General features: G+C 37.7%; 1 protein-coding gene across 2 annotated transcripts; it reads right to left on the reverse strand.

The window, feature by feature from the left end:
- Positions 1–14,083: 14,083 nt before the first annotated feature.
- beat-IIIc (beaten path IIIc) lies at positions 14,084–113,427 on the reverse strand. 2 transcript variants are annotated; one of them, XM_089257290.1, is made up of 7 exons: positions 112,741–113,425; positions 96,002–96,082; positions 24,310–24,518; positions 20,097–20,232; positions 16,187–16,452; positions 15,976–16,117; positions 14,084–15,912 (listed from the first exon to the last, which is right to left on the reverse strand). In XM_089257290.1, the coding sequence occupies exons 2-7, from the start codon at positions 96,057–96,059 to the stop codon at positions 15,599–15,601; spliced, it is 1,125 nt and encodes a 374-aa protein (XP_089113416.1). In that variant the 5' UTR covers positions 96,060–96,082; positions 112,741–113,425; the 3' UTR covers positions 14,084–15,598. The 2 variants fall into 2 exon arrangements, with proteins under 2 accessions (XP_089113416.1, XP_089113415.1); XM_089257289.1 differs by having other exon boundaries at positions 14,084–16,117; positions 112,741–113,427.
- Between the last annotated feature and the right edge of the window lie 30,752 nt (positions 113,428–144,179).

The following is a 144,179-nucleotide window of genomic DNA, read 5'->3' on the forward strand; positions in this document are numbered from 1 at the left end:
TGGCCTGCGCGCAGAGATAATAATCATTTGCTTATGCTAATTTTTGGCTAAAGCTTGACTCACAAAGGCCGCACAGCCGCTCACACCCCACAAATAGCGGCAAACAGAAACAGGCCAAAAATGGCAAAGCAACACGAACGAAGGTGTGCAGCAAACCGCAAAATGCATGCATGCAAGCCAACAAGACAAAGCCAAAGAAAGAGACAATGAAACAAACAAGACCATATGACTCATAAGGCATCGTCTCCCTCTCCCTCCCCCTCTCACTCTCTCTCTCACACTCTCTTAGTTCAACTCTTTGGCTTGACAGCTGCACGAGATCGGTTCACAGGCAGCTAATTTGCATACAAAGGCGTTCGATTCAGGCCAAGTGGAACAGCTGCGGCACACGCAAAGCCACTTTCCATTGTTGTTGTTTTGGGCCAGTGTGTTTCGGCCAGGTTTATCATATTTCTGCAATAGCCGTCCAGAACGAAAAGCATAGCAGCTTGGCACTTTGATTGATATACATTTCATATTTGATATTTGTTAACGATAACAGCAAGCGGCAGCTTTAAGTGAAACTAGCCAAATCAAATGTTCTTGTAAATACGCAACACTCATTTCCCCACTAGACTCTAAGAACTCAAAGACGAACTACTCATTCCAATTGGAATCGAGCAGCTCCCTCAAAATATTCTCCATTAATTATAAGCAAAAAACGAAAGTAAAGAATAAAAACTTGTACGTGTTGTAAATTAACGAAAAATTACAAAAACCCAACACTAAACACAGAGAACAAACAGAGTGGAAAAGTGGAAAATGGTCAATGGAAAACGTAAAGATAACTAAATAATAACACTTCCTCAACGTTTTTTGGTTATCGAGCTAATTGATTTTCATATATTAAGTTTCTTTGGGTTTTTGTATAAGCGCAAGCGAAAATGTTTAAGAATAGTTTGTAATGTGAAAAGAATGAATAAAACAGAAGAACAACCAACAAATTCGACAATTTATTAAATCAAAGCGAATGTGGAATTACGATAGCGGTGGTAATGTATTGTATTATAGTATATTTAGTATTAAATATATGATGTATGGTGTTTGATGTTTCATATTGTAATTGTAGTAAGTTGAATATTAGTGTAGTAGTACACTATATACATATATGGTTTATACCGTATGGTATAAAAAAGCTGAAGACAAGTTTGCAATTAAGTTTTACACAAAATTTTAGGGGCTTATATTTTTTGTTTGGCTATAAAGGGAAACTTAATCAGTTTTAACGCAACGTCAAGCTTACGCTAGCCAGCAAAAAATGTATTTCAATTATTATTTCGGATGGTAAAGTTGTACCTTAACTTTTACTGTATAGTCATCTATGCTGGATATAGCATGTAATATTGTACTTACGATTCCATATATTTAATACAAATGGATACCACATATCGAATCTGTATATGAACATAAATTGCTTACACTTAAATGATTAGAAACTCCTTATAATTGAGACTGTCAAATCGAACTCAACTTGAAAATATTCAACATGCATTCACCATAAAGGATAGTTTTTAAATTCTTCACAGGACTTGGCAAAATATCTGCAATAGTGTTCAGTCGTTTACGAGGCTGTACAATGGGAATATTGATTTATTTTATATGAATTTCCATTGATGATAGACTTTTAACAGAATATTATTATCACAGTCTGGATTACATGTATGTCATTGGAATTTAATAGAAGCCATTATTTGACTTGTTATTATGTATAAAGAGATACATAAAGCCTCCTCATATAGCTAAACCAACCAACTTTAGTTTGCCTGACTATTGCATAAAGCAAAGTAGCATTAAAAAACATTGATGGATATATTGGAGACTTGTATTGATAAAGTTTGAAGTATTAATCAACTCACATATTTACCAAATAAGCAAAGAGGAAGGCTTTTTGTCCACTTTGATGACTATGATGAATAATATAATTTGATAGCTGCATTTCAACATTTCTAGATTAATTTTAGATTCTGATTTGGATTCGCAATTGGCTGAACTCTTGGTAATGGCTGGCTTGGTAAATTTATTAAATATAATTTGTGGTCAGCTATGAAATCAGCCCATATCATAGCCTCGATATGGTATGCAAAAGGTTTTTTTTTAACGGTTTATTTATTGCGGCTTCTTCTCTTCTTAGACTCTATAGCGCAGTCATTATTATACCTTAATCTAAATAGAAGCCAGTATTTACACTATAAAAGATATATTTTAGCTGAATTAAATTGTTGCTGACAATTTTATTTATTGTTTACTCTATATAGTAGAGTAAATTGGAGATAACGAAAAAAAGTAATAAGGTTAATTATTATTTATTTATTTATTTATTTATTGTTATCAAGAATTAATTCTAAATAACAATTTGTTAGGCCAGAGCGACAAAGGCCTTCAGGCAAATATGGTTAATATTCACTGAGAATAATAGTAAGGTTGACCTGTCATTAAGACAGAACCATAATTAATATGCATATGCCAGGCTGTAATATAAAGCTAAAGTATTTTATTTGTGCAGATACCATAACGAAGGCAACAACAAAATAAAAAATAAAATATAATATAATATAATAAAATTAACGTACAACTACTTCGTCAGCTTCTAGTTAGGCCGAATCCTTTCATTATATTTATAGCTGACAATTAATTGAGAAATTTGGCTAATGTAGCGATATTATTTCAATGCAGGCAATCGACAGTCTGATTAATATTATTTTAGTGTTTATTTCAGAGTTGATATAAGAATATGCATTGTATACAGTTTAATACAATTAATTATTATTTTTAATTAAATTAACAGCGCAGTTTATTTATATTATTTTTTACCTGCTTTTCCACCTAAATTGTTGCGATTAATCTACCCCAAGTCAGAGCTTTATCTCGAGTTCCTAAAGCTGGCATTGACTTCAAATGTGTTACGTTTGCTGACTTGGCAAATATATTCTTAATGCCATCTACTTAGGCCCACGCGTCTCTTTAACAAAAGTTACAAAGACTACTTTATGTTAGAGCCGCAATAAACGTAATGAAAAACTCGACAGCAATGGCAACACTCAATTTTCGTTTAGTCATTAAAACGAGTCACACACACTCACACACACTCAGGCACACACACCCACGCATACAACGGGACACTTTTGCTAACCTGCAATATGATTCATCAAAACGAATGCGGATGATGCGAATGGGAAACGCGACCGCAGCGCGTATTGCATTTCCGCTGGTTATTCATGGTCAATGAACGCGGCTGATGCATGCGATGTAGTCATAAAATCAAAATGCAATGCAAATTAAAGAACAACAACGGCAACAGCAACAGCAATAGCAAAAACAACATTTCCTGCAATGCATTGGTGTTGGCAATGTGTTTACGTTAGCACGTTTGTCAATGGAATACACACACACACACATACACACGCTCACCTCTAATACTGCCCACCGGCTCGCCCACTCTCGCGGTCGGCGCAGCTAAATTAGTTTTTGCCATTCACGCTGAAAATTGTGTTTTACAGCCCAGAAGCGATGCAGCAGCAAATGCAAATGCAAATGCATAAAAACTATTGCCTACTTTTCAGCGAAATATTTTCTGCTGCAGACTGCAGTTGCTGAAGCGCATTATTGCGCTTTATCTATGCGATTGCAATTTACAGGATGAGTGAATTGGAGGAGTATGGATGGAGAAATTGAAAGGTAACAAAACTGAATGTAGGTATAGTTAGGTTTTACAGCAACTTAAATGTAATTTTTTGTTGTTATTTATTAAGTGTAATCTGTACAAGATATGCCCTGGTAATTGAGCTGATAGATATGGCATTTACTGTGAAGTGAGTCACTGCTTTGCTGGCAGCGCTTCAAGAGCAAAGCTCAGCTTTGGTCAACTGGATGGAACGCAATTAACTCCCCTAGGCTCATCTGGTAGAACTATTTTTCTTCTTAATTAATCTGCTGTTGAAATTTGAAGATAATGGAATTTAATTTTGAGAAAATGATATGTGCTCAGCTTTGTATAAGACCAGGCCAGTTTAAGACTTTAGGAACCAGCACTATGGTTAACCGTGGATAGATACACATCATTGAGAGAGATTTTCGCCAGCATTTTTTAAATACCCTTAATTATTCTTCACGCAAAAGACAATTAAAAATAAAATACCAAATTTGAATAAATCTTTAAAAAAATAAATATTATTTATAGCTCATAGAACTAATGAATTACCATCAGCCAAAGTAGTAAAGCTCTTCTTTGGCACTAGATTGAGTGCACTGTGCCCAAACTTACCGCTAGATCAGCCTACATACATATATATATATACCCACCCATACCGCCTTCTACATCCCATTGGCCAGGCCTATTGTAGCTGGCCAAATTTTGCAAAAGTTTTTCTGTTTTGTTTTTTGTTTTTGATCGCTTTATCTATTCGTTTGTAATTAAGTTTATCAATTTCATTTCATTTAGCGGCCATAAAATGGCCATATATACAGTGCCCGCAAAAACTGCTGACACGCGAGCCCGAATACGGCGGCCAATGAGAGTGCAAAGTAAGCAGCATGTGCGTGCCCTGTTTTTATCAAATTTACGCTTATTGCATTTTAATTAATTATAAACAGGTAATTATGTTAAACATACTAGGGCACAAACAAACACACACACACACACACATACACTCATATACTCATTTCGCTCGTTATTATCTGACAGGCTTCCACTGACAAAAAAACAAGAGAGAATAACATGCAGATTCCCCCCTCCCCACCACAGACGATTACCGAGTGCTTAAAATTAAAGCTGGAGCTGGGCAGAATTTTTTCTGTTTTGCTCACCCATTGAACTCATTGAAAATGGGGAGTCAGGCATATTGACTTGCTTCAAATGTTGGCAACAGCCAGATAGAAACGTGTATATATTCTTGATCTAAGCAGGAAGACGTTCCCCCGCGTAGATCAGTCTGCCCGTATGTTTGAACTCGTCAATCTCTGAACCTATAAGATCTGCAGAATGAAAATTTTACTCATAGTTCGCGTAGATCGAGTTGATTTATAAAATTGATTCTTTATTATAATCGGCTAGAGCTTATAAATGTTATAAGAATTTTCTCGTTTATCTGCAGAGCGAAAGTCTGCAATTTTACATATAGTTTAATGTGAGTTTTATTTTATATACATTGAATATGTTTTTTATATCCCAAATCCACTTCCATCCCTAGAAACTTATAAAAATTTTGTTCAGCCAACTTTTTAATGCCATCACATATAGAAGGTCCATTCATCAACAAAAAACGGCCATAATGAAGTAAAAAATCATTGAAAAATCTGTTCTCTACAGAGATCAGAGCATTTCATAGTCGAATAGCCTTTCTTATTTTTTTTTTTCGTTACTGTGTTTTTTTTTTTTTTTTGATTTTGTCCTGGCGGACGGCATAAAATTAACTAATTTAATCCGTGTTTGTTCGCTTAACTGCACTTTTAAGTGCCTGGCCATAAATGTTCATTGCCTAAATGCTTCCGCTCATAAATTTTTGCATAATGCGCCGCATGTGTCAATAATGTGCGGAAAATCGTTTCCGAAACTCCAATTGCAAGGCTGCAGCCGGAAAATGTTTTTATGACAACATTCAGAGTTTCAGCTGCTGCTGCTGCAACAACTAAAAATTTGCATTGCCATAAAAAATAAATACGCAAATATTGAAAGTCCCTTGAAAAATAAATACACTATAGACGAAGTATTAATCGAAAAATCTGCATTTCAGCACCTGTTAATGGTGGAGAGAATTGTGAATCTTAAAAGGTTTCATCAAAATTTATATTTTATACGACTCTCTTTCTCTCTCTCTCTCTTCTCTCCTCTCTCTCTCTCTCTCTCTCTCTGTCCATTTCTGTCCCACTCACTCTTTCCCTCTCTCTCTCTCTCTCAATCTGTCCATTTCTCTCTCACTTCAACTCTTTCTCTCTCTTTCTCCATCTCACTCTTTCTTTTTCTCTCTCCGTCTCACTCTTTTTCTCTTTTCCTCTCTCTCCATCTGCCTTTCTCCATATCCATGTCACCCTCTTTCTCTCTCTCTCTCTGTGTCCATTTCTGTCACTCTTACTCTTTCCCTCTCTCTCACTTCAGCTCTTTCTCTCTCTCCCTTTCTCTCTCCATCGCTCTCTCTCCATCACACACCTTCTCTTTCTTTCACCATCTCACTCTTTTTCTCTCGTCCTCTCTCTCCATCTCCATTTCACCCTCTCTCTTTCTCTCTCTCTCTCTCTTTCTCTCTTCTCTCTCTCTCGCTCTCTCTCTCTCTCTCTCTTCTCTCTCTCTCTCTCTCTCTCTCTCTCTCTCTCTCTCTCTCTCTCTCTCTGTCTCCTGGCTTCATTCTTCACCAAATTAGCCGTGAAAATCTTATTCAAAACATCCGCTCTCATTATATACATATGTATGTATATTTATATATACTTTGATCGGAATTCCCTTTCTGCCAAAAACCAAAATTGGCAATCGCAAGTTTTTGGTCAACACATGCGTTAGCCAAATGAGTTTTGATGCCTCTGCCGCAAAGTTTGCACTACACATACAATTTTCTCTTCTTTTTTATTCGGCCAACGTGTGTCTGGCTCTGTTTGGCTCGCTCGGCTGTTGCAGCCGCGCACTGACTGCACATAAATTTCAATTAACATAAATTTTATGGCAGCACAAAGTTGGCCAACAAACGCAGCGACCGCCACGGCATTTTCAATTATTGTCTGCTGGGAAAAGTTTTGGAAACGCTGTCGTTTTGATTATGTTTTTGGATGCTGTGCGAAGAGAGAGAGAGAGAGAGTGAGAGAGAGAGTGAGAAAGAGAGAGGTGCGCATGTGTGTGTGTGTGTGTAGTACACTTGAGTGCTTTAAGGGCTAGATTTAAGCCGCATGTGTGTGTCCGAGGAATTGGCAAGCGGCGGCGCTTATGCAAAAACGATAAAGCGCAAAACCAAAGCAGCGCAAATCTAACCCCAAGGCAATAAAATCCATTTGAAATTGTTATTTTAAGCGAAAGGCGACGGCGGTGACGACAGAGGTTAAGGTAAAAATTCTGAAAGCAAATAAAGAAAAGTAGCCAAGACATAAAAAAATCAAATATCGCTTCAGTTTGCCACCAGCAACAAAAACAACAGCAGCAATAACAACAACAAATTCAAAAAGTGGACAGCAGCGGAGGCAAATGAACCATTCCAATTCGTCGGCCTTGCGGCAGATAAGCAGAGCTCGGCAAAGGATTCGCCAGAGCAGGAGGAGGAGGAGGAGACGGAGTCCTTCGACATCTAATGCACAGCCAGAAAGAGAAACACATTCACTGCGAGCCCATAAAAAATCAAGGTAACGAAATGCGTCTTACTGATGAAATCAGCAAAAGTTTGCCGTTTCTTGGCCATTTCGTAGCTGAGCTGAAAATCTGTAGATGCCAATAAAACTGGCAGCAATAATGAGACCCAGGCAAAAACACAAAAAAAAAGGAAATCAAAAGAGGAAAAAAGGAATGAAAAGGTTTACAAGCCAACGAAAATCTTGATAATATGTAAATTGTTGTCTTGCATGGCAAATGTGTGTCCGTGTGTGTGTGTGTGTGGGATATTTCACCTTATCAATAGCTAATATCGTTTGCATATGGGAAGGCAAGGCCAGAGCTAAAAACAACTTCAGCTTATCTGGCATCAACTTTTAAATACTTGAATCAAATATTTTGCTGATGGAAACTTTTCTCGAGCAGCAACGGAGCTCAGCTCATTGAGTTTTGCGCTTGAGTTGGCAGCGCAGCGAGTGCAACGCGTCGACTAGTTTGTGTCTTTAAGTGAGCCGAGTTAAAGAGCCAAAATATTTACAGCTGCACTTCACAGATCACGTAGCTGCAATGACATACAAGCATTTCCCAGACTCGCAATGCCTTTTAATGTCAGCCCTAGACTCGAGCGCTGGCTGTGCCTTGTGCCCAGATTCTATATAATTTATAGCGCTGGCAATGCCAAATTATGTGTGCCAGCAATTGCAATACACACAGACAGATAGACGGACGGACAGACGGACGGACAGGCGGACAGCTGGACAGCAATTGGCAAGCAGCGCTTTATGGGCATTTTTATTTTTGCTACGCATTTTTATTGCAGTACGAAAAATTATGATTGTATCTATGGGTTTGTGTCTGGGCGGCTGCCTCTTGCATTTTGTTTCCCATTGCCTTTGCTCTCTTTGCCAAGGTTTTCTCTCTTTATATTTTCTTTTTATTTTTGCAAAGCATTCATATCTTATGTCGAGTGCAGGAGGGGACTCGGTTAACTTGAGGTTTTTCGGGCGCTGCTTCAAGGGGGCGATTGAGGAAAATGCGAAAAAAATATTATGTTTAGAATTTTTTTTTATATTAAATTAAAATTTGTATGAACTTAACAGCCTGCGTTAACTAAAATGTCCAGCATTATTATTAGGATCGAGAATGTCTTTAAATACATTTATACTAAATGTGTCACTAGTTCCTTTAGAGAAGAATACAATGCTAAAAGAGGGAAATCCTAAATGTATCTTCGAATTTTCAAAACCCAACGAATCTTAAGATGACAAAATTAGATATAAAGATTTCTATTACAAATATCTAAAGTAAATTACCATAAGTTAAAATTAGATTAGAAAATATAAAGATTTAATTTACAATTATCCAAGGTAAAAATTAGATAAAAAATTGTATAAATATTTTTATTACAATTATCCATAATAAATTGTTTTATTCTAGTATTATAATTTATTAATTTTTTTTTTTTTTTTTACACATATGTTTTTATATGCGAATTTATTTGACGCCGAAATATTTCTATAAATAATTAAATCAATGTATATGATGATAGGATATAGATAAGAGTGATCAAAATTATCCATTAGCTATCTAACAGAAAGTTTTAAAGTAGATTAGCTCAAATTCATGTACAACAGAAAAAAAGGAAGAAAAAAGAAAAAAAGAAAACTTTTGGGCGCTATTTGGTCCTGTATTCAAGGCAACAGACGCGTAAGGATAAAAGCAAATACATATAGACAAAAAATAAATAAACAAAGGCAATGAAATTACGTGACGGTGACAAGGACTATGACAATGACAATGGTGGATAGGACAGGAACTCGAACCAGGGACAGACAGACGACAGCAGCAGCAGCAAGAGCAACAGCAAAGGGGGCAGCAGGAGCAGCAGGAGCAGCAGGAGCAGCAGCACGTAATTTGCCAATGGGGTGTGGCCAATGGCCAACAACAGACACTTTTTATTGCAAATCATTTCAAATGCTGCAAATGATAACAACAACCAACAGCAACAACAACAACAGCAGCAACAACAACCAACAGCAAATAAAGTAAAGAATAACTGAAGCAGTGCTAAAAACGAGCTGCAAGCAGACATGACATTCTGTTGACTGTGTGGCATTTGTGTGTTGCATGGAAATCGTGTCCAATGCCATTGTTGTCCAGGCGGATTGTGGCAGCCACAGCATCAATGAAGACACTGCTAATGGATAAAATGGAAAAAAGTGGTAGCAGTAGAGGTGCATCACTTGTGGAGAGAGAGTGAGAGAGACAGAGTGGGGGAGAGCAGAGTAGAGTGTGTGATAATATTTGCAAATAAAATTTAATGAAGCCAGCAAGAGAGCTGCACTTTCTTAAAACAAACTAAATTGGATTAAGGGCGAGATTAGAAAGGAAGAAATATTTTGAAAATAAATAAAAGTCATTTATAAAGTTGAGGGCAGAGATGAAATTAACTTAGAAGGAATAGGAATATTTTGAATATGAATGATTTTTAATAATGCTGAGAGCAAGAGGATTGTCTATTGGCTCCATATATTGAGAACAATAAAGCTCTTGGGTTATTGTAATAAAGAAAAAAAAAAGAAAGAAGGAGAGAGCAGAGATATTAAGTAAATATAATTTCTTTAGAGCAAATGGAAGAATTTGTATTCTCAGGTAAATATATCTATATATTGTAAAAGGAAAGTAAAATGAGAAGCATTTATGTAGAGCATACTGAGAAACAGAAGGAAAAGGATAGACAGATAAAGAGCGAACCAGAGGAAGAGAGTCAGAAAGAGAGACAGGAAGAGGGAGAAAGAGAGATACACAGACACACACATAGAGTAAATCAGATAGAACGAGAGACAAATAGAATGAGAGAGAAATATAGAAAGAGAGACAGATAGAAAGCAAGGCTGATGAAAAAAGCAGAGAGATAAAGATAGAGAGTGAAAGACTGACTGAGAGTGAAGAAAAGACACAGAAACAGAGAGAGAGGGAGAGATGCACAGATAGACACAGAGTAACAGAGATAGAACGAAAGACAGATAGAAAGATAAAAAGAGACACATAACAAGAGAAACATAGAATGAGAGAGAAAGATAGAAAGAGATACAGCTAGAAAGAGAGACAGAGAGATAGCGAGACTGCGAAGAAAGATATACAGATAGATAGAGGGACAGATAGAAAGAGAGAGAGAGAACGAGTCTGCAAACATCATAATTTAATGATTAAACGAAGTGAGCAGAGCCTCACCTGATTCCATAAGCAACTGAAATTATATAAAATTATATATTATATTTTAAATATATTATAAAACTAATTCCCAGTTGAGACCTCAGCTATATCCACCCATTTCTCATCTCTTTGGCATTGAATTTAATTAACAACCAAACTCACTTCTCCCATCTCTCTCTCTCTACAGCACTAATTGGCACTTGAGTAACTTTCTGGCAAACTTTCAAGTGAAGCCCTGAGCCCTAAATCAAACCGATTTCTATTAAGATTTTTACCTATAGATAATATTTTTATATTTAAATGGCATCTTGATTTAATTGAAATAAGTTTGGCTGTCTACAGTGCTAATTGGCACTTGTGCAACTTTCAGTCAGACATTAAATGCGCAGCTTAACTTATCGTTGCGAGCAATCGGGGCAAACTTTACCTGTGCGGCAATTTATGCCGTTTTATCTGTGTGAAATCAAACATAAAGTTTTTAAGCTCCAGACAATTGAGCTTAATATGCAAAGGTGACACACACACACACTTACATAGTTGCTGGCAACGCATACTTCTACATCGAGTCGTGGCTTAAGTGACATCAAAATTGTTTGTAGAACGTCTGTCTAATAGCAGCTTAGACTAAGGCTTAAGCTTCAATGGAGACAAGAAATTTCTTGTCGTTGTTGTTGTAATTAAATGACAAATCTGATTTATGTGACATTTGATAGCCGCAGCGAGCAGCAACCAGCAAACGGCAGCAAATAAAGCTTGACCACCGACACACTCGTTTGGCATTTGGCTTATGCGAGAGATTTTCCGTGTCATTAGAGGCATGCCAGCTGGGCAGGGCAGGGCAGGTGGGCAAGCCCAGCGCAGGTGTGTGCTGAGCAATTTGTTGTGAGCAGTTTGTGTTTGGCTTAATAAATCTGCTGGCATGCTCCCCACCTGCCTCCCCACCTTATAATTTGTTTGGCTTTTGTCATATATTTATCAAATGCGCTTATTTTTGGCAGCTTATTAGTGGCAGAGTCTTAGGGCTAAGACGCCAGCCACAGCCATAAATGAGCGTAATCTTTGGCTCCGATAAGCCACACAGCACACACATTTCTATACATTTCCTGCTGGAATGAACAGAATATAGATTAAGAGTGGTTGCCAGATAAATTGCCAGAAGAGTACTGGGAAAATCGAATAGCAAAGCTGTTATTGATTGATGCCTGAATAACCAGCGATATACAAAATATTGTTATAAGTTTTCAGTCAAGATAATTAATTAAAAAAAAAAACTTTTTATATAAAATGGCTAAATATTTTCATAATTTTATTAGCTATAAATAGGATGGGAATTTATAGCTAATAATAATATATGCAAATATTTAGCCATTTTATATAAATAGTTTTTTTTTTTTTGGAAAATTAATTATCTTTTTGTTTGTCTTTGATCTATTTTGCATATTTATTCCAAAATAAAAAATGTGTAAATTTGTATTACTAATAGATTGATTATTAATAAGTCCATATATCAATATCAGTCATATTACTTACGTAAACAAAAGATATAAAAAAAACTATAATTTTGGGTTTTTTTTATATATTTTTGTTCGTGCATTAATATTCTATTTTTTCAGGCTTTATATTCTCCATAATATTGCAGTCGGGCGTTACTGACTTTGCAACACTCATTCAGCCCAAACGTTGTCGACTGTGCTTCAAGCGCCCTTTAGATGTAGATATATGTATATATATGCCATAACTGTTTCGACTTGCCAAACAAAAATACTCATTTCACTTTCATAAATGAGCAGAATATGAACTTTATTTATTTTCTTTTATTTACATATATTTACCGCCATTTTTACTCAGCAAAAAATTATTGTTTTGAAATCAAAAGAAATATTAATAAAGCTTTAGCTCTTTTGCTAAAAATCTGTTTTCAACACATTTTATAAAAAATTAAAACGAAATAAAATAAATATGAATATAAATTTTTTTAATACAATATTTCCAACCTTTTTTCTCTGTAAAAAAAAAAAAAAACAACAAAAATTAAATATATAAAGCAAACTTATATTCCCCTGAAAAGTTAGCCATTTATACGCTACGCTGTGCTGCGCTGTGATGTATGCTATGTTTTTTTTTAACATTTAATAATATTTTGCCACAGCCTAACAGTCTCACCTAGGCCAGAGCTATGGCAGCACATTCCATCGTTTGCATTGCTTCAAATGCCCATCTCTGCTTTTTTACTGCTAAACGGTTTCGACTGTCCTCCGTTTTCTTTATTGCCGCTGCTGCTGCTGCTGCTGCTGCTGCTGCTGCTGCTGCTGCTTCTGGATAGTCGTTGATGCCTGCTGTCACGTACGCAACGCACATTTTCACGTATTTCAAATATTTTCCAAAAATTACCCAATTTTCTCCTAAAAAAAAATGTCGGACTGTTGGACAAGATGTCAACAGAGAAAATTGTGGAACATCTCAAAAAGAACTGAGGACAAAATAAATTTGGTGTATTCTCAAACAATTATTGGATTTTTTTTTTTATTATTTTGTATTTTTATTAATAATTATTTTGTGAAGATTTTCGCCTTTTCGATCATAACTTGTTAGATTTGTTGTTGTATCATATGCTCGCATCTTCGTTTGAATTATGCTTAAAGATATTTACAGAGCTTCGTTTCGATTTGCATTTTTTTTATTGTTGTTAAATTCAAATTAAATTACTTTATGGCATTTGGTTTTGTTTTTAGTATGCAGCTTGTTTTCTTTTTTTTTTTTCTTGCTTTTGTTTAATTCATCGTATATATATTTATTTATATATATATTCGAATGCATTTTATCTTACTTTTTTTTTTTTCTTGTATACATCTAAGAATTGAGTTTTAAATACACAAATAATTTACACTTACAATTATCATATATATATATTTATATATATTTTTTATATATTTTCTTTTGCATTAATATTTATTCAAGTGTAGTTTATAGCGTTGATTAAGTGGGACTTAAAAACAGTTTACAGTTTACAACAATGCACATTGATTTTCATTAAAGTTTTATATATATAGATGCACTTAAATCTGATTGCTCGCACTCATACACACACACAGATACAGTCAGTCATACACAATCACACTCACACTCATATCGTCTACTTAATTAGCATTTAAATGTCTGCACATTGATATTTAAATTATGCATAAATTTATTCGCTTAGTATTTAAAATGTTTGCATTCATTTTATGGTTTTGCTCTTTTTTTTTCTCGTTTTGACATCTTAATACTAATTTAGTTAGGATTTTAATTCAAGTATTTACACCATAACATTTATAAATATGTCGATATTGTTTTTGTATTTAATGACAATTAAATTTCAAATTAAAATTGCAATTGCAATCGGAAATCAAATTTTTTTTTTTTATTATTATGGAGAAAGAGCGAAATGGACAAAGCGTTTTTGATATGGCGCTGCTGTCGGGGCTATTTACATAAATGAATAATTGTGTTTTGAATGTTGAATGCATTTTGACTCTTCATTAAGGCTTAATCACAATCATTTCTCTATTGTTTTTTTTTTTTTTTCTTTATTTGTTTGTTGATGACTTTCGCATTGTTGTCTCTAAAAATTTGGCTAACTAAAATGTTAACATTTATAAACATTTTTGGTTTGTTTTATCTTTTTTTTTTTTTTTTTCTTTTTCTTTTATGTCAATTTATAGCAAAATAACATGGAATGTTATTAGTAGTTCATTCTTAATCAATTCATCAAGTTCTTGACTAAATAATAATATATGTATATATGTTTATATTTATAGGTACGTTGGCTGTACATACTAAAATACGGACAGAGAACAGATCGAACACTTAATGTTTAAATATATTTCGCTTTATTTCATTATTATTATTATTATTTTTTAAATTTATTTTATCATTTTGTTTTCTTTTGCATATTTGTTAATTGAGCTCACATACATGCATATACACATACATTAAAAAATTTGGCAATTTATAAATTTACGATATGTTTTTGTTAGTTTTAAGACCTTTCGACAGTCACCAGCTTTTAAATGCTACATTTGATTAGATTCCATTCAAAAACTTTCTTTGCTTTCTTCATTTTTTTTTTTTGTTTCGTTATGTGAGAAAGATTTGTGAAAATACAAAAATTTGATACGAGTGCATGGAAAATGAATTAAATATATATTTCGAAAATATTTAACAACATTGTGGAAAAATGAAAAGTCACATAGCCTAAATAAATGTTTCGCTTAACTTTAGTCGAATGCATTCGCAAATTGCATTCAAAATTTCTTTTAAAATTCCATTTATTGTTATTATAATTTATGTGCTTATTTGGTTTTTCATGATTTTAGCTACATAATGCTTAAAACTAATTTAAATTTAATTATATATGTTTCTTAAATTTATGCATATATATTTTTTAATATATATATTTTGTTTTGCTCTTATTTAAACTCGTTCCTTTTTAGCAGAGCTCAACTCTGAGCGCTTTTATTTTGTTTGTTTTTTTTTTTTCATATTTTTGATGTGTTGTTTGCTTTTAATTTTAATATTAAGTTTTGCCTTTGTTTATATTAATTATACTTTGCTTTTTCTCTTTTTTCTGTTTTAATCTTTTGTGTGGAATTACTTATAAATTAATAACATACAATACACACATTCATTATTAACTATTTACAGTTTTACCAATAACTTTTGAATACGCTCAACAATTTCTTCATTTTTATTTTTTCCCAGCTAAAAACAGGTTTCGTGGCTCTATTTAAAATATATAAATATACGTAGTTTATATTTTATTAAATTTAAATATTTTATGCATATAAATATGTTTTCTTTTATGTTTATACAAATTAAATTCAAGAAAGCTTTTGTTAACGACATAAATAAATTAGCAATTTTTGCAGCTTTTCATTTTTGGTTTTCTTTTTTTTTCCTTTTTTTTATTTTTTTTTTTTTAAAAGATTTTTTTATGCTTTTGATTTTCATTTTCTGCGAAGCGAAGACGGAAAATTCAGTGGAAAAAATGGGCGGGGCATAGGCAAGGCTAACTTAATGCAGCTACCGCGCAGTCAGCAACAGCTGCCGACGCTGCGCTGCTGAGAGAGAATCTTGAAGCGTTTGCTCAACATGAATGAACTGCGCTCTGAGCTTATCATTGGGCTTATCATTGCCTTGCTCTTGCTCTGGCCTAACAACATTTATCGAAGCTCGATGCACGCGGACCCGCGGACCGAACCCAGCCTTGCTGCTGTGCCTGAACGCCGGCCAGTTGGAGTGGAGGCTGCCGCCCGCTAAGGTGGCAGCCAGGGCCAGCGCCAGCAGCAGCAGGGCATTGGGCGCCCGGGCCATTAGTAGCGAGTCCGTATTGCTGGCTGCATTTGGTTGAAGAAAAAGCGATAAGATTTTGGTAACAAATATTTCCCGGTATGACATACCTTGCACCGGATCGGCGCGCGAGTTGCTGGCGAAGGCGCTGTCGCTCTCTCGCGACTCCAGGACCGGCGCCTTCTGCGGCCGATCGCCCTCCACGGACTCCTCGTTGCTGCGCCAGTAGAACGACGAGAGAGCAGCCACGCACTGTAAAGTCAATGTTCGCATCAGTCAATCAATCAATCAATCAAATCAAATCTCAGCCATTCCACTCACCTTCAGCTTCATGTCGCCATTGCGAAAATGATGTTGTTCCACGCGAAACTGCAAGCCCAGCACCGAGGTCTCGAGGCCCTCGCGGCCCGACACAATCGTCTCGTATTTGCGTAGCTTCTGCGGCTCGGCCGGCTCACCGTTCACATACCAGGTGAGATTGACGGCCGGCTTGGAGCGGCCGGCGGTGCAGTTGATGCGCACCCAGTCGCCGATTTGGTAACGCGGACGTCCTCCAATTATTTTCGGCGGTCCCTGATCGGGCAGAGCTGCAAGAGTGGAGAGGAAGCAACAGACGGAAGACTGGTTAGTTGCTGCCATGGCTAACGAAGTCAAGCTGTGCTGAATTTAATTTACGGCTAGTTACAGACAGCACAGACGGCCCCTCCCACCCACGCCCCATGCCCCGCCTGCAAGCCTTGCCTCTGCCAAAGCATCGAAATACCATAATAAACCAAAACCCAAGTCAGCAGCAACAGCAGCAGCAACAACAAAGTCGCCGGCGCCCATCCGGAAATTCAATAAAAGTTCCAGCCGCTGATGCACTGACAGACTGCTGATAAAATTGCAATAATAAAAAAAAAGAAGCAAACTAAAGAAAACAAGCGAAATAAAAATAAAATTGAAATGAAGGCAAATCGTGACTTGATCGCATCGCATCTGTTAATACTCTAACAAGGAAAGCAAAGTGCATGCATTAGTGAAGCAAAGTTAATTTAGCATAGCAATGAGACAGAGCTATGTTATGTTAACAGAGCTGGCGTTGATTACTGACATGTCAGTCAACAGTCGTCTCTACTCTGGTTTGATAACAGAGCCTAAGTGTGTCCATTAACAGACTTGGCTTACTGCTGAATCTTAACAGTTATGCTATGCTGTAATGTCAACAGAGCTTTTGAGTGTTCATTAACAGAGACGTGTTTATGTTTATTCTTGAATTAACAAACAGACAATTCGCTGTGTAAGTTAGCTTTGTCTTGCCATTTTCAGAGCAGTATTTTTCGCTAGTTTGGAAATTTAACTGTTTTAAATGTTATGCTATTTTATAATATGTTAATTAATTAATTAATTAATTAATTAGTGATCTTCAGCTATGATAACCTACCATTTTTATGTTAGTTTATCTCTAATTTGTTGCTCAATAAATGTTCATTTACGATTTGTTAACATCTCAAATATATCCATCAATTGCTTAACTGCAGTTCAGTTTTGCAAACATACCTTTTTCTGTATCAGCCCCATATTATTTCATAAAGGCACAATATTTACCTATATTTCCTTATATTTGTAATTTTCGCTTGGCTCGTATTTGTCCATTAATAAATTCTTTAAAGTTTTTTAACTATGCTGTGCTAACTCTGATATGTTTATCAAAAGCAATTTACATACAAATCCCCTCACAGTTGCTCAAATTGATTATAATAGCAGAGACTCTGTTAAACAAGAGAGCTTTGCATATTGAGCATCAATTTAACAGTTTAGTGTTTTAGACAATTTCTAATGTGTAAATTTAAAGTAATTAACATATGAATGTAAGAGTCGATTGAACACAGTTGTGTTAATCAACATAGCTCTGTTATGATAACATTTTTTTCATATGCTAATCCATAGCCTTGCCTTGAAAACATAACAGCTTAGTGTAATATGACAATGCTGCTCAAATACTTCTGTTAACTGAGTCCCAACTATTGTCCAATATAGATTTGCATATCAAATGTAAATTTATTGAACTTGATTTACATTTTCTCTTCTCTGCTTCTCTGTTTATTTTCATCATCTAAACTAGATATTATTATTATTTATCTGCTAACAAAGTCTGGCTAGCAGCCTTTCACGTTAACGTGAAACGGACTCGCAAAACAAATTGTCAAACTAATAAAAGCAATGCAGTTAGCCAGGCCAGCCATAGCATGAGCCCCGGCTCTGGCATGCTGATGCATCCTGACATGCTGTTGACTGTGCGTCATGACAAAGTTCTAATACCCGTTCTACGGCTCGCGAAGACTATAAATCAGTGCTGAGCAGAACTATGCGAGCGGAAACGGAAATGGCTTTTTTGCCAGAAGGTCTAACGGCAGCTGTGGGCGCAGAGAGCTGTAAACTGCCAAAAACTGGACTCGGAGCTGTGGCATATGCGAGCCAGTTATTGCTGTTGTTGCATCTGTTGTTGTTGCTGTTGTTGTTGAAGCTTTTAAAAAGTTTGATTGAAAGCCAAACAGGCAGCCTGCACAATATGAGCAACACAAAAGCCAAAACAAAAGCGCGTTAGAACAAAGACAAAGCCAGCACCAGATGAGAGAGGAATAGAAATGCCATGCTAGCGAGGGAGAGACAGAGAGAGAGAGAGAGAGGGAGGCATAGTGGGTGCCACAACAACTCTCCTCTGTCCACGCAAAAGTTTATAATTGAACAAACGAAATGTCAACGCCAGCTCAAAGCGTTCCGGTTTGCCTCGCCCACGTGTGACTCTCGTTGTCCATGGCAATAAGCGTGATTTCCGGTCTGAGCCTCGAGCCCTGCAAGCATTTCACAAAATGTTGTTGCTGCTCCAGCTCCTGCTGCTCCTGCTCCAGCTCCTGCTGCTGTTGTTATGTTGTTTGCATTTCGAGTTGGTCGCGACATCTTCGAAATTCTTGTTCCGCCTCCAGCAAATTGCTGAGCAAGACAGACAGTTGCAAAATTGAGTTAGAGACGCTAAGCTTTGGCAGGTTGGCGACCACAAGCAGGAGAAGGACAGGAGCAGGGGCATGTGGCATGCCCATGTGGCATGCGGCTTGGGGCCACAACTGAGAGTTTTGTTAAGCTTATTATAAACACGAAATCAAATGAAGCCTGTCAAATGCAGTTCAACACTTGAGCAGCCGGCAATCAACAATTGAATTTGCCTTCGCCCAAATGAAGTGGACCAAATTGAATATGAAACACCAGCAACAACAACAACAACAAGAGCTAAGGCAGCTGGTCCAAGTTCTGTAATTTATAATTGCTTCGAGCGTGTTGATAATCACTGAGCTCCTTACATATGCACAGATTAATGCCAACTATGCAATTAGCCGTAATTTAGAGTCGGCTGATTGACGCTTCCCTTGAATTATTGGTTTAATTCTTACAATTATTGTCCAGCAGTCAAGTTGCTGCTGCGAGCTCCTAAGTCTAAGAAGTTTGCTTAACTCACAGTTGACTGCTCGAACTGTCTTAGCTCCTCTTCTGATATGTTGGGGTAATGTCTGAATAAGCTTTGAGCACTTGCTAGAGGCTGGTTAAAAGTTGATTATGCTTATGTCAAGCTCTTAACGTGAGCTCTAGGCATGTTTTGGCCAAGAAATTCCTTTGCTAATCTCTTCAAAAATATCGGCAATCTATGCATTCTTCACTTTTCAAGCTGATCAAATATTTTGCACGCTCAACAATAAAGATTACTGTCATCTATAAATATAAAAGGCAAGCAAAATACCTAGCCAATCTTGTAGTTTATATAACTTACTATATCTACTGTCTATTCAACTGATTAAGTTAACTTTTTGTTCAAGTTCTATTTATTCCTTAACATATCCCTTCAATTACATGCGATTTCTCTACTTATTTCACTTGCTACACAGCCATAATGAGACTTACCTGGCTCTTGACACCCCTTCTCTCACCCCTCTCTCACTTCCCCCATCTGCAGCCTCTACAGCACCCTAGACACAATTAAACTTCAAGAATTGATAGATGGACACTCCAGACGTTACACTTGAGTCTAGTTGATTGCACTACCCAAGCCCTAATCGCCACTCTCAGTAAACTCTCTCTCTCTCTCTCTCTCTCTCACTCTATGGCTATGCTGCGCCAATTTCCAATTAGAATTATATGTTTTCGCCAGAGTTCAATTACTATGGAGCAGCTCTCCTATTACTATTATTGGTATACTTACACACAACAACCATGTCGCCATGCTCGGTGACCGTTTGGAAGGATGGCGCCTCGCCGGATACCTCGCAGCGGAAGCGGCCAGCCGACTGCAGATTGACGTTGTGCAGGTTAACAATCGCATCGCTCGAGTTGTGCAACTGCAATTAAAAATGGTTTGAATGTGTTAAGAGTAGAGTAAAATAAAGGCAGCTAAAGCAATGTAAACGAAAAGTGGCAAAAGTTGTAAGACCAAAAAGGATGCCGCTGTCCGTCCTTCGTTTCCAGTTCTCAGTTTCCAGTTTCCAGTTTCCATTTACAATAGCCGCCACTTTGAGCGTTAATGTAACGTAATTGTTTTTGAGAACCGGCTCAAAATGCTTTTTCAATGTTTTTGCTACTCTTGAAGGCACACAGAGCCCACTTGGTCAATTTAAGGGTCAGTCGCGTACGCTAGGCGCATGTTTCACTTCAGCTTTAAGCCATTAAGCTGCTTTGCTGGCCGCCGCAGCCGCCGCCGCCGCCGCCTGTTTGTTTTACCCGCTCAAGGAATGCAGGGAGCTTATTGGTTTTGTTCTACGTCCGTCTGGCTGTCCATGCGTAAGCCATTTTGCTGCCATTGAAGCTGGACACTTGGCATTTGGAGAGACGAGAAATCCTATGTGATAGTGATTAGACTTATCCGATTGACCGACTATACGAGTATTGGCTTTGAAGAGGTTTAATATCTTATGTGATGTTTGTTTTGGCGATTAGGAAATTTTGATATAAATATTGTATATAGAGAATCTACAATTTTGAATGTATTGTTGATAGATCCGCGGCTACCTAGTTCCACAAAGAATTCATTATAATTATATCTTTCCAAGCATCAGAGGAAGACTGCCAGTTTGAATTTTTTTCTTGTGTCCTTCGTTATAGATAAAAGATCTTGTTACTGATGATATCATCCATCGATAAGACACAAGCTCTAAGGGCGTAGGAAGTCGGAAAAAGCTTTAAGCGCGCCGCATCATTCAAGCTTGCTTATCTGACCTTAAGTGATCTTCTCCTTGGACTTTTCTATGTGAACCTTTCTATATAGGCTCTTTCTAAAGACCTCTCTATAGACCATCGGTCCTTTGCCATAGATCTCTCTTAATACACTTTTCTCTATAAGCTCTTCTGCGTTGATCTTTCTCATAGATCCTGTTTTATATATCCCACTCCACCAAACCTTCCCCATAGACCTTTCTCAATCAGTTCATCTGCATGAACTCTTCACAATATATCGTTCTTGATATAAACATAGATCCTGCTGCAAAGACCCTCCTCCATAGACTCTTCTCAATGACTCTCCAATAGCCTCTTCATTATAGACTTTTCTCCATAGACTCTTCTCAGTAGGTCCTCCTCCATACACTTTACACACGTTTAGCTATGAACTCATCTCTGTCGATCCTTCTCAATGAACTCTTTCCTATAGATTCTATAGATCCATTTCTAAAGATCGTTATAAAAAAACCCTTGTCTATAATCTCATCTCTATAGATCCTTCTCTATAGATCCCTGCTATATAAAGAGTCTTCTCTATGGCCCCCACTCTATACATGGGTCTTCTCTTTCGACCCTACTCTATAGACCCTGCTATATAGATGGACTCTTCTCTATGGACTCATTTCTAGAGACATTTCTTTATAGATCTTCCAGATTATCTCCTCGCAAATACGCATTGCTCATGCATAAATTTCCAACTAAAGATTTGTAAATATATCCAATTGCTTTTACAGCAAGAACGAGTATTAAACAGTCGCTTCTGCCAAAATTCAGGATCCTCTTTCATTTGAAAAGGGTTTTTTTGTTTCATGTTGTTTACTTGCCCAGCTAAAAGTGCACTTTGTTATCTTTTATTGCGAATTTTTTATACCTTTGTGCTCATTGTATAGTAATTGTTGTTGCTGCTGTGTCTGCTGCTGCTGTTGTTGTCTTAACCTAATTTATAGTTTACCTAGCTAAACACAAACACTGATGCAGACGCAAACGCAGACGCCGTTAAGCTCTTAGCTTAGCACACGTCCAGGCAGACAGACGGCGAACAGTTTCGAGCAACTGCAATAAAACAAAAAACCCGAAATCCAAACAAAAAGCCAGCCAATGGCCAAAAAGTTGTTGGCCCAGCCACGTCAGTTAGTCGGACGGACGGACGGACGGACAGTCACTTGAATCGATTATGCTAAAACAATATCCGCCAAATGTGGTTTGGATATAACCATTAGCATTGGCTGCCAGCTAGAGCCAACTATCTAGAGCTCGCAACATGTTTCGCTTTTATCAGCTGCCCGACATCAAAGTTGAGGAGACCGACTCTGTCCATGTGTGTGTGTGTGTGTGTGTGTGTGTGTGTGTGTGTGTGTGTGTGGGTGTGTTTCCTCTGGCTGTTATAATGCGCATTATAGACACGTTCGTGCCACGCCCATTGCCAGCGGCGACTGGCAAAAGCGCAACTTGAAAAATTTATTGCACTCGCAACTGGCAAAACACACGGCACAGGAACCCGAACAGGATGCGAGGGTGTAGCCAGGACATGCATGCCAAGCAGATTCACTTTTATTTCTCTTTTCGGTTAGACGATTAGACTCGAGTTTCACTAGTTTGCTCTAGCGCAGTTCCACTGTACATCGTTTTATGGCCGTGTATGTGTGTGTGCGTGTGTGTGCGTCTGGTGCTCTCACGTGCTTATCTAGAACTCAGCGAGGCGTCTACCCTCGCACCGCCCCTCGGGCTAGGCCAATGTGGGCTTTGTATGCGTACACAGGATTTTTCGGGCATTGGCGCCACCGCAACCTCACCTGTAAGCGCGTGCACAGCGCATTCTACGTGCAAAACTTTTAGTGGCAAAAATAATGGAGCAATGGCATTTAAGTGCGCCACTTTTCCGAAACGGGGCGGGCGGCAAAGTTCGGCACAGTCCATGCATGATCATTGTTCGATTTTTTGTTTTGAAAATGTTCTCTGGACTTTCTGCTAACGGCCAAGTGATGGGCTCGAGACTAAAGTGAAACCCTGCGCTAGCTAGAGCTTTAAGCACAGAGAACAGCTCCGAGGTCAGCGCTTGACTTGTCTGCTTATGCAGAGCAGCTGCGTGGGAGTTCTCTTTGTGGCCATTAAATACGCTCCAGCAGCTGCACCAGAAAACTAACTCAACTCCAAGGCGACTCATTGTCTGCGCTCGTGCAGTGATAAAGAGCTCTGCTGATGCAGTTCTATATATATATAAGTAGACGCGCACTGGAGCTGCCGGCCAGGAGGCGTTGCAGTCTATTGTCTGGCTGCGCCGCAAAGCATGCAACGCTGTTTTAATGCCGGGCCTTAACAATGGCGCCGCCAAACTGAAGGCAGCTCTAATTTTGCGTGAGACCACGAGAAGTGCTGAAATGGGGTGTATTGGTTTTGTAAGAGTGCATGTGACAGACATTGGATTGAGTGGGATTAGCCATGGGAAAGATAAGGAACGAAGCTGCCGGCTTGTCTCTGTTTGAAACAGCCAAAAGAGAAAACCTTAGATCGGATATTATATTGGAGCTCTTGGAGTTTAGATATAATAACTTAATTTACTTCCCTCGTTCTCTCTTTTCGTTCATCTATAAAAGTCTGCAGAGGTCTTGCTTTATATGAAGTAGACTAGAATTGATAATCTAATGAGTTCTAATAGCAAAAATCATCTATCTTGTTCTCTTACTCTCTAACCCTCTCCATCTGTCATTCTCTCTCTCTGTTTACCCTTAGGAGCTATAGAGGCAAAGAAGCAAATATTATACGTCTATCTCTCTCTCTCCACTTATCCATCAGGTTTTGGAAGTCCCGTAGCTCTTCAACTTTGCTTAACAAATATAAATTATAATAATATTCAAGTTTGGAAATTATCGATCAAATATCAATATTCGTGAAATCGAAATAATAATCGTAAATAAAGTATGTTAATTCAGGCATTCAAGCACTTCTTATGAGCATATAGAGCTCCAGACATATCCGCTTTAAGTATAGGAATGCATAGTACTAGTTTAAGAAACCTCTCTGACTTGACAAGCAATGCTTGCTTGCCTTATACACATAGTATTTCTATGGATAGCAACAGGAAAATCTTCAACAGCAGCATGGAAAAATTCTTAGGGTATCTCTCAGTCTTGTTCGTTCCCGTCTTTACAACTCTTGCCTCTGTTCGCTTTCTCCTCTTCTTCTTCCGTCAGTGGCATACTCACATCAACAGCAACACCTGGCAGGCGAAATGTTTGCGCCGGCGGATTATCCCTGGGCACATAGCGGTAAAACTCATTGCCATCCTTGTACCATTTGACCGAGTAGAGCGCCTCGCCATCCAAATCGTACAGGCACTCCAGCTGGGCGGTGGCGCCCTTAATCACATAGTTTGGTATGCGCACCTCGACCAGACGCAGTCCGGCCGTAAAATCTGTAAAACAATACAAAAAGAAAAACAACAAATATTTTAGTGTTATTAAATTGCAGCACACACACACACACACACACACATACAAAATAGAACGTATTCATGTGCCCTTTCGGGGCTTTAATTTTTAATGAGAGCGTGCGTTCGTTGCTCATGATTGATTTATGTTTAAACAAATTGCTGTTGTTATTGTAATGTTAATTAATTATAAAAGTTTGTTTGGCTGGCCAGCATAAATGTCAACCCGTTGGCCGCATGAGCGATTGCCCTGGCCCTGGTGGTGGCATGGCCTGGCCGGCAGTCGACGCTTATAATGCCTTGCACAATTTATGTATTTTTAATATAATTTATAATAACATTTTATCACCGAGTCAGGGATATATTTTTGCTTATATATATTTTTATTTTCACAAACAGTAATTTTCTTCTTCTTCCATTTGTTTTCAATTTACAAAAGTGCAGCTGCAAAAACTACTCGCTCATAATACATTTTGATATATTTGATACGTATATAGTATATATATATGCGTCTGATTAATAAGTCACTCCGGTTGGGCTGCAGCAGTTCTCAGCTTGATTGAGTGCCCTGATTTATGCGGGACCCTTTGAGCTGAGCATTTAACTTGCAGTCTAGTGTAGTGTATCTGTGTCACTTGACTGGCCCACTCGAACTGAACTAGACTCGACTCGACTCGACTCGCCTCGACTTCCAGCCAAGCCAAGCCATTCCCGTCCACTCCACTCGGCCCGGTCTCTTGTTACGTTTTATAGCAAACTTGTTTATTGTCAATATTGACAATGCGAGACACAGGCACAGACACACATTTACAGATAAACTGCCACCTACTGCTCTTTGTGCGTGTCTTATATTATTAGAGCCCCCAAGGCACACAGTCACTCGCACACACATCAAGTGACTGCTCACTCTGCTGCTTCTAAGGATGCTTGAAGGACCTTCGACTGCTGCTGCTGCTGCTGCTGCTGCTGCTGCTGCTGCTGCTCCAATCGTTGTACATTACAAGTGTAATAAAATGTGAAAGGATATTATTGTACATACATCGCCAAGCTGGCAGACAGAAGACTCTTCACACAGAGCAATGGAGCACTGCCAGCAAGAGTCGAGCAAAAATGCATTGCATTTATACAACACGATGTACGACAAAAGCTTAAGAGTCGAGAGCTACGAATTTCTAGAAATTCAGGCAACAACCCAAAGCAAAAAGTAATTACAACAATTTAAGCATTCCATAAATGTTATCTAGGAAAACAAAGGCGAATAATAGGAATACGTGTGTAAGACTCTTGCAAAGACTTAAGCTGACATTTCAAAAACTTTTTAAGCACCAAACTCAAAGAAGCAGCCGTTGGCTTGGTGACGTCTCATTGATTGCCCATATATCACCAAGTGACTGCAGTTGACGTTTGTTTTATTTTATTTATTTTTATTTTTTTAATGTTAGCTTTGTTAAATTAAAGCTTGTCTTCGAGTTCAAATTAAAGGAAAATATAACAGAAAAATCAATAACTATATCAACTGATAGACACAATTTTTTTACATTTTTTATATACATATATATTTTTTTATATATTATTACATATTTTTTTATTTATTTTTTTCTATTTTTTCTATGATTTTATTTACCTTTTTTTTTCTTTACTAATTTAATTTAATTTTTGGATTTTTTAATTTATTATTTTTATTATTAATTTATAATTTTTTAGTTATTATTTTTTTTTTCCTTTTTTTTGTATTTTTTTAATATTTTAAATATGTTTTATTTTTTATTTAAATTTCATCAAATTTGTGGGTTTTACTTAACTAATCATTTCTTATCGACATCTATATCTGCTTACTATATCTATTTTATATTTGTATTTAATTAAACGCTGAAATACATATTCACAATTATTATAAAAAATACTCTAATATTAAATCTATTCTCTTATTTTGTTATCCAAGTGTTTTTTGCTTTCATAAAAGACTATTGACATGTATGTTTCCTTATATTACCAAAACTTTTTACCATAAAACTTAACCACATTTAGCTATGTGGAAACTTGAGACACTATTCAAGGCGTTGATCTGGCAGCAGCTGAAAGTGCATTGCCAAACTCACAAAAAATATATATGAACAACCTGCTAAGAAGTGTTTCAACATTTGCAACAAAAACAATGAGCAAAAGCTAAAAGAACTTTAGTTCAAGAAGCATCAAGTGCAAGTGAAAGACATTCATGAATTTGAGAGTAAACTTTTAGAAGAAGCCAGAGACACTAAAAAGAGACTGTATATATGCAAACACACACACACACACACGCACACACATACATCCACTAGCATATATGCTAAAATTGCACTCTATGTGCAGGTGCTGACATTTCTATAGACAAATGCAGTTTAAATAAAAATAGTTGAGTGAGCACAAAGAAATTTCCATTCAGAATTACTATTTCTTTATTATATAAATATTTAAAGCACACAGAACTCGGCTTTACCTATGGCAAATTCACTCCAAATTTTGTATAAACTACAAATTGTTCACTTCAAGGTATTGTTTGTTCTCGCTTAAAGTTTAGAATACCCTAAGCAAGTGTCGAGAAAGTTAAGCAACTGCAGTTTGCTGGCGTGCGTATATGAAAAGTCTTATGTACACGCATACATATACACATATATGTATGTATGCATGCCTATAGATGTGTAAAGTTTGAGTGTGTTTGCTCTAAAAGTGAATTTGGGTTGCATGGCTCGCCGAGCGCCCAAAAACTGAACTGCCTGCAATAGCAGCTTTTGACTTTTGCCACCAGGAAAAAAAAAAAAACACAAGGAAAGAAACCAATGAGAACAATGAAAATGTGAAAGGAAAACCAACTCTCTACTCATTAATTCTGCTTAAGAGCAGAGCAGAGCAGCGCCAAGGCTGGAGGCTGGAGGCTGGAGCTGGGGGAGCGCAAAGTAAGCGCAACTAAAGTTTTGGCCTGGTAATTTAAGTAACTTTGTCATTTGGGCGTCATACACACACACACACTCCCACACTAACCCACACGCACTATAACTGGAATGTCAACACACAAAGAGCAACACAATGCCAAGTGTATGCTCTGTGGATGGGTGGTACATGGGCGTGGCTGAATTAATATGCTCATGCTGTGACCTCGTCCAAGTGAAAAATCAATTTACCTCGCATCTCACACCCCCCAATAATGCCACACACACTGCATGCCACATGCCGCATGCCGCATGCCGCATGCCCCGCATAGCTTGCCGCTTTCTTATGCCATCAGCCAGTGACAACTTTTGCCGAAAAAGAAAAAAAAAAAAACGCACACAAACTTTTTCGCCATTCTTATACTTCATTGGGGTTAAGTGATTAAATTTGCACCAAAAAAAAACTTTATTCTAGTGAGAGCTGAACGACTTGAAGTTACCCTGGCATGTCTAATACATTCATTATTTATTATTTTTATTCGTTTGACTCTTTATTTATTATATTTATTATTACTATTTACTATGAATAGCTAAATTGATTTTTCCAAAATTTTCAAAAGATTTATGAACTTTTTAAATTTTAAAACTAACTAACGCAATATTTTTTCGCAAAATTTTTGCAATATTTTTTCTGAGACGATCTTCTCTATTTAATCTTTTTTAAACCGAAATATAAACCTCTGCAAATGTTTAAAAGTTCATAAAATTTATTTCTTATTATTTTTTTTCCATTTTTTTAAATTGTTTTTTTTTTTTTTTTTATTAATTTTTATATATTTTTAATTTTTGTTTATATTTGTTTTTGTTTATTATTTTTTATTTTTTTATTATTTTTTATTTTTTAATTTTTTTTTCTAAATTATTTTTTTATTATTTTTTTATTAATTTTTTTTTCAATTTTTTGTAAGTGAAAAAGTAGCTAAGCTTTTAGTACTAATAAATTTCTCTTTTTGACGACTGAAATTAATTCATATTATTTCACAGCTGCAAAATTAAATAAAAAAAAAAAATAAGATGTGATATATTAATATCTGTTGCATTATAATAAACCGAAATATTATTTTTTTTAGTACAATAGTTAACTAAGCAGCGAGCGCAGAACTTGCTAGCTTTTTATAGTTCATCAGAATTTATGTAGCAAATTTTATGACCTGCGCGTTTTGTGGATAATTGAAATTGAAAAATATATTGAAAATTTGAAAGTTCGAAGCAGACTGAGAGCATAAGCTATATTCATCAAAATGAAATAAAATTCTTATCTGCGAGAAACACCTTCGGCGAGAATCAACATACCCCGAACACCCATTGGCAGAGGAGAGCGCACAAAAAGGCAGCTTGGCAGGAAACTTTGGCACATGTGACACTCGCCCCGAATGTCGCATAATTGTTGCCGAGTCTAAACTGAAACTTTGTTGCTGGCACAAAATTTGATTATTTTGATTATGATAACAAAAAGTTCTTCTTTTTTCCTACTTCTTTTCGGCAGTTGGGCAGTAGACGGGACATAGGCAAATCATTTGCCGGCAACTTTGAATGGCAATTTACCCTTTCGCCAGCTCCGAGGAATTGAGGGACTGTTGCTGCTGCTGCTCTGCTGCTGGCTGCCGGGCTGAATGCTTGTTGAGGCTATCAGTTGATAAGCAGGCGGCAGGGCCTATTGAAGCGGCAAATGCCAATGGTAATGGCAATAGGATCACAAAACAGGACCAAGCTCCGGCTCTTAATGTCGGGTCACTTTCGGACTTTGGGCCAAGTTAGCTGCGTCTTTTACTTGTTTTTTTTTTTTTTTGTTGCTGCTTCTTCTTTTTCCTTTTTGTCCTCGGGGCAGTTTGAGCTTAATATCCGTTGCCATTGTTGCTGCCGTTGTTGTTGTTGCTGTTGCTGTTGGCTGGTTTATTAGTAGTTCGTGCTGGATAGAGGCAGGGCCAGGCAGTATGCCAGCGACTGCTGTATGGCATGCTCAGCTGGGAGTCGAGTGCGTGTGTGTGTGTGTGTGTGGCTGGGGCTGGAGTGAGTTCGAGCTGCCACATAAAAGCAGAAGCTGTTTGCTTATGTAAATGTCTGCATATGAGCCATGCAACGCATCCTGCTACCCACGTTCCATGTCCTGCCAGCCAGCAGCCAAACAATGCCTTTCATGTTGTGCGAGTGTGCGTGTGTGTGTGTGCGTGAGTGTGCGTGTGCGTGGCGCTCTGGCCAGCGCCCGAGGTAGCAATATTTGTTTTCTTGCTTTCATCATTTGCATATAATGGAGCTGTAAAAGTTCATAAGATGCCCAACCCAAAGCACTGTAGTGCGAGATGCTGCTGCCTCCCTGCCTCCCTAACTGCATTGCATTGCATCGCATTGCATCGCATTGCATTGCATTGCATCGCAGCTGCAACTCGATGGGAGCAAAGAATTTAATAAGCCCAACTATGCATACGATTTGAAATTCTACGCAATGAAATTGAAATTGATTTTTCGAATCCCCAACTAAGCCACAATCAAATTGTAAAAATGCTCAGTTCTGGAATGGAATGGGATAGAATATTTGACTATTAAGAAATTCGTGGAAAATGAGAAAATATGAGACAGAGCTTGTTCGACTGGGATTTGGATTTGGCCTCTGACTCTAGCCGTTTCCTTCGTGACTTTAGTGCCGCCGGGCGTGGCAAGCGCAACAATTACTTCAGCGCTCCCCAGGGCGACATCAGAAATATAAAAAAAAGAAGAAGCAAAAATGAATTGAAATGAGAAGAGAAGAGAAACTGTGTAGCAAATGAAAAGAAAACAGAGAACATTCAGCATGCAGCTTTAAGCAGTGCCCGCTGGGCCTTACTTTCGTGGAGCAGGAGGCGGCCCCGACTGGGGAGGTTGAACTAGACAAAGCTTTTGTAGTTTCGCTGTTTTGTTTCCTGTTTGTCCCTAACTGGGTCTCCGCCAAGAATTGCATTGCATTAATAATTAATTGTTTCGACGGTTCGTCAGCGAAAGAGAATCGTTGCCCTAATTAGTTTGGGCCATCAAATAATTGTAATGGGCCTCGCAGCGCTGGGAATTGAGGGTGAAATATGCTGACAGAGCTCGTTAGCCTTATAAAAGTCAAAACAATAATGAAATAAACTGCCAACCGTGCTGGGTTTTAATAAAAAAATAAATAAAATAGAAAAGTCTGAAAAGCTCTGCGTTAAAGCTCTTCGAAGCTTAAAGCATTTGAAAATAACTTTTGCAGAGACTTTGAAAGCATTTTGAATACTCCTTAGGCTACTCTCTAAAAGCTCATGAAATCAGCTTTGAATGCTGAAAGCAAAATAAGCTGACAGTGCTCATTAGTCTAACGAGAGTCTAGAAAATAATTAGAAATTAAAGAGCTGTACAGAACAGCAAAAAGTTAAACTCATCAACTTTAAAGAAATGACATATTAAAAATAAATAATTGTTATCTCTAATAAAAGCTAAAAGCTCGCTAAAATCGAATAACTAGCTTCAAGCTAAAAGTATTTCAACCAAAAGCATTTCAATATACATATACAATAGAATTACTTTCAAAGCCTCTATGTATCATTCCCTTCAAAATCATAGTTTGCTTTAATTAATAAATTATAAAATAATATTTTTGTAACTCAATTTTAAGGTCCTTTGGATCGACTACAATGTGCGCTGCTCTGCCATTCGGCGTATATATGTATGTATGTGTGTGTGTGTATGCATGTATTATGCACATTATCTAATTGCTGCTGCTGTCAAAACAGTTTCCGCTGCACCTTTATTAATTTTTCGCCCACTCTTTCAGCCAAACATTTGCGGTATGACTACAATGGAACTCTACGTTGCTCATCTATATCGTGTATCGTGTATCGTCTATCGTTTTTGTGTGTATTGTATATTGTATTGTGTTTATCGTTATACCATGATTTACGCTCATTATTTGCTTTTCTACCATGAACACAATTACACCAACTTGGCCCAGCCCTCTCGCTCTGTCGAGCAGTCTTGCTCTTTCTCACTCTTATAGACTATTTGCGATTGCTTGTGTATGGAACATTTTCCCACACATCAATGCCAAACAACAACAACAGCAGCAACAACAATGGCAATATCTAGAAACGTTGCTAGCTCTCCAAAACCAGGGCCAAGCCGCCATTTATGTAACGCCATTATATTCATTAGCGCCCACACATACTCACACGCTCAGTCTCTGTCTCTCTCTCTCTTACTCACAGCCACACACACATGTAGGCGAACAAATACCCATACATACACTCAAAGCCAAATTGTTGCTATTGTTATGCAGTGCGCGATTTCCTCTAGTCCCCTCTCGCTCGCTCTCACACTCCTGCCGTCTGATTTTATTTATATATGTGTGCCTCTGTCTCTCTGTGTGTGTAGTTGTTTATTTTTTCGCTAGATGGCGTCAGTAATTTGCTCCTTATTGAGATGTTGTTTATTTACCAAGCAATTTGTATTCATTGTGCGCCGCCCAGGCTCGTGTTACCAGCATTTGCTGCCGGCCCCCCATCGCCCGAACGCCTCTGGTCTTAGGCATAGATCGAGGCGGGGACTCGTAAGTTATAGTTTCCGCAACTCATTTCGTTGTTTGGCGAATTGATTTTGGTTGCCTTGCCACATGTTTGGCCACGACTTCGCCGTCAGCTTCCATTCACATTTAAGCGCTAGATAATTATTTTCTTTACCTTCTGAGGCTGCTCGGCTTTGCATAGCAAACAGCCAATGGCAACCCGAAGCCATTAAAAGCCAACTTAATTTATTTGCAATTAGCTAAGCGCCGCGTATTTGCGCTGTCTGTGTGTTGCTTCATTAGCACATTCGCCCAACCTTTGCCAACAAACAAAGCACAAGACAATGTTTACTTCAGTGAACTTTAAGGGTGTCAAACAATAAGAGTTATAGGCATGATAATAAAATAAAAAAAAATAAAATATTTTTAAATTAAAAAATACATTCAGTTTTTTCAAATTTGAAAAAAAAAATATATATTTTTTTTTTTTATTTATTATCTTCAATTACTTATTTATAATTTGTAATTTATTTTTCTAAACTTATGTAATTATTATATTCTTTTAATATTTATTTTATTTTTTCAATTATTTAATATTATATACTTTTGTTATGAAAATATTGTATTTTAAGGTTTTTTTTTAAATATATTTTTTTTATACAATTTTTAAAGTATTTAAGATGTGAATTTAACATTTTTCATTAAGTGAAAAATTTGGTTTAGTTCAATTAAAAAAAAAATGTTTGTATTATTTTTTTTTATATATTTTTGTATTATTTTTTTTATTTAATTTAAAAAAATTTTTTTTTTTTTATTTTCTTTTTTTGTATATATTTCAATTTAATTTTTTTTTTTAGTAAACTTTTTAATTTTTCCTTTTATTTTATGTTTTATATTTATTATTTATTATTTTAAATAAATTGAAAGATTATTCCATAGCCAAAAAGTAGAAAAACCAATTGTAAAACTTTATTTATATTTATTTTACAAGTTGAACTAAGTTTTATCTAATAATTTATAGTCTCAGATCTAGTCGGTCTCGAAATGTGATTTAAAGTTAGAAGGGAAAACTATTTGAAAAACTATGCACTGAAGTTAGCTCTTAGCCTGGTGACTTTTATCTTTTCTGTTATTTAAGCTATGTGCAGGTAACACTAGCACTAACACTCACACACACACACGCACATTCTGTCAACTAATTTATATAGAAATTAGCCAGGACTCGCCTTAGGTAAGCAAAAAGTTTTCTTCAATGTCCAAAATTTGCCATAGCATGTAATATGCATTTCATATAATAGACCAGACCAAGCACAATAACCAACTTTTGTTGCACTTGAACTTTATACACACGCACACACACATAGACACACACACACACACTCACATATGTCGCCTCGGGTGCGGTGGCTGTAACATTTTGCTAATGGAGCTTAAAATTTATGTAAGCCATTGTCGGCCACACATAATGTGTGTGTGTGTGTGTGTGGGAGTGTGGGTGAGTGGGACAGCTGGATGTCATGCATGCATAAGTGCAATTGCATCTTGCGGCTGCTCGAAAGAGAGGGACACAGGGAGAGAGAGGGAGAGATGGGGGCCGTGCAGGAGGATCGACCAAAAAACATATTGCATACTTTTGTGCATGCAAGCTGAAAATTAAAAGCGCTTACGTTGGCGAAACTGAAAAAAAAGTGGCAAAGGACAATGAAAACGAATGAAACGCATAAAACGAATGAAACGAATGCACAATGCTAGCAGAAGTAAATGAAGTTGTCTTTCACCACACAAGCACACACAAACATTTGAGTGTTACATGGATGAAATAAACAAACACATCGAGCTGATAGAACACACAGACACAATGGAAATTCTCTCTTAAGAGCTTCGAGAGCGGAGTATTAACAATTGTTTGCAAGTGTGTAAAAATATCTTGAAAAGTTAGTTAAATAATATTTAATTGCAAAAAATTTATAAAAATTTCTGTTGTCTAAATAAATATGTATGCAAATATATATTTCTTTTCATTCGGTTCGAAGGGATTTTTATTGCAAAAGTTAAAAAAAAAAAGAAAAAAAAAATTGTAAAAAATTATAAATAGAAAAATAAGTAAATAAATAGTACAAAAAAATTATTATTTGAAAGTAAATTAATATTATTAAAGTATTTCTATTTGTTTTTCTATACATAATACCTAAACTATATACTGTATAAAAAGCTAATTTTAAATCCATCCTTAAAGTCTTCACTGTGTAATTCCACAAATTTATTTTTATTTCTCTATATTTATAGTCAAAGATATTTTGAAGTCGCTCTTTACGGTCGTCAATGTCTAATTCCCTGTCCCTTTTTGGCCACTCCCCATAATTTGCGCATATTAATAAAAGACGTCGACTCGTGTATCTGCCAACACATATCTCATGCTAACATTTTTGCTTTTTATGGCTTTCTGGCACGAGTCACCGTCGAGACTTTGCCAGTCGCAGCTGTTGATGCTGCTGCTGATGACGATGAGGATAATGTCGCTGATTTGCCGCGTGAATACAAAAGGAGAGAGACAGATAGAGATAGAGCGAGAGAGAGAGAAAGAGAGAGAGAGAGTTGGAGCAGGCTAAGCTTTCAGCTGTGGGTTAAGTTGAGTGCATTCATTCGAAATTCGCAAACTCACACCTACACTCACACTCAATCGCATTCGCTTTCACATTCACATTCACATTCGTTTTCATTCTCGTTCTTCTTCTCTGCCTGTGCAAGTCAAGCACTCGAATAATTTAGTGCTCTCTGAAGAATAAATGTTTCAGTTAAATTTGGCAATTCGTTGCCAGAGCAGCAACAGCCAGAGGCAGCTAGGATATTGTTTAATTTTTCATTTGTCTGCCAAACAGACACACACACACACACATACACACAAACACTCACATACATGTGAAGCTGCATATCTGCTTTCTCCGCTCGCCTCGTTTACTTCCGTTCTTTATGGCCATGCTTTTGGCTGTGCTCTGGGTTTGTAATTACTCTGCGGATCCCTTTTTAGCCATTTGTTTGACTTGAAATTTGTCAGGATATTGCGTATTGTCTGTGTATTGATTGGGGCGCGGGTCACGTAGCAACTGCTCGATACATTTAAGCGGAGCCAATTATTAATCAATTGAGTTAACAAAGCTCACCTAAATCAATCACTTACACTAGCCAACAAATCTTTTGTGTCGAATGAAGCTAATCAATGGTATGGAGACTCGCTGATTGCAAATGAGAGATATTTGCATGGCATATCAAATCTAATTGGATGCGAATGCAAATCTTTTTCTTTTTTTTGCCAAATCAGTTTGTGGCATATTAAAAAATACTGTTCTTGGCTGAGCAGTGTAATCAGATAGCTTAATGGCCACAGAGCAACAGCCTTTGAGCCGATAGCTATCAGCTGGGCTGCCGGCAGCTGGCTAAGAGCTTCTCCTTGGCAGGAAGTGCGTCTTGTCGCTGGCTGCTTATTGAGGCTTAGATCCGATTTGGCAAAAGACAAGCCGTCCATGAAATTGTTTGTTTATTGAAAAATGATTGTGCGCTTGGGGTGGCAGTAGCCAATACATACATACAAATATATATGTATCTGTGCTACAGAGATATCTCAAATAAAATAAAAACAAGAGCAAGAGAACGTTACGGCCTGGGCCGGGGCAGAGGGCAAACGCGGCCGGCTGGCAACCGAGATGCGATTAGGCGATAACCCCAATGCGAACCTTAAGCCGCCAAATGGTCTGTGAATGTTGCCAGTTGCCAATGCCATTGCCTTTGTTGTTGCTGTTGCTGTTGTTGTTGTTGTTGCTGGCTGCTTGTTTCTAGAGGCTTTGCGGCTTTGCCAACGAGCCGGCTAAAGCACATTATCATTTTCAAAATCAATCTGTTAACAACACTTTGTGCCATGCCAACAGCTACAAAAACAGATAGACAGAGAGAGAGAGAGAGAGAGAGAGAGAGAGAGAGAGAGAGCGGGAGAGAGAGAGGGGGAAGAGAGAGATGGGCGGAGCGAGAAAAAATATACATTTTCCCTCATGGCTGTATCTACATATACATCTGCTGCTGGCAGCCACTGTATTTTTTATTGTATTTTGATTGCTTGCACTTTTTTCTATTTTTCTAGTTTTTTTTTTTTTTTTTTCTGGCCATTTCTGTTGATTTGTCCATGCCAACAGCCAAAAACTTATCGGCTGCACCACTATAAATTGTACCTTATTTTTTTCTTCTTCTTTTTTTCGGAGTGTGGTCACACAATTGTTGATGCTGGCGCTGTTGTTGTTAGTTTTGATGAGTGCTTTTTGTGTGTTGAGTGTTTGGAACAAAAGGCGGCAACTGCTGCTGCCTTCTAGTATTGCTTTTTGTCAGTGCCCATTGCACATTGATTGAGTGCATTGAGTTGTTGAAGCTGTTCGCCCGCTGCCTAGCCATTGCCCAGCATAGACAAACGCATTGGGCAAGCCAACAAAGTTTGCGGTTTACTGATATGCCAAACAAACCAAAATACAATAAAAATACACACACACAAAGAAGGGAAATGCAATGCACACAACAGTTGACAGCGGCAGCCGCCATTGGCCACGTTTAAATGGACAAGCTGAGTGGCTAAAAGGCCACTCCTACTCGCCATCGAAATGGCTTACTCTAGCATAGGACAGACAGCCCTTCAATTGATATATAATAAATTTACTCCCATACTTTTATCTATCCCTATTTCTAGGCTACACTCCCTTACTCTCTACTCTCTCTATCTCTCTCTTTATATTTACATTTACATTTTTCAACTACTCCAACATAGTCAGAGAGCTTTTAGGTTCAAGCTTTTGCTTGGCTAATACCTGAAATTATCCCAATTTGTAGCTGCAATTCAGTTGCTGTTGGTAACTCCCCTTTTCGCACAGCGTGTGGCCGAAATGCCAACTGAGGTGCATTCGAATGCTCGAAAATGTTCGAGCTGCTATGGCTTGAAATATATAGTCAATAAAAGCATTAATGCAATTACTTCAACTTCAACAAAACGAGAGTCGCCCGCTGGGCGTGCCTCAATTAGCAGCGCCCCAAAAGAGAAAACCGGGAAGGCCAGGCCAAAGCCAAGCTGCACATAAAACCAAATTACCAAAAATAAAAATGAGAGGAGTAGCAAATACGAGAGGGCCCTCTACCTTTTTCGGCATTCATTAAACTTTGTGGCTTTGCTCGTGCCACGCCCTCCATTTGCATTCTAGCGTCAGAAGTTCAAAAGTCATCGCACCTCCTGCCAGCCAGCCAGACAGACAGACATCCAGCCCGCCCAGACAGCAGGGGGCAAAAGGTGGCGAGGCGAAAGTGAAGTGGCTGGCAGCGAGCGAGCGGCAAGCGTCTACGATTACCAGAAGGAGCGCAGGCAGCTCACCTCTTGACTAATTGTATTAGATAAATTGTGAAACCTTAATCGTGTGGGCTGATGGACAGCCTGCCTACCAGCCGCAACTGTCGTCGTCGTCGTCGTCGTCATGCCAAAGTGCAATGGCAAAGCTCTCAAGTCCGGCCCACGCCCCTTGCCGCATGCAGCTCGTTCAGGTGAACATGGCTGGGGGCGTGGCAACGGCAGTCACACGCTCACCTTTGTGTTCACGTTTTGTCGTTGATTTTTGTCTTTGGCATTGTTTTACATCCTTTGTCTCAGGGCTCTTCTGCCTTCTGCCGTCGCCCTTCGACCACGGCGCGGTCTTTATTCAATTTCAAGTTTCACTTACTGTGCACGGTTTGTCTTTCCTGTTTCTTATTTAACTTCTCGGTTTACCTTTTTCGTTTCATTTTTTTCTTATTTCTTATTTAATTAATTTGTGTCTGTGTGCGTGTGTGTATGTGTGTGGGTGTTGGTGTGTTTACCTTTGGGCGTGTAGCCCGAAGCCCTTTGCCTTTTGCCTATGTCAGGAAACTGTCCGCTGCGGGTCCATTTAATTTAAAGCTGCTTTCGTTACATTTCCTCCAATTTAAATGGAATTTTGTTTTTTGTTTTTTTTAGATGTTTTTGGTTCTTTGCATAATAATTATTTTTAGTTAAAAAACAGCAGCCATTAAATGCCATATCTATTTAACATAATTGATAATCCAATTAATTATGCAAATCTTGGTGAACTTTTTCTATTTTAATGAGAGTCCAGGCGGAATTTCATTTTTAACTGTCACTAAATATTTTTAGCCATATATCACACTCACACACACACACACACGCGCCTTTTCTCTCTGTCAATTAGTGCGTCTTGGCCCAGCCCAGCTGCGCCCATCAGTTTAAACTGTAGCGCAATTAAAACATAAAAGTCACTCATACGTCATGTAAGCCAGACCCAGAGTGTGCGTGTGCCTGTGTGTGTGTGTGCGAGTCTTAATAGCATTTGTGCACAGCGTGAATTATGTTTATATGACGCATGTCTCGCCTACCGCCCGAGAGGCCGTTGCAGCCCCTTTTGTGTGCGGCCATATAAATAAACATAGCATACTTTTGCGGGCCGCTGCTCGTTACATGCACAATGGCTACATATACATACATATGTATACGCTATGGCTCCGGGGATTAGCCACTGAAATTATATTAGCTAAGTAAGTTTTAAAGAACGTTAAGTAGGTCGCTCAAGCGGCCTGAGTGAAAAGTTTCCTAGACTAAGAAATTTCTCGATATTGAATTCTAATTAAAATTTAATTAAAATTAATAGCCGCAACAGGTCTTAGCTTGATAAAATTTTATATAAATTATTATCTAGATATTTTTTCTGATATATATTTTATTTTTATTATTTAAGGCAAATTTAATTAAATATATTTTTTTAAATCGAATATTTTTTATTATATTATTTTCACATCATTTTATTTTTGCTTCATTTTCTTTTCAGTCAGCCGTCACATTTGCCATATATTTATGACAGTTTTTTACACACTCTAGCTCCCTCTCTCTCCCTCTGTCTGTCTCTACCTCTCCCTTTTGCATTGTTGTATTTGTGTTTGCTTTACAACGGAATATAATTTGCGCCTTTTTCTGTTGCGCCTTTGCCAACAAGCCGGAGCAACAACTTCTTTCACTTCCGCTATGCGACGACACTGTTCGCATGTGCGTGTGTGTGTGTGTGCGTGTGTGCTTCTGTGTTTGTGCTTAACTATGTAAATGTGTGAAATTGCTACGCGCCGCATGAAAATTCCCATACGCGAAGTCTACTTCTTTTTGCTATTGGGGGCTCGGGGACGCAGCGCTGTTTGCTGTTTGTTATTATTATTTCTTGGCTTGGCTCGCCTCGCAGGCACTCAACGTCAACATCATCGTCACTGTTCACGTTGTTCGTGTTGCTGTTGTTGTTGTTTTATTTCCTTTTGTTTTTTATTATTATTATTTTTGCCGTTGCCTTTACAAAGCAAATATGAGCGTCGCGCCGTGAGCTAAATATGTTGCTACTCCTGCATGTTGCTGCTGTTGCTGTTGCTGCTGCTGCTGCTGTTTGGCGTTTTTCTTCTTGGCTTCTTTTTGTTGTATTTGTGTTTTTTTGAAAACTGTGTCTAGCTGTGCCTCAGCTGCCTCGTTGCTGCTGCTGTTGTTGTCTATATGTGTGTGTGTGCGTGTTAGTGAGCTTGTGCTCGTGCAGCACATCAAATGTATTTAAGACACGCGCTGACTCGTCTTCAATGACGCTGATCCTGTTGCCAAAGGTAAGCCAAAGCGGCTTAGTTGTCATGCAGCAGCTGCAGCTGCAGCTCCCAGCTGCAGTTACAGTTGCATTCGTTGTCGTTGTCCTTGCTGTTGTCTTACTAGTTGCACTCGCAGCAGTTGCATTCAAGCTGAGCAGGCTGAGGGTGGCCTCTGGGCCGCAGAGCCTTGGCTAAGGTTCAACAGTCGTCACAGTGCTCGCCGCTAGACTTTTATTTGTTTGCTCGAGCGCTATTTCTTCAGCTCTTACATTACAGAATGCAAACAAAGGGGACGCAAAAGGCAACGGCAAAGGCAAACAGCACAACGGAGGAGCTGCAGACATGGCGCAAAACAGAGAAATCCCTCAAGGAAGTCGCTGACACAAGGCAGAGACTCCACACACACACACACACACGCACACACACACTAACAATAGCAAAAACCGAAATGCTCAGAGGGGAAAAAAATCATATATATATAGCTTTAAACTGCGAGCTGTTGGCTGCCACGCCCACATGCTGACAAGCAACAAGGCGCCATGTTTCAAAATTCATTTATTACATTCGCGTAGCATGTGTGGAAGCTCATCAACTCCCCCACTCCACGCTCACCTCTGACATTTTGGCAGTGTACCAAACAGCGAAAAAAAAAGGCTAGAAAAGCCTCAGCTCCCACAGTGCTGAGCGAAGCGCCATGTGGCGGCCGAGATGTGCATAAAGTGTGTAACTGAAGAAATTGCATAATATTTCTCAACAGGCAAACACACACCCACACACACAGATAAAGAGAGAAGGAGTCAGCCACGCATCGGGCAAAGCGAGCAACTTGTGACAAAGCCAAAGACAATAATAAGGAAAAAGTACAGCAACCAAAATTGACGCAGCTTTGATATACCCTAGAATTCTTTCAATGAATGTGGGCGTACTTTTGACGAAGCTAAGAGGCACTTGTGGGGAGCTCAATTGAAAAAAAAAAAATATATATGTAAATATTAAAAAGATTGGAATAAATAGAATTTTAAAATGGATAAAGTTGATGTTTACAGATTTTTAAGCAATAATATATTATTTATTTTGTAAACAGATATTTGAGAAAAAATATATTTAGATGTTAAACTTGACTTATTTGTTGATTATTTTTAATTTCATATGATAGCTTTATATAATTTGCTTCATAAAATTATTATTGTATTTAAAGATTAATTTATATTATTTTCTTCCATGACATTATTATTATAATCAGCGATTTAAGAATTAAGCCAATGAGAATAAAATTGTTTCTTTTGTTTCATAGAATATCCATTTTAAATAGGATATTTAAAGCTTACAAATTATTATATATTTTAAATATTTTTTATCCGCTAGGTCGATATATAGTTTATTAATTTTAAAAAATCTATGACAACATTATATTTAAAAATTTTAAAAAATATCTCTAGATTTTACTATCCCAATTTGCCCTCTGTGAAAAATTTATTTATTTGTTTTGCAATGATAAAATGTTGATTTATTTCTAAAAACATAAGATATCAAAAACTTGTAGACATAACTTCAGATTTTTCTATCATAATCTACGCTCTGCGGAAAATGTAGTTAATTCTTTTGTCTAACTCCTTCAACTCCATTCAGATATGCCAAAGGCATTCCTGCTTGCCTCATTCTCTCTACTTTCAATTAACTCGATTAACATTACTTTCAACTCTTTCGAAAATTCTTTCAACTCTCACTCTCTCTCTCTCTCTCTCTCTCATCCACTCCCTTTCACTCTATTCCACATTCTTGGCATCTATCAATCTAACCACTTCTAGCTTTTACAGGGCATTCCAGCAGCGAGCGCTGCGTGCACTGTATACCATAATCAGACGATGACAACAACAAGCCTGAGCTGGGCCAGCGGGGCCGGCCGAGGGGCATGACGGCGCTGACGAAGGACGAAATTGCAGTAAAAACGGCAACTCAAGTGCGCTGCCTTAAATGAGGAAAGTTTAATGCTTTCATAAGCACAACAAATCCGAAGACAAAACCCCGACAGACCCGACCAAGTGAAAAATAGACGCTGCGTGAAGCCATGCCGCATATCTTGGCGTTTTATGAGCGTTATCCTTTCTGCCCCAAGCTGGGGCTCTGCACAGCCTCCGCCAGCGCCCGTTAAGGCAGGTAGCTCCAGCTCCAGCTCTAGCTCAAGCTACTCGCATACTTCTATAAAAATCAAGAGTTTGTTGTCTCTGCTGCGGGGCAATATTTTCTCTAGCCGTTTGCATTTGCTGCTCCTGCTGCTGCTACGGCTCACTCGTCTCCCCCTTTGTCCCTTTGCCACCCCCTTCGACCAACCTCTGCAATGAAAGTGCACAAGTTTCGCGTTTAATGGCTCATTTGTCTTTTTTTATAGGCTTCTTGCGCGTACCCAAGCCAACAGAGCTACTGACTTGGCTTACAAATAGGCTGCATATAGGCAAAAGGAACAACAAAAAAGAATAATATTGAGGGTAAGGAGAAAATTAAATATTATGAAAATGTGGTCGAACTGGCTACACTTTGCCCCCTATCATACATGCAACGCTTCTCATTTAAAACCCATATTAAAGCATATCAAATTTGCATAATAAATTCAGTTAAGTGTGGGAAAAAATGGCTTCGATTACAGAATTTACTGCATAAAGGCTGAAATCTCGCATTCATTTGGCGAAATCCCTTTTTGAATAATCCTTACTTTGTTCTAATAACGTTTTTATTCACTAATTCAGTTTGGCTAATTAAAGCACGAAAAACAAAAACGAATCAAAATATTTATCAAATTTTTGAATAAAACTGCGCAAAGCTGAATGAATTTTTAATTTTTAATTTAGTTTACTCAATTTCATATTTAGCTCAATGCAACGATGATTTATTATTGAACAATGAAATTTGTTGCATTTGACTTTTTGCATCAAATCAGCTATGGATATATATGGATATATATGAATGTATGTATGTATGTATATATGTGTTATGTTTCATGTCTGCACAACTGGCATTTACATGAAACGCGAGCTCAAACAATTTACTACGCCTAATGGTCCGCGCACAGCTTGGCAGCCATTTTACCACAATTAAACACACGCAAATTATGTGCCACGTAAAAAAAAAAATGAAGAAAATAAAATGCTTTGCAGCAGCAAAAATTATGATCTCAAGTAAAAATTAAAGCGAGCTTAACGAGCCCTGCTCAAATAAAACCAAAAAGAAGGGAGAGAACAACAACAACAACAACTGGAGCAGCAGCAGCAGCAGCAGCAGGATTGATGCAGCTGGCAAAGGACAGACGCAGCAGCCATTAAAATGCACAAGGAGCTCCGGCAGAGGCCGAGCGAAATGTTCGTGTGCGAGGGCGCAAAAAGTGAACTGGATATTAAAAATACACGCAGCAGCAAAGAGCAACGAAATAATCATAATTTCTGCTAATAAATTTTATATATTGCTGGCCCACTGACCAGCAGAAGCGAAGCCGCCCAGAGCACAGAACAATCAAATGCTAAAAGCTGCTGCTGCTGGTGCTCCGTCTCCTGCTGCTGCTGCTGCTCCTGCTACTCCACACTCAAGCCCAACTGGCGTGGCATAATTTCTCGCTGAATCGGCTAGAATTGTAGCTGGTGATGGTAATGTGGCCGCTTATGTGGCCATAAAACTTGAAGAGCTTTCAAGCAGCTTGCTGCATGTGAACAAGCATTAATGCTAGACGCAGTCCATGGCAACACACACACACATACACACAGAGAACATCATAAATTCACAGACAGTCATTGGTGGAGCTGCAACTAGAGTTTCCCTCTTTGAACTTTTCGCACTGCACAAAAATTAACTCGCACAAAAGCGAGCAACACAAAATGCACTTGCAACCAAATGAGTAGCAACAAAAAGAAATCCCTATAAATGTGTGTGTGTGTGCTGTATTGCAATTTAATTAAGTTTATGCGCAGCTCTTCATTATGAAATACTTGCCATACGTGTTAAATTGAAGCCCTTTCAACACTTCATATATGAAAAAAAAAAAAAAAAAAAAAACATTGCGCGGAGTTGCGGTAAAATTAAATTTAATAAAAAAAATTTGGCGCTTGTGCTAAATACTTGAAATACTGAAACTGTCAAGTTAATTAACTCAACAACAACAATTTACTTTTGAAAATTAAGCCAGTTTTTAAATTGAAATCAAATGCCCAAACAACTTTCAAATGCAATATGTGAAGTGCTTAGGTATTTTATTGCCGCACAAAAAAACTAAATGAGCTGACGATAAAGTGAATATATATATTTTTAGTTTATTTTTTTTAGTTTATGCATATGCGCAGAAATTTATTTTTGTGTTGAATGTTTTTTAAAGTTTTGTTAAATACTTATGCGTATTTTTACATATTTTGTTTCAAAATAGATTTAACAATTTTTTTTTTGTTTAAATTTTTGTACTCTTTGCTAACAGTTTTCAAGACTTAAATTTTTTTTATCAATAGTCAATTTTTTTATAAAAATCTGTTTAAAAATAATCTTTTCAATTTGTTTATTTTTTTCATTTTGTTTTTTTTTTAATTTTTTTATTCATGTTTTTTATTTAATTTTCTTTATTTATTGAGTTTATGTATATTTATTCTTTTATATATTTTTTTTTATTATTAATTTTTTTATTTTTTTCTATTTATTTATTTTTTTTTATTTTTTTTAAATTTATTTTTTTATTTTTTACAAAAAAATATATGTACTCCAATTATTGTTTTATTTATTTTTTATTTTTGAAATTTCATAATAATTTATTTCATATATAAATTTTTGTTTAATAATAAACTTAAATTTTCGTATTTGGAGGCGGTTAAGGCATATTTTCGATTCCAAGAAAAATATTAAAATAAAAGCTAAATATTATTATTTGTTTTTTTTTTATTTCTTTCAAATAACACATTTTGTCATTCTAGAGAATATTGAATATTGCAAATGTCAAATTTTTGTAGAAAATGTCGTGAATATGCAACGCATAAACCAAATTCAAAGCAGTATTTTCATGAGCAAGCAAACGAAAGTGTGTGTGTATGTGTAGGGGAGAGCTTTGTTTGTGTTTGTAAAATGTTACGTTTCATAAATTCCGTTGCTTTAATTACAAATTTGACTTGGCTGCTGCACAAACGGAGAAGACCGGGCAATAAGCCAGCGCAGCCCCCGTCAGGAATAGTGGCAATTGGCCCCAATGTAACGCCCAACACGATGATGATGTTGTTGTTGTTGTTGTTGTTGTTATGCTGTATATCAACCCAATGACCCACCTACACACACCCACACACCCACACACACACACACACACTTACTCACACAGACTGACTTCTCAGGCGTTCAGTCTAACGGCATGTAATTAGTGTGGCTCTATTAAAAGGCACCGCCTGCCAGCCAACCAACCAAGCGGACATCATCGACGAGGACGAGGGCGAGATTGGGGTTCATTTTTGCTACTTTCATGGAAATTAGTATTTTAATGTATGCTAAGCGCGCCATTATCCCCCGTCAAGTGGCCCCATAAGGCACTGCGATTGGCCAATTTCATTAACTGGACTGTCCTCTAGGCCAGCTGGCGTTCAGCTCGACGCGGCTGTGGCTCAATACGAAGACATTCGATGGCTAATAATGTCAACGTCTCTCTATTGATGATGATAATGATGATGCTGCTGCTGCTGCTGCTGCTGCTGCTGCTTCTATGCTCTTTCATGCACTTCCAGTTATTAATAACTATCAATTAGCAGGTGCTTGCGCCTCGGGTCTAATTGTGCCAAGCCAATTGCCGCGTAATTGACTTGGCCAGCGGCAGCAGCTAATATCCAATGGTAGTACGCTCTATAGCTCTATAGAAATTCGGCTATTGATTGCCAATCATATTCCTAGCGTGCATGCATGGCAATCACTATAATTCAGAGAATTATTCAGATTTGTAGCACGCTTGTCTCTTTATATATACTTTGCAGCTCACGCAAATAATGTGAAACTGCAGGAAAATTCTCTTGCGAAAAAATAAATAGAAATAAGCGCTTCCATTGTGCTGCATGCATGTATGTGTGCGTGTGTATCGTATGTGTGTTGCCAATTTATGACAAGTGGCAGAGGGAGAGAAAGAGAATAGAAGAGCAGAGCAGAGGGAGATGCAAAACCAAAGATAAGCTCAAGCAAAAAATGCCAAACTGAAGAGCGGAAAGTTCTTGGTAAGTGTATAAATTACGCTAAATGAAATATTTATGAAAATTGCAAACACAAAAGACAGTGAGAGGAGCTACAAGAGAGGGAGACAGAGAGAATGGCAAAAAGTATAAGCTAGCATGATATATGTGTGTGCGTGTGTGTGTGTGTGTGCGATATCATTCAGTTGGCATCTCGATTTATGCATGAATATGCAAACGCAAATTCCAGTCCAGCTGTTGTTGTAGCAGTATATGGCAGCATCAAGCTTTTGGCCAAAAACAAAATATTTCAAATATATAAAAACCATTTTATTTAGCAGAAAATATAAAGAAAAACTTGACAGAGACAACAGCAGCAACAGCAGCAGCAGCAGCAACAGCAGCAGCAGCAGCAGCAACAGCAGCAGCAACAGCAGCTCTTTAAAAGGTAGTCGCAGTTGCACTTGAAACAATTTGCCAGCTAGCTGTCAATATTTATAATGAAACGAGATGGGGAAAAGAGGGAGGGGGAGTGAAAGGGATATAGAGATATACAGTGCTTGGAAAGTGGAAAAGGAATTGGCAGCGCGACCCTGACTGGCCTCCACGCTTCGCTGTCCTCTGTCTCCAGCAGATAAGAGCAGCAGCGCAAAGATGTTGCAGATGCGAACGAATGCGACTTCAAGACGAACAAGTTGCAGAGCAGCAGACGGGAGTACATGACTAACAGATACTGTGGAAGGTAGAAAAACCTTTAAGAGGAGAAACAGGTTGTATACTGGAGAGGAATCTGGATTTCCAGCTAACGAACTAAAGTTTATTTGAAGGGAAAGGGAAAAATTTATCCATGAACTGTTGCAGACTCGACTTATTTATGCTATAGTACTAAGCAATAACAATAAGACTTCAGGTTCTTCAGTTCTAACAGATATCCCTCTGAACATGCTATATACTCTATGGCTTCACACATATTATACCCTGTTTACGCATTTTCAATGGGTTCTGCGCATAAAGAAGGGCAACAAGACAACTCCATCGGACTGTCTCGCTGCTCCCAGTGGCAAAAAAAAGCGAAGAGGAGAGGAAAGCATTGCATAAACCAGACAGCTTCAGTCGTAGCCATGGCTGCTGCTATTCCTGCTGATGCTAGATAATTTTCAGCGCTGCGATTCATTAGGGAAAGTGCGCACCAATGTGGCAAGGGGCAAAGTTACTCAAAGCTAAATTATATAGTCTATATACAGTTTATATATAGATATGTATATACATTTATATATCTATTCATCTAGAAGTATAATTGAAAAAAATCTTAATTCGCGCTGCGTTATGTCAGCCGCCTTTGCCTCTACCTCTCCCCCTCTGCTTCTGTCTGTGTCTCTGCTTCGGCAGCAAATCAATTTAATTGATTTATGACTAAAGTGTTTTCGGCTGCAATCCGCTTTGGCATGCGGCATGCGGCATGCCCCAAGTGCCACGCCGCGCGCGTTTGATTGACAGCCTTCGCTGTGTGGTCGGGTCAGCCCGACTGCCTTGCCATGCCTTGCCATGCCATATGCCCAGAGATTAGTGACTCATAAAGTTGCACTCCTAATTGCACTTGAATAACCGTCGGGTGTCGATACTTAACAGTCCATAAGGTGAGGCCCCGCTCGACGCTCGCTGAGCCCTAAGTGCAGCTGCTTCCCAATTGGTTTAACGGCATTCGCTTAAGAGTGCAATGCACTGATTACAGAAAATGCCTGAAGAAGAGCCAGCATAAGAAATGTGCTTAGGAATTTCTCCCCCTCAGCCACCTCTGCGTAACTGGAATAATCTATCGGATATTTTGAAATTGAAACATTTCTTGCCTTTTGGCTGCTGCACAGTTGGCAGGTGTCAGAAAAATAATCAAATCAATTGAGCACAATCTTAATTAAATACAAACATTTTATGGCCGACGGAAATGTAATAAATATATAAAATTGTTTGCCAAAAACAAACAGAAAATAATTGAAGAAAATTGCCAAATTGTTTGCCGCTGACAGTTGCTGATAATGGACAACATTTTTAATTCAACTGTAGAGAGAAAATGTGACAAAATCAGAGCATTTTTATTCGCTTTCGAATAGAACTGTCAAAAGTTTGATTCGAAAATGTTTTCGACGGTTTTTGCTAAACAATTCGATAGAAGTGAAGAAGCTAAAATAGAGTTGTAGAGCTGTATTATTAAAGAATTGAGGGGTTGATGAATTGTAGATCAAAAATTTTACAGTTGTAGAGATATTGAATTATAAAGATGTAGAGCTTCAGAATTGCAGAGCTACAGAGTTGTTGATTTGAAGACTTATCGCAGAGCTGCAGATCTTCTGTGAGTCTTGAAGATTTGTAGGCTTATGGAGCTAAAGAGTAGTAGAATTATTGAATTGTGGACTTATCGTAGAGTCTTTACAATTAGAGCTGTGAAGATGGAGAGTGGGAGAGTTGTAGGGCTGTAGAGTTGTAGAGTAGTAGAGTTAATGAGATGTAGATTTTTAGAGTTATAAATCTATAGAGCTCTAGAGTTAAAGAGTTGTAGAAATTTTGTAGAGCTGTGAAGTTGCAGAGTGGGGGAGAGGTAGAGTTATGAAGCTGTAGTGCAGTAGAGTTAAAGAGTCGTAGAGTTGTAGAGTTATAGAGCTGTAGAGTTGTAGATCTGTACAATCATTGAGTTGTAGACTTAATGTAAAGTTGTAGAGCTTTACAATTAATGGTTGTAGAGCTATGAATTTAAAGAGCTGTACAGTTGCTGTACAGGTTGCTGTCGTATATATTTATATGTGTATTTTTTCTATAGTCGTAATTATGCTTTTATTAATTGTAAATGATCTTAAACATATAACTCAATTCAACTTTAGCGTAAGCTTCTTCTTCTTCAGTTTGAGGCAGGCTGGCCAAAAAAAAGTTGAGGTTGTCGACATGTTAACTTTGTTGACAACACAAATTAACACTCATAAAAGTTTTGTGCCGCACTCACACACACACGCACACAGAGAGAGTGAGAATGTAACGAGAGTGCGAAACGAAAAACTCTTCAACATAAACAACCAAACAACAAGAATTTATGTGCATATTTGCTCAGCCCAACAACTTTGACCGACAGAGGCGAATGCATGTGTGTGTGTGTGTGTGTGTGTGTGTGTTGGTGCAAACATTTACTTTCAGACATTGCAATTTCTTCTAATTGACGCATTTCGTGGCTGACAGCCAGCCGAGCTGCGCACCATGCAACATGCGTGCAACATAACATGCCACATGATTTGGAGGCAGCCACTAACGAAGGAACTGACTGAAGCTGCAGCTGCAGCTGTAGCTGTAGCTGTAGCTGTAGCTGAAGCTGAAGCTGGACACTGAAGCTGGCCTGTAATTGAAAATGTCTTACGCTTGTCGAACCGCAAGTCACAAATGCACACACACACACAAACACACACCAATACACACACATACACATGCACAGCTCGTGCTGAATGTCATTCCCTGGGCATTTGCCGTGAGCCCTAACAATGCAATTTGAGCAAAACACACACAAACAACGCACTAAACAAGTCCGGGCACACCGAACGGGAGTGACCGACTAGCAAATACCCGGCACATCATGTTAAGCTGCTGAGATAAGCTTTCCTTAGGTAAATCTGCACAGGTATGCAAAGAGTAAAGCACTTTACTGTGAGCGGGGATTTCAGCACCCGAGATGTGCTTAATCTGTCTGAAGTTTGATATTATTTGAAGCGATAATTTAAAGATAGCCACTTATCGAATATCGATTTGAATGGATAGCGGTGGGATCGACGATTTGTAAAGAAGTAGATGGATTATTTAGTGCATGATGATCATTATATCAACTCAAATCGATAGTCATATCTACACAAAATATAAGCAGAAAACATGATCTGAGCTTATGTATATCACACATATAAAATATCTCACACGTTGTATGATCACCGCTAAATCGAGTGTTTAAGAAGATCACGAATAGCGATAGTTAGTAGATAGATCGATAACTAACAGGCATATGTATATTTAATTAACAGATATACCGATATGTAATACATATATATGATTAATAATGATATCGATAACTCTTTAGTATATCGGATCGTATCGATAGTACGATGATCGATAATTTGTAAAAAAATTTAAACAGTGCTGGATCGACTCTTCGTTTCATGCTGATCATACTCATACATTTCTTTGGAATCCCTCCTTATACCGTTCCTTCCGTGATATACAGTACCAAAGAAAACATGATACCCTGTTTTTCGTTTTCAATGGGGTTCAGTGCATAAAAACGCCGCCATTGCGAAAAGCGAAAATGAGCGTAAAGCTCAAAATGACAGGGAAGCGAGACAAAGACCGAGAGAGATAGAACTACAGCTTGAGCTAGAGCTAGAGAGACAGAGATAGCTACAGAGTGATAGAGTCAGAGGAGTCGTCCCACCATGCCACTTGCACGGCTGCCAACTTGTTTATCTCGTGACTGCACACAGTTTCAATTCGACGACCCAGCGACCCTTCTTCGGGTGCACTGTAATTGCCCGCAACAACAACGGCTGAAACAGCATCAACAACAACAACAGCAACAACAACTAGATGCACTACTGGAATTGAGGCTGAGCCAGAGAGCAGCTTTAGCAACTTCATTTGCACTGTTTCGCTCCGCTTTTCATCTATTTTCCTTTTTCACTTTTTTTTGTTCTTTCTTTTTTTTTTTTTTTTTTGTATGTCTGTCATTTTGATGTCCCTTGGCTGGTTGCTGGCTTGACAGTTTCTTCTGCTTCTTCTACTTGTTTTTTGGTGCATCGTTCTGGCTACTTGCGCTGAGGTCAACTGGTTGACACTTTGCCATCTTTCTTTCCATTTTTTTTCTGTTTTCGCAAACTCTGCGTGTCGCTCGCTGGCTGTCAGAGTATTTCTGGAATTAGTCGGCGTTGCCCCATGAGCCGGGTGAAATAATGCGGAACAATGTTGAAAGCGATTTTTATCTTATTAAATATTGCATATTTTAGCTTTGGCCTGACATGCGAAGGCATTCGAACCGCAGCAGCTGCACGGACAATTTTTTATACCCTGAACCCATTGAAAATGGGAAATCAGGGTATAATGGTTTTGTTAAAAGTATGTAACAGGCAGAAGGAGGCGTGGCAGACCCCACAAAGTATATATATTCTTGATCAGGACGACAAGCTGAGTCGATTTGGCCCTGTCCGTCTGTCTGTCCGTCCGTCCGTCCGTCCGTCCGTCCGTCCGTCCGTATGTATGAACGCGTCGATTTCAGAAGATATAAGAGCTAGAGACTTCAACTTTTTTTTTAAATGTCCGTATATATCACGCGCAGATCGAGTTTATCACTAAAAAACGATAACTCATTCCGATATTTTTTTATCGATAAAAAACCTTATCGAAGATCACTTAAATAATTATATCTCCTACATCTTTCAAGCTAGAGTCTCCAAATTTAAAATGTATATTAAGATAAATTTTATACAATTTCGGTTTTTGTTAAAATTTACCCCCCACACCTAAATCCACCCCCTCACCCTCATCTTTGTAAAAGTCGTATATCAAATACTAGAGACTTGAGCTTCGGTATACACATACATTTTAACATTATGATTACGTTCTGAAAGTTTCATTACGATCGTACGTCTAGAAATTAAATTATTCAACAAATAAGTTTTCATAATAGTGCCACACTGCAGCGCAACCCAAGCGCAATCGCCTGTATATGCGAGTGTGTGTATGCGTGTGTTTGTTTGTATGCGTGTGTGTGCGTGTATTTGTATGTATGCGTGTGTGTGTGTGTGTGTGCGTGTGAGTTTGCTAATTATTTTTGAAATGTCAGTTGCTTGTAGGGTTCAGGGGATCTCGTAGTCGAGCAGTCTCGACTAGAGCTTTCTTACTTGTTTAAATTAAAAGCTTCTTCAATTATTGCCCCAAACACCCGAAGCAGCTAGCAAATTAGATAATTATTTCTCCACTTCGCTCTGCTGTCTACTCTATATGTGAGTTTCTTATGAGTATTGGTGTTTGCTATTCTGGTTACTATAATCAATTTGTCTCTCTTTTGCCTTTTCTATATATCGCTTTTTTGGGTGTCTCTCTCTCTTCTTATTGCTCTCTCTTTCTCTCTGCTCTTGGTATTGTATTGGTCTGTATTTCTGTTTTTCTGAACCATATCTTAATTAATTTTATCATTCTTTTCTATTGCTCTGTTACCATATTATATTATCCATATATTATTATCTCGTTTCTCGCTTTCTACTCATTTTTCCCATTCTCCTTATATTTCTTCTATATTATGCCTTACCTTCCTACTTTCTTACACCTCTCACTCTTCCCTCTCCTTACCTTGTTTTCTTTCCATCTTCCTATCTCCCCTTTACCATCTCTGTGTTTCTCCCTTTCTTATTCAACTATCCTCTGCGAACAATCCAATTTTCCGCTCTCTTTCCAGCATTGATTCTTAAACGTTTTGATGTCTGCCTTCAGACTCTCCTATGTTTAAAAAACAAGCTTATGAAGTACATCAGCGGGATTGCTTTAATGACAAAGTTCATAACTTTATTTCAATCATGAGCGGGAATGCTTTGCTGAAAAAAGTTAATTTCTAATTCCTTTGATTACCGCATGTAGTATATTAGTTTAATTAACTCTCTCACACACACATAGACGCACACTAATGCAGAAGCTCAACATCAATTAGAGTAAATTCGTAGTAAATCAAATCATAGACATGCGCTCATAGCGCAAAGCCGAATCACCCGCTCTGCAAATGTTTTATAATATTGCTTTTTCCCATGAATTCCATAATTTATTATTAATTGACTGGGACTGGGACTGTGCCAGGGACTGGCACTGAGGGGGTCACTCTGAGCCCCACAAGGGTTAAGAACTGGTCGTAGTTATGGAGCCAGCCGAACATGCGATGCGCCGCGCTGCGACTTACGACAACTCGCAATAATACGCTCTCTGAACATTTCAATTAAGGTCGAATCGCACTGGGAGAAATACATATTGATAAAATCACAATCAAATACAAATAAAACAGATATTGCACATAAAAATTGACGCAATTTAACAGCTGCGCTTAGTGGCTGCCGGCTGCTGAGGGGCTTTCGCACTTGTTCGGGTGGGGGGGAGAGGGTTGAGGATTGCATGGGGGTTGTGTAATCCACAAGGGGAAGTTGCCATGGCCACGAGGCTGGAAGCCAACGCAGTTGTTGGTAGTTGCGTGTGAAAATGAAACAATGACATGACCACAAAAGCCATGACAGCCAGACAGACAGACAGACGGACACGCGTACAACAACAACAACAACAGCAAGAGCGTAGTAAACTAACAAAGTTTAATGCCCATGAAAATCGAATACACAAACTCACTCGCTCGCTCGATGGGGTTGCTCGGTTTTTCGGGCCAAAAATTTCTGGGACGGTCGAAAAGTGGGCAAATGCTATGTGCAGATGCGTTGACCAGACTAAGTCAATAATTGCAGCCAAGCAGCCCAGCCGCCCAGCCGGCCAGCAGCACAGCAGCCCTGCCGGCGGTGTAAAGGGAGCCGGGCTTAGACAAAACAAACACACTGCATTATAGTTTGTAATCGTTTTTCGATTTAATAGGACAGCCCAAAAGGGGCTGAGAAGGGATAGAGAGAGGGAGAGAGAGAGAGAGAGGCGGGCAGAGTGTGGGAGCGGGAAAATTGCGGTAAATGGAAATGTCCGTTGCAGAAAGGAGAAAAAAAATATGTAGAAGCCGAAACAAAACTGGTGCGTGCCAGGATATGGCAGCACATGAAGGCGTGCCATGACAGTGGCCTGCCAAAATGCTCCATGGGGACACCATTTTGGGCCTTAAATGAGTTTCTGGCTCACACTAATGCGACGACTGTGTGCGACTGACAGCCAAACAACAGCAGCAGCAGCAACAACAACAGCAACAACAAAACGCTCCACGAGCCCAGTTTCAGTTCTCTTTTCTTCTTCTTTTTTTTGCCATGGCAATGGAAGCACCTAATCCACCGTCCAAGTCCGCACGCGCCCACATAAAAACTGCAATTAAAGCGTATTGACCATGAGAATTTTATAATTGAATTACAAGTTGGCAGAGATACAACGGATACGGATACAACCAGGGACTGGCCAAACCGGACGGAACTGAATTCACAATTCACATTTGTCCACTCAGATGCAAGCAGTCAAGCGTAGCGCCTGGCCAAAGGTCAAGCCCGTCGACGGGCCAGTCAGGCAGAAGGTCGGCAATTAAAATGAGGCGTGGGCAGTGCTGAAGACTTAATAAATAGCCAGAAGATTGTGCTGTATCGAGAGGGTTGGTCAACACACACACACACACACACACACACGCACACATCTGATTGTTGACCAATAGTCCGCTCGAAATTTGTGTCATCTTCAGCGTACGCCTCATCGAGCTCAGCTCACTGCGTGACCCCTGACCCTTGCACCCTACACGGACTGCCCGCCCGCCTGCTGAGCGAGTGGTTAATGCGCTTACAACAGATGTTTCTGTGGCAGCAGCATTCGGGGTTGTTTCCCGCATGTCAAAGGACTCTCGTCTAGCTCCAAAAATTGTCCTCGATTGTATTCCCTTCTTGGTAAATAAACGTTAAATGAATTATTATTCTCTTTTTCGTTTTCTTGTCAGCAGCAAATAGCATTAGGCCTAATAATATTAGACGAATTCTGGATAAGAATATGATTGAATTGCGACTTTATAGCATAATTATAATAGAGATTTTTTAAGATAAGTCATAAGGCAAGTATGATAAGCTGATGCCTATACATAAGAGTTTTTAGATATGATATAATGAGGGAGTCTCTATGGTTGATTGGAAATTGAACTTAACAAAAGCTAATTTAATTTTTAAGAGCATTAAAATTTAAAGATAAATATGTATACAAAAATATATAAAAACATATACATATATAAAATAAATGAATAAATAATAAAAATAAAAAATTAAATAATTACAAAATATGTATTAAAAATATGTATAAAAAAATTATTAAAAATAAAAATATATTCTTTATAAATATATATTCTATTTATGCAACAAAACATTGAGCTTACTTTTTGAGCAGACTGTAGAGTAATATATACTTTTATTTTAATTTTTTCTTTTTATTTTTAATATATGTTTATCATAAATGTCGAAATAAATCTATCAACAGCTTCTAAATATATCTTGATTAGGTTCGCTGTGACGTCTCTCAAAATAGACTCAATTAGCAATTAGCAGGAGGCGGACTCTATCAAGCGCAGCAAGCAAACCAGAAGCATTCCTGGTGTATCCTAATTGCGTGGCATGAGCTAAGAATAGCGAAATTTTATTAATATTTTATTGAGTTGGCAGCTGTGCGACAGGTGAGTTGAGCCCCGAGAGCATAGAAGAGCCACGACTCCTGCTGCCGTTGCTGCTGCTGCTGCTGCTGCTCAGGTAGTCAGATATAATCAATACAAATATCAATATATGAGCATTGCGTTGGACACAAAAGCGTGCACAGAAGGTCGACTGAAAAGGTGGCCTGCACGTGCTAATAAATTCATTAAACATTAATGTGTGTGAGAGAGAGAGAGGTAGAACACACACAGAGGGAGAGAGAACAAGTGCAGCGGCAATAAAACTATTAGCATAATGATAGCATTAGGGCAATGGGAACAGCAGCTGAATGAGGCTGACAGGATGCGGGTCCTGGCAGTTAGCTGACATAAAAAGGCCTCATTGGGGGGCGAATTTGTAATGCTCAGATAAATTGTTATTTTATGTGCCATCGTAATAAGCGCATTATATAAGACAGCAGTCGACCGTGTGAATGTGTGTGTGTGTGTGTGTGTGTGTGAGTGCCCAGTCATACAGAAAACTACGCACGTCTTAGCATAAGGCATGAGCGAAGTACTTCAGGACGTCATTGAGACGAAGACGAAGAAGAGTAAGACGAGGACGGCGATGACGCCTTGGGGACATTGAACCCTACTATAATTTCGCATGGAGCAGCAGTACGGCGCGTGCCGAGGCCAAACGGAGCCAAAGCGTTTGGGGCTCCAAGGCGCAAAGGTGCAGACGTGGCTCAGACAACCGAATGCCACTCAAAAATTATAAACATTTTTTAAAACACTTTTTTGACAGAGTGTTGAGAATTTATAGCCAACGAAAAAGAATCGTACGTGCTGCGGTCACGCATCAATTTTTGGCCACACAGCCAGCAGCAGCAGCTGCTCAGGCGTGCGTGAAAAGGACGAAGGACGACAGTCCCGTACACTTAATAAAGTGTTTGTTTGGCATCAGCTCCAATCCAATAGGGGTTAGCCAAAAGCTCTATGCTCGCTATGCGCTGTATACAATTATATATAGTATATACATACATACATACATATGTATATATTGCAGCCCCATGACTGAACTCTGTTTCTGTCAGCCAAGAGACTTTGACATTTCAATTTCGATTTTCAAACTGGTCACAGAAATAAATGACAGAATACGCAACGGCACAGCATCAATGGCAGAAAAAAAACTAAAAATAACCATCGAAAAAATCAGACATCAATACAACAATTAAATGACACACATATTGGAAAAGGTTGCTGCAGAAATTGAAGCGAACTTTCCATTTATTTTTGACTGCGAACATCAAAAACGAAAGCAACAAATAACTTGCAGCTCGCTTTGGCGCTCTCCAGTGGAACCTGTGTAACTTGAGGTCAATCCAGGGCAGGTGAGGCAAGTGAGAATTTTCAGCAAGTTCTATAGCCGATGCTTGATATGGCAGAGTGAATGTTTAAATAAGAATGGCAGCTGCAGAATGCAACAGACTTTTTTTATGAATTGTTGATTAGATATCCTTAATCTTTTATGCCCTTAGCTTTATCTATGTCTTAAACAAAAAAAAACTTCAGCTACTCATTTTCATTCTGAAACATTTAGTCTAATTACAATCTAAGCATCAGTAGCTTGAGTTCAGTTTCATTTAAGAAATCAAACTCAAAGCTGAGCTTGAAGAAGCTGCAGCAACTTTAATATATGATTTTTATACCTTGAAGTTCAGGGCCTGAACCCATTGAAAATTGGAAATGTTTTTATTAAAAGTATGTAAAAGACAGAACAAGGCGTGGCAGACTGCGTCCGTCCGATCTCAGAAAATAAAAGAGCTAGCGACTTGAAACTATTATCAAGTTATTAAACAATTACATTTCCCAGGTAAGGTCTAGTTTTTTGAGCGTATGTATATATTTTAGCAATTTATTATATTTCTTATTAAAATTTCATTTAATCATAAGCGGACGGAAAAGCATGAATGATCGCACAAACAATAAATCAAATACATACATACATATTTATTAGATAATCCATATATATAAATTTTGCTTTATTTGCATTTAAGAGATTAGAATTTGGTTCACTTAATGTTTTTTCGACTGTATGGTATATAATGTTTCATAAATTGTACGTCTCGCGCTAGTCGCTTACGAAGTATTGGCTAAAGCACATCGATCGCTCCAACGATGAAATTATACGTGGGCCTCATCATAATCTTGTTGATGATTGGGATCAACGAATATTCCGCACCGCATTATGGATGGCAACACGGGTATATAGGGCCTCATGCGAAGCAAATAAGGAGCGGACCACCTAAATATATCATTCAAAATGGCAAAAGAAAACCTCTAAAACATAAATTCCAATAGAAAAAAAAAGGAAGCCTAAATGAGAACTAATATTAATTTACATAATTCTGATGACAATAAAAACCTCAAGTGCTACAATAATTTATGCATTAATGTATTTTATTGTGGAGCCTCGGTGGGACATGGACAAATTAGTGTCTCTATATTTATTGATTTGTTAACTTTTTATTTGATTGCGACTTGGTTTTTTATACCCCGAACCCATAAACAATGGGAAATCAGGCTATAAACGTTTTGTGAAAACTATGTAACAGGCCAAAGGAATCATCACAGACCCCATCGAGTATATACATACATACATTCCTGAACAGCTCGACGATCTGAGTCTATATCAACCTCAACCTTACTCTGACTCATCTAATATAGCCTATCGCACATGCTGCTCTTTAGCTTCCGCTTCCGCTTCCGCTGAGAATCTGTTATCTCCTCACCTACAATTCACCCACTGATTAGCCACTCAGTGTCGATCGCATTCGTGACACTGTTTAGCAAATTCAGCCGCAAGACGATTACACATCATTACACGGTTTGAGCATTTGGGGCGAACTCTCACTCTCGGCTCAATTGGTTGGATGCTCTGGAGTTTTATTTACATTAAAACATCATCAACGTGTTTATATCAACATCAAACTCATTTTACGCATCACCAAACTTTTCGTAATCCTTTGATCCGATGCAGCAAAAGGGTATGCCCCAGCCAAAAAAAAAAAAGAAGAAGAAGAAGACATACGAAGGGCCAAACGAAAATCAAGGCAGACCTCATAAAAAGCTTGCCATGCTGTTTTGCTGCTGCTTCTTCTTCTTTTTTTGTTTTTTTTTTGTTTGGTTCCTCTTTTGGGCATACGCACAGGAAGCGCAGAGGGCCAACAGCAAAAAGGTTTCATGCTGTTGTTCTTGTTGTCAACCCACTACCACACAGCTGAATAATATAAATCCAAAATAAATCAGTATACTTTTCAGAGTCGAGTGGTTGTTAATTTGAAATTTATACGAAAAACAATTTAATCGATTCGAGCCGAAAACTGTTCTAGGCCCACAGCAAATGTTAACGGATACCAGATACTCTGAGTGGGTGGGCACGAGTGTGTGTCTGTGTGTGTCTGTGAGTGTGTTTGTGTGGGTGTTTATGACCTTGTCGCAGTCAATGAGCTATGGCTTTTGGGATAGGTCTAGCCGGTAAACAATATTCACACATCCCCAAAAGGTGGGAGCATCAGATTTAATACCTGAGCGGAATTGCGAAGAGGCCCTTGGTAAAAAAAATAAATGCGGCAAAATAATTCTTGGAAACGACTCGAGTGCGTGGTTACATATTCAAAATGCGCCTTACAAAGTATTCAAACATATTTCCAGAGCAAGGCAGCAGATATAAAGAGTCTTTCCTGAGAATCACACATGTATTCAGATCTTTAGCAAGCTCTTTGTCATGCGCCTTGCTTGAATAACTTTTTGCATACAATTTCTGCAGCTTCAGTGAGGAGTCTAGCTATTACAGCTATTTAAATTTATAGTCACTTTTATGCCAATCCACAGCGAACATACAGGAGACTACATCAATTCTATTCTTAGATGTAAAATCTATAAATCATATTCATGCTCAATCCTTTCAGAGCTTGCTTTCTAATTATAGCACGAGTTCCAGAATTTCGTAAATTTATGTTACCCCACTTTAACCGCAAGCAGCTCAGCCCAAGCTTGTCGAGCGCTGTCAATTAGCCTGCACGCCCGCCCCGCCCCGCCCGGTTGTCTAGCTGTCTGCTGTCTGCTGTCTAGCTGTCGTGCTCGCATTTTGGGGCCAACTGGCAGCAAACAATGTCAACGGCATGAAAACCGCAGCCTCATTACGAAATATTTAATCATATTTAGCGCGCAAAAACAAAAACCAACGAGCAGCAACAAGGAACAACACGGAGAGCAGAGAGCGAACGAGCAGGTGAGAGCAGGAGCTGGAGCACAGCCACAATTCGAACAATACAAGCGAGGAAAACCTCAACAGCCACAGGCCACAGATATCACAGCTGCCTTGGCAGTTAAGTAAATGTGACAAAATGACAATATTTTCTACAAAGAGACAGAAAGAGAGAGAGAGGAAGAGGGAGAGGGAGAGATACAGGTTGGTCTCCACTAGTTAGAGACAAACTGCTTTGTGTGTGGTGGCGCTTAGAGTATTTGCTGGTTGGCAATAATATCAAATTGCACTTTTCTGCACATGCACACACACACACACACACACGCACACACACTCTCAGTGTAACAATGGCAAAAAAAGATACACAAATATCTGGCAAATACAAACAAATGTGCAAACAGACGTTGCAGGAGCACAAGCCAAAGGAGAGTGAAGTTGTCGGAAGGGAGGGGAGGGGGGCGACTGTGAAACTGAACTGAACCGTACTGAACTGAATGGAACGTGAACTGCTGCAGTCAGTGTCGCTCTGCGGCTTCGTAAACATCATTTAAGTCCATTTGTGCATAGCAGCAAAGCCACACGAGCAGCAGCTACTGAATGGTCGCTCTGAAGGAGTCTCGTTTCGTGTGCTCAGCAATTTCTGCAGCGTTTGCAATGTGTGTGTCTGTGTGTGCTCAGTTATTTGATATGCGCGGTTATTTGATAATAACAGCTGCTTGACGGCCCACAGATAAAGGGAGCAGGGGCAGGGGGCAGGGTGCAGGAGAAGTAGCAGCAGTAGCAGCCGTCTGTCAACATGGCATCAATCAAAAGGGCCACATTTGCCATCTACTTAGTTGGCTGGCTCTACTTGCTGATGAGGCAATACCATTGCTTGATGCCTGATTGGCCGGGCAGCCAATGCACCAGCAGGAGCACCAGCAGGAGCAGCAGCAAAAGATACTTTACTTGCTTGTTAAGATTAAATACTGAAAAGGGTACGCAGATAGCTAGGTAGTTGCATATTAAACCAGCAAATTGTACAAAAGTTGACAGAATGCTATAAATAGATAGATAGATAAACTGATTATGAGAAGATGAATATGAAAATGGGCAAATGTTTCAATATTAAACAAGAGAAATTGACGATTTTATAGCTGTTTGCAGATATAATATATATAAACTGAGATGAGAAAAGAGCTGAAGAAACAGTATATTTATTTGATATCAAAGATATAATAAATATATGTAGTTGATTTTCCTTAAGTAAATGCTTATTTTTGAAAGTATCTCAAAGATGCTTTATCTTTAGTCTTGATGTATCACATATCATTCACGCAATGATATGCCATTTGGATATGTTTACTGTATCTGACACAGGGAGATATGTATGTTTATTGAGCAAATATCTATTCAAATATTATTTGCAATATTTCACATAAGTTGAAAATTTTGTATCTGAAAGATACTTTTGCCTGTTTGCAAATATTTAAAGCGTAGATACTCTGAGAAGACAGCTAGATAAACATCTACATTTATATATAACCAGAATATAATATGACTTTGTTCTATTAAATATGTTTTGCTGAACTAAAATCGAATTTTACTTACTTCGACATCTCCTAGATACTTTTCTAGCTCTAAGACAATTTTGTATCTAAACAAAATAAGGAAACATGATTTGTCACAAAAATAAGTATGATTCATTTCACAAATATGTATCTATTTTATGATACCCTGCAATATCCTTAGACAGTCTAAATTTCCAATTTGTTATCTTAAAGATATTGGACCAGCAAAACCATTCTGAAAGATACTTTTACCTACTTGCCCACTCAAAGTATCTCCATGCAAGTGAATCACTGAATACGATAATAGACTTGGCTGGTAATATGACATAGCTAAGTGCCTTGACTGTTTAAATAATGCAATCAAAACACATGCATGGCAGCTAGGCTAGGCAAAGTATCTATCAGTTAGCAAACCAATCTGACAGTTAAATATTCGCTAATTACCTAAATATCTATTCGATATCAAAGGTATATTTACATTAACATCTATGGCAGCTCAACAATGTGAATAGCCCCAAGCTATGTGCACACAGATGCCTATCAAATAGCTAATTAGCCAAATATCTATCAGATAATTTAGCCAACTGTGCGGCCTGACAATTGAACAAATGGAAATTGTATAAATTTCGACTTCGGCTGTCAAATTTAGATTATTTGTAATCGTATTTAGATAATTCAACTCTTAGTTTTGACCTTTTGGGTGCAAACCAATGTTTACTCAAATTTTCGAGTCAAGAAAAGTTGTTAAAAATTTTAATGGATTGCTCAGAGCTCAGAGCTCAGTGCACAGTGCTCAATGCTTGGGCCCAGAATTTCCGTTCCTTGCTTGTGTCTCGATGTATGTCAATTAAATTCAATTGAGATTAATTTAATGTTGTTATTGTTTCTTTTCTTTGGGATTTCGTAAGACGGCCGACCGAAGCCACTTAAGGCTGCCCAAACAAAGACCGCACAACATTCGAAACTAAGGGAAATCAATGAATAGCCGCTACCTGACTGAAAATCGTTGTTGCTGAGGTCGGTCGCTCAATTAGATTTGGGTCGCAGCTGAAAGTGGAATGCGAGCAGCGACTAACTAAGTTGTGCTTCTAAAATTCCAAGAGAGTATATTTGGTTTGCATTAGAAATGCATTTGGGTGCCTGACAGCTAAATAATTCATGCCAACGATAATGCAGAGCTAGGAACACAAACAGAAGCAGAAGCAGAAGCAGAACTAGAAGCCGTAGCTGTACCCATAAGCATATGTATCTGTATTCGTATCTGTATCTGTGTGTGTGTGTGTGTGTGTGTGTGCATTTTTATATGCTCTTTATGCATTCGAATATTTTGCTTTCATTTTCCGACGGCGCGTATTCGTATTCCAATTCGTATTCGTTTGCCTCATTTGCTTTGCTTTTGTTTTTCACATTCCGCATTCGTTTGCCTCAATCGATTGACATAGTTCACTTCTAATGGATTTTCACGCCAAGCGTTGACACAATTGCGGCCAACAGCAGCAGCAGCCACAGCCAGCCACACAGCAGCCCGAGCCAGAGCCAACTCGAGTGTTGGCTTTTTGCTATTGTTACCCAGCCAAGGTAGAAACTTATATCATAGACATACCTGCAACGAAACAGAGAAGAAGTGAAAATTGCATTAAAGTTTCAGTTTTCAGTTTTCAGTTTTAGTTTGTTGTTTGTAGTTGTTAGTTTTAAGTTTTCATTTGTTGTTTTTTTTAGTTTTTTGTTTTTAATTTATTTTCTTGATTCAATTCACTCAAGACTTGAAGTCATAAAGAGCTCAGCTATCAGTCGACTGCATATAAACATAAATTTCTTGAAACCTAATTGCCAGAGAGATTATCAAGAGGCGCAGCGACCCCAAATCAAATCGAAGTCCAAACCAAATGATGTACGAAAATAAAAATACGTTTTTGATATATTTACGAGACGAAAGACTTGTGGAGATTACAGCGAGATGTCGAGAAACTTTAAAGAGCGACACACAAAAAGTTATCAGCGATGCGTGGCTGCTGCTTCGTTACTTGCTTTAATTTTAATTAAAAATCTTTCGACTCAAATAACCCCGAGTTCGTAGAGAGACAAAAGTCGAAATGTATATATAAATACATGCATTTATACATATATATATTTATGTATATACTTATATATTTTTAGTCGAAGGCTTTATCGCAGCTGTAATCTGTCAGCGGGACAGTGAAGTTGTTTAGGGGCACAAAAGTCGAGTGCTTGGGGGGCGCACACACAGACAATGCTAGCAGCTATCTCTCTCTCTCTTTCCCTCTTCCACACGCACACTTCCATTGATGGATGCTACAACAACAATGACAACAACAACAACATCTTCGCTGGAAGTACATCAAGTGAAGTGCACTTGTTGCCTCTTTAGCTATTATTGTTGTTGTTACTGTTGTTGTTGTTGTAGTCGCTTTTGTTGTTGCTGTTGTGTTTAGTTATTAAAACTGACAGTTTTATTTGTCGACTCGCAGTTCCATCTGGAGTTCGACTTGGAAGCCTGTCGCACACCCAAATGCCTTATGACACTTTTATTTCTCCTCTTTTCTGCTCAGTTCAAAATAGATTTAATATATATACATTATTTTTTTTTTTTCTTCGTCGCTCATGTTTTTGACATGTGTCTGGCGAGTTCGACTTCGAGTGCGAGTTCGGTATTTTTTTGGGGTTGAACACAATTGATTTTACTTCTTACTGAACTTTTAGTTTCTGAGTTTGAGTGCGAGACGATTGTCAGTTCGCTGGCGGTGGTTGCAATTGTCATACATACATACGTAGTGGCATTCGAACTTCGACTTGCGTTTGACATTGGCATTGCAGACAGCTCGACAGCTCTTAAAGTGCGCCGAGCTCGCAAAACACCGAAAATCAATCAAAGCTGCCACAAGGAAATATCGAAAGAAGTTTCTGATGCATTCGCAATAGAATTTAGGGGGGCGAAAAACTGAAATGTTTTTCAAAGATTTGTAATTTTACGAATGTGTTTATTTATTGTATTTATATATAAGTCTTATAGGTCATATAAATATCACTATAATAAATCTAAGTGACAAACTTTCTATGCAAATCGAAACAAATCATTTCATTTAACATTTTTAACAAAGTCTCGAGCACAACACAGAATCCATTTTTAATTTTTTTTTTTTATATATATTTTGGTATAATAAATACAAAATAAATTAAATCACAAAGCCTGAAGAAAAGTTGTATTTTACTTTTTTTTTACAATTAAACTAAACAAAAAATAATTATCTATGAAAATTTCTTTTAAAAATGTTGTTTAAAATAATTATAAAAACTTTAAAAAATATATATATGTATATATAATGAAATGAACCAAGCAAAATTTATTATTATATTTTTATTTACCCTTTTTATTAGATATTTAATACAAATAAAAGTTATTAAAAATATATATATTGAAATATATAAATATATAATTTATATAAAAAAATCAATTTTTTAATTTCTCAATTCATTTCATAATTAAAAATTTAAAGTCTTTTTCAGAAATATATCCCACTTTAATGCGGCCCATTTATATATATAATTTATGCGCTTCGCACCTACTTAAAATCTTAAATATTTTCCCACTTTCCCCGCAGCTAGTTAAAGAAACTATGCCCCCTATTAATTAGCATTCAGCTCAGCAAATTAGGAAAATATCACAATTTTTTATATATTAAATGAGATGCCGCCAACAAATTAGTGTCAAGCGTCGTTTCGAATGTATTTAACTAATGATCCACCTAGAAGAGCACGAAGGCGAAGCTAGAATACCATGAAATTGACTAGAGATAAACATGCTCGAGCGACTTTTCGCACTGCTCTTTCATTAATTTTCCAATTTTTCCGAGTTTTCCGGAGAAACAAAAGTCAAACAAATGAGTCGCATAATATTTGTTGTCATTTGTCTATTTATGATAATTAAGCTTTGACATTTTTATGATATTAATTAATTTGATGGCAAGCCGGAGAAGTGTGAAAAGAAATGCCAAATGCCACGCCTTCACTGCCCTTAGCATCCACGCCAACGACCCGCCCGCCCACACGCTTCTAATTTTGTCAACGCGCGACGGATGTCGAGACGACCACAAAAAAAAAAAAAAAAAGAAAAGAGAATGAAAAAAATTAATAGGCCTTGGCGTGACCCCAAAAAGACAAAAAGCAAACACGAAACACAATTGAAACGGGAAGGTGAGAAAAGTGTTGCTGCAGATGGAGAGTGGATACACTGGTGTTGTTGTTCCTCTACTTCTTCTAGTTGTTGTTGCTGTCCCACTTAATGAGGGGTCTACATCTGCGGCATTAGCGCTGATCGTCAAGCATTTAAAACTGCAGCGGGGGCGACTTGGCTCATAAAACTGACAATAAAGTAAGACAACTAGCCCTAAAGAGCAAAACTAACTGACGGTGGCTGACTAAGAGATACCCTGTTGGCAGTGTCTAGAAGCTGTTGCAGAGATTCTAGATCATATCGATATGCATGCCTTTGCATTTCAATTTATTTCGATTGCTGGGATAAGGCGAACTTAGAGTTTTGGTAGAGTTTTCATAATTTTACGAGCTGCGTAGGGATTTGCAAGCATTGCAAGCAATATTTAATAGCTAAACCATTGCTTGTTATCGATATATTTAACAAATGCTGAAATAGAGCTATCAAAAATAGCATTATTCCTGTTTGGCTATGCCCAAATGCTTCGAATTAATATGTCAAATATAGTCTAGCTCTTAGAACAAACGAGATATGATTCATTGATATATATCTGGTGTCGATATTAATCGATATTTAATAAAATAATGCATTGGCTATGAGAGAACCTTGGCTGAAACCACCATCAAATATTGAGAATATCAAAAATAACTTTGAACTCAACTGAGGCAGAACTAGAGTATACTACATAGGCTTATTCGACAATAACTATAATCCTAGTCACGTATATGTAAACAAAAATAATATGCTTTGCACCGCTTGTGTTGTCAGGGTATTAAGAAATACAGATAAACCCGCCGTAGTTGGCGCTCTTTTGGCATATAAATACGCCTCATGTCTGCTCGACTGAATTTGGTTTTAGTTCAAGCATTAAATTAAACAAACAGGAATGATCTAGCTCACTGCAGCTAAACTATCCAATATGTCTACATATGTAAAATTTTCATAACAAATTTGCCAGCTCTTCGAGTTTTACGAGTGCATGGGAGCTCGTTAGACAAGTCGTTGGAGCCATAAATAATATCGAACTGCGATGGCGTGAAGGAGTTCAACGTTTGGCATGATGGATGCGCTATATGAATTTTTGTATAATCAAATTTCACTTTGCGCCAGCTTTAAAATCAAATTTGTGCCCCAGCCTGTAGCCTCAGCCTGGGCCTTCAGCATATGTTTCACAGCAAGAATTATGTGGCGCAAAACTAATGCACAAAAATTTATGCGTTGTGAAAAGTTTTTTCTTCTACAGCTCTTTCGGGTTGGCGTTTTTTTTTTCTTCTTCTTTTCTGTCCCCCTTCAGTCAGCCTTTCACCCACTGGCCAGCTGTGAACCACTCAATGGAGCTGGCCAGCCGTAAGACAGGCCCAACAATATTTTTGGCTGCCCGCCTTTCGGTTTCTTTTCTTCTGCTCTCTTTTGCAAAATGAGGCGCAACGAAGCGTATGACAAACAGATTTTTCTCCAAACGCAAATCCGTGCGCTGAAAAGAAAAGGCAAGGAAAAAGTGTAGGAATTTCCATAAAATTAGAATAACAGCAGTGATTCTTTACGGAGAGAGACCCGCGCACCGCGCCCCTCAGACAGACGAACGCCGAAATTTATGAGCAGCAAGCATCCAAAAAAGACGCATATATATACATATATATGTATATATGTATGTAGGGCAAAAGAACAAAATCGAAAGCGAGAGGAAAAAAATGCAGGAGGAGCAAAGTGAGACGGCAGAATAAATGAGCGCTGCCTTGAAAGAGGCAGCAATAGCTTGTAAAATATAATTGAAGCCGAGGCAGCGACAGATTTTTATGCACACACGCATCGAGGGCTAAGGGCTAGGCCAGCCGCGAAGGGCAACACGATATAAAATGTGCGAGGGAGAAAGAGTGAAAGAGAGTGGGAGAGGGATAGGGGAGAGCGAGGTCTGAAACCCTTTTCCGCTCCAGTCCTCAGCCTCCTACTCCATCGCTTTGTTAAGTCATGGCGCCTTGGCATTTTTGGCACTCATAGCTTGCCCCAATTTTTATACCTTGATCACAATTGCAGCAGGCCCAATGGGGTATATTCACTTTGGGATTAAGTATGTTGCAGACGGAAGAAATCGTAACTGAAGCTGAGAGAAATGATGAGGTGGATTTTTATATATATTTTTTTATAACTTCCGGACTCCTTTTTTTTAATTTTATATGTTTATTTATATAAATTAATATATATAGTTTTAACTCTTCTATTTTATATATGCAAAAGTATTTGTAAACAAAAGTAGAGCATCTCTTAGTCAATCACTCTCCACCGTGGACCACGCTTCCTTCATTCCTCTTTCCCTGCATTTCTGATGTGTTTTTTTCGCGCATTTTTCATGTTGTGCACCGGCGGCTGCTCCAGCAACTTACATTAAGTCATTCATCTTGATAGTTGTGTCTGTGTGTGTGTGTGTGTTTGTGTGTGCTTGTGTATGTATTTGCTTTTACTTTAATTCGTTTACAGTTGCCTTTTTTATGCAGCTGCACAAATTCTGATGTCATTTTCATGCCGCTGCCAGGAAAAAAAAATAATAAATAAACGGCACAGCAGGCGCCAGCCACGAAATCTATACACGCTTTTTAATTTGCAAAATAAATTTCCGAAAGCCCTTTGACGCAAATTTTACAACCATTTAAATACTCTTTTTTAAATATAGATATTAAGCATTCAATAAAAAATACAAGTGCAAAAATCTGAGCTAATTTGATACTTTAAAAATTGAAATAAATTTTTAAAATCTTTATATTTTAAAATCTATTTAATCTACTTAAATCATACTTACGTATATATGTATTTACAAATTTACAATATATTAAAACTAAAAATTATTACTAATTTGAATTCAAATTAAAAAATGGAAGCAACATTAAAAAAAAATTTATAATTCAATATAGAAAAATAAGATAAAATAAAAGATATAAAAAAAATTGTAAAAAAATTAACTTCATAAGTAATAAATATTTTTGTTTCAATAGAACGAATACGTATATAAAAAAGCGATATATAATTTTAATAAATATGCACTAAATAAGTAGAGAAATAATAAAGGAATCTTATTTATTGCATGAAAAATTGAGTCTTTTATTGTATATAAATTAGCACACTTGGCTGAGCCAGAGTATATGCTATTCGTGTTGATCCTGGCGCTCTCCAAACGTTTTCCATGTTGGCCATTTGTGGCCAACGCATTTGTCTGTGATTTTTAAAGCAATTTTTTGCGCAATGCTTTTTGAACTTTAAACTTTGCTTCTCTCAATTTCTTTTTTTTTTTTTTTCATTATTCGTTTTCCAAAACTTTTTGCCCCATTTTTTCTCCATTTTTATTTTGTTTTCTGGCTTTGTTTTTGTTGTTGCTGTGTGGGGTTTTTGTTATATTGTTACGCCGTTTGTGGTATTTTTGGTGATATTTGGCGCTGTGCAAGTTTTTTGTTTAGTTTTTTATTTGATTTTTTCCGCTTTGGCGTTTGCTGAATTGGAATTACAATTTTTTTTATTACTTTGCGGATTTCCCCTCTCACTCGGACTCGCTTTGTCTGCGCGTATGTGTGTGTGTGTGTCTGTGTATTTTTTTCATAAATCTCTAAATTGAGATTTATGTTAGTTTTGCATATTTTAGCCATGTCCAAAAAGCGGTTTTGGCGGCATCAGACGAAGGAGAGCGAGACAAAAAAAGGACGCAGCGCGCTTACAACTTGGCTTCGCTTTAAAAGTTCATTTTCCACTCTCCCTGTGTCTGTGCCTGTGTGTGTGAGTGAGGTCGGGAATTAATAAATTAGTTTGTGGTCAAAATGTCGTTTCACTCTTAACTTTTTGATTGCTGCCGCCGGCGTGGTTAGCTAACATATGGGAAGCAATTAGGTATTTAAGTGGAGTTTACCACCAAGCTAAAAGTATTTAATTTGAGCGAGGGAAAAAATAAAATTGGCAAATATCAATTGCATATTCTGATTAAAGGTGCGATTGGTATTTTTAAGTTATCTTACCGTAAGCCTTTGGCAGACCTTATCGAGCTGATTTGAATAGGATGAGCTGACACAATCAACTTTGGCCCAAACGAATCATGTAAATTGATAGGCAATTCTTGTGAAATGCCTACGCTCAGAGAACGGAAGAAGGGAGCTGGGGATACTGTGGGACTGGCATATAGAGCATTGCTGCAGCCAACTGGAACAATAAGCCAATAACCAATATGCAGCAAATGCATGGCTAAATCTGCATAATGAGCCCAGGCACTTGACCATATGCTCAGCCAGGTATCCATCCGTTCTACATATCTATCTCAAACTGATACCCAACCGCACAGAGCGGGGCGAGAGGTAGAAAGACAGAGATCTCTGGTAACTACAGGAAAATTCCTAACCGCACTAGCCAAACGCCTCACACTTGACCACTCTTTGGGGGCTCCAAGGGATGCGAGTTTGGGTTTGCGGCTGGGCTGAGTCGAGCAATTTAAATCCCTGGCTGGAGCTTAAACAAATTTTGTGTTTAGGCCAAGTGAACCCAAGCGAGCGTCCAGACATATGGCATAATTGAAGCTGAGGCACAAACACACACATAACAGCCAGCCCCAAAACAATAGCTGGGTGTGGTATGGTTGCACATTAACGACTTGGACATACCCTGGACTATTTGAACTTAGATCTGTCTTTAGGCACACATTTGCCCTGATTTTGCTGTAGATATCAAAAAAGGGAAAGTAAAGGTAGATTACGATCAAAGCTGGGAATCGATAACAAATATGAATGAAAATATCGATAATCTGAAAGTTAGCCTTATCTCCGCTTGCTATACTTAGATGAAAGTATCTAGCTGATAGAGCTATATATCTATATATCTTATACGACTCATCTTCTTCACTTCATTGTCTGCTCTTTGAACACAATCAAAGTGAAAAATCGATAGCTGTCAAGCTCTATCGACAAGAAATTTTATTGTTGCTTAATATACGTAATGTTACAGACAGACAGATCTGAGGCGAATCACTATACCCCGTTTACAATGAGTGTAAGCCATAGAGAGCACACACCTATACACACTCACACATCCCTATTGTATTTGCATTAGTGTAATGCAAAGTGTTATAAGCTTTATTATGGTTACCAGTCGATCCAACGAGCAGGAGGCCAACAAACCTGCCTGTCTAACTGCTCAGCAAGGGAGATTGCCCCGGCTCACTTTGGGGAATTTTATGTAATGATGTGCTTAAATCCCATGCACACACACACGCACATGCACGCGCGCACACACACATGCTCGCACAGCGTAAGAGAAAGGTTGAACTATGCCCGTAATGCTAATGCCCTGGCTAAGTAAAGGGTCGCTCGTGTATTTTCATTGGGAGGCAAAGCCCCAAAAATGGATTGATAATATCCCACAAATGATTAACTTGGCTGGAAAGTTTTTCGCATGCCTTTAGGTTGGGATATCGGCAAATGGAATTTTGGCCAGTGTGATTCACTCACACATATGCTAATAGTTTTTGGTCTCGAACAGATTTGTCAGGCTGGTCCTTTATCTCGAGCGTGAGCCTTGAGCTTTGAGAAATTTGTCGCACATTTAAATCAATTGGCATTAGCCATTCGGCATTGGCCCAAACTTTGTTAACTGATGCTCAAGTCAACGAATTACACTTGATTGCTATCGCTACCCGAATTGACAAGCCTAACAGGCTCAACTGCTTTTTATACTCTAACCACAGCTAAAGGGTTGAGTGACAAGCCAAGAAGAGAGGGAAAGAGATAAAGTGAGAGTTCATCTGATTAGCAACTGATTTATGCAACGATGTCAATGTCATATGGCTGCCATAACTCAGCTGGCAAGACGAAGCAGCACCAGCAGCAGCAATAAATATTGTATCATATGGCATCATAAGGAAATATAATGATAAATAACCAAATCAGCGAACGAAATGACTTCATTTCATTGCATGCCAGAGACACTGGCACTCTCTGTCTCTTGCTCTAGATGCGACACATTCGCATTCATATCCATAAACATAATACACAATGCTAAGAAACAACTGGGAAAAGACACAAGCAGGCAGGCAGTGTCCACAAATCGGATTGTCGGTATGAATCGGGCGCATTGGAGCTTACCCCGCTCCCCTTGATATGCGTAAATCTTTTATCCGCATGGAACGATAATAAATCTTTGCAGCAAAACGTACAGATTATTAGGCAACCCATCCACCATGCCAAGCTCTGCGACAAAACATCTGGCATCAGCGACAACAACAACAACAACAGCAATAGCAGAGGCAACAACATTAGACATAATCGCATACTTAGGAGTGTGATGACATTTTTCCACTAGCTGGCAGAGCAGACAGCATTAGCATTATCTGATTGGCAATGGAGGGTAAGCAAACGAATTCAGCCAGTGTGCAAGTGTCTATATAGGAATTTAATTAAACTTGCTTGCTTGCAAGTAGTTACCAGCTTTTTGCCGCTTTAGTGGCCATGCATAAATTGGAAGAGATGCGGGCTCAGCTACGAATATCCTTAAGTATTTGTAGACAGGAGTGAATAGTTTGACAAAACGAAAGAGAGTAGAAAGTGGAGTGTGGAGAGCGGAGAATGAATAGTGTAAAGTAGTGTAGAGTAGTGTAGAGCAGTGTAGAGTAGTGTAGACTAGTGAAGACCGAGTAGTGTAGAGAGAGAGTAGTGTAGACTAGTTAAGACCGAGTAGTGTAGAGAGAGAGTAGTGTAGAATAGTGTAGACCGAGTAGTGTAGAGACTAGTGTAGACCGAGTAGTGTAGAGAGTAGTGTAGAGAGTAGTGTAGACTAGTGTAGACCGAGTAGTGTAGAGACAGTAGTGCAGAATAGTGTAGACCGAGTAGTGTAGAGAGTAGTGTAGAATAGTGTAGACCGAGTAGTGTAGAGAGTAGTGTAGAATAGTGTAAACCGAGTAGTAGAGAGTAGTGCAGAATAGTGTAGACTATTGTAGACCGAGTAGTGTAGAGAGTAGTGTAGAATAGTGTAGTCCGAGTAGTGTAGAACAGTGTAGACCGAGTAGTGTAGAAAGTAGTGTAGAATAGTGTACACTATTGTAGACCGAGTAGTGTAGAATAGTGTAGACTATTGTAGACCGAGTAGTGTAGAATAGTGTAGACTATTGTAGACCGAGTAGTGTAGAGAGTAGTGTAGAATAGTGTAGACCGAGTAGTGTAGAAAGTAGTGTAGAATAGTGTACACTATTGTAGACCGAGTAGTGTAGAATAGTGTAGACTATTGTAGACCGAGTAGTGTAGAGAGTAGTGTAGACTAGTGTAGACCGAGTAGTGTAGAATAGTGTAGACTGAGTAGAGTAGAGAGTAGTGAAGAATAGTGGAGACTAGGGTAGACCGAGTAGTGTAGGGAGTAGTGAAGAATAGTGCAGACCGAGTAGTGTAGAGATTAGTGGCGAGTAGTAGAGGGTAGTGAAGAATAGTATAGAATAGTGGAAGTAATTAAGAGAGCATATAGATAAGAGCAGTAGAGACTGGAGAGTATGAAGTGAGGAGTTAAGAGAGTATCATCTTTTCATAGCTAACAATTCTTAAGACTTAAACTAATAATATATAATTGAATATGAAATCCAACCAACAATTTATAGCCGTTGATAGTTTGTCCTCTGTGCGAGGCCCCATCTGAATTCCCCACGACAAATAATGTGATTTGGATACTTCGCCGGGGGGCTTAGAGCAAGTTTTGCGGTTTCGCATATTTGTGCCATTTTTATTGCGCAGCCAGTTGGCCGTTTTGTGCTGAGCTAACACTTTAAGACTGCCACACTGTGTGCTGTGGTGTGCCACGGCACTCGGCCTGATGATTTATGGCTGGCGCAGCGCGAGCTCGAAAGTATGCAACAGAAAAGGCATGCTGCGGGGGCGCGGAGGGATGAGGATGGGGGTAGAGTTTGGGGTGCGAGGCATTTGTTGTGGGTGGCAGTCAACAGTCGCGACGCGGAGGCAAATGTCGTCGGCAAGTCACTTAAAAATGGCTCGGCACTAGGTGCACACACACACACACACACGCACACACACAGTCGTGATAACATGGAGTCTGAAATGTGTTTGGCGTTGCGCCGAAATGCACTTAAAATGCACGGCAAGCCAGCTGAGCGGGTGAAAAAATAAAAAGGACTACGAAAAATAAAAAATAATCTGTATAAAAAATAGAAGAAAAAGAAGAAGAAGTAGCAACAGCAGCAACAGAAATGAGCTAAAGGCGGGCCAGAGTCGAAACTAAAAGGCATGTCATGGGTAGCTGCTGAGTGTTGCATGTAGCATAGTGTAGAGAGAGAGAGAGGGGAGTTGGGTGTGTGTGTGTATGTGTGTGTGCGTCGAGTGTGCTATAAGCAAACACTTTCGAGTGCATTTAAAGTGTGGCACAAACAGTGGCAGCTACTTCAGCGTCTGCCGCCTGCACTTCATGGCATGTTAAGCTCAGACACACACTCGAAAGGCAACATTCGCGCGAGCTGCCACTCTCCGACTCTCTCTCTCTCTCCCTCCCTTCTATTATCTCTCTCCTTCAACTGCCATTGTCAGTGGCACATCTTTTTATTTTCTTCAACGCCCCGCTGTGTTGCCAATAATATTTAGCAAAAAAAAAAAAAAGAGGAAAATATGAAAACATTTGCGCAACAAGTGGCCTGGCAGAGCCGCCAAGTTCGCAACTGTCACTCAGTTGCTCACTTCCTGGCTTAAAATTCACACTTGAGAGCGAGGCAGCAACAAACGAGGACCTGCAGCTAGCTTCGCATATGGCTGCCAAGTTGTGCGCCTCCTGCCAGCACACACACACACACACACACACCATCCGGCCTCTGCTCGACTCTGGCCCAGCTGTGCAACAGTTTGAAAATTTTGGCCTAAAATATTTTCTGCTAAAAGATTTCCGGCCAACTCTCTCTCTCTCTCTCTCTCTCTCTCTATCTAACTTCCATGTGGCACTGAGCATAGTTTGCTAATTTTGTGAACCTAATTTGTGTCATCCTGTTCGCAAACTTTTCCAGTTGTCAGTTGGAGTTCCGATTCAAAAGCGAGCCCAGCTCTATCAGCTGCTAAGTAATTGGACTAAAAGCTAATGAGATTGTACTACGGCTTAGGCAGGACTTTTAACTCGGCTCGTGACATAGGTCAACTGTCAGACTTAAGGGATAGGCAGTGTGAGAGAGGGAGGGTGGAAGAGGGATAGCAAGAGTTTCATTGAATAGAAAAATATCTTAAAGTGAACTTTAATGCTCGTTTTGTTTATGCTCTTATGGCATATAGAATTTAATAATCAAATTTAATGGCATCCTTACTTTATACTGGCCATCTCTCTCTCTAGCTCTCTTCTCCCACCCTTCTCATTGTTAAGCCAAAGTTTGGTCTTCCTTCGCCGCTTAAATGACGTAACTTATTTGCTCACATTCCACATTTATTATGCCTTCGATACATTTTCCTGCCCTACCCACCAGAACTTCATCCATGCGAGAGAGAACAAATGTCTACGTCTACCTGCCCGACCCTGGGTCCCCGAACACCTAGGCGGAATTTGCTGAATCGTCGCAAAAATCACTTTTACGATTTTGGTTTATATAGCAATAAAATGAGATTCTGTTGCTGCTGCCGTTGTTGTTGTAGTTGTTGTTCTTGGACAAAACTAGCGCAATACAACTGAGAAATCTTTTGTGACTCGTCGAGCGAGAGACAGAGCGAGTGAGAAAGAGTGTGGAGAGGGAGTTCACCTGCAGCATCCAGTAGCACAGCTGAGATTCGCGAGCTGTGTGAAAACTTTTCGGCAGTCTCGGCCTGTCTGAAGCTCAATAAAATTGCATGCGAGGCAAACAAAGTAATTTTTATGGCAACTGCCAGATACATAAGGAAACACATACATGACTCTCGCATACTTTGCTCTGATTTTCTTTGCTCAAGCTTATTTTACTTTTTTTTACTTTTTCCTGGGCATCATTACTGCCAGTGCTGCCAAGCAAAACAAGCTAAGGAAATGGCCAGATGAAAAAGCTAAATAAATATTTAAAGTTGTACGTAAAGTGAACCAATTTTCAGCTGCTATAAATTCCCAAGGCAATTATTTATAAATTTTATAAATTTAAGAAAATCCAATTCAGCTATAAGCAAAAACTAGCTTTAGTCTAGCCGAGAAACAGCCAAATTCGCAACACTATTGGCAGGCATTTGCTTCTACAATCTGTTGACGCTCAGCCCAGAGCCCTGAGCCCTCAGCATTGCTTACGACCAAAAATTCAACGCGTAAAAGGTGGAGCTGTAGTTCAATTCGTTAACAAGCTGTGAGAGTGGCAGCTTGCGAAGATGGGCTATGCATGTGTGGTGGCGGGGGGCGTGGCGAATGGAGAGTAGCATTCGCATTCACATTCGCATTCGCATTCGCGCTGACTGAAAATTTACGCGTCGCATTACATAAACTTTGCCATTTCATTCAGGCAGCGTCTCAGAATGCGCTGCCAGCAGTTGGGAAAGGGTAGCATTGATGACGCTCCAAGAAAGTCAGCATGACTCTTCAGTTGCCCCAGATATACACATATGCACACACACACATACATATACATGTATGTATGTGTGTTTGTGTGGCATAAGGAAACTCTGCTTGCGCTAATTTCGCCCTGAATATTCCGCGGCGGCGTGCTTGGGTGTTGTCAAGTTATTGAAAACGAATGGTGTGTGAAAAATGTGAATTACGCGTTTGTGTGAAACTTGTGCTTTATCCTGCATGTGCCTTGAGAAAAAAGGCTTCCTGCCAGCCTGCCTGCCTGCCTGCCTGATTGTCAGCCTGCATGACTCTCCTTTGAGCTGCCTTCGCTTTGTTTTGTTGCCGCGCAAACAAAGCAGCAGCTCTGATAAGACATGCTATAATCAACTATGGCTAGGCAATACCACATGACGTGATTAATCACGAATAGTTGAAGCGAAAATGCGTTCATTTAAATTATTTGTTGGTTGTAAATTTAACATGGAAAAGGAATTTTCTATTACCATTAATATTCTTAGTTGCTTTCAGTCCAAATATATATATAAATAAACTATAATTTAAAATATAATAGTAATAATAATTATAGAAAATCAACAAAGAAATATTAATTATAGAAAATAAATAAAGAAGTAATAATAAAAAATATAAAATATAAATAATAAGTTAATATGCAATACAAACAAAATAAAAAATAAAAAAATAAACAAATTTATAAAAAAATATAAATATTAAAAATATACATAAATTAATATATTAAAATTCGAACATATAAATCTATTTTCAGATAAATTGCTTTCTTTAATATTGTCAAAACAAATATTTCATTTTTAAAGGCAAAGAATATTTAATCATATGTTATACAAATTATAATTATTAAAAAAATTTAATAAATATTATAGCTAACATTTTTTAAATTAAATTTAAATTAAATTAAATTTACTATGAAATTTTGATTTTTTGTTATATATAAAAATGCATTTTTTGTAAGTGTATATATAGTTTTGAATATATTAATTTATATATACACATAAATAATTTATAATAATTTTCATATGTATACATACATAAATAAAAAATTATCGAATATAAAAAATCACTTTTTTATACCAATAATTTTTTTGTAAGATTTGCATTTTGGAAGACTTATATGCATACAATTTTGGTTAGCATAAAATTTAGAATGTCCCGCTCAAAATTGATCATATATGGCCAACATAAGCTCTTATGTTCTTTTATACAATTGCTTTATATTTTACGTGTTTTTTAAGAAGTCTGCACTCAAAATACTTCGTTAAGCCCATGTCTCCAATATCCACTGACCTTGACAATGCTATTGCACTCAATTCGAAACTGGAAATCGCTTTAAGCAAGTGGAGAAAGAGTGCGGGAGAGACGAAGGGCGGAGTGAGTAGGGGGCACCAGACGCCCCCATCAGGAGCAGCTGGCGTTTAAGCATTCAACACCCGTCTAATTAACCCATACAGGGTTAGTCAATACTGCGATGCCTGGTCCTGCTCCCACTCTTTCCCTCTCTCGCTCTCTATCTCTTTCACTCTTTAACTGGATTAGTGACTCAGCTGCTATTGTTCGCCGTTGAGCTGTCCGTCGCTCTCCTGTTACCCAGCAGCCAGCATATGTTTTTAATTATATCTGCATGCATACATATAGATTCACAGCTTTCAATTTCTGTCGTCTGCGAATCCAGACTGTCGCTCTCCCACTCTCTCTCTCTCTCTCTCTCTCTCCCATTCTCTCTCTTTGTGCTCCACATTTTGGCTGAGCTCGGGGCGATTTCTCGTTTGCCATAATTTTGTGAATTTATGATGCGTTACATTTACAGCAAACGAGACATTTTATAGCAGATCATCAATCAATTTGTCAGCTTCTCAGAACGCGGCTGTGCACACATTGACAGTTATGCCACTGGCCGTCTCGTCGCCCCGCTCACTTGCCAGCCACGCCCTCCATTTAGTTAGTGAATGCCTGGCAATAATTAAACATTTGGCTTCGGTCGCGTCCATAAACTTATTTATAACGCGTGCACACAGCAACATGCTATAAAATATAACTTTATGGCACAAAACCGCAAAATGCAGCGAGAAGAGGTAGGCGGGCGGGTGGAGAGGGGTGTGGGCAGCACAGTTGGTGCAGGGCAAGAGTAAATAGTGAAGGGGCCAAAAGGCGCAAAATGTCAAAGGCAGCAACAACGAACGAGGAAGTTGCCTTGACGGCCAGTCAGTGAGTCCGATAAGGGCAGACGAGTGGAGGCGGTGTGCAGGAGGGAGGGGGGCGTGGCTGTGCTACTTGCAAGTTTACCACATTAATTTCCGCAGCGCCAGTTTCTTTTTTTTTTCTGCTGTTGACTGAAGATGGCGACGCGGCTGTCGAAGTTGCCGGCGTGTCGAGCATGTTGCTGGCGTGCCTGTCGGGATGTTGCTGCTGCTGCTGCTGCAGTTTGACAAGCACAAACAAACAGTGAGCGATGTTGCTGTCGCCGCTGCTGCTGCTACTGCTGCTGCTGCTGCTGCTTTTGTTGTAAATGTGACAGAATGAAGACACATGCCGCCTTGCTGAAAGCTGTGCAAAGTAATTAGACAAACATTTGCCCGCGGTCGAGGCCAGCTGCAAGCTGCAACCCTCAAATACACACACGCACAACTGCTAATTGCTTCAATCAACACGTTTGTTGGTCTTAACAGCTGGACAGACAGACAACCAGCCAGCCAGACGGACGCACATTTATGTGCCATAAAGTCAAGTCAAGCCAAAAGTTTTTTTAAAAAAATATATGCTTCAAGAGCAACAACATTGAGCAATTGCCTTATGCCAAATGTTTTCAATATGCCACGCCCATGACGCCTTTATACGACCACTGCGACCAGACGGCGTTTATTGCACAAATTTTGTGAACGAAATTGCCACGAAAATTGCGCTTAAATAACAAATATTGAGAGGAGGAGCGTGAGAGAAAGAGAGAGAGAGTGAGGGGGAGAGCTGATGAGTAAGAGAGCTGGGTATTGGCAGAAGGGGCTGCGAGGCTGGAAGGTGCGCAAGGCGATGCGGCTGGTCGCGTTAATGACCACACTCAGACGCCATGGACACCAGTTGAGCGAGCGACGAGGCGCGGCTGTTTCTAATTGTTTTCATACTCGCTGGAAAGCAGGCAGGCAGACAGAGCTGAGCGGAGCGGATAGTCAGCTTATTGCTATGCTCGCTCAGAGGCAGTCGAAGCGAGTAGATTGGTTGAGTATATAGCTCATATATATGTACATACGCCTGATGAGGCGTATGGGACTAGGATTACGAAATGCTCACAGAGGCCGAGGCATTTGATTAGCTTCGACCTGGAACTGGAGATACTGTGAATATAGTTATTCATGAAATGAAAGGAGTATATTGGTTTTGAGTAATATCAGCCTTGCTGTCCGTCCATACATACATCTGTATGTCTATCTGTTCATTCTTCTGTCCGCTTTCGAAGCTAGAGACTTGAAATTGGGAAAATATACACGTGAACTCTTATCGTCTTACAGTGCTAAAGGCTTCTCATTACGCCCACTAGAAGCGTGAAAAATTGGAAAAAACACATTCGGCATATGTGTACATCGATCTATATGCACTCCTAGGAGTCCTAATGCATACTAATTGAAGCATTACGAAGTTTTGTATACGAATTTCAATTACTATAAAAATCCATCCACTTCTGAACAGGCATTACACAGTCTGTTATGCCCCACTTAAAATTTGTTTGTTGCTAATGGAAATTACGGGTAATTCAGCTAGAGACGCAAAAGCGTTTAAGTTTTTGGCTATGTGTGCGATTGTTAATTACAATCCTGCGACAATTTGAAAGATGTGATGCCACAGCTACCCCTCGCCCGAAACACACACACACACACTTACACCATTACCCACATACACTCAGACAAATTATTGGCGATCTGGCAACGCTGTGGGCCCAGCATGCAAATGGGCTTGCGGCTTCAGAGGTTAGATTTGATGGCCCAACAACGGCACCGGAGATGGAGCTGGGGCAGGGACAGGGGCCGGGGTTTGGTTGACAGCGGAATTAAACGCAGGCCGCTTTGTCGAGTTGTCAGTGGCACGAAATTCGAATTTCAGCTTTGTTTGTTGAATGAATCTCATTAGGGTTGGGCGCACCGCCAGGCAGGCATCAGCTACACAGCTTAATTGGTTGCCTTTGATTTCGACTATGAGGAGTCAGCGCTAATTAATTTCTACTTTAATTCATATTGAACTATGTAATTTTATGGGCAAACTTATAGCGATTGACAGTAGGCCTGAAATCGATGCGAAAAGCATGCGCGAAATGTAAAATATTTTATTTGGGAATGATAAAATGGAGGAGGAATGGAAGATTGACTCTCGTCTTATTTAATTTCTTTATTATTATTTTTTTATTTTTATTGATATTATTTTACTTTATTATTATTATTTTATTTTTTTTATTAATTTGTTTTTGATTATTATAAAAAATAATAATTTTTAAAACAGTAAGAGATAAAGGAAAAAAGAAAATATGAATTATAAATATTTTCTTTTTTCCTTTATCTCTTACTGTTTTAATTATTATTATTTTTCTTCCATTTTTTCTTTTATTTATGAAGAAATTTTTTTATAAGTAATTTAAGTCTTAAGAGCATTACAAAAAATCCACCAGAGCATCAATAACAAAAGCTTTTTTTTTCATATTTTCGAATTTATATAATATAAATATTGGCATGCATATTTTGAAAAAAAAAAAAAAAAAATCAAAGCCTCTATAAAAAAAAAAAATAAAATAAAAAAAATAGTAATAAAACATAACTTAAGATACGGAAATATCTTATATACGTAGAGCTGCTCTGCAAAGTGAACTTCAATAGATAAATAGTCTTAGTCTCAATAATCTATAATCCATTCATGAATGAATCGTTTATTATTATAATTTTTCTTTTATGCTCAGCTGTTCTTCAAAGCAAAACTTCAAAATATTTCCCCATTTTCATTTTGCAGCTAATAAAAGAAACCAATAAACTCTTATTGGTTTCTCAGCGAATATATACTCGGAGTTTCGTCTCCAAGTGCTTTGTCAGCTTGGACACTTGTCGCTCATTTGGAGCAATTGCCACGCCCATACTGTTTGTCATACTTGAGGCTAGCAGCAACAAGCTACAGCAACAGCAGCAACAGCAGCAACAACAGCAACAACAACAACAACAACAATGGCACACTAACGTATTAATTTGCACAATTCAATGTGGCACTTAATACCAAAGACGTGTCAATTTCATGGCTGACAAACCATTTGAGATGCCGTAACCAGCCGTAGCTGTCCGTCCCTGTGGAGCCAACAGCGTCGTCACATGCATCAAGAGCCGACGCAACGCTTATGGGAATTAATTACAGCCATCAAAAGTTATTAGGCGCAATTATCACAATGTTGGCGACGTGCAACGTGACGAAGGCCATGACGATGACGATGGCGAAGGCGATGTCACTGGGTGGCTCTGTGCTGGCCGAACGGAATGACAGCGCATTGCGACGGTACGATTTCGGTCAGCCGGATGAATGATAGCTGCGAGCATCTTTAATGGCCGGCAATGCGCATCAATAAGATGGCAAAAACGACGGTCGGAAGGGGTAGCCGATAGAGGGGGGGAGCAGCTGGGCTAAATAGCAAATGAGTTGTGCAGTCATCGCTCGACACTTGAGACACTGAGGCACGGCCCTTTCGCTCAGAGCCATAGAGCTATAGCTGCCGGCCAGACGGAAAACGGCTGATAGAAGAAGAAGAGCGCAAAAGGCAGCTAGCAAAATGCGCCATAAATTAAAACTAAATGCCGCTGCCTGTCAGTGGCAGCAAAACTGGAGACAGCAGCGACTGCAGCAAAGATTAACGCACACACACATACACACAGAGAGAATGAGTGAGTGAGAGAGGCGCGTGTGACTATGGGCACGCCCACAGCATGCAAAATGGGCGTTGACACCCACACCCACACACACATGCGACAGGCCGAAAACAAAAGTCAGGCATTGGACGCATGATTTACGGCCCAAATGGAAAATTGCGCATACGCGACGTTGCCAACGCACAGAACAGACCAAAAAAAAAGAATATACAAAGCAACAACAAAGGGAAAAGGGCGAAAAGGGCAAATAAGTCAGTTGGCATATTAGACTAGAAATACCCTATAGCAGAAGTGAAGTAGAAATTAGTGGATATTATTATTTATTATTATTTATTTATTAGATAATATATAAAAAATATAAATCTAAAAATTATTAAACGTGCTAGCTACGAGGGCCATCGACGTGTGTGGATATTATATATGCAGAGTTAAGAGGAGATGAAACGAAACCTACAGTAGAAAATAGTAAAAGCAGTAAAAAAACTTAGCAGAAACGAGCTGAGATGGAACAGGTCATCAATAAAACTTCCAGTCATTGCCGTTGAAAACAACGATAGTTTCAAGTATCGATACTAATATCGGTTAGGCAATACAGATGACGAGATATGGATAGAATGAATAATAGGAATGTATTGTGATGCTAAGGAAGTAGAGAATCGAGAATAATTAGCAAGTTCTCTTTACAACGATGATAGAATTGAGCTTACATCAAATAATCTTTTATAGAATGAAGATGAGCTGAAGTAGAAATAAATGTCATTGGAGAAAAAAAATAAATGAGACAGATGGAATTCATGAGCTATAATGGGTTTAGCTTTTCTAAAGAAAAAGTTATTGATAATATATTCAATCTCACGACAGTTAGACAAACAGTTCGACTTAGTTAGAAAAGCATTTATATACATATATCTCACATGGTCGCACTGCAAACATGTATACCCGTCTTCCCACATTTTCACTGGGTAACAAACTGGAAATGGCTAAAGAAAATTGCTCATAAATTGTTCACGCACATTCAATGCAAATAACTAGAAGAAACATTTGCCCCTGGCCAAAGGATTTGCCAGTTGCCAGTTGTATGGGTGGTCCTGCGTTTTGTTTTCTTGTTTTTTATTTATTTGTGCGCTAGGCAGACATTTGGTCATTTGTTGGCAACGCTTGTTGCAGCAAATTACAAACAGCAGCAACAACGACAACAACAACAACAACACGAATACATAGCGCAGCTAAAGTGGGCGACCACGTCAGAGACACATCATCTTGTTAGCATTTTGTCAGCCAGCCTGTCACATTCGCTGCTCAACAAGTTGACAACGAAACAAGGGGGCACATCTACGGCACAGCCGACGCCTTCGCCCTAGAGTGGGAGATCCGCATTCATGTCTCCTTTGCACGCACTTCACGGCTCACTTGACTTACATTTGGGCCGACGATGGAGACGGCGACGGCGACAGCGACGACGATGATGATGACTCCAGAGCGCAAAATCTTTAATTGTCGCGCAATTTTCCAGTTACTGCATTTCTTTTGCTCTCAACAGCAGCAGTCTCGCCTCCGCCCCACCCCTCTGTATGAGTGCCTGACTGCCTTCCTAGCTGCCCAATTGCTATGGAATTCATGTATTCATTCACTTGCCACCCGCCTGCACAGTAGTGAAAGGAACTCACAAGGGAAGCGTTCAAAAAGGAAGCGCAAATTTAATAAATATATTAAATATTCTATTATAATTTCATTATTTTAATTTAAAATAGTTAATATTACAAGTATTTTTGATTTTTAATGTAAATAAATAAAATATTGAAGTAGGTTTGTATTTATTAAACAAAATATATAACCTGAACATTCAATAAATTATTATTTTTATTTATTTACTTTTTTTTATTTTTTATTTTTTATTTTTATTTATTTTTTTTTTTTTCATTTTATTATTATTTATCTGTAACCTATTATTTATTTTTTATTAATTTGAAAAAAATAAAAAATATTTATTAAAATTTGCATTTTATTTATTTTTTAACTAATTGATATTTTCCTTATTTTATTTAAAATAAAATAAAAATTGTATGTACTTTCTTTAGTAATTTGAATTAAATATATTTTATTTTACAATTTTTTTTTTTAGTTTTATTTATAACAAATAAATAACAAATCTTTACTTTGGTTGCTCTATCAGTAATCTTTTAATCCAGTTTAAAGAATAAAAAATAAATTAAGAATCTAAAGATTAAATTGTGGAATAATATATAAAACTAACTCCAAGCATAGTCTTAATACACAAAAAAATAAAATTAGAGAGTCTATAAAAGTAAATACAAATAAAATTTTTCTAATCCTTCTCTTAAAATTGTTTGGTATTTCAAATATCTAACATAAATTTCTTGCCCAATTTTCTTTTATTGCCAAGCAGCGCGTAATCAAAATAAAATCATAAACTTTTACGAGCATTGAGCAAACGATGACCAAGAATTTTATCACGATCTTTTGGCCACTGTGCGACAGTGCTTTAGATATTCATTCATACGATTCGGTATATTTTCTTTTTTCTCCCACTTTTTTCTTCATTTTTTCCATTCTTCTCTTTGCATTGTGGAGTCTGCCGGCTGCATTCATTTGGGCGCCACTTGCGCATGCAAGCGATACGACCAAGCCTCCGGACCGGGCTCCCCGACGACGACGACAATGGTAGAGTGAACAGTAACTACCAATTAGGCGGGTAGCGAAAGCAATTTCAATTAAAGGAATTAATTGCGTGTGCGAGAGTCAGTTGAAGTGCCACCCGCTCCCAAAACAAGACAAAACTGCAAGCAGCACAGACACAAAGACGGACAGCAGACGTGCGACGTGCAACGTGCAACACTTTTGGGCGCGATAAGCGGCACTTATCTAAATACATATTTACTTAGCTGCTGCATAAAGGGAAGCACAAAAGAATCTAACTGCATAATATTTGTTCGCAGCCTTAAAGAGGATTTGAAGTGAAATTTACTGTTATACTTTTTCAGGTTAGACTTAAAGACTACGACTTATATAGGTCAGCCTATGTTTGTTGTTAATTTTGGTAAAGACTATAGGATTATGGGATAGGACTATAGAATTATTCCTTAAATTACAAATTCTAAGAGACATTTCTAATTTATCCTCGACTCATGAATTCTAATCTAAATAATAAAAAGTGAGCTGATGACAAATTTATAAAGTTCTATATCTTAATATATACATTGTATATAATATATGGGTTTCAGTCTATCTGATACGTTTGATTGAATAAGAATTATATATAATACAGAAAGAATATTAAGAATGCAGATATCATATTGGCAAGGTTCTATACCTCAAATATATAGTCTTTGGTTTACTTGATAAGATCCATTGAATAATAATTATTATTATATAAATATGATTTAGTATCCAAATGCCAAATAATATTTCTATATTTCAGCTATATAGTTCATGGTTTATCTATAGACTCTGCTATATACATTATTATACTTCAAGCAGAGTTTGTCATCATCAGATTGTTGAACAATTTCTTAGTAAAATGTCTGCACCTATCAAACTCAGAGCTAGTCGAAGATGAGCTCTTAGTCAAGCCCATATACTCGCTTCAACGGCCTGGAGGTGTATTTGAGCAACGCTGGCTGCTTAAAGGCTTTGTACGACTCGAAGTATGCAGCGCCCGCATTGTAGCCTTAACGGAATATATATGTATATATACATACATATATATTTATATGTATATGATGGTGCGTGTGTGGCTGTGCATCTCTTTAGAGATGGCGCTTGTGATTTTTATCGCATTTCACGCAGCTTGACAGGCGCCAGCAGCACTGACACCTGAAAGAGCTTTTCAGGCACAGCAGCAGCAGCAACAACAACAATGACGACGACAATACAAAGCTCTTTCCGCTTCCGCTGTGGAAGCTGTGGAAAGCCGCTTTCGACAGTCGCCAATGGGAGAGAGATGGAAATGTTGTTTTCCACGCAAGCGAGCTGACGAAACCGGAACAAATTGTACAATAGTCTGCGCTAATTAGTGGGCACACAGATTACAGATCAAAGATATAAGAAGCACAGCATAAACTAGCCATAAGATAAACACTAAGAACTTAAGCTAAACAAAGACAATCTGCTGTTGTACTAGATGTTTGTGGGCGACTGACGACGGGACGGGAGCGGCCGAGCCATAAAACTGGTCAATCAAATCAATGCAACGCCGACTCGAATGGGCGCACATAAAAAGAATATATATATATTTTATTTATATATTTTTTACGATCGACTAAAACTAAGCTAAAAGCTTTGCTGAGTCATGGAGAAAGAGCAAAAGAGAGTTAAAATGTAGCTGGGGTTTGGCTCACGTGTAAATGCGCATGTAAAATGTCACTTAAACTCGTTCAATATTTGATAGGGCCACAGGCAAATTGAGTCACCTACGATGAAATGCAACCGGGCGCCACTCAAATGCATAGACACAAACAAGCACTCCAACACACTAACACACTCACACACACTCACATGGACACATCTATAGATACAATGTGGCTGCGCTTTATAAAAAAAATATTTTACGATTGCAGGGCACAAAACCCGAAAACAAAGACTCGCCAACCGGGCATAAAGTGAGTTTTATTATGCTCGATAGCGGAGAGAGCGAGAGAGGCTGTAGAACAGCGAGCGCTAGAGCGAGAGCGGGAGTGTGAGGCAGCGAGCTGGGCCTGGGGCCGGTTGGGCTCCTTTGCATGTCGCGACTTCTGCTCAGGCTAAAAGCCAAGCGGCATTGCATTAAGCGAACGGCCACTGGAAGACGTCTGGACATGAGCGTGAACAACATGAATAGCTGCCGGCAGCTTAATGGATATGGATATGGATATGGATATGGATATGGAAACGGGGATATGCTAAAGCAACAAATAACAAACAGCAATACACCAAACAGCAACAACAACAACAACAGCAGCGTACAAATGGAGCGGAATCTTTGGTTATTTTGTGCTCTTTGTTGTGCCCTAACAAAGAGTTTTATAAATTTATGACTTAACACACTGGCGATTTCATCGAATTTGTAACTGAGTTAATAAAATATCATATACTCGCTTGATATGAACACATGATTGATATATGATTTATTGAATGCTGATGAATGAATTTATTAAATTTAGTCAACTAAAATGTTTTTTTTTTTTATTTACTTAATAGTTTAGTTTCATTTATTTGTACTATATTTTATTTAACTTTTTTTATACATACATTATTTGTACATTATTTATAATTCATTTAAAAATTTAATTTTCTTTACATTGCTGTTTTTATTTAACTTTTTGTTGCTTTATTATTTAATTTTAACTTTTATTGTTTTTCCCATATTTATTTTATAGTTTTTTTTTTATATTTTATACATATTTTATTTTATTTATTTTTATATTTTGGCTATTATTTTATAAAATTTTTTTCCTAATTTATAAAGATTTTTACTTTTTATTAAATTATTTTTATTTTAACTTAATTATTTTCGTATATTTATTTTATAAATTTTTTATTTTATATTTTATACATATTTTATTTTATTTATTTTTATACTTTCAATATTTTGTATCTTATCTTATTTATATTTATAATTTTACTAATTATTATTATTTAATTTTTATTAGTTTGTTGTGGATAAATATTAATTGATAAATTTATAAACTAGAAAAACAGTCTTCTCAGTATGGAATCTTTACTAGCACTATCGAACAAAGATAAGCACAACACTTTGAGTAAGAGTATTTAATCTTCCACTATCCACCTGCAGCTCCTCGGTTCACTTAAAAGGTATTTTTTCGCGTGTGGTTTTTCAATTTCATTATCAAGTTTTATGTGGCGCGCATCGTTTTACTTAGCAGCTGGAGACAGATATGTGAAGAGGCAAGAAAGCAAAGGCCTCTGCGGTGACCTTTGTGACGTCGCCAACTTGGACCTCAGCGGATTGTGACCCACTCGCTGTTGTTTTCGATGCTGCTTTTCGATTGTTGCTGCATTCAATTGAATGTTGTGGCTGACCAATTGGCGACTCATTGAGCCGTCCAGTGACTGAAATGAAGCGACCGCAACTGTAACTCAAACATTATTCACATTGCTGTTGTTGTTGTCGCTGTCACATTGAGCACACACACGGCTGTGTGTGTGGGAAGCGGCTCTTGATGAAGAATTATTTGGTATTTTTTAAAAATTATGTCTTTCGATTTTCGTGAGAGAGAAAGAAGCAGGTTGTCTTATTAGCTATAAATGTATTGAATATACAATACTATAAAATCTTTCGTTGGGTCGGAAGAGGTGATAGAGTTTTTAGTTTGTAATTCTAATTAAATATAGAAAGAAATGATTATAAATAGAATAAAGCAGATATTTATAGGTAATATTTCTGAATAAAATGTTATATCTCATTAGCTTACTAAGCTCACATATATTTTTATATATTAAGTAAAATATTTATCACTATATATTTACAGCTTTGTTCACTAACTCTTCATTAAAATTTTGCCTTACTCAACAATCTCTTACTTCGATGCTTGCTGAGAGATTTTATTACCATATTCAAATTATTGAGAAAAAAAAATACTTCTCGTATTTCTACTCTTATTTTCATATATTTGTCATATAATTCGATTGCAAGTCGACTTTTAATTTCTATGAAATAAACCGTGAATAGCTAGCAAAATCCATTATTCACATGAATTTGCGTCCATTAGGCCTTCGGGCATTGAGCACTGCGCCCAATATGCAGCTGATACCTTTCGGGTCGGTCTACCCTTTATATCCAAAAGGCAGCTTTAAGTGCTCGACAACAAGAACAACAATTGTTGTCGTTACCGTTGTTGTTCTTGTTGTTGTTGTTGGCTGCACACAAAAGGAACGATAACAGCGATAACATTTTAGCACATAAATTACAAATTCATGAAAAATTTTACGCTCGTGTTGTGCATTTTTTTGTTATATACCCTGAATCGAATTGGAAATGAATAGGAAAGGTATATGCGTTTTATTGAAGAGGTTGTAATATGGCGGAGTATGTATCAATAATATTTTCGTTTGCCCTGACATCGATTAAAAATTCATTATTTATATTTTTTCATTGTGTTTTTGTCTCGCTCTACCCTTTTAGCTTCTATCATCTCATTTCTTTCTTCTCTCTTCTATTTTCTATATTCTGTCTTCTGTCAAATACCATTTTATGCAGTGTTCAGTTTATCTTATCATTTATATTTGATATTTTATATTTTATATTTAATGTTTTATATTGTATATTTTATATTGTACATTGTATATTTTATATTTTATATTTTATATTTTATATTTTATATTTTATATTTTATATTTTATATTTTATATTTTATATTTTATATTTTATATTTTATATTTTATATCTTATATTTTATATTTTATATTTTATATTCTATATTTTATATTTTATATTTTATATTTTATATTTGATATTTGATATTTGATATTTAATATTTGATATTTGATATTTGATATTTGATATTTGATATTTGATATTTGATATTTGATATTTGATATTTGATATTTGATATTTGATATTTGATATTTGATATTTGATATTTGATATTTGATATTTGATATTTAATATTTTATATTTTATATGTTATATTTTATATTTTTTATTTTATATTTTATTTGTATATTTTATATTTTATAATTTATGTTTTATATTTTTTATTTTATATTTTATGTTTAATATTTTATATTCTATATTTTATATATATTATATTTTATATATTATTTTTTATATATTATATTTCATCTTCTATCTTCTAGTTTCTAGTTTCTCGCTTCTTACTGCAATCTATTCCATTTTCTTATTTTGCAGGGTATCTACGTAGTCGAGCGCTCTCAACATGTTTAGTTGTGTTTTATTTCCTTGTTTCAGCTGATGTTGTTGTTGTTGTTTGTTTGTTTTCTGTTTTTGGCGGTAAACGCATTGCATGTTGCTGCTGCGGCCGCCGCTGCTGCTGGCATTTATGTTGCTCGCCGGCAGCAACATGCATAGAGCAGCCCGACAGATATCGCGCATGCATCGCATGCGTTTCATTGTATATGTCGGCTGCACGTGTGCATGCGTATGTCTATATTTCTCTGTGTTTGTGTGTGTGTGGGATAGGCTTTGCCTTACTTTTTCCGCAAAAGGTGCCTGCAGAGGTTGCAGTGGGGTCAATGCGTTATTTGCAATTCATTGCTGCTGTTGCCGATTGCGATTGCCACTAGGCATCTGCTTAGCGGGCATTTGGTGGGGAGGGGGAGGCGTGTTGCTGGGCGTGGCCTATATGACTTCATTTTGAGCAATTTAAATGTTAATCGAACTGTGAGAGCAATGGTGGCTGGCACAACGCAGATTGTTCGTGATAATAAATAAAACTAAGCATAAATGTTGACTTGCAAATGGAATTTAAATCAAAATAAATGCCGACTCGCCTATTTGTTTGCTTAACAGCGGCGAGAGAAGCGAGCGAAAAAATGTGTAGACAAGCAAACAAAAATCTGTTGCATTGTTTGGATTTATGCCGCCTGCCTTGCTTACCTCCAAATCCCAGCTGGCAACGGTTGCAACTTAATTTGCAAGGCGCATCTAGCGAAAATATTTGGACGCTCATTTTTTCAGTTTTCTTTTGCCATCCCCCTAGCCTAGTGGAGCATGCAAAATGAACAGCAGCCAAGTAGTTGCAGTCACAGCTGATGCTATGAAAACGAAATACGGGCCAAAGAAAATGATGAGAAAAATTCTAAAAGCCAAAATTGCATTATGTCGATTCTGTGGATTTTTCCATTTTATATGCTAAAAAGAAATGAGACAGAAAAAAAAAAACAGAAGGAAATAACTGACAGAAGCTGCGCGTAGCTGCTTAAGCTGAAGCTCCGCCTCAAGACACAAGAAACGTCAACACTAAAGGACACGCGGCAAATATTTCCGAAAGTCCCTTATTGGCTTAAGAGATGGAGAAGCAGCAGCTGACAAAACAGCAAAGTGAAGAGCTAAAGAGCTGCTCAAAGTATATAGGTGTAAAGTATGTATATAAAATGTATATACAATATTTAGAAAATATATATGTAAAATATAAAATATTTGGAAAAATTTTCCCAGCCCTTTAAGAATTTTACAAGTTTTTCTGCTATCGCAATATTGAAGACATATTACATATATGTACATATATACTCCCATAGATTTAGACTAACTATTGTTCATGAATTCGTGCGCTTTGCCATCTTTGGGTCAATAAATTTCCGTAGAGCAAAGGAAAGTTTTTCGCACTTTAATTTTGTTTATCTGGGCGCACGGCCGAGTCAAAGGCAGAGCTGTTGCTGCCGCTGCTGCTGCTGCTGCTACTGCTGGGCGTGTTTTTAATTGCCGGGACAATTAAAAACAATTTTGCAGGCACCCAGAGCGGGGCAATAAATTTAATTGGCCGCAGTAACGCCCCCTTGAAAGACGCCCCTTTGACTTTTGTTGGCTTTTATATGACCCGCTCTCTCTATCTCTCAATTTCTCCCCCCATTCGCTGCCTTTCTCTCCTTCTCTGGCTGTCCTTGCCTTTCTATCTGCTATCTACGTTTTCCATTTCCAGCTTCATCTCCGACTCCATCTCCTGCCTGCCTCACCGACGTCGTCGTCGTCGCCGTCGTCGTCTGCTTTTATGGGTATTTTGGCTTGGCAGCCATTTTCGCACCTACTGACAAGGTGTCGGTGGGGCGCGCGCAGCAATTTATGCGGCTGTCAAATGCAAGCCAGCTTGATTTTTATTGGCAGCAAACACGCATGCCCACCCCACCAATCGCCCCACTCCAGCCCACGGCCCATGGCCCATGGCTTGGCTACCCTTCTTGCTTTTCGGGTAATTGCATTGAGCACATAAATCAATTGAATTGCAGTTTCATGCGACAAGTTTGGCCAGAACCCTCGTGGACCCTCGCCCTCATCGGCTGCAAGTGAAAGCCAAAGTAGTTTTTCCTTAGAGCTGTCTTTCATCTTTCCAGTGCAGCGTCCTGTCCGCTGTCCTGCTGTGAAACCCTTTCAAGCGTAGCATAATCAATTGAAATTGCATGCAATGCGTCAAAGCCAAAGCTGAATTCTATGTCGTTCAGCAAAAAAAAGGTGGTGAAGAGAAATCGAAAGCGAACGGCAATAGAGGAAATCGAAGACGGAGTTTTTCCTTCAAGTCGCGCCCCACACGCTCCCCCCATTATCCATCATTACTCCCCCCTTTATTTGCCACGCTCGCTATCTCAAAGTCAATACTACAACTATTTCGTCTTCTCTGCATCATCCATTAGTTTTGACTTGCGGCTGCCCCCATTTTGAAACAATTTTGAGGTCTGTGCACGTAAAAAGATTATCAGAACTTCGTTTATTGCTTATCAAATTAAATGATTAATGTTTCTTTCGTTCTGTCGTTGCTGTGTTGTTGCTCTGACTTCTTCGAAATATGTCAGCAACAGTTCTTTTCTGTTCTTTTTTTTTTTTTCAACAGTTTCACCACTGTGGTTCTTGTTATTCATTTTCATTTTCCTCTAGTTGTTGTTGTTGCTGTTGCTGTCGCTTGTGTGTTTGAGCATTTTATTGAGAAAGTTTTTGCGGCGACTTTGCGGCTGTTAACGCTTCGTCGGTTTGCTCGACTCGGCAATTGGTAGCGGCAAACATATTTTACTTATTTTGAATATCAAATATATTCGGGCGACAGTTGTCAAACAAATTTGCATATCAGCAGCAGCAACAAGTGCCACAGGCTGGTCGGCCGCTCAATGGCTGTCACCGATGAAAAATGCCCAAGTTTTCCCACACACTTCTGATTAGCAAATTTTCAATTAAGGATTTCCCAGTCGAAGCGTGCAGATGTCACATTTGTGGCATATGACAACCACATATATCCATAAATATATCTATATTTATGGCATAGTATAGAGTTACATTATTATACAACTGTGTAACATATGAATAGAATCCATATACGTATATCTGCTGTACGTTCCTTAATGAAGGAAATGACTTACATTCCATAAGTTAGTTTCATATCCCACATAGCCTCTACTTGGCTTGCACAAGAAAACTCAAACTCCACATGGAATACACATATATTCCACATACGTTCCACAAGTAAGAGCACATATTCATCATAGACTATATAGACACTATATGGTAGTAGCTATATCAAATATACATATATAAAATTGGGGATTTAACTTGGCATCCACATATGTTCCACATGTGAGATAATTAAACTGCCAAATCATTTAATTCTAGATATTAAATACAGTGAATGCGCAAAATTTTTATGCAGCACTTAAGGTCCACATGGATTCCACATACGTTCCACAAAATTTATCAGACTAAAAATCAATAAAATTTAATTTTAAGAAATTATCATAAATAACATGATCCATTGAAACAGAATACACATAAGGTCCACAAGTGCTTAACCTCAAAACAAGTCGCTGCGGTTTTTAAACTGCTGTAATGCATAATGTATACTCCATAACACACGTTCCACATAGAATCCACGCATAAAATACGCACATTTATATATTCAGTTATACAATATAATATATCTAAATTTTTGTACTATTTAAAAGTTATGTAAATTCTATAAATAAAAAATTTTGTTGTGGCAATTCCCACGTTTTCCACATCTGTTGCTCTTACATTCCACTTTTCACGTCTGCCCCACACTTGAAAAGCTTCGCACACTTTTCTTGGCTCTCGCAATAGATATAACAAACGCACCCGCATTCACTGCATATGATCCACATGCCATTAATCAGGCAAGGGGCGGCCCAAACAAAAGTATAACTCATCAACGCACAAATTACAAAGACAAACGATGACTGACAATATGGCTAGAGTGAGCCAAGAGCGAAAAAGCTGCGACATCAACAACACCAGCACCAGCACCAGCCACCAGCAGCATCAGCGGCAGCATCACCAGCACCACTTACTACCCACAATCCACATACACTATACAGTGGGGCAGAGTGTTTGTTAATTAAACAAATGCCGCAGTGACATGTGCACATCAGGATGATGACTGGCGTTTGGCGTATGTTGAGCGCAGCGTAGCGCAGTTTGCGGTTATCCCACTGCAGGGCCAAAATTGTCAACAGCCACGGGGGATGAGAGGGGCGCTTGATAAAAGCGCGCACTCATACAGACATACATACATAGCTGCATAGCTGGCGTCGGCGCCGTTCAGTGAAAATGGCTCCGCATGCAATTTAATTTATTTCAATTGCAGCTGAAATTATTACGACAGCCGGCAAGAGGAGAGAGAGAGAGAGAGTGAGAGAGAGTGAGAGGGGGCTCGACAAGATGACGTTGGAGAGCAATTTGCTCATATTTCGTATTTCGTATTTCGTATTTTGGTATTTTGTATTTCTTTGTTTGCTTTTGGTTCTGCCTTTGCCCCACTACAAATTGTTCATAAACAAATTCAGGCGCGAAGAAAGCAAAAGCAGTAAGCGTCAATTTCAATTAAACAGACAACATCATCATGAGCACGATCATGATGACGCTGATGACAGGGAGGTTGCTGATGATGATAACGATGGTGCACCCTGGAGGCCTTTAGCCGCGTCGTATGTGCCTTGCCACACAGCAGCAGCAGCAGCAGCAGCAGCCACCAAGGGAGGCTTAACTCCGCACTGGTTGCCCACTCATGGCATAGTTAACACTGGCTTCATATCAGCATCTCCCCGTCCAACTCTTGAGGCGGAAAATCATCAGCGGAAAATGGTGCGAAATTCGCACTGTTCACTGTTCATTCGCTAGCAGCTCACTTGGGAGCAGGGCAACTAATAAAGCGCACCTGATTAACACGGATCGAGCCTTTAAATACTCGTAAGATTAATGTGCTTTGGTATCTATACTTGAAGGAATCTGAAACATATTTCTATATCTACCTGGCATGGAAATGGTAGACGCTTAGAGAAAGATCTAAGCTAATCATAAAACACTTCTGAATGGAATCCAAACATTTTCAGCATAATTTTCGTTGATTTCTTGACCATTGTGCATGTTGGAAAATTAACTAAAAATAATTTTAACCACTGTGTAATATTTAAATTAGCCTGCATTATTTACTCTTCATTAATTGCTTTGTATAGATTGAGAAAAATAAATTTTCTCATAATCCTCTTATTTCTTGCTACTTTTTAACCACTGTGCGCTGTAACTCAGAACTAATAATTGCCCATATAATAAAGATTATGCTGAATTAACTCCAACTAAATAATACTTTTTGGGCTTTTGGCTTAATCTACATTTTTCTTTAATTTTTAACCACTGTGCAAATCATTGGAAAGCTCAGGTTTGTGCTATATTTTATACATACATATGTAATACATTCAGTGCAAACAAAAATATTTAAAATATTTTTAGCATTATTATTTCCAACACTTTTTAGCCACTGTGCAATAAATAAATGCAGCTCAGCGTTATGTTTCTTTTCATACATACACACTTAATAAATCACTGTGCGCTGCCTTAAGTAGCTTAGAATTGAGATGCAACGATAGACGTTGCACTGCGTCATTCCTAGACTAACCTAAGAGTCTACTCTCAGTTAAGAGTCTAATCTTCCCTTTGAGTCTTTTTCTCATTTACTCTTTAACCACTGTGCACTTACTTAGCCAGCCCAGAGCAATAATACTTTCGATATAGCGCCACCTAATTAGCCAAATGCTAACTACAATTCCAGCACTTCGAGTCGCATTTCGTTTGCAGTGCTTTGTCTCCCTCTCTCTCTCTCTCACTCTCTCTGTCTCTGTCTCTCTCTGTTGACTCTGCCACGCCACATACATACATACATATTTATTTAATGTGGCTATAACAAAGTGCACTTGGCCCAAACGGTTGCTGACTTCTGCAATGCCATTCGCCATGGGTGGCAAACAGATTCAGTTGCATTTTAAGCGTTTAAGCATTGTGTTGCATGTTGCATTTTATTGTTGTTGTTGCTGCTGTTGTTGTTGTTGCTGTTGTTGTTTGTTTGTTTGGTTGCACAGCGGCGCAGAGTTTCAAGTGTAAATTAATTTATGAGGCACGCGGCGCCGCGCTGTGCGGCTTGGGTCAGCGAATTGCGAATGGCCATAACACCCATGGAACACGCCCCCCTTCCGCTGCTGCCGCCTTTTTGGCTGACCATTTGAAATGTCAACCAAAGTGTGAAATTTCATATTGAATGATGACGTTGCCGTCGTCACTGACAAATGGAGCTGACCGTTGCATAATTGAGCAGCAGCAGCAGCAGCAGCAGTGGAGTGACAGAGACCAAAGTATGCACAACCAGCTAGATACTCTATAATAAAATATTTATCTCACTTACCTATTAGAGAGCCGAGGACGTAGAACGCCACGTAGAGCAAATGCAAGCAGGCCAACATTTTGTTGATTTTGTTAATTCTTTCTGAAAATGTAAAGGGGAATGAAATATGAATAAATGTGAGTGGAAAGTAGGGCGAAGTTTCCATAGATTATATATCAGAAAATGCATAAATATGTTTATTATATTTTTATATATTTTTAAAACTTGTTTATTATATCATTAAAAATTTAAAATCATATTGCTAATATTAAAATATATTTTATATATTTTATTTTTAAGAATATATTTACAATATTGATGTAGATTCAAAATATATTTATTATGGTATTAATAGGTGAGCACATAGGCTTTAAGTAATATGAGCTCAAAATAGGAGACTTATGATTGGATAGACTTTCATCTGATATTATATGTATATATATTTTTGGCATGCATGCTAAAGGCGTGGCACATGGCTGAAAGGCATGCCTAGATTTAGAGCTACACTCATCAAGCTGAATCGAGCTGGAGTCAAACCACTAGCAATTCAGATTAAGGTAGAACTTCAAGTAAGCCCAGCTTATAGCAGCAATTCAATCAACCTGAACGAGCATCAAGCGGTCGCCTATAGCCCATTGAAACCTTTCCACTTGTTTTTGCTTTGTCTTTATTGACCAAAGCATACACTTGTTCTATCATTATAATTGTTTTCCCTTTATTACTGTAATTTTTTTTTTTCGTCTTCTTCTTCATGTCTTTGTCAGCCACGCCTCCTCGACGATATGGTCTAGACGAGCAGACACCCATATGCAATTTGTCGCTTGTTTGGCACGTCATAATAGAGACATTATGAACCCAACGATTTCCTCGTCGAGTTTTTCGGCTTGGCCCGCTCCTTTTCCGGCTATGCCGAAAGCAAGTGTCAGGCGGAAGCGCCACCTGTGCCGCGCAGCCAATGTCATCATTCAAATGTCAGTCGCTCTTACAAATTGTTGTTTGACATGGCATGCCGCTAATCAAAATACACACAAATGGAGATAGAAACAAAGCGCCACATATGTCAATCAACACCAGAGAATGGGAAAGAGGCAGAGAGAGCGAGAGAGAGAGACAGAGGACAGACAGAGCAGAAGCGAGACACTCACACACCCATTCTCGTGTGCAATTAAGCGCTGCAAATAGCTCAGAGCCACGCCCACACACTATTGACCAAAAAATGTTCATTAGTCTGTCCATTGTCCAGCATCAGAATCAGAATGAGAATCAAAGTCGAAATCGGAATTGTAATTGAAATCGGCCTCAAATTCAGCCTCAAGCTCCTCAGACCGTGGTTCCATCACCTACCATCGACCGTTTCCCATTTCCCATCTCTCAAAGACCATCTCCCTGCTTCAATAGCCTTTCATTTTGTAAATCTCTCGATGATTGTCATCGTAGGTGTGACTAATTGTTGGTCATTTATCTTCTTTGGCTACGCTTTGCATTCAGTCTGCCACTGTCGATGCCTGTGCCTTCAGCTTGCCTTTGTTATCATGGTCAGTCATGAATAATTTCCGTTACCTCCCCCCAGCCCCGTTTTCATTGTGTGTCTATCCCCCAACGGAGAGGTCTTTGCACTGTTTGTCTAAATGAGATACATTGGCCTTACGCCACTAATTGATGGCCCGAATTGTGGGCTCTACTGGGCAAAACAAAACCGGATGACACATATCTATTATGGGCTCTGTGCAAAGGTAATTTCCCATAATTCCAAAACAGATCAAGTTGATCGAAGCAAAAAAAAAATTAATTGATCGATTTATGGAAAGCGTTGTGTAGAGTTCTATAACTAGTATGACTAACAGCAGTACGAAATTATAGAAGTCAAAATGTTTCCAGTTCTGGTTTGTAGTAATTGCGTTGGCAATATGATACTATCGATAAGAAATATGTTTTATATAATTTGTATCTCAATAAAACTGTAATAATTCGCCTTGGAATACTACTACTTTTTCTACTCCTATTTCTACTACTGTTTCTACAGCAGTGTTTAGTACGGTGACTATTACTAATGCTGCTCCTGTTTCTATTACAGTAACTACTACTTTTATTAACACTATTTCTACTCCTGTTTCTAATCCTATGACTAATACTGTGACTACAATTATTTCTACTCCCGTTTCTAGTGCTGTGACTACTACTCCGACTACCCATTGTTTCTAATACTGTGATTACAACTATTTCTACTACTATTTCTGCTACTATTTCTGCTCCTATTTCTACTACTATTTCTACTACTATTTCTGCTACTATTTCTACTACTATTTCTACTATCTCCACTCCTGTGACTACTGTATTATTGCTATACTTTATTGATTGCAGCTCAATGAACCAGGCATAACAAGGCAATAAAAATTATTAAATTATAAAAAATTGAGTTGGAATATTATTGCTTTTATGTTATATTTCTCTATTCCAATTCCTATTACATTTTCAATAGACAGCAAAAAAATTTAAAATAAAATTCTGTGTAGAAAAATAATGGTACTTTTTAGAATATTTAGAATATTTTTATATTTCCATGGCATTTTCTATTATGTTTCTTAATTATTATTTTTTTCTCAATTTCTGGATTTCCATTCAATTATGTTCCCAGCATATTTTCAATCATTTCACATATTTTATTAGACCAAAAATTCAAATATTTTAAAAGTCAAATGGATTTTTTTTTCTATTGGCTTTTGTTTTTCCTCTTCCTTTTCAGTTTTTTTTTCCTCGTTCGAAAAACTTTTCATCAGCACATTTTGCAGACATGTTCCTGATGGTGTGGCATGTGTGGCATGTTCTCTGCTTTGCAGTTTGATTGACAACGAACGCTTTTCATTTGGGACCGACAAATATTATACCAATAGAACCGAAAATGAATGCCAAAAATTGTTCGCATGCAATATTTGAGTCTAGATTGTGGGCTCTCGGCTCTCAGCTCTGGGCTAACTAGCCTTAAATGCCCCAATGACTTGCAATACATGTGTAACTGTCGGCGCCTAGCAATGTATCTGTCAGATACATTTGCAGATACAGCGAAACGCATGTATGACTGTCTGAGTGTGTGTGTGGGTGTGTGGGTGGGTGTTTGTAGCCAGCGTTAGCAACCCCTGACAAATGCTATGGCAACACCTCCAATGACTTTACTCTGAGGTGGTGTTTTCTTACTTTATTTCCATTTATGTATTTGTATACACATTGATAAAGTCAAGCGAGTATATTAGTTTGACTGACTAGCAATACGATAACAATAATATATAGATAGTTATACATTTGTTTACATTTATACATTTATAAATGCAGTTCAACGAGCATATTAGCCTGACCATATGATATTTAATATATATATACACTCGTGTATACCCTACTTTGATTAATTTTTAGTATTTTAGAACCAATCGACTATATCACATACAATTTGTATGTCAGCTGCTCTGTTTGCCTGCTCTACCGTTAGATCTATAAATTATTTTCAACTTTTCAGCTTGCACGAGCATTATGCAGTCGATTGCACTCAGCTGCTAATTCTTATTGGTCTTTTATATATTTTTTTTCATTTTTTTTTTTTTTTTGTCATTCTCTCTTTGTTTTGTAGGCCGACAGGTGCACACACACGGCGTTTTTTTTTCTCTTCTTATTTTTTTTTTCTGTTTCCTTCCAAACTAATTTCAAAGCAAATGCCATGTTGTTTCTGGTATGAGGGCACTCGCGTGTCTCGGCTGATTTGCATAATTTTACCGTTAAGTGGCGGAAAAATGTAATCGAATGAACAGATAGGCAGCAAGCGTGCTACATCGCCTAGACTAGGCTAGCCAGCTATTTTTACGAGCCCCCCAACTGCAATTAGAACGTAACACAACATTTTGGCAGTACTAAAAAAAAAAGGAACAGAAGAAAAGGAAAAGGAAAAGTCATTGGCTGTTTAACTTAAATTAAAGCAAATGAACCTCAAAACTACGCCGACACTTATATCATATAATTATACATATAAGAGAGGTCCTCTTCTACGTCAAAGGTAAACGAATGCAATAAGGGGATGTGGCAAAATTTAAACAAAATTTTTGCTAACTGTTAAGGCATATTTGTTCACTCAAGATCTTTAAGAGTTCGATTGAAGATCAAAATATATTAAGTTTATAAAAAAAATGTTATATAATAATCTTTTACTTTTTACTTTTCAACTTCAAGGAATTATTTTTCATATATTTTTGACTTTAATATGTAAGCTCGTTATTTAAATATATTTCAATTCTTTGAATTCTATTTAAAATGTCGTAACGCATACAATGCTCATGTGACACTTTATGGATTTATTTCGTATTTATTTCGAGTCTCTATTGTTCAAGCCCCAGTTGGACACCGGTCAGCAGCCCCACAAGTGGCACTTGCTAACCTTTTTTAGCCATTGACCCACCCGGCCATCCATGCATGCGTATGGGTGGGTGTTGACACTGTGAAACTGTGCTTATGTAACAATGTCAAGATACTTTTACATTTCGGTTCATTGGCTTTTGAGTACTTTGGTTTCTCGAATTCACAACGAAATACAAAACACCATGTACACATGTATGACTGACTGACTGACTGACTAACGTTACTAGGGCCAACCGAGGCCCAGGACTCAATTGAAAATTGTGAAGTTATCAATTACAGTTGCCCACCCACACTCGCTGCTGATTCGCTCCTGCGGCAAAACAAATGACGATTTTTCTCTCTTTCTTCTCTTTCTTTTCCTTCTTTTTTTGACCAAAGTCAAAAGTGTAGTGTGACATACATATATATATATATATATATATATATATGTATGTCTTTGATTACAATTTCAATTAGTTTTAGAAACGTTTGCTCTGTAGTAACATGAGTTTCACTTTAATTCTATTCCGAATAAGAAATAAAGTATTTTTAAATGCGGTCTAGAGCTATGAATAAGTTTTCTGACTCATTAAGAGTTTGCATCAATAAATGTGATTAAATTCCCTCACTCTCGCTCTTTATTAAAATATAGTTATTGTACAAATCTTCCAGTCAGTTTCATTTGAGTTTTGCAAGATGAAGGTTTTGCTCGGCTTGGTCGTGCTCATCACATTCACATCTGGCATGAACGACTATATATATATAGATACTGATCAGCTTGTATCGTGTATTAACGAAAAATCTATCGAGATCTTAAACACAAGGCGAATCCACTGCGAAATGTGCACCGACTTATCTGAGATGGACGAAAAATTGATCGAAATTGAGTGTAAAGAAAAGATGATTAACAGGCTTCGGCCAAATTGTAAGAGGAATAAGATGACGGGAAAATGTGAAAAACTTTACGCATTATTAACAGCTGCATTAAACTATGTGGAAGACCAAACGAAGTTGAACTTTTGATAGTGCTTAATCGAAGGAATAAACTATATACTATATATATTATACATCAAATAGAAATGTAAACGAATTTATGCATTTAAAATATATAAGACAAACACATATACGGAACATGGAGTGCTTATGAGAAATTTGTAATGCTTACATGGAATAATATATTTTTAAAATTGTATGCTAAAATGAATTAAAGCTAATAAATATTTAATTGATGTTCATAATCGTTATAACTTGAAAAATTAGTCTTTTAATGCCTTTATACAAATTTATTATTTGATTATATTCTTAGTTTTGTTTTTCTATGGAGGAGGAGAGGACATGACTCTAACATAAATCACCTTTGGATGCAGAACATAAAATGTTGTATTATAGGGGAAGTCCAATTTAGCATTTAATAATGACTAAGTTTTTAATAAATTATGAATATGAATATAAATTTATATTTATGTATTGCGATTACAGTCTGATTAAAAAAATGCTGAAACACTTTAATGAGTGGATTGAATGAAATATAAAGATGACATAGGTCCAACTGATATGAGAAACCCACAATTTAAATTAGTAAAAAAAAAAAAAGATGATTTTTGTATAGCGAAATTGTTGCTGTATAAACAACAAATTTTGCTTGATTTTTTAATTTATTTCGATATTTTTGTTACACTCTTGGGAATTGCGCTCTGCAGTGGCTTCAAAACGAAAGCTAGAGAACATTTAGTAGCTCTTATCTACTCACATACAGTTAAAAATTCACAACAACAAAAATTTTAAAAAATTCAAAGCTTATGAGCTCATTTATCTCGCTCAATTATGCTCCCGCTCCATTCCCTTTGTTTATAATATTTTAAGAACCAACCACAAAATAAACATAGTTTATGAACTCCGGCGGTCAATTAAAAGCAATTAATAAATCAAGCGTACAATAAAAGCGGCTGAGAGTATTTTCTTTTAATTAAAGACAGGCAAAAGCAGAAGAAGAAGAAGAAGAAGACAAAATTACAATCAATAAGTTTTGACTTACAACAGTCGAAGAAGATTGCAAACGTTGCCAAATCGATTACAAAACTACTCGAAGATAAACAATAAATAGTAGAAGGAGAAGAAGAAGCAGAAAGCAAAAAGCAGCAAGAAATGCACAATAAATGAGCCATAAAATAAAGCTGGAAAAAAAATAGAAATATAAATGAAAATGGAAATGGAAATCGAAAGGCCATAGGCAAAAGCGGGCATCAAAAATTCTCAGCTAATAAACTAACAAGAGAAAATTTATAAACAAAATTGTGGAAATTATAGAGACGCAGTAAATGTGTATATGTGTGTGTGTGTGTTCACGATTTGATACCCTATAATTTGTTTATTTTGTGCTAAATGCACAGCACGCAGCAGCGGCAGCAGCAGAAGTGCCATAAAAAATCAAACAGCGGCGCGCGCGTTGGGCAAGCATGACTGAATGGGTGGGGTGGGGTGGCAGGCTGGAGGGCGTGGCAGAGTGCTAGGGCGGGTTGTGTAGTTTCAGTAATATTGAATGCCTGAATATTTATGCAAACGTCAATGCAATTGAGTTCTTCTTCTTTCTCTTTTTTTCGAGCTGTGTGCCAGCATTTGTATTTTATTACAAATCATCTAGCGGCGGGCAACGTGGCGTATGAGTGATGAAGCGCTATATAAACACAAGCACAAGCATGCATGTGTGTGTGTGCATGTGTGTGTGTGTAGTCATTGCATATGATTAGTTGCCGTAACGCCACTTGCTGGATTCAAAATTAGGTTGCAGTTGGCGCTGGCGCCAATTGAAGAGCATCAAAGCGTTAACAAATCAAACTAGCTATGCCGCGACCATGCCCCCAGCCTCTGGGCTTGTTTATAATGCGCACTGATAGCCACTTGAGGCTGCTGTAGGCCACACTAACTGACTGACTGACTGATTGATTGACTGATTGATTGACTGACTGCACACATTTTGCATATATTGATTTGGCTTTCTTCTCTTCTTCCTCTCCTTGATTGATATGGCTTTGCCAGCCATATACGCTCAACTATCACATTTCATATCATATATGTATGTATGTATGTCTGTACAATATAATTTTGTAAATTATTTGCCCTCTTTCGAATTGCCGCTAATTTGTCTGTCAATCAAATGGAAATGTTGCAGTTTTTCTTTTGCATTTTCACTAGTGTTTTTCCGTCTTGCTTTCTTTTTATTCGCTTGCCATTCTCCCATTGTCCCCGTTTCATGATGCATTTGTTTATTGCCGTATTTATGCTTCTTCTTTGTTTATCCATCATTGCCATAAATATTGGTATATTTATTTGGCATGTGTCGAAACTGATTGACGGCAATAAATAAAATTTGCATGCAAGTTTGGGATTTATAATACTTTTTAGCTTGAGACATTTTCCTAGAACAGTACTACATTATAATACTTGCATGCAAGTTTGGGATTTATAATACTTTTTAGCTCAAGACATTTTCCTAGAACAGTACTATATTATAATACTAGTTTCATTTCAAGATCATTTGCACGTTTTATTTACGGGAGGAGGCACTCGACACAAACCAAATAATATTGAATTAATCTATAAGTGAGAGTCCATATCACCTTTGCTATGCTTGTGTTTATATAGATAAGGAATCATTAATTTTGACATACATATGTACATACATATATAAGTGCTCAGAATTTGGTTCATTCAATGTTTTTGCCACTGTATGCTATATAATGTTTCATAAATTGTACGTCTCGCGCTAGTCGCATACAAAGTATTGGCTGAAGCACATCGATCGCTCCAACGATGAAATTATACGTGGGCCTAATCATAATCTTGTTGATGATTGGAGTCAACGCATATCCCCCATCATTTGATAGATTTTCTGAAGTATTCAAAGGAGATTATATAGTACCTGATGGCAAGGGATTATTAGCCAATTTACCTTCACATTTCTGGCAAGATAACAAAAGACACTATGTAAAACTTTCATGGCCAAAGGAAGAGGATTGAAGCATGAACCTTAAAAATTTTTATCCATTTGTATAATTCTGGACGAACCACCTTCATTTACCATTCGAAGTAACAAAAGACAACGTGTAAAATTTTCATTTCCAGAGGAATAGAAAGGAAGCCAAAATAAGAACCAATATTAATTTACATAATTCTGATGATAATAAAAACATCAAGTGCTACAAATATTAATGGATTAATGTATTTTATTTTGGAACCTCGGTGAGACAGGGACAAACTAGTGTTTCCATATGGGAAATCAGGCTGTAAACGTTTTCTGAAAACTATGTAACATGCAGAGGGAATCATCGCAGACCCCATAAAGTATATACATATATTCCTGATCAGGACGACGAGCTGAGTCTATATAGCCCTGTCCGTCTGTTCGTCCGTCCGTATGTGTGCGTCGATCTCAGATGATATAAGAGCTAGAGAGCTGAAATTTTGCATACAAACTCGTCTATACCATACGCAGTACAAGTTTTTATTACAGCGCAGTCGCTGCTTACTGCGCAGTTAGCAGAGCGCGTGTTTCCACGTACCTGCGGAGGCGTGCGTATGTATGTGTGCATAACAAAAATGCAGAACAAGTAGAATATCAGCTTGGAGGGTTCAGGGTTTCTTCAAGTCGAGCAGTCTCTACTGGGGCTTTCTTACTTGCTTACTTTTGCTTTGCTTGAACTTTCTAGCGATTCAGCAGCTATTCTAAAAACTATCGCTAATATCTGTACCCACATCAATATATATTCACACACTTTAGGCAGCTGATAGCTTCGACAGAATTGATTGTAATTCTAGTATTTATAGAGTTCCAAGCATGATCTCATTTGAATGTATGTATATAATATGAACTTGGAACATGAAACTGATATTGATGAAATTTTCGATGAACGACAAAAATATTAATTTTCCTATGAATTCCGAAAAATCAGTTCAAAGAATTTTGATAAGCAATTCATCTATCTACACAATTATATTATGTGAGAATAGAACATTTGAGAACAACTTAAAACGTAAAAGGTTATCGATTATTTGAAATTAGGAGAATTTACGAAAAGATCTTTCAAATAATACTTCTTAGAAATGCCGATATCACTACGCTTAAATATATGAATAAATTAGCATCTACCATATCTCCACCATATCTCTGATATGCATATAAAAAGAAAACCATCGAGTATTTTCTTGCAAATTGAATTGATTTTAGATCCAATAAAAATAATCAATACTTTCTCTTGCTACACTAATCAACTTCTATTGGTTTCTTAGATACTTGAAGTCGTTTACAAGTGCAGTCGTTTATCAAATGATATTTACTATACATATTTATAGCTTAGCCTTGGAGTGCCAGCCGAGGAGCCTCTGCTAGCCACTTGACTAGAGAGGAAAATATAAAATGAATGGATTCGAGGTAAACTACAAATGAAATGAACCAAATCTGATACATATATATCGTATATATGTAATATATCGTGAGCACAGACATAAAATTCTGGGGAAGAACTAAAAATGTATGTTTATATATATCTTAACAGGGGTGATAGCAGCTAAATCGATCCAACCAACAATTATGAAACTCAAAAACCGATATATGTATGTATATCGATACTTGTCAGGAAATCGATGTAAATTCATAACAGGCTTTAGTTGTTGAAGCATTTTCCGCACATTTCATAAACTATAAACACAAATTGTTAATCACTATTTAAGATTTTATTAAGATTTAGTTTACTAGTTGAGCCGATCAAGCGGCATGATGTAGGCTTTCCTAGAGCAATCAGAAAGCAAGTTTGCTTCGCTTTATCGATTATATTTCATGGCATCAATCAAAAGCAATATCATCGGCCATATCATAAAGCAGAATACCAAAAATGAAAAATATAAAAAAAACTGTATTGAGATAACCCTAAGATAGAATTTTATAATATTCTTGAGAGTATGACCCAGCATAAGCACTCATGAATGTTTATCTTCGCTCTTTGCTTCGCTCTCCCTCTCTCTGCTCTCTCAGCCAAGCCGCCTCCTCTTCAGTTTTCTTCATTTAAATACTTCAGAAATAGAGGCTTACATGCTTACAGCTCCGTCGAGCAGTTCCGGGTATATGCTAGTCGTGCACTCTCGACCAAAACGCTCTTACTAGTTTTGTCATTTTTTTTCTCATTTGGGAACCTAGTTTTACAGCTCGAGCAAGCTCTTGGTCATAACTACATTAAATATTCTGCGTGTGTCTGTGTGTGTGTGTGTGTGTGTGTGTGTGTAGAGGACTAGTTCAACTTAATTGCCTGCACGATATTTGTCTTTCATTTTATGATTTTGCAGCATGCGAATATTTTTAATGAATCGCCAGAGTCAGAGAGTTAGACTCGGCCCTAGACAATTGGCCCCATATGCAAAAATAGTAATTTAACAAAAAAGAGAGAAGAGGACGATGAAATGTTGCTCCGATTTGGCCCTCACATGCAAAAAGTCGAACATTATTTATGCATGACAATTCCAGAGATGACTCCCTGCTCTCTGCCAGAGCAGGTAACAGCTATCAATAATGCAGCCAGAACTTTCAGCAAACTGTGAAATGAAATTGAAAATAATTTTGTGGCCAACAGGAAATGCAGCAAGGCATAAGGCAATGCGAGCGAAGCGTAAGTAAATGAGACTCAATGCAAAGGGCTGCGAATCCATTGAATTCATCTTAATTAAAAAGCAAGTCTCGAGTCTCCACAAAGCACTGACAGGGCTCAAAGTGAGGAAACGAAATCAACAAAGTTCAAAAAGTTGCCAGCGCTAATATTTTGCAGAATATTCAAAATTGGCTTGAAGAGACTTTGACTGAATCTGGAATATGGCTAAAGAAATTGGCTAATAGCTTTTATTTGAGTTGCTTTGATTAACTTTCATTGGGGTTTGCTTGGCTCTTTAATGATTTCTAACAGATTTTCCACTATTAAGGCCTAGCTAAGTCACTCTAAATGAATCCTTCAAGTTGCATTTTAAATTATACATATATGAATTAAAATTAAATTTAAGTTTTTAATAATAATAATAAGAAAATATTTTATATCTTTATTTATGTGAAACAGTTGAATTTTATTAAAATTTCGACATAGAAAATTAACAAAAAAAAATCTGTATGACTTAGCTATTTATATAAGTATGTAGCTAGCTATTTATAGCTAGAGTCACTACATTTATTTTAGCTTCACAAGCTCATTAAAGCTTGAGTCTGAAGAATGTTATTCTCATCTGTTGTAAATTTCTCACAGAATCAATCCAACTACACTTTTCCTGATAGAAATGAGACGTAAGCTCAAAGCTTTTATATTTGCTACCTAAACTTGTTCGTAAAACTTAATCAAAAGCTCTGCGGCTGGTGTCATTGCCGCATAGCACAGATATGCATTCTCTACATTATTCATGCTAAGAGGTAAAGAAAATGCGCAGTAAGCGAAGCAATGAGCATTTGGTATTTAAGAACTCTAACAATTCGTATCGACTTATAGCATTGCAAGCTTATTGAAACCCTAAAAACTTGGTTATCTTTTTAGTCTTTAAGTTGAAAGCTCTACCAGGGCCTGTCAGCCCGTCTCATGGCCGAGTAACCGACATGTCCATCAGCGCAAAGCGCAGAGGGCGCAAAGGGTAAAGACAACGCTTCGACTGTGTAAATGAGTTAACCGCAAAATGTCAATGTTCAACTAGCGCCCCACTAGACAAGCAGAGCGCACCGGCTCCCTTCCAACTGCTTGGCAGTTACCGCCTAAAAGCCACAAACACGCACGGCCAATAGAGCGAGAGAGGCGGCGAAAGAGAAAGAGAGAGCGAGAGAGAGGGGGGAAATGGCAGCATGTGTGGGAGTGCAAATAAAATCAATCAATTTGTAGGGCAAGTACAACAAACAGAGGAGCAGCGTCTAAGTGCACAGCGACACTGAAATCTATTTAACAGAGTGTTGAGAAAAGTTCAAAAAGGGATGGAGTAGCACACAGAGAAAGAGAGAGGGGGGAGAAAATAGGACAAGTAATAGCGGTAGAGCGTGAGGGAGGGAGAGATAACAAACTTTAATAAGTTATAGACGGTTAGAGAGTTTGGAATTAGGGGACACACTTAACGCATGTGGAAGTGTGCGTGTGTGTGTGTGTGTGTGTGTGTGTAATTAAACACAACTTACCCCAACAATAACAAGAACAGGAACAACAACAACAACAAAAAGACGACGAACTGCAGGCGTCGCATGAAACGCAGCCTCAAGTGTCGATTGATTTAGCAGCTGAGTTTTGGGAATTCAATTTCTTTTCGGGCATTGCGTCCAGTGATATATAGTAAATATATATGTATGTATGTATATAGGCAGCATTTCGAGTAGAAATTGTGAAAACCGCAGTATTCATTTCCAACATAAAATCAATCAACACGCGCGCTTAATAGCTGCAGAGAGGTCGGCGCATCAAATGTATCTGCCAGATACATTTTCGAGTGTATCTGTATCTTTAGCCGTTGCTCCCCCTTCCTCTATGTCTCTCTCCCTCTCTCTGCCTCACTTAATATTGAGCGATTGCCAAAGACAAATTGCCTTTGTCTCTAATTTTAAAGACAGCGCTCGTCGCCTTTTCATTAATTTGTCTCAGCCGTGGGAGTCGAACAGTTTCACACGCTTTTTTTCACATTTTCTTTATTTTTTGTGGCCTTTTCTTTGGAGGGCCAATTGATTGGCGCACGTTTTGCGCGTGTCTCGATGCGCCGCATAGGAGTAAAAAGTTTTGCTTTGCCTTGCCTGCGTGTTCGTGTGTTTTTTTATGGCCAAAAGAGGAGCAGCGCAAGCTGAGGGGGCAGACATATATTTTAGATGTATTTTGTAGGAGATCTGTGAGGAGATCATAAAGTGTGCATATTTATGATTTATGTTAAGGTTGAGGCATGCGTGGAGACAATAGGCGATGAGTATTATATGTATATGGGTTTTAGCTGATGCATATTATATGGGGGCTTGGAAACTGTTTTAGACTTGGATTAATGGGTATCTTCTTCGTGTTGCCCCATTAAGCAAGCTGAAGCCTTTTGAGCTAAGCTATGGGAACTAAGCTAAAACTTAACTCTATGTTATTATAGGTGTAAAAATAGACCTTCGATTAACTAGTTTCTCTAACTGTTTACTTCATTCGGCTAATATTTCAGACAACTTTTGTAATAAAAGGCAAAATAATCGTTCAGAAAATTGAGAATATTATAATATTTATATTATTTATTAGCATTTAATTGTTCCTTTTCATATCAAAATAACTTCCTGTTGTGCCTATTTATATAATCTAACTATTTTTTAACTTTTCAACCCGAGTATATCATTTATATTTCTATTCGCTGGCTCTGCAACTACCAAGGTTTAAAAGATACCGAAAAAGGCCCCATAAGGGACTAATCGGAAATGCCCCTCAGATGGATGGAGAGCAAGATGGACAAAACCAATATACTCATTCTACCTTAGACCATAAGCATAAATATTATCTAAAATATATTAATATGTCTAGGATTTTCCAGCTTCGTCTTTGTGCTGCTCTTTTCCATCTTCCATTTTCTCGCTGTTTTTTAAGCGCATTCAAATATTTCAATGTTTTCTTTTTTGCCCTCTCATCTGTGTTTCAATTTTTATTGAGCCTCAGTTGTGCTTGTTCTTATTGTTGTTGTTGTTGTTGTTGTTGCTGCTCAACAGCACTTTGTGGGTGCTTAAACCAGCTGACAGGCCCCACTGACAGATTGATGAATGTTGATGCTGCCTGCCTTTTCGCGTTGCCCCTGTTATTTCAGCCCTCTCACAAAATACAAATATAAATACATATACATATAAACATATACATATGTATATACTATATACTTATATTTGTATTTTTGCTTTTATTTTCTTTTTAACAGCATTTTCACTTTCGATTTTTAAATGAAAATATTTTGGAAATGCGCTATTTTCATTTTGCTGCTGGCACGATTTATGGCAACAGTCGTCGAGCAGCAGGAGACGCGGACAGATTGAAAACTTTTCTGGCCAAAAGACGTGCCTCCTGGCCCCTTGTTGGCATCTAATGGCATCTGGGCGATCGCTGAAACGTTGACAATTGGAATCAAATTGGATAAAACTGCAAGATCTCATCAAAATCACACACACAACACACATGTGTGTGTGTGAGTGAGTGTGTGCATCCAATTAGCGTTGTGCCCCAAGGGACGCCCAGATTCACATCTACATATGTATATAAGTCAAGGGCTTTGTCTTCTGCGCTACCGAACAACATTGGGATTATGCGAGTGGAAAAGAAGGTCAAGCTCATCTGGTAAACATGTTGTGGGCAATGGAGCATTAAGCCAGAACTTTAAGTTGATTAGGAATTATGAAAATCGACTGGAATGCGACATTTATATAGGGTCTTGGAGAACAAGAAAATCAAATTAATATGTTTAAAGTCTTGGAGAAAAAAAAATCATAGAGATAGAGACAGCGTAGCTTAACTATAATAAGTTGAGTAAAATTAGGGAAAAATGTTCAAATTTAAAGGAATATATTATGAAATTATTTTTATATTGAAATTTCGATTGTAATTAAAAAAAAATAAATAAAATAAGAAATAAATAAATTAAATAAAAAGTAAGAGTACAAAAATTTTGGGGACTAGTTTCAGATGAAATAAAAATATATTGTTATATTATTATAAAAATTAAAAAAAAATAAAAATTAAAAAGGAAAAGATTTTATACAATTTTTTTTTTTTTTTTTCCTATACACTAAGAATATACATACGTATATATGTATGCATATGTGTATATGTATATATATAAAAATATGTATATATATTATATATGTACATATATATCTACGTATGTACATTTACATATAACTTCAGCCCTCTTTGACCCTATTTAATAATGGAATATGCTTGCTATCCACACCGAAATTCAAAATCTAAATCCTAATCTAAATAAATAATCAAGTCAAGCTTTAATTAATTGCATATAATTATTAACGAATCTCGAATTCTGAGCCCCGCTTATCTGCCGCTTTTTTCCATGCTCTGCTCAACTTTTCGACACCTTTTTGTGTAGGTCTAATTGAAATCTGTGCTTAGCCTCGTTTACCTAATAGAGATCCAAAGATTTTATAACTTGGCAATTAAAATGCAAATCAGTTCAAACTTTTCTTTAATGGCTTCGCTGCTATTCTTCATCCGGCTTCTCCTGTTTCGCCTTCTGGTTCTTCTTTGTGTCTCGGTGATACTTTTGATCTAGGCAGAAGGCAGCAGATAAGAAATCAGCGAAAGGGTTTTTAAATTGTTGCTTGGACATTCTTTGTGTTTGGAAGCAACAACAAAAAAAAATGTGTAAATAATCGAAAGAGAAAAAGTTGTGGAAAACCCTAAAGAAAAAGTAAAAAAAAAAAAAAACAAATATACAACTGTGGAATATCTCGCGAAAAATCTCGGAAAAATTGAACGCATTTGCTGACCCAAAAAGACAAATGACCGAAAAACAAAACAAAGCAACAACATGTAATGGTTTATCGTGGGGTATATGCGACTAGCAGATACCGTGCAATGCTTGTCGAAGGAAGACGAGTATAATATAAATGATAAATAGAGGAAAGTTAGTAGAAGAGATGAAGCAGCTATCTGAGATGTTAAATTTAAATTTATATTACTAGTCATCCTTAGCAGAATCGTATTCATGTACAGAGAGAAAGATCAAATAAACAACAGCAAACTCGATCAATAAATATATACAAAAATTCTTATATATGAATGTATATCGATTGAATTCGATTAAAAATGATCGACGACTTGAAATAAACTGGAATTAATTATATTCTTAAGGGATATTCATGTAAAAACGTACTTTTGTTCTTATATCAAGAGATCAAAGACGCATTTGTATATAAGCTAGATATATATATCCCTTTCTCTTTCTGTCGAGTGCTCCACAGATTTGATCGCCCACATTATACCCTATTTACCCGGCTGCAATGGGTACACGGTATAATAAATAGAAAAGCGAAAGGGACAACAATCGCTCTGGGGATACAGGGAAAGCGTTTTTCAAAAGGGGTGTATTAGGAGTAGGCGTGATGGGGTAGGGAATTGGGGGGTACTTAGGTAGGCGTGTGTTTATTTTAATGCAAATATTTGTTTATTTTTGAATGGAGAACGCGCAATTATTTTTTCTCCTGGGCAAAGAATGTAAATTCTATGAAAATCTTTTCATTTAGCAGTTCGTCGAGCACCCACATGTATTACCATTATATACATTTACTTTTTTTATGACAGGTGTATATTTAATTTAGGCCTTTGCGTATTTGTTTTATGCTAATCTAAAGATTTACAGCTGGACACACTTACTTGGCAAATCCTTTTTTATGCGTATTTACTTGGGGTTTATGTTGTTTTTTCTCTCCTTTTGTTTTGCGTGTTGGCAATTCTGCAGAATTTGTTGTTTTTTCTATTTTTCTATCTCTCTCTCTCTCTCTTTCTTTTTCTGTTTGGCCTTTGATTGGATCGCAGATTAACGTGCGATTTAAATGCAAATTAATTGTTAGGCACTCACGCACACATGCACAGCACTCCACTCACACAGGGGCACACGCGTACGCACATACACTGAGCGGGAGATAGAGCGACAGAGACAGAAGACACAACCGTTGAGCGTGCTTTGGTTCCGTTTCTAAGCTCAGTTTACTTATCGGGCAATGCGCTTTGCTCGCTTTTCGTTGTGCTTTGCTTGAGCTTCTTTTCCGATCGGCATCAGCATCTTTGTATGAGGATTCCCGAAATTCAAATCAAACCGTCAAACGGTCGCTCACACGCACAAATGCACACAACACTCACAGTTACACAGTTATGGCCATCACGATGATACGGGGCCGAAGCAGTTTTGCCAGAGCCGAAACGCTAAATTTGGCTAGCACAGAGCAACGTCGTTTACTACTGATAATGGAGACACAGAGTGCGTTAGAGCGTCCGCAACTGACCGTCCGTTTCAATGCGCGCGTCGTCAAAGACTGAATCAGACTGAATCATACAAGTATAGAAGCAGAGGGCCAGCATGCAACCAGCCGAGCGAACGATTAACGTTCGTGCTCGTCTGTTCGTAGCTAACGCACACGAGCCGTTGACACGAGCCAAGGCGTCGCGCCGCGTCGGGCAGCTGCTACGCACGTCTCTGCTGCAGACGCCAACAACAATTCAAGCAAAAGAGCCGACAGTCGTGTCTGACGAAGGCGATGCATTCACGAAGGCGTTGGCTCCATCTAGCGGCAGAACCCTTGAACTACGGTCTTATACACTGTTAAGACACACTTAACAGAGTTTTTACCTAACAGCGAAATGTTGCATCGCACACGAGGCAACTCGAACGTGTTCGACCTGGGGTAACACTAGCAGCAGCTGTTAAAAGGATAACCAATCCTTTGACTAGGTCGCTGTAATTAATTTTTGGTCCTGCTGCAGCCGCAGCAGCTTGTTGCACACATACACACGCACACACATACACACCAGTTTACCTAATGTGGCGAATGTCAATGAAATTGAAGGATGAGCTCTGTGTGCTAATCTAATTGGATCTTGGGCGAGCAGCTCTGACTTGGGCATTTATTAAGGAATTACCTTTGGTTTCAGTCTAGGGATGGTACGATTATTGAATGGGCATATGCATTTAAATAGAGTGCAAGTGATTGAGCGCATATGACGTATTTGCTATTACTCTATTTAGAGTGCCTGGTAAGCTTAGCTAAAACGAAATTAAGTTTATTTATTTTACCATTTGCCTATTTTCTTGCTTATCAATTTTATATTTAATATGTTTTAATAACGAAAAATTGATTATTATATTATTTTTAAATTTATACATATTATAAATAATGTTTCCCAATTCTACATTGTATTCTTCAAATTTCGATAATGGATTTTTCATACACTTTTTTTTTTTTTTTTTTTTTTGTTAAAAAATCTTTTATAAATAATTCCACTTTTTATAACTCAAATTTGTCCTTTAAAAAATTTTTTAAGTTTATTTCTTAATAATTGTATTTCATATTTGTGCAGATGTATAAATTTATTAATAAATTCTTCAATAAACCCTCTAATAATTATATCTGGCAGTTGTTCCTATGGATACCATAATTGAGATATTTATTATAACAAAACAAACACAGAAACTCCTACTAAATCCTCATAAGCAATTAACACTCACCGCTTGATGGCAACAATGTCTTACCTTTATTCATAAATCTCATTCCTATGCCTACTCGCACCCTCGCTCCATCTCTCTCTCTCTCTCTTGCTTTGTTGTGATAGGCGGCGGCACGCCCATAAAGCAATTTGGTAGTCACATAAAAAGCATTACAAATATCACACTTAATTGTATTAACAGAGCAGAGCTAAACAGAGCAGAGCAGAGCGTGCGGGCAGCGCGTGTAGAGTATAAGACACGGAGGAAGTATAAGTGAAAGAGGAAGAGGCGTATGTTTGCTTTAACAGTTAAGTTGGTCAAATAGCTCAAAACAAAGACAGCAACAACAACAACTGCAGCAAAAACAGTCCCCCTTGACAGTTAGGCCATACAAATAGCTCACGACAAAGGCGAGAGAGCAACAACAACAATAACAACAACAGCTTAAGGAGTGTGTGTGGAGTCGAACTCAAACCAAATTCGAAGTAGGACTCGAAGTCGATGTCGAGGTCGCAGATTGATTGATGATTTTATGACATTGTTTACTCAAGTGATGATGAGCGGAGCGTGAGTGCGAGCGAGAGGGAGCGAACGACCATAAACTAGCCGAGATAAAAGAAAGGGAAAACACTTGAGCAGGAATGTGCGTGTGCGTGTGCTTGTGCGTATGCGTCTGACTGCCTGTGTGTGTGTCCTTTGTTGTCGTGGTGTCGGCTTGCCCGCCGAGATTGCAGGCCTGCCTAGTCTATGCCCATGGACTGGTCTCTGGCCCTTTGTGGCCCTGCTGTTGTTTTTCCCTGGAATGCTATCAATCTTTTGCTTATTAGGGATAATATTACAATTACTTGTAAGTGAGATAAGCCAAAGACAACAAACGCCGAAGGAGAGCAGCGAAAAGGATAAGTGCGCTCAAGTGGGCCGACGGACGGCGACTTTGCTTTGACGAAGCGCATCCACCTTGATCTGTGTGTGTCGTGTGTGTGTGTGTGTGTGTGTGTGTGTGTGTGTATGTGTTTGTGTGTGCACTGGTGCACGGAGCGAAACGATGGAGTGAGAACTGGGTCTGATTAGACTTTATACCATGATCCCATTGGTCCTATAATATAATTCTATTTTATTTTATTTTACTGGAGGAAATTATTTAATAATTATATACATACATAAATACATACTTATTAATACTATTATTTTTATCGTCTAATTTATTTCAATGAATAGATTTTTTTTTGTTTATTTATAACATAAAAAAACTTTATTAAATAAAATTATATTTGACACAATACAAAATATAATGTAAAATAAAAAAAAAAAAATCGTATTCTATTAAATCCAATAATAAATAAAAATCCAAAAATATAATAAAATATGCACGCTTTTCATATGGACAACTACTTCAATCCTTTTTCTCTCAGTGCATTCTTATTTAGGTTTGCTGTAAACAGAGACTTGACTCAGTTACATTCGAGGCAAGCCAAGGCAAGGCGAGGCGAGGCGAGGCGCATCTGAGCGTGTCATTCGGATGCCCGATTGATTGACAAATTGACAGGGCGAGGAGGGCACTGGGTGACAGTGAGGGGCGTAGGAGTGTGCGGTGCGTGAGGGGCGTGGCTTGGGCAGCGCCTTTCGCTGGAAGCGCCGGCAAGCACTTCCTGCCTGCTCCGACAACCTGTTTCAATTTAGTCATAAACTATTAACGCAGCCCGCAGCTGAAGGAGTCACAGTTTCGACTCGACTCGACTCGACTCGAGAGAGTCCGTCCGGCCGTCCATCCGTCCGTCCGCTCGCCAGGAAGCCAGCTGTTCCATTACCGCACGGCCGCACGATGTCCTTCGTGTTCTTTGTGTCCTCTGTGTTCTCTCTGTGTGCTGTTTGATGATAAATTAGACCTGGCCAATGCACTAAAAACCTTTAAAAAAAAGTTGGTAGTAGGGCTAAGAGGAGGGGTAGACTAGAAGATACCCAGCACGCTAGGCTGTAAGAGGGAGATAGACATTTATGTATTTATGAATTAAGAATTAATATACGCTAAGGCTGCCACGCCTTCTTTTTCAGCGAGTCCCACGCACCAGTATACCCAGCTTATTCATTAACAATGGGTATCATAAACATACATATAAAAGAAGAAAGAACCACCTTATACATGTACATATGTTTCTCTCTCTCTCTCTCGGTCTCTCTCTTGCCATGTGTAACGCTTGTTCAGGTAGCATTTGTGGCTCTTTAGTTGGCCTTACCGCCATTTACCTTTCTCCTTTTTTTATTGCTTTATTATGAGCTGGATGACGTCGCATGAGCCGTTGTTTATGCCTGGCCAAAACGGATGGCCCGAGCTCCGCCAGGCACTGTTAATGTCAGCAGTTGCCTTAAATGCTTCCTCTTCTCGTTTATAGCTCTTTGTTCTTTGCTCTCAATGAGCGGCAATGAGCTCCATCGGACATATTCGAATATCGAACCATCTGGCAACGTTTGTTTTCAAATTGGACAGAGGAAGAAAGAGATTGGAAGAGTCGAGATTGCAAGGGAAGAGAGTATGAGAGTATCTTCTGCAGCTTGAGCCAGTGGTAGATAGATTAACCAGATCATATACAAAAATCGATTATTTTGTTTGCGATTAATTGAAATCAGAATCGATTTCTCCATTAAATACAAATGATCGATAAACGATTATTGCTAATCATAGTTTATTGTTTATCGAATAAAATTCGTCGATAAATTGAAATACATAATCATGTAAATCAATCAAATCACAATATCAATATGATATAATAATATCGATATTCGATTAATGTTCTTTACTTTGTCATCACTGGCAGGAACAGTTTCTGGAAGACCTTCTATGACTCTGTCGGCGCTTTTAGGTGTTTAGGCGTGATAAGCGGCTGCTTCAGCTTCGTGGGGCTGCTGCAGTTTCCCATAAACGGGCGTTACGAAATCAATTTGCATGCTTGCCAGGCCTAGACACAGAAAGAGAGAGGAACAGAGCGAGGGAGGGGTGCAGAGGTAACCTCAGTCACAGTCCACAGGCATCGCATTTAGTCAAGCGAAACTTGGCCACAGAGCTGAGCCCCGTCGGGTGGGAGAGGGAGTCGAGACGAGGCGAGGCGAGGTGGGGCGGCTGCCATTGGCCGATAAGCGCAAATTAGTGGCAAATTAAGCCATCAATTGCTGCAGCTGTTTATATTTTGGATACCGAACTGTACTGCCTCTCTCTCTGTACACCCCGCTTCCCATTCCCCGTTCTCCTTCTGTTCCCTAACTCTCATTTCTCTTGGTCCCTGGCTGAAACCTCAACCGCATTTGACAGACGTGCACTCAACACTTTCGCCAGCTGACAGTTACACTAATAACGGCCCCAGCTCCTGCTCGCCTTCTCCCTTCCCCACGCCCATTGGCACATGCCAACGGCCTAAACAAACAGCAGCCCGGCTCGAGTCCTGGCCGAGGTCCTGCCTGCCCGACTCCTGCTCGGCATACGCTTATCAGTTTTCAATCACATTTGAAACACATTGGTATTTGTGCGCCCATAAATCAACAGGAACCTTAATCCTCAGGATCGTGTTCGAGTTACGGTTGCTGCAATACACACAAACACACACACACGCACACACACATACACATATACTTATACACACATTCGCACAGCGATTGCAAAGTCACCTTCAAATAGATAAACATTGACAGCTTGACATATGTAGAATTCTCACTCGTCCTGTTATGGTGCACCTTTGTCGAAATCGAAAGGGAGCGGGGGAGGGGATGCGGGGGTTAATTTTTATATTGCGGCTGCCGCTTTGAGTGATAAGCGCGAGCTTCAGCTAGGACTACGGCTAAAATGGGCCCACAGCAAATGGCTGACAACAGCAGCGAAACTTCTATCTGGCCTTCCTTCATTCGCGAGGCGAGGCACGTCTCTGTCAGGGCTATAAAAACAATTAGGGTTCAAGGTCTCGTTAGGCATTAGATATAACATATTACGATAGAAAGAGTGAGAGAGAGAGAGAGAGAGAGAGAGAGAGAGAAAGATACTCAGTTGAGCTCGCTGCGCTAGCTGAATACAGAGATAGCATATAAGGATAAATTATAGAGAGTAGCGAGTGAAGAGCTGCAGAGGAAAGGCATAGAGAGTTACGAGCTCAAGAGTTTCTGAAAAAATGAGGGAAAAGACAATTACATATGTAGATATGTATACATATTATGTATATATATAATAATTATTATATAATAAATATTTATGTAATATATAATATAATAATATACAAATATTTATAGCACTTTATCTTTTTATTATCATCAAAATTATGCAAATTAATATTAATTAAATATTTGGCTTCCGTTCTCCTCATCTCCCCATCAAATGTTTACATTGTGATTTTTTTTTTCTACTTTTTTTCAGGAATTCTGTGGTACCACGGCAAACAATTTTCCAATAGGGTCCATTCACAATACGGTGCGGGATATGCGTTGATTCCAATCATCAGCACGATTATGATTAGGCCCACGTATAATTTCATCGTTGGAGCGATCGATGTGCTTTAGCCAATACTTCGTAAGCGACTAGCCTGAGACGTACAATTTATGAAGCATTATATATGTAGCATACAGTGGCAAACCCATTAAGTGAACCAAATGCTAAACACTTATTTATACAATGTATATACATACATATGTATGTATGTATATACATATGTACATGTCGCTATTTCTAAATATGAATAATTCCTTATCTATATAAACACAATCATAGCAAATGTGACATGGACTCTTTCTCAGAAATACATTTAATGCAGTTCTTCACATATGTACATATGTACATATATAAACATGTACATATATTTTGTGCGATTTTTTAAGTTTGAGATGAACGAACCAAGCGCAAAAGTAAAGAAATTAGAGGAGTATCGAAGATCGCATTACGATGCCTAACCACTCCTTATCATTTTAATATAATTATTTATTCTTATTATTGTTGTTTTTAGGGACGAAAATTAATTGCACGAAAAGAGTTTAAAAATTAAAATCGAAAAATATTGATATATCGATATTTTTAAAACTGCATATCAAATATCATATTCATATTCTTTAAAAATCTGAAACATAATCGTTACGATATTTGATAAATATTCGACAACCCTAGTTTTCATATAATGTCATAATGTCATTATGTAGATTATGAATTGCTTATCAAAATTCTCTAAATTAATTTTCGGCTTAAAATATAAACGGAATTCATAGGAAAGTTAATATGTATGTATGTACATAAATATGTATGTATATATTTCTTTTTAGTCGTTCGTCGAAAATTTCATCAATCAGTTTCAAGTTCTGAGTTCATATTATGGTATGTACATACATATGTACATATATGTATGTATGTATGTACATATGTACATTCAAATGAGATCATGCTTGGAGGAACTCTATAAATACTAGAATTACAATGAATTCTGTCGAGGCTATCAGCTGCCTAAAGAGTGTGAATATGTTCAATGGGTTCAGGGTATAAAAATGTATAAATTTAATTAAAATTATGTATATGTAAAAATGTACATACATACATACATACATACATACATATGTATGTATGTTATGTAATTATAAATTGTAGAAAATTAATTTCAGTTAAAAGATATGATATTGAAACAGTGCATTAAAGTACATACATACATAGATATACATACATATGTACATATACATACATATGTATGTACATAGGAAATATTCATACTTTTTAGTAGCAGCCTGCAAAGAAAATTACATGTATGTACATACATACATACATACATACATATGAAATAAAGCAATACGTAAAAAATAGTTTTCATATTAAAAGAACTTTAATATAAACAACGAAATGAAAACATGTAAAATATTGCAAAAATTCGCTTACATCGACATGAATAATTTCGCTAAAAAAATAATAATAATTTGTGAACTAATTCTTCTAGAATTACGTCAACTTTTTTTCCCCGGCAGCTGCTTGTGACGTAGTCATAGAGACGAGAATTGATGCGACTTATGCGACTATGTTGAGGAAGAACAAGAAGAGGTTTCCAATTAACACTCTAGCTAGCTGGAAGCCAAGCTCGGTTCGGCAGAAACACTGGGCAGAGGCTGGAGTAGAGGCGCAGGAGGCGTGGCAGTTGTTGTGGCAACGCGCTGCAGCCACCGAAATTAAGTGGAAACGAAGTGCGCACTTGAATTTCAATTGAAATGCCTACTTGAAAGCCAAACTTCAGAGCACAGTGCCACGCCCACCGCCCAGCGATTCCCCTAGTTGACAGAAAGTCGAAATTCAAGCCAAAAATAGCTATAAATAAAAACAGGAATTGTTTTTGTTGTTTTTTTTCTTTGTTTTGTTTCCATTTATGTATTTCGCTCGCTTTTGCGGTTATTTAGGCTTCAGGTAGGACTGCTCGAAAGGGTTTTTTTTTTCCTTTCTTTGGTTTCTGTTGTTCGCGGTGCCCCAGAAGTAGCTTGACTAATGATTATTTAACTCAATTACCATTACCGCCGGCCACGCCCCGCCCAGCCCCTGGGGAACTTTTCGACTCGAGGAGTAATTGTATAATTGTTGCCGCCTGTTTGCCATTGTTGTTGTCCTTTAACGAACGTTCCTTGTGCTTATTAATATTAATAAAGTTGATTAAAAGGCTTATGCAAAACTAAGTACACACACACACATAGAGAGAGAGAGAGAGAGAAGTGTGTGTGTGTGTGTGCGCCTTGCTCAAGTGTTTGTGTTCTTGGCATGCGAAATTTGTTTCTCAGCTTTGCTTGGCTTGCTTTTTATTTGTGCTATTACGTGAATGATTTTATTATTATTGTTGTTGTTGTTGTTGTTGTATTGTTGTTGTTGTTGTGGAAGCAAAGCTTTTATGGCACTTAATGCGGCTAAGTGCCACAAATCAAACAAATCGAGCAGTTTAGCAAGCCACGACCAATCCTCGTCTGCGGACATAATCTCCAAGAGTGCTCCATAGGCCAGATGAGCTCTATGTTTGTGCTTGAATATGCATTTTAATTGTGCTCAAATACATTTTTGGCTAAGCCATTTAATATTTGAGAGTGAAAGAACGGGAGAGAGTGCTGAAGACAAGAGAAAGGGATGAGTCAGAGAGAGAGAGAGATAGAGAGGGGAGTACTTGATTATTTGATTATCTGATATGGATTGCACTGCTTGGACTTGAAAGAAAAATTGTGAGAACGAGAGAGATTATGAATTCATGTTAGAGAGAGTCAGAGCGAAATAGAGAGAGGAAGAGCAAGAGAGAGAGAGAGAGAGAGAGAGAGAGAGAGAGAGAGAGTAAAAGTGAGAGATACGAGAGAGAGTAAGATAAGAAAATTACGATAGAGAGAGAGAGGATAAAGGATCTATGAAATAAATAGATATATCCAAGAATGAGAGAGACAAAGAGAGAGAGAGAAGAGAGAGAGGAGGAAGAGAGAGAGGGTAGAGGAGAGAGGGTATAGGGTTATAGAATGAAGAAAATAGAAGAGATGGAGAGACATACATATGAAAAGGTAGATAGAAACAATAATTCAAAATAATGAGAAGAGAGCAGAGAGAGAGAGAGGAGAGAGAGAGAGGAGAGAGAGAGAGGAGAGATGAATGATGAAATATAGATATGTGTACATAGAGAAAATGTATGAGAGAGGAGAGAGAGGAGGAGAAGAGACAGAATAGGAGAGAGAGAGAGAGAGAGAGATGAGGTGTAGTCAAATGAAGTGTGAAAATGTAAGCTTTTATAAAAGCTACACCCCATTTAGTTCGTAAAGGATATGCTCACTGATAATCTTATCTACGTTTTATTGCCCACTATAAACATTGATATACATACATACATATGTACATATTCATGCCTTTCAGCCCTCGTGACTTTACGTAGAGTCATTTGGACAAACAAGAGTCGTAGAGTTCACAGTTCATAGTTCACAGTTCACCCTAATCATTGTGAATTGCATTGTGCGTAGAGGTAAAGTAGATGCATGCATGTTTGCGTTGTGGCCGAAACACTTTTGCTTTTGCCCAACAAGGACACACGCCCAGGCCGAGGCGCGGACACGCGACAGCAGCGCGTGGAAGTGGAACAGGAACAGGAACTGATAGTGGAAGTGGAAGTGGAACTGGAACCGGCAGCAGACATGACTCAGCAGACAACGGGCACGTGTGCTCGGCCGGGTTGAATCAACTTCATATGTAACAAAGCATTCGAGTAAATGCTTGCCGAATTTTCGACAAATTTTATGGCCAGAGAAGGACTTTCAATGCTTCAATATGTGCGGGCTGCACGACATGCAACTACAGTGAACTCTCCCACAGGCGACAGTGAACAAAAAACAGCAGAGCAAACAACGCAAATAACTCATATTTAAAGAGCGTTTCTATAAAAAACAGAAATTTAATTCAGAGCTGCAGCTGGAGGCGGGAGGCAAGGGCAACGTGCCTGCAACATATGACGTGCCGACAGAATGGCAAGGGATGGGACAGGGGTAGGGTAGGGGTACGGGTAGGGCAACGCGGTCTCGAGTCTTAATTAATTTGGACACGCAAAAAACAGTAAAAAGCTGCTCATAAATACTTTTAATGATTCATTGCAATTGGAAATGAAATGAAATGAAATATTCGTAGCCACTACAGGGCGTCGTCTCTATGACGCATGCAACAACGTATGCTGCAGTCAAATACGAAAGAAGTCAAGGGCTCACACTCACCTACCTAATCGCTTGTTGTCACATTTGGCACGCGTCATCAGGTGCACGCATCGAAGACGTCTCTGGAGGCTGTGCGACGGCTGCCTCAGCCTTAGCCTGTGCCTCTACCGCTGCCTCTACCGCTGCCTCTACCTTTGCAGTTGCAGCTGTTTAGCTCTTGTTGCTGTTGCTTGATTGCTTTTATTGTTGTTGTCGTCGCGTTTAAACACGAACGCCTTCGTTCAAACGTGCCCCGGCCAAAAGATGCCGACAGAGCCTGCCATACAGGTAGACGATAAGGCGTGGCAGAGGCTGCCACTCTTTGAACTGGCAACTGGGAACTGGGTCTCCCGGCCGAGCCAAAGTCTGAGACAAGCTGCTTTGCATGACAACCGGTTGCATTGTGGATTTTAAAGCGTTTCGTTTTACATTTTCTTGTTGTTGTTGTTGTTGTTGCTGTCGCTCTCAGTGTTTAAATTGATTGGAGGATTTAATTTCAGTGGCAGCTGCCGCTGCTACTGACCAGGTGAGCTAAGCGAAACACCTTTTTGACTCGCTGGCTGGATGTCTGGCTGTCTGTCAGCCTTTGGCTAACTAAGTTAAATTGCTCTTTTTTATGCACTGTCCTCGAATTGTATGCGCCGAAATCGAACCAAAGGGTATAGTACTGCTAGCCAAAGGGTTTGTAACAGAGAAAAGGTTTAGAGTTAATGTGATTATCTAATTTATTAAATTTTTTATATAATTAATCATTTACATTTTGAGTTACTTAGAAATAAGTAAACTCTGCTGGAAGTTTACAGCTACAGCAAAAGGAAAGTAGATCAAATATGAAGTACAATTCCAATTCTCTATATCAAGCAGATCAAATATGAAGTACAATTCTAATATCCTTAAATATCTCTATTTAAAAGAAATTTCACTTAATTTAAGCAGGCTAAAAAAATTCCATACATAATTATTTTTCTATTTAATCTCTAGACTTCTGCCGGCAGCCTCTAGATCTTTTATACAGTGCGTTCTAAAATTAAATAGCTCAGACAACATAATATTAGCTCAAAGAGAAGGTATGAAGTCCACTTCCAAGAATATTGAATTGACTAACGTCTAGAAGACGTTGCAAATAAAAGCAAAAGAAAAAGCTAAAGCTTGCTAGTTTTACTAGTGACAAGAACTTGGATCTCCACATCGAATAAGTATTAGAACTCTGCTTTGCTTTACTCTAACTAAAATGTGTATGTAGACTTAATCCCAAGTCCTGATTCAAGATTGAACTAGGTTCAGTTTGAGCAAAATCTAGAATGCAGCTGAAAGTTAGCTCGGCTGCAGGGTATATTAAAGTCGGATATGCCTCACTGCAGCTCTTTCACATGTTTTAATTCAGCCTTTTGAACATCTCTTATATCTTTTGCACATGTTGTGTAATGCAATCAGCTGGAAATTGTAGGCCAGCGTGCTAAAAAAACAGAGAATTTAAATATTATCATGCAATATTATTATTACATTATATTAATAGCTAAATCAAGCTAATTCCAATTCGAATAGCTTTTCATTTACCATTTTAATGATCGCTTGCATAATGTTATTAGTTTTTTTTTTTAGCCCAAAAAATGCAATCGGTTTTAGCTAATCAAGAACTCAATTATTATAGACATTGCTTATGCAGGGCATTATTAATATTAAGTTGCATTAGTTGTATCTATAATTTCCATAATTTGAGCCCGGCAATCGCATTACAATTGACGCATACGCAGTCACATTTAATTCTGGTTCCGCTGCAATAATTTATATTCATGGCACTCGGCCTCAGGTTGACATATTAATAATGTTTATTTATGCAGCTATCAAATTATATTATAGATTATATAATAGATTATGGATTGATGTTAATGCAATGTATCATGTGATAGATGAGCGGCATTAACATCCACACTTTGCCAGCGTGAGGGGATTTTTTTATGATTGGCTTTTAATATGTCATGTTTGTTTTTCAAGCGTTGCTAACATAAACAATCAGCAATGAAAACATTTAGCTATTTAGTGTGGATGTGGTTGACTTGAAAATACCCTGTAAAGGTTAAATTTTCCCTTTAGAAATTTTTATTTTAAAAAACAGTTCTCTTTAAAGATCGAAAATATGAAAGTTTACTATATAGTAAAATACCCTGTAATCTGTAGCCATGCAAACATTTTTTATTTAAAGAAAGATGAATTTTTGCATTAAATATTATAAAAAAATAAATAAATAAATAAAATAAAAACAGATATAAAAGTTCGTATGTTTATATTTACAACTTCTTAGAGTTTGGCACTAAAATACCCTGTAAAATAAAAATGAATCTTACAAAGTTTTGATGTTTATCTTTTTACAGTCAATAGGTAGATATGAACATCCGTTGACTTCTGAGTATAAGAGCTATTTTAGGCTAGTATAATATTGCTGAACATACCCTTTATAAAAATAAAAATATTTTTCTTTTGAATAACTATTTTATAAATATTGCAAAAAATAAATAATGTATTACTTAATATGATCTATTAATGGCAGGCAGATATATTGATCAGATTTTGATAGAGATTTAAGTGGATACTCTAAATACCCTGTAAACGTCACATGAATGTAATAAGTGATCGATCGAAGTATTCCTATTGAAACAGTATTTGCTAATAATAAAAAATAATAAATAATATAGACATTAATTAAGTTAATTAAAAATGTATAATATCAGTTTAATGAAAGCATTAGAGACTATATGGAATATACTATATACGAATTAAGCATATCATATAAAATTTGAAGGCACATCATCCTCTCCTTCACAGTCCGCATATTTACAGGGTATTAGACTAACAAATAATAATCCATAAGCAACCGCGCACTAATTATATGATTCTATACACACCATATAATGAATATATTTTGTGCTACAATTTCAAATTAATTAAAGTCCGTTATGTCGTTGCGTTTTTTTAAATTTATTTAAGCCCCCGGGAGGGTGGGTAGAGGGTGGGGGGAGCCAGGCCTGATTACCTAAAGTGGAAAATCAGAGCAGTTTGCAGCAATTGCGCAAAACTTTAAAGCATTAACGAGCCATTAACAAGTTTGGTCAATAAATTTGTATTACGGCCAATTAAAAGCGAATAAAAATGGCACAAAAAAAAAAAAAAAAAAACCAGAGAAAATGTAAACAGCAAAAAATAAAGAAGCCAAACGGAAAATACATAAATAAATAAATATAGCACAAATGGCCAACAAATTTCGATTAGGCAACGCTGGGCGAGAAAATTTGTGTTTGTCACGCCCCTCAGCCTCCATGGACCAGTCATCAAGTTCACTTACACATTTGCGCCACACAAAATGTTGCAGCACGTTGCATTGATTTATTGTGGCTGAATTAGAAGTCAGCAGATAACGAGCAGCGAGCCACCAGCCGGGCGGGGGCGGGGGACCCGATGGAGACTGAAGCTAGCTGGCCAAAGATTCCAGGAGGCATTGTTCTATGGCAGAGAAAGAGAGAGAGAGAGCGAGAGAGAGATGGAGTCCAATTCTCCTCGGCTGGGTCAACTTAATACGCACGCGTAATCGTATATTTATTTAAATTTATTGCTGCCAGCTACTGTGCGGCGTGCGCAGACTTTTGGCTGCCATTGTTGCAAGAGTTTTGCAGCAGCTGAATTTGCCAAGTGGCATTCGCTATTCGAACTGAGAGACGGAGTCTCTGGCCCTAAGTGAATTTCTCTGGACAGTGGCCTGGAGTATAGGGCGTCTCTTTCGCTCGCTGTCTACGTGCAGCATAAGAAATATTCAATTAATCACAGTTTATGGTTTAGTTACAACATTTGTTGCAATTTTTCTTGCTTTGCCACTGACGCTTTATTACAATTGTTGCTTCAATTGTTGTTGCTGGTGCTTGTTGTTCTCTGCCATGTTTCCAACTTGTAAGCAATTAAATTTCTCTCAGTGTGCGTGTGTGTGCATGACTTTCAGCTTTGCTTAATTAATTGCACTCAGTGTAAAGCTTTCGAGTGCTGTCCAGTGACTCTCCAGTCCGTATTTATTCTCAACTCAGCTCAGCTCAGCCCAGCTCAACTCAGCTCAGCTCTCTCTCTCACTCTATCTCTCTTTGTCTGCTTCTATTCCTTTAGGTTCTCCAACATTACGTTTTTGGTTTTTCACCAGCATGTGAGAGTGAAACTATGCTACGGGAATTTGATTTTGTGTTTTGTGTTTTCTGTTTGAGTTGCCAGAATGCAATGTGTGCAGCTAATTCCGTTTGCTACTGTAGTTTAAAGGTAAGAAGTGCTTGAACCATTCGATGAAAATGCAATTTAAGCTGGCGGAATTCGGAGTTGCTTAAAGGCAAACGAGTTGAGTTAATTTAAGCTTAAGTTACACCCATGTACATGGATAGATAGTACTCAGAAATATAACTATAAATTGCTTGAAAGTTCAAGATTTGAGTAGGGCTCAAGCAGGACTTAGATCTTGAGATATGCAAGCATTTAGTTAGCATTTATGCATTTTAATTATTTAAGGCCAGCTTTAATTTGAAGCATAGTCTGATTGACCAAAACAATTGTATTAAAAAAAATATATATATTAATAATAATAATAATAATAATAAAAAAAAAAAATAATAAAATAAATAAATAAAAAAAACATTAATAATAATTAAGACTTTTAAACTAGGTTAAAACTAATTAGCTAGTAATGTATATCTAATTATAAATAAATAACTAAATACCATATAAAATAAATAAATAAATTTCAACATTTTTACATAATTCCCATGAACTTTATAGCAGAAATTGTTGAAATTTGTAGCTTACAGGGTATCTGCTAGTGGGTCACATCATACTAAATCACTTGGACTTGTTTTCAATTACTGAGATTTATATAATGTAATAATGAAAAATCATTTATTAATTAACATATAAGCGAGCAACAAATTAAATGTTTTTCCACCAATTATTTATGTTAATTAAAATGCCATAATCTGCATTTTAATGCAAAAGCAAATTGCCGTTATATATATTATGTATAGCATATACTTTGAATATATAAGAGGTATTTACTTATTGCCCGCCTTGTTTTATGAATATTAATTCAATTTGATATCTGGGCTTATTTAGAGAAAAATTCGATTGCCCGCTCTGCATTAAGCTATCAATCATTAATCCACTGCGTTTGGTAGACGCGTTTGACCCGCTTTTTAAATATGCATCGGCAAACGCAATTGCAAATTGCAATTACAAAATCATATTTGCATATGCGAGGCTTTTCATTTGTCACTTTCATAAATAAGCGGCAATAATTTCAATGCCCATTGCGAGTGCAAAAGATACATAGATACATAGATACATAGATACATAGATACATAGATACATAGATACATAGATACATAGATACATAGATACATAGATACATAGATACATAGATACATAGATACATAGATACATAGATACATAGATACAAAGATACATAGATACATAGATACATAGATACATAGATACAAAGATAAATAGATACATAGAAACATAGATACATAGATACATAGATACAGAAAGAATATGGAATGATATATAGACTTTAATACGAGTAGCATAACTTGGTGAATAGGGTATCTTCCAGTTCATCACTTTCAGTTCGCAATCCTCTCATTTGTTCATGTAATATTCTATACACACACATACATACACAGTCTTTTTTGTTGTCGCTTTACGCTCTCGCATTGACTTATTTGCAATTACATGCAATTGCATTGGCGCATAATTTAAAATAATTGAAGCCAGCGACGAGTTTGGCGCGGCGGATGCGAATGCTGCGACAAAGGCTGGGAAAAAATTAATCATTATCAGTGCTGATAAGCGCATGAATTATTTCACATTTGCCGAGCATTAAAAGTGCATTAAGTGCATTAATTAATATGTGAAAGATACATAGAGACAGACAGAGAGATAGAGAAGGAAAGAGATAAAGAGGGAGAGCTTTACTTCATATATCAGTTCCAGTTGCAATTGTGGCAAACCCCAAATTAAATCACTGAGCTCCTGAGTCAAATCAGCTAAACAATCATATTTTTCTTCGCACTGTGGTCGCGTCTCGCATTTCATGCAAATCTAACATTTAGCTGAAAATTATGAGCTGCACAAAAATCAGCAGAAAATGCCAACTCAGGCTGGCTAAATAGCCATTTCGTGACTTGCAGCTGAGTCTGCGCGACGGTCGCCCCATTAGCGGGGGCTAATTAGACGCGGCTCGCGCGGCACCCAGCGAAAAGTGGCGAAAAAAAAGAGAGAGAGGAAAAATAATAATACAAATCGCATCACATTTGCAAATCATGCGAGGCCAACGCTTGTCGCTTGCTATCCCACCAGCCCGCCCGCCAGCCAGCCGGCCAGTGGGCGTGACAGCCTCCTCCTTCTATGCCTCCTGCAGGCAGCTGGCAGAAAATTGGAGCAGGAAATTAGCACGTTAGCGTGATTCACGCGACAGGCGTGAGCCGAGCTCCCCCAGTTCACAGTCCAACCCTCTGAGAAATTGTTTTTGTCTGTGCAAAAAATGCAAAAAAAAAAAAAAAAAAAAAAACAAAAAATAAATACTCTTTAATAGTTGAACAATTGAATTTGGCAGAATACATTCAATTATAGCAACGAAAAAGAGCAATGAGAGAGAGAGAGAGAGAGAGAGAGAGAGAGAGAGAGAAAAAAAAAAGAGAGAGAGAAGAGAGAGAGTTGTTAAAATATTCAAATTGAATTTTAGGTTGATTTTAAGCTCGTAAACAACGTTGTGCTAAGTCGAGTTTGATAATTTAAGTGAACACTTATATATGATCTCAGCATGAAAGGCCGTAAATCAGACTTGAGAATCGATAAGAAAGGCAACAACCGGACAGACAGACGGACAGAAAGAGGGACGGACAGCGCTAAATCCACACAGCTCATCGCCCTGATCATGAATATATATACTTTATGGGGTCTGCCACGCCTCCTTCTGCCTGTTGCAGACAGACACAGCTCTCGCCCTGACCATGAATATGTATACTTTAGGGAGTCTGCCACACCTCCTTCTGCATGTTGCATACATTTTAGCCGAACCAATATGCCCTGATATCCCATTTTCAATGGGTATAGCAAGTGAAAGAGAAAGACAGATTTGATTTCTGAAAACTCTTGATAGCTCCAATAGACAATGGATAATTATAAATAATATAATATATTATAATTATTATATATATATATATTTATAATATTTAATTCAATTTGCCAGTCTTTAAAGCCATTGTTGCTCATTCGGGGCACAAAACGCGAGTACTTAAATTTATTTAAGCGTTAATATATAGGTTTTCCAATATCAATTTGCACACATGGCCACGCCCCGAACTCCTGAGCTGCCCCTTTATATTGAATTTGCGTAAATGTTTCACAGGTTTATTTTTCGCAATTTTATTTTTTTTTTTATTTTTTATTTTTTTTTTGCTACTGATGGATGACTGTGGCCATGATAAGCCTATAGACGGCCACGGCATTCAGTGCCAGTTTTCCGCTATGCCGCTGTGCCGCCGTCCCGTCGTCTGTTGATTGACATTAAACCAATTTCGTGTTGCATATTGATATGTTTATTGACAATTTGTGGCAGCAATGGAGCCCCTTTTGCGCTGCGCAAAGTAAATCAAATTACGTTAAAATGACAAAAAGAACGGAGAAAAAAAAAAGAGGAAAATGAAAATGAAAATAATGAATGGAGGCGGACAAAAAGGCAGCGGCGAATGCCAACATTTGCCTGGCTTTTAATTGCACAACAAACATTTACAATTGTTGCCTGTCTTAACTTACACACGCCGCACGTCTCCTGCCGCACGCCTCCTGCTGCATGCCCCAACCAAATTGCCACGCAAAAGTGCAAAAGTTAAGGCTCATTAATCATAAATGTAAGGCCTTCGCGTGGGTGGCCCCCTACAAAACGCAGCTCGCAGTCGAACCAGTAGCAGATAGCGATAGACAAAGCGAACGACGCTCGAGATGGATGAGCCAGCTCCCAAAAAGGAACGCAAATTATTTATAAAGTTGCCGTGGCGTAAAACTGTAAATTGGTTGGCATTTATACAGATACTTCCGGGCCATCAAAAAGTTTCCAGCAGGTGGGCGAGCAGGAGAATTATATTAGGAACATATTTTCTATCTGCAGCAGTCAATCATATTTATTTTTTATTTTATTTTTAAAATAAATATTTTTTAATCTTGAACAAATGGCATTACGTTTGGGACACAGTTGGGAAATTTAAGCATATTATTGTTTAATTATGTTGAAACGATATTAGTTGTAAATTGATGAGATTGGTATGGGGCAATAACTGCGAGGGGTAGGTAAGGTAGGTAGCCTTGATATTTGCCTTGCTTGAGTTATATATTAACAGGAGCTTCATCTGCTGAAATGATAATGTTTGTGTGTATGTGTGAGAGTAATCTAGAAAATATATAAAGAAATTTCGAGTGAGTTGATGTTGTTTGGTGATAACGCCGACCTTCATCACTTTGCCGCAGCAGACAGAACAATTTTCACAGTTGAAAGAGTTGCGTCTGAGCTGCAAAGCCATTGATAGTGGTTGCTCCCATCTTTGGTTTCAATCAGTGATGCTATCGATGAATGCTTAAGTTGTCTTCACTAGGGGCCAAAAAGAAACTTTTAATTCTTTAGCGAACTACTTGATGTAGATTGGTATGATTTAAGAGCAGTCAGCATGAGAGAAGAGCAAGAATTCTTCATCTGAGAGCAATGAATAACATATACATATATATGTATATACTCAGCATAGTTGAGCTAATCAGCCTTCAATAAGCTTAAGTAACTCTTAAAAAATGCCCGAAAAACTTAATCTGTACATTGGTTATACTCCTATACAGCCAGAGTTAAAGTCATTCAGTTCTTGCATATCCCATCCGATATAAGCTCTGGCCTTTCAATGTAATACAAAACAGCTTCGACTATTACGACTTAAGGCGATGTTTAGCTTGTTGCCAATTTGTCTAATTGGACAAGGGTGAAAAGATTTAGTTGAAATACCAAAATAAGATGATATCTCAGCTCACCAATAATATATGCACTTTGGTTGCTTTAGACTATAAGGAATCAGATCTAAATCCGATTGCTCATCTTTAGATATATCCGGTGTGTAGCTTCAGCCTATGACTAGGACATACGAGAACACATGGAGAAACGTCTGATTGAACTTTGAAGCTCCCTTACTGCTGTTAAGTATATACTATTTACATTACTTAAAATTTATATAACAATTCCCTTCACACTATTCCATGTTGCACTCATTTTTAACTCTTTTGCGTGCTAAATTAAATTTTTTAAATATCCCATTTTGTAGCTCTAAAACAATACATATGTCCTTTTATTTTTCATAAAATATCGGTATACCCTAGACTTTCAGTTAAGAGGACTGGACACTCTAATTCTTTTCTATCTATATATATATATATCTATATATATATATATCTATATACCATACATGTGCAGTGAAAATTAATTTCTATGAAAATTAACATGAGCACGAGGGGAAAAGTCGTGTAGAAAATATCCCATAAATATTAACCCAATTTAAGAACTACAACTTAAAAACTAAACTAATGTCTACTGTCCTTTCACTCACCATTCGGTAACAAAATATGTCTATACCAAATTAAACGACTAGCTTAACTTTAGTTTTTGCATACCTCCAGCGTTGCATTGACTGTGACAGCCGGATGTGGTATATGGGATATGTTCGTCCTGCTCCCGACACCATGCTGGCTTTTTAATATATACATATGTATGTATGTAAATATATGCGTGACACACACATCAACATTTGTTCATGGCTTATTTAGCATAATTACAGTCCATTACCTGGTCACGCGCCCCTACAATAGCAACGGCATAGTCCAGCCTCGCCGGCCCCTGCCCGGAGGGCGAGTCGCCACATGTTGTCAACTGGACGCTGACCAAAATGAGCCAACCACCCTCACTTTCACGCTCTCTCTCTCTCTCTCTCTCCCTTTCGCTGTTGACTTTTTAGCTGCAAAAATGTAAATTTAATGTACGTGCCGCGAATGGCATGAAAAAAAAAACAACAAGTCTGCTACAAAATATTTAGCAAAATTATTCACATCAAAAGGCGGCACAGCTGCGGCCAAGAACTTGTTGGCCAAATGGCCATTAAAAAGCCAACGCTAATCACTGGCCCAATAAAAAGAGCCCAATGTCTCAATATCAAGCCAGAAATTAGAAACAAACAAGAGTGACTGACTAGCAGATACCCTGCAAAACTGCAAAAGAGTGGGAAATTAATGAAAGTCTTCGACTAGTGTATCCCCAGCCTAGCCAATCTATTTATGGGGGAGCAATGCACAAATTTTGAGCTCTAAAATTGATTAATCATTTTATGTGAATATGGATTGAAGTACTCAAAAAGTAGGGTAGGAATCGGTCTGGGAATACCCTAGGAGAATTTAACTGATTTATAATCTTCATTTAGCGCTGGCATCTATGAAGTTTCAGTTATTAATTAGCCAAAAGTAAACTTTAATTATTATCGATTTTCATGTAGTTGATTTATCGATAATTTAAAAAATATTTTATCTTTAAAGTTTAAACTAATATTATTTGTTATGCTTAGGTCTTTAGTCTAGTAAAAGAACTGTCTATATCAACTTGATTAACTCAGATATAACTAAATTATAGATATATAAAATTTATCAAGTTTCCGACTGCATACCCCTTTGATTCATACCCTAAATCTACAGGGTATATACAAAAGGACCAAACCACAACAATGAAACAGAAGTTTTTCTAATTTGTTTAAAGGTTGCTGCGGTCAGTTGGTCAATTTAAAGCAAATTTCCACATGAGCTGACATTGTGTGTTATTATAGCCGCCAGGCTATTGGCAGCAGGAGTAGCAGCAGGAGCAGCAACAGCAGCCGGAGCAGTGAAGGGCCTGTAGCTAGGCTGGTTGGGTAAAAAGTGAGCTGGGGGTGGGTCTGAACTGGACTGGAGCACATTTGACATTGGCTTGGTTTTTAGTCAGTTTAATTAAAATGCAAGTAGGCAATTTATATACACTTCATGTCCTTTATGTGGCTGTCGCCTGTTGGCCAATGCATACAGAAAGAGATAAAGGTATTTAAAGAGTAACAGGCAACAAAAGAGACCGAAAGAGAGAGCAAAAGAGAGAGAGAGAGAGAGAGAGATAACGAGCAGCCAGTCTGGTCTGCTATTAGGCCATGCTTTTTGATTTATGTTTTTACACGCTTAAATGAACTATGTTTGTTGTTGCTGCTCTCGTTATTGGATTGCTCTCTGTATGTGTGTGAGTGTGTTATGTGTGTGGTGCTTGTGGATGGTTCAGCTCTGTCTGCCATTGAAAGAGTTTTGCACATGAATGAGTTAAGCTCGAAGTGGAATAAAAAAAAAATGGAGGAAAGCGTATTAAAAGGCGGAAAATGTTTTGCCACATGGCTGCTGCAACGCCAATATGCAAAGAGACACCCAAAAGAGAGAGAGTGAAAGAGAGAGAGAGGAGGCGAAACGTTGTTTGTGTATCAATTGACCCAATTGGATATGACAGCTAAGTAGCTTGAAAACTTTTGAGCATCAGCCCATTCGACATTTGCCATAGTAATAATTATGTGACTGCCTCGAGAGTCACAGATAAATGTAATTTGAAGCCAATGTGAAATATTTGGACTGGAAACGAAAGCTACTTTGAAAGGCCTCTATACAGTGATAGTATGTTAAAAATTTATAATTTATATATTTCACTCTGAATTTGTCATGCAAAAATAATGAAATTTCAATTACCAATTCAATTCTGCAAAGAGCGGGTGTTCTTCCCATGTTCATTCAATGCCTCTTTTATGACAATTAATGAATGTTGCTCATATTCGAGAGTCCCATCTTACAGCATTACAAGTTTGCCCACAATCAACTCATGTTTCTTTTCATTTATATATATATTTTTTTTTTTTTTATTTTAAGTCTTAGAAATCTTAGCTTTTTTTATGTTGACAATAATATATACTTTATTTGCTTCAAGCAGATTTTTTGACATCACTTTTTGAATATTAGATCACTCAAATGGCCAGCCTATACGGCGTATTATGCACGGCACTGTCAAAGTTATAGGGTTGCCAGATGAGTCGGTGGAATATGGATACTAATAAATGCATTTGATGTATATAAACATTGTATATATCTACATATTGTAGAGGCATCTTCACTAGTAAGAAATAGTTTAAATCATAATTCCTTATTTTACAATTTAATACATAAAATTTGTATAAATTTATTGTGCAAAAACACTTAAGAAAAAAAAAATAATGAAAATATAAATTCTGATATATCGATATTTTCAAGTTACATAACAAATATATTATTGATATTTTCTCAAAACTGAAAATATCATCGATACGATATTTTAAAAGGTTTCGACAACCTTACTCTATTTTTCAAGTTTAAAATATATTTTGTTGGCAGTAATTTATTATAGATTGAGAAAGAAAATATATAGCATAGAGGAAGTATATATAGCACAGAGAATGGCTTCGACTATTGTCTATGAAGCCATTCTCTGCCTTCTGCAGCTATTGTTTGTATGTGTATGTGTATGTGTGTGTGTGCGTGTTAATACTATTTGAAATTCGTTTATCGATACTAGAAAAATATACAATTATTTATGTCGCATTTTAATGTCTAAGCAGCGACACGCAAGCAAATGCCGAATGGCGATTCGAAATTGCAATTGTTTTCGTCTGAAATTGAGGGAAATGGAACAGCAGCAGGAGCAGCAACAGCAGCAGCAGCAGCAGCATGTGAAACGAATGTCAAACTATCAAATTCTTAAATTGCAACTGACAATCAAGTCACGTGCAGCAGCAGCCGCCGCACTGGAACAAAGCGAATTTCAAGGCCCATCCACACTGCAGCTGACTGTCGAAGTGGAAGCCAAATACAATATATATACATATATATATAAATATATGTATAATGTGGAGTGTGTGGGTCAAAGTGAAAGTGGAAAGTGGAATTATTTAATAAACTCACAGAACTGGGCGCTGGGCAGTGCAATCAAGTTTGAAGGCGCTTCATGAAAATTGATTTAGTTGGCTCGGGAAATTCCTGTGGCAAATCCAGCGAGCCAAAATCAACAACTTTCATTTTGCGGTTCACTGAAGCTGCAATTTGCAACTGCCGACCGCACTGAGATATTTAAGTTGTAATTAAAATGCAACGGCTGCCAAGGCAACAGCAACAGCTGGAGCTGGAGCAGGAGCAGGAGCCAAAGCAGTGGCAGGAGGCGGTCAGGTACTAGCTGCACTTTTTATTTAGATAAACAGCTGTAACTCAATTTGCGGAGCGCTGCGCCTTTTGGCCAACAAAATATTTGCGCAGGTCTAATTGAATTTTCAATTAAGTCGCCGAAATGCCAGCGGCGCGCAGCCCAATGCAAACCAAATGAGGCGTACGCTGAAAAGGAAACGGAGAAAAATGTTGTAACATAAAACATAAATTGTACGGAGAGATGGGCGGAGGGGGAGCGGAAGAGATCTCAAATATTAAGCATACGCCGTGTGCAGCCGCAAAGTGCAAACCAAAAAATCCATTAGCCAAAGTGTGCAAACAAGAAAGGGAGAGCGAGCCTGGCCAAGCAAATGAAAGCAACGACAGCCAAATAAACAAGTTACACCAAAAAATATACAAGCCAGAAAAAAAGAGAATTGGAGGGAAATATAGTCGAAAGAAAGGCTTCCAAAAAAAAAAAGGGAAAAAAGGCTGCAAATAAAATGCCAAATGTGCCGTCAACAGTCAAAGCCGAGCAGATTTGCATTTTGCCTGATCTACATTCGGACCAAGTAAGTACAGAGTTATCAAGTGTATATCTATGTCTATAAGTGTGTGTGTGTGTGTGTGTGTGTGTGTGTGTGGGAGTGTGCGTGTGTGTAGTGAATGTGAAATTCTGTTGGCTGTTTGCTAGCCAACAATTCACCAAGCCCAAGCAAAGCTCGGAACATTTTTCAATCAGAGCTGCCAAGAGCTGGGTGAGTGAAAAGGTTCGATGAAATATAAGACAAGCAAGTATATTTATGGCTTAAATTATAGTATTTAAATAATTGACAATTTGTATATTTTTTTTTTTGATAAATTTATTATATATAAAAAAAAAATAAATAAAATAAAATAAAGTTGGTTACTCTTACTGCCTTGCCAAAGTCAAATCGACTTTGCTGACTTTTCTTTAAAAGGCTTTGCTTTGACTGATTTTTTTGATATATTTTGTAATAATTTCTATAATAACATTAGCTTTAGATGTAAAAGAGTCTATGGAGTGTTAAGTTTGTTCACTCTGCCAAGAATTGTATGCACGTTGAGGCAGAGTAATGAAATAATATTATATTGTTATCAAATAAAAACTAAAATGTTCGTTAAATTAAAAAAAAAATAAATAAAATAAAAAATGTAAAAATATATTTTTCTACATATTCAATAGACATAAAGTAATTAAATGATAAATATTAAATAACAATTTAATCAATAATTTAAGCAGCTAAAAAAATATAGCTATAGCGTGTTTTGTATATGCCTAGCTGTATTCGATCTGTCTAATAAAACTTGCTACACAGAAAAACATTTTGTTGTAAATAATACATATTTTCCTTAAAAAAATTACAATAGAAAACACACAAAAAAATAGCTAAAACTAGCTATGAGCAAGCCAAGTGCTCAGCACTGCCAACTATGCATGTTATTTTCTATTCAATTTTCTATGCATGCATTTAGCTCATGGAAATACATTTTTTTTGGTCATAGCCAACTTATAGCTAAAACTAGCTAAAATCTGGCTAACAGCGCAGCACTGTTGTCAGCCATAAAAGTTTACAAGTGCGAAATTGCATTTCATGAAAAGTGTCCTTGGCTTTAGAATGAGCGTAGATTGCATTTTGCTGTGCGGGTATATACGCTAGAGCAAGCAACATGCAACAGCTTAAGCCGGCCTAAGCTGGACTTGCATATTAATTAAATTCAATAATTAATTATAAATTTGTCCGATTTCTTAGACACTTGAGCTAAACTTATTCCAGGGTATACCGAGTTCGTTGTGGCATTTCGTGTTTGCCTTTGACTAGCGCCAACGCTTTTTAAATTCACTTATTCAAATTTCTTTTAGTTGCCCACACACACACACACACACACCCACTCGCTAACAGCATTGTATGTGTGGGTGTGTGAGTGTGTGTGCTGGGGAGAGTATTTGTTGAGTGTGTTGGCTGCCTTTTTGGACATGTCACGTGCATAACGAATTTGTTGCCAAAATCTGTTTTTGATTTAGTGAGCAGCTTGCATTTTCCTACACATTTCTTTTTTTCGACTATTTTTTCTCTTTTTTTTTTTTTTTTTTTTTGTTGGCCAAACTTGAAATAAATTGAATTTGTCGGCCTATGCAAAAGTGCATGTCCAACACGAAGCACTTGACAGTTAGCGGTAATCAAAGCCAGGCTAACTTTCCATGCGTGCGAGCTTGTGTGTGTGTGTGTGTGTGTGTTGATGCGTGCGTAAGTGTGCGTGTGTGTGTGTTTTGCCTAATTTAGCTGGCAGGCAACTTGAAGCGGCAATCAAAATCAAGCGCATTGCTGATTAATGTGCTTGTGGATCCCAGGAATCAATCAATTCTTCAAGTTTTTTTTTTGCCTGCTCCTGCTGCTGCTCCTGCTGCTACTCGTGCTGCTGCTATTTTATTGGTTCTTTTGTTGTGCCAGGAGTAGACCTAATTAACACGTCCATACATCAATCATCTGGCCAGGCAATGCCAGTTGAGTTCAACGAAGCGCATTATTGTGCGTAAATTACTTGGCTGGTATGGCGAATTCGCCTATCCCTGCTCGTTACCCGAGCGCCATACGTGGCGTATGCGCAACGCAACACTTTAAGTGACGAAACACTTAAAGTTGCACATTATTCATGGCCGTCGAGCTGCTTATCGCTGTTGTTGTTGTTATTGTTGTTGCTGTTGTTGTTGCTGCTGTCGTGGTCTGTCATGTTAAGGTTCAAAGTTTCGCCATGCAAAAATGTCAGTTTGCATTTGCTGCCGCGTTATGGACAATGTCCGAGCAGACAAAAGGAGGGCGCTTCACTCAGTCCAGAGCGCACTGTGGCCGCTTATAAATGGCATAGCATCAGAACGTAACAAGCGGCACTAAATCTAAACGACACACACCACAAACACACACACTCCACACACTCACACACTCATACACTCACACACTCGCTGCTTGTGTACACGGCGAGTGCTGCAGAGCTGTTAAGTCGACGTCAGACAGCGCAGTCACATGCGTGCGCGTCCAAACTTCAATTTTGTGGGCGCTTTAGCTTTAGTTTACGCCCCTCATCACACACACACACAACCACACACGCACACACACAATACAACTTTTCACTTTATGCTCCAGCTCAATTGAGGTCATATCAATTGTTTGAAGTATCAACAGCTCGTATGACATAGAAATCCTATATAATATTCCCAATATATATAAATATAGATTCCATGCATAAATTTATTCGGGCTGACTTTATTAAATATCTATTATTTATACACATCGATTGTTATACGGATTATGCCTATCGGTCTGTCTGTCCATTGAGATTTTCTTTTGTACACAGACAGACTAAGAGATAGACATTAACAATTTAAAATCGTTTATTCAATAAATATTCTTTTAAGTTATCAATATTTTAAATTAATACATATGCTACAAACTTGCATTAAATAATCGATAATTCTGTTATTGAAATCAATTGTTCATGATATCGATTAAGAAATCAATAACGATTGTGACTGTGAACCCATCTGTTGGACTATCTAGAACAAGTGTAGTCTTTAGTCTTGGCTGTAATGAGGAGTGTTGTCACCAATTGGCAGTTTTTTTAAATATTTATGAAAAATCGATAAAAATCGATATCATTGATATATTGGAGCTCAGCTTGATGGATTGGATATGCTCAAGCCAATAAGTTTGTCCAATTATAGAACTATAATATTAAGAAAAACAAAAAAAAATAGATGATAAATAAAAAAAAACATATCCTTAAAATTTACATATGAAAATCTAAAAAAAAAAATTGTTTCTATTTATTAATTAACAGCTAAATCATAACAAAATATTTATTAGTATATAAATCTTGAAGATATGTTTCTCTTAAAGTCAACTCGTTTTTATTTATATTTATAGTTCCTCAACTCGTATATAAAGTTGTTTTTGCCACTTTTGTAATCAAACTGATGCTCTTATAATTTCAGTAAGCTGATTAAAATCTTTACATTCCATGAAAAAATTACTATGTAAAAAGAAATGACATGCATACTCACATGCATTTCAATTCATTGAATATTCAAGGTTCAATCAGTCGGATCGCATTTATAAATTTAGCTCTTCACACAATCAGTTAACAACAATCACAACAAAAAAGGTTGAGCATATGAGCACTTGAAGGTTTTCATTACAATTTAAATGCATTATTATTTTTGTGATTGATTTTCACATTTATATATTTAATGAATATTTTAAAGCGAATGCTGGAAAAACAGTTGCTAAAATATATATTTATGAAACATTTGTGGCCTTCATTTGAAGCAAAAACTCTCGACACAGGTTGAAATTAAACATTTTGTTTGCTGCCATAAAATCAATGAAAATATTTATGATGCGCCCCAAAAACAAATAGCTGCATATTTATTTTGCATTTTACGCATAAATTTTGCGACAAACACACAAACTTTTTTTTCGGGCTCACTTTCAAAATCATTCCATAAAATATATTTACACTCATATGTGAATGTGTGTGTGCAAAAAAAAAAAAAAAAAAAAAAAAACTCGCACCTAATATTATGATATATTTATTTAGTTGTTTTTCATGATTTAAACATTTTTATTTTACGTATTGGCTGCAGTTTCAGTGCACTAAACGAAGAGCTCTGTAAACAAGTATTGTCCTGGCTTTCACAACATTTTGCAAAAAATCCTATGAGAGAAATGGCAAAAAAAAAAAGAATTCGTTTGTAATCTCTGGTCAGAGACAGGGCAGTCAGTCAGCTAGTCCGCTCGTATGCTGCATTGTAGATCACAAAAAGGGAGAATCAAATGCTGTAAAATAATGTGAAAATTGTAAAATGAAAGTATTTTTCTGCATAGCACTTTGCCTGCAAACACTTTTCACGCAGTGTGTATGCCCGCCCATGGCTTAAAGGTGAGCATATTGGTTTGAAATTGCGAATATATATGTATGTTTGAGGACTTCTCTGAGAACTTGCTGAGCTACGTATGTATATATCTATGTGTATATGTGTGTATACATGTGACTGTATATGTATATATATTTATTCCTAGATCTATGCAAGCCCTATTTTTCTGTTCAGTTTTCCTTAGATAAGCCTATATGCCCGGACTGGCAAATAAAAAACCCCAGGTGATTTATATTAATAATGGTCTGCACTTTTTTAAGCCATACTGATATTTTTTTATTATATTACTTTTATAATTATTATCATTTATTTTTTGTATTTAATTAATTTACCTAACTTTGACTTTAAATTTATCAATACGTCATTTTAAAATAAAAAAAAAATTATATTAAATATAATAAATATAAAATAAATAAGAAGCAAACGTTTCTTTAAATATCTAGCTGCCAGCGCAGCCTGAGCGCGTATCAAGCAGTTGCGCACACCCGATTGCCATGTTCTTGCTGATTTTTTCCATAGCCCTATCAGCTTTCAATGAGAACTCTTTAGGAGCATTTTATTTATTATTTGTTTTCTTTTCTTTTTTTGCTTTGAACGCCTTTTTCAATTTTATGAAATATTCAGGCAATCAAAGCGATTGAAATACAAAATACAAATATAAAGCTCAAGCTGGCTTTGCAGCTTTATTAAAAATAAACAGCAGATAGAAACATTTATACATACATACATGCATATATACTCCTGCATATATATACAATACAAAGAGCCGACTGTTGTTATTGCTCTGTTCAATGTCAAAAGGCAACACGAATCTATTTAATTTTCACAACTAGCTAGAGAAATAAAAGTTTTAGGCCTTAGTTAAAAATTATAACGCCATTGTATGCACAAGCTCGTTCGCTCGTTGGTTCGTTCAGAGTTTCGCCTCTCCGAAAACTAAACTTTGCCGCAAAACTTTTCGATGTGTGAAGCCGGAGCGAAAGCCAAAGCCAAAGCCAAGTTGTTTAGCAGCGGATTTTTACACTTCTTGATGCCGGAGCATTTGCTTGTCGTCCTTGAATGGCTTCAGTTTCAAGCAGGAAGTGTTTACATATGCGCATAAAGATGCTAAGAATACACACACACACACACACAAACAGGCACATACATGCACACATATACTTCACAGCGTTGAACAACTTTGCGTTGAGCCAAAGTTAGTTTCGTTTCATTATATAGTAAATCACGATTGCAGAATGTGGAAATAATTTACGCTCAGTTGGCTTGAACCAAAGATCTCTGCTGAGGCAACAAACACGAGCAGTGCGAAGAGAGTGGGGAGAGAGAGGGAGAGATGGCCGGCTAGCTTACGCTGGCTGCGTTAATCCTGGTTGAAAGTTATGTGTCTTAAATGGATTTAGCTAAGCTGAATTTGATTTGTGCAAATGCCAAATGAAAGGCCACACATATTCTTAAAGATTTTATTGTAAGCTGTAACATGTCTGATGCCGGGATTGGCTGGCATATTCATATATTTCTAGTGGGTGACCCAGAGTCCAATTTATTTTATTTATTTTTTATTATGCTCATTATGATTGCGGCTTTTCTTTTCGTACACCGACTGAACTTATTGTTTCTCTCAAGGCTTCTCTTCTTGCGCCTCCTGATTACTTCACACATGGCCGAGGTAACTCCCTCCCTGGCGAACCTCATTCCATTTACGAACTTGACTACATTAAAATATATTTATACATGTTTGTCATTGGTTCGTCAATTTTTGAAGTCCTGCTTTATTTTAATTTTCCTTTCCCTTATTTATTTATATTAATTATATTTACACCAATTATTAATCAAATTATTAATCAAAATATTTTAATAATTTGTATTGTATTGTATTTTTATTTTTAATATATATCTTTAATATTATACTAATTAAAAATTTTATGTACACTTTGTATTTAATTTGCATTTCTAATGTTAAAAACTATTTTTAATTTCCTTTATATATTTTTCATTATTTTATATTTACTTTGTATACTAAATTTTGCAATTTTTAATTAATTTAAATATTAATAAAATATATCCTAGCTACTATTTTACAATGCATACTTTATTCGGCACATTATGTTTATTAAACCAATCTCTTTTAAAAATATTTTAAAGCGCAACCAAGCTTCAGCTAAAGCTCTACTCGCATGCTATTCTAGCTAATGTTATTAATTTTAATAAATTACTATATTTTACTAATATTTGTCATGCTCGATTTGCGTAGTTCGCTAATAGTAAAGTGCTCAGAAAATCGCATGCATGCTCGCATAATTTATGTCAAATTCGCGTGTGGTGTCATAATTATTTTTTGGTATTACTCGAATTTATGCAGTCAAAGGGCAGCTGCGACAGGCGCACTGGCCACGTCCAGCTGCTCGACTAATAGATTACGCTATCCGATAATTGATTACAAATAAACACACACACACACACATACAAACAGTTGGCTAACTATGTATATATTTGTTTAGGCCGGAAAATTCATAAAGGGGTGAGCCGTGACTCGTGCTAGAACCTGAGTTTTAGATCTACGCCTGACCCACCCTAACAGCGTTTTTGTTTGACCAGGTGCTAGAGTTCCAAACTCCGCTTAGAGGGTGAAAGAGAGAGAGA

This window comes from Drosophila navojoa, chromosome 3, assembly GCF_054131105.1.
Source record: "Drosophila navojoa isolate 15081-1374.11 chromosome 3, UAZ_NAV_1.0, whole genome shotgun sequence".
NCBI lineage: Eukaryota > Metazoa > Arthropoda > Insecta > Diptera > Drosophilidae > Drosophila > Drosophila navojoa.

Coding starts and splice junctions, on each gene's coding strand:
- beat-IIIc (XM_089257289.1), bottom strand. CDS start 96,059: ATGTTGGCCTGCTTGCATTTGCTCTACGTGGCGTTCTACGTCCTCGGC. Junction 16,453..20,096: donor TGGCGACATGGTTGTTGTGT/GTAAGTATACCA, acceptor CCACTCTTGCAG/CTCTGCCCGATCAGGGACCG. Junction 16,118..16,186: donor ATGGCGACATGAAGCTGAAG/GTGAGTGGAATG, acceptor TTGACTTTACAG/TGCGTGGCTGCTCTCTCGTC.